The sequence below is a fragment of the Streptopelia decaocto genome (genome assembly GCF_964273445.1).
Source record: "Streptopelia decaocto genome assembly, chromosome: 7".
Lineage (NCBI taxonomy): Eukaryota > Metazoa > Chordata > Aves > Columbiformes > Columbidae > Streptopelia > Streptopelia decaocto.
The window spans coordinates 65,826,370-65,968,257 of record NC_138661.1 but is presented as its reverse complement, the minus strand read 5'-3'; the positions used below and the strand labels follow the sequence as shown (position 1 = coordinate 65,968,257).

The following is a 141,888-nucleotide window of genomic DNA, read 5'->3' as shown; positions in this document are numbered from 1 at the left end:
GACATCGGGAAAATGTTCTTCGCTGGAACAGGTTGCCCAGGGGGGTGGTCACAGCCCCAAGCCTGACAATACTCAAGAAGCATTTGGACAATGTCCTCAGACACACACTGTGAATTTTGGGGTTGTCATGTGCAAGGACAGAAGTTGGACTCGATGATCTGTGTGGGTCTTTTCCAACTCAGGACATTCTATGATTCTAAGCGATAAAACAGTGTAATTAATGGCTCTGGCGTTGAGCAAAGCGACTGGAGGAGCCAACACCTGCCTGAGTCCGTGGGCCACAGAGAACAATTGCTGTGTTCCTCCTGTGCAAATTGTTTCCAAAACAGCATATAAACCTTTTCCACTTGCATTTATAGAGCTTTTACTCTGTTCCTGGATGACTGTGTTTCTAAAGCTTTTTCCATGCACCTGAGTAAGGCTGGAGCTTGTAGCCAAAGCTTAGAAAAATCTCTTTTTTTTGTGTCACCACTATGAATAAAGCATTTGCATTTTGGACTGTATTCTTGCTTTTCAAGTAGAAAGCTCTGAAAAGCGACACGGGCCAGTTATGCAGACAGAGGCACATCACGCTAACAAGCAGCAATCCCCGCACCAAAGGTTGTGCAGACCTGTGACTGGACTACGTGACAATTTGTAAACACAACATATCAACACCCAGCACTGCATAGAAAGGATCATTAATGAGTTACTCTTCCTTTCCCCAAATATGAAAATCTTTACAATTACAAATTTACTATGTTGTGCTCTTTCCTTTTGCTATTTGAGCTTTTTTGGGTGAATTCAGGTCACATTTTTAAGCTTTTCCTCTACAGCCATGAGGTTCTTCCTCCTGAAATTTCTGATGTAACCACATGACTCTGAGAGCTGGAACTTTAAGGAAAAAGCCAAATATTATGAGGAATGTGCAGATCAGGAGTTCTGCAAAATACTAGTTAGCGCAGATTTAATGCTGAGTGATATACCATTGAAGTGTGATTGTATTAAATACTGAGACCTGATATTTCATTATAAAGAGAAGGAAAAAAATTCTACTATCAATTTTGCTCTTCCTGAATAAACCTCAAAATGTTGTGAATCAACCTGTGTTTTCATATCACATCAGTGTAGCTCAGTGATGTTATTTATAAGCTTTGATATATATATATTTCTATATTTAGAAACTTATAAGCTACTTAAAATGATCATGGGAAGGGAGGAAGGCAGGCATCATTCATCATTCTCTTCCAGCATGACCCACCTGTTGAAAAGTCAAGCAACCCACTAGTAAAAATACTTCAGCTCTTCGTATGCAAGTGAAAAACAAATCTGGTTTTCTATGCATGGTCACAAATACATAGGATGAAAATGCATTGGCAGAAGAGGAGAGATGGTATTTCCTTACCTTGCAGACTAGGATTGCAGATAATTGTTTCCTTCCTCTGTAATGCAATATTCAGGAGGGTGATAGAAAAATAGAAATAAGTCAAATTGGTAGCAGTCTAGTTAAGTGGGACTTGAAAAACTGAAAAGTGTATTAAAAAATGAAATCAATTCCTCTTGCTCATGATTAAAAACAAAAAGTGACTGTAACCTTTTATAAGAGTAAAGTTTTTTTCCTTGGCTATCTTCAATTTGTTGTCACTTATACTGCAAGTCTAATATAAAAGTAAGAGCCCTCAATATTGAAAATCAGTGATTTCATTGTGAAATTGTTTATGAACAATAGTCTAGGCATCAGCTCTTCAAATAGCGCCCTGAAGGCAAAATAGTCTTTCTACTTGTAGTGGCAGAACAGCCATATCGGACATCACATCCCCTGATCAACTCTTGGTCCAGTTTACACTGTTTCTAGATTTTGTATTTACACTTGAACAAAGAAATATTTTTGAAGCAAAGAAGGGATTTACATGTTAATTCTGAGAGTAGGAAAAACATGTTTTACAGACAAACTGGTAAAGGTATATTAAGAAATTCTCATTTTTGTATCATTCTCCAAATGGAGACCTGCAGCTGAACTATGGAGCCTAAACTATTGCAAGATGAAATTTTAAATAAAATGTGCAGGCATAACAATTAAAGCATGCTAAAATAAGCTACCATCAACTGATTGCGATCAGGTATTCCTTTGGCTTCTTTATTACCAGATAAGCAACATTTTTCCACTGACAACAAAGAGCGTGGAATTTCATCCCAGCCAAAGTTTCCACATTGCAGTCGCTCCAATGAATTCAGAAATATATTTCAGAGTTTTATTCAGAAGGGAACAATTTGTAGGATGGGGACCATAACTATTTTGGAAAAGAAATTGAAAAAATTGCAAAAACAACACATTTCAAAATATTTTCAAGAATTTAAGGGAATTATCTGGTTGCCAGTGGTTGACAAGCCATGAACAGTTCCAGCACAGCAGCAGAGATCTGAACAGGCAGCTGGTTCCCAACGCTGAGCTTTCCTGTGACAATGTCACTGCCGAGCACTAAATCCTCGCTGCAGACTTACAGGTTGTGCTTTGCCCCATCCTAAGCTGAGATCTGGATTTTTCTTCCCTGCAAACATGTTTCCCAGGTGCATCAGTGGTGGTGGTGAGGGCGGTGGAGTCACAAGATACCTTCACTGATAAGACACCGCTCATTATTTTGTCCTCGTCCTTTGGGAGTCAGAGTTCAAATGGGCTGAAACTCTCTGACCTGGCTCTGCTCAACCAGTGTTGCAAGTTGAGCAAAGTCCTTCCAGATCGGAATTCAGGTGGACAACGCATGTCAAGAAATGCAAAAATCCTCACCTTTCATCTTGATTATTTTTGCTGTACCACTCCTGTGGATGAAGAGGACTTCAGTCTGAACAACGTGTTCAACAAAACCAAAACAAGGCTGAAAAATAAAGTGGAATTTACAGCTGCATGAATAAAGTTAATTTCACTTCAACTCATCACACATAAAAAAAGAAATTAAATAGCATTAGTAAAAATAATCTGGCCTGATTTTATGTTCATTTAACATATGAGTCAAAGGGAGACTTTGCAAACATAAAGGCAAAAGGTGAAAAACCGTAACAGGCACAGAACTGATAATCTCTATCAAATCGGACACTTCAATATATCCGGTCAGATTAACTGATCTCAGGGCCAGGTTTTGTAGAATAAATTCGTAAGTAAACCTTAGTATTAACCTAGATCCTAAAAGATGTCATTACATGTTTTCTCAGCTTGGGATTCCTTGGAATGTGGTTGTTTTTTTCTCTTGAAACTAAGTTTTGTTTTGTCCTTAAACAGTTAAAACCAAAACTAAACTACCAACTCTACCAACTATAATCACACTCCATTATGAAATCAACGAACATTCCCCACAATCCTGAAATGGAGAATAAATATGAATGAACTCCATATATTAATCTCCATTTCAAGCAGTTTGTTAACGAGGCCCAGACACTCTCATATTCAGCTTTCCCAGCTCCTCGTCTCTGGTTGGACTTTCCATCTAAGACGCTTTGGCTGTAGATCCTCCTCAGCCTCAAGGAATTGTCACCTTTATCTTTGTCACCTTCAAATCACGTATCGCTCCATATGCAATTTTCAGAGGTGAGATGGAAATGTCATTGTTAGGCATTTTCCTGAGAAATGGGTTTCAGCCTCAGGTGGGAACAGAGTTCCCATGGCATATAAATGTCTGCTTTATAAAAGGGAGACACTGTCTCCTTGTGTATAACGAGGGAGGTATTTAATCATGCCCAAAAGAATGGCTTAGTCCAGGAGAGAACTTGAATCCAGAATATCCTAGTTAAGGAATTCACCTTCCACGTGATGTTCTGCAAATACCTTTGTTAAACACCTCGCTCTGTGAATGCTCCACTCAAAGTCCAGCCCATGGATACAGCAGAATTTCGGAGCTGACTCAAAAATATCTGCTAAAACATGATTTTGAAGCCACATTGCTACCCCTGTGTTCAGTCCATCGTAGCCCAGCGTGGATGAGTCAAATGACACAAACACAACCAAATAATCAGACCTTTGCATAACGCTCTGGAATACATACGAAATCATGAAGTCAAGAGAACTCCCAGGTATTTACTGCAAAATATTTCTCAACATTCCTGTTTACTTTGCAGTACAAGGAAAACGATTTCCTTTCTTCTTCCTCCTGGGCATGTAACCCAAGATATACATATTGTGCGACATGAAGAGCAGCAGCAGCTCAGATCTTTTTAACTAAATGAGTGTGATGTGTCTTTTATAAAGTTCAGCAAGAGGTCTGGCTCCCTGTCCGTGTCATTTAGTGAGACGTAACTCTTGGAGACATGTCCATCCTCTAAATCAGCTGACAACAAAGTCATCAGTTCAGACACAGGTTAAATATCTCTCCGTGCTTTCCACCTCAAACCCACATGATGAAATGCAAACAAAAGCTGTTAAAAACAGCGGGGAGGAAAAAAAATATAACTTTCCTTTCCCGCCACGTGATAAATTAGATCCTAATGTTTATCCAAGCTCTGCAAAACAGCCACCTCTTCCTGCCAGCGAGTTTTGCACAGCGAGGTGTCAGCGTCTGTCCCTGTGTCTCTGGGGACAAACACCTCCTGCCACCCGCTCATCGCAAGGAAAAGCTTCATACCAGAAAGCAAAGGAGCAAAACCCTCCTGTGTTCGCTGCGTGGGGTTGCATCCGCTGCTTTCTCTGCCCACAAAGTGCTTTATGGGTCATTTGTACCGAAATTTCCTTTCTGAGCCTCAAAGCCACCCTGCGCTTGCACAAAACCTCTGCTGAAAATAGTCCAACATCGCCTACGCTTTTTTTTCCCCTTCTGAGTCGAGCTGACTTATTTACTCCGACCTTATTTACTCCTTGACTTAATGACTTATCAGCAAAATGCATTTTGAGCGCATTTCAGGCATTTCATGCTGAAATGAATACATGGAAGAACGGGATTTTTGCCAACGGCGTTGATTATTCTTTTGTCAGTGGATAGACATGACCTGAACTATTCTGCTACCGTAACAAATGTCTCCAGAGGTTTCTAGACAGAAGAGACTCCTTGCCTGAGGGAGAAGGAACAAGAGGGGAAGAGGCTGGAAGGTGCCCTATAGAGAAGAGGATGGAGGTAATTAATGGTTATGCCCCTATATACAGATAAGCGCACTAGTAGATGTGTCAGCCCTTCGGCAACAGAAGCCGTGACTTGTAGAAACTGTGGCTTGACACAGTTCTTATTTACGTTAACATTTTATTCATCTAGTGTAGGTCTACACGGGTCTATGTTGGATTTAGGCAGGTGTAAACCACATCAGAATTGGCTGCTCTGAAATTTCAGCAGGCTTTGAGTTGGACTCACTGCAACAACATCGCAAAACACACAAGAAACTGGAGACATGCAGAAAACTATTAAGAATCCAGATGAATTACACTATTTATTTTAAATAGAATCTTTACTATGTCAAAGACCATAAATATTTTCCAAACGTAGCTGCTGTTCCTGCAACCAAAATCACATATGCCCACTCAAGTACAAACCCCTTGAACTCAAAAAGGTTTTCAATTTAGCTTCAGTTGTGCAATTTGCAGCTCAGAATTATTGTAGCCGTTGTCTTTTCATATGGATTTACAGTGGAAGAAATCCCCTTGAGCTAGAAAGAATTACCAAAGCGAAGTATCATTTATTTCAATCTGGAGTAAAATATACCCCTAATATCTAATGCAAACATAATTTACACTAAGTGAATGTACTGATTTCAGCACACCTTCAAATAGGTTTTTGGAATTATGGTGAAGGATCGTCTACCTAAAAGTGCATTCAGTTATTAGTTCAGGGTTGTATATTATTTAGCTATACTTTTAGGAAAGGCCAGATTCATGTGACATCATTGTGAATAATATCAGAAGAAGAAACTGACTGGAGTCAAGAAGCAGCTGTGATAATGCAGCTCCTGACTACCTAGAACAGGTTTGGATACATTCCACCGGGCTGACCACCTACATCATGAACCCATTTACCCTCGGCTGCCTCTGTAATCGGTGGAGCAAGAGAGCCGCTCCACGGGAGTGATTCAGATCTTTGGTGTGGCCCGTGAATCACTCGCTCGAGATGCTTTTTCTCTTCCCATGGACTACAGAGGGACCCTGGGGCAGCCGGGAGCCGCCGTGAGATGGTTACACCGGTGTGAGATGCTGGATACGTGCGAGAAACAGCACAGCGTGTTGGTAGGAAAGCGAGTAAAATGGATGTGAACACCCACAGAAACAAGCGGTGCTGTTATCGGTTTCGTTGCTTTGGATTTAGCAGCCCAAGGTTTGTCTGCCTTGTTAATTTTAACAGGTTTGGAATTAAATTAGTGTACTTGCAAGGCTGGACGTGGAGCTTCAGAGCCACGGCAGTCTCAGGATATGTAAAGAACCAATTAGCAAAGAAAAAGAATTATTTTAATTCCAGAACACCCTGTATACCCATGCACTGATCCTAAAGTGAGTTCCATTGAGCCTTTCACCTGTTTATTTCACAAGACCCTGAGAGAGAATGGGAGCTGGTTTCTATGCAGATCATTTCAAAACTGAGGCTTCAGCTTTCAGAATGTTTGGAGACCTGTCAAGAGATTTTTTTTTAAACTGTATTATTTTAATAATATATGCAATGAGCTTTATAAATATATAAAAAAAGCATGTGCACGTGAATTCATACTTCTGTTCCTTTAAATCAGAGTTTGAAGCTTCTTTTCACTTTATCTGCTATGCAAAGGCTCCTACTGTTCCAAGTGGCTTTGGAGTAGCACTAAGCAAACTAAGACCATGATTTCTATGTACTCAGGATGCTCTATTATTGGTCCTTTATACTGTAGTAAAATAGATAAAAGCATTTAAAAAATAAAGAGATCTCATACAGCACTTAAGCCTATTTTTAATCCTCAACTGACTAGATTTCAAGTGATAACATACCTTTCATTACCTGCACATTGCCTGCATGCAGCTGTATGCAGCAATCATCATCTCCATTATTCAGATGCGTACTGAATTGAAATATTAACCTGTGTACGTGTAGATGGTAACGTTGGTATTAGTCCCTAAATGTATGTGTGTAAACAAGGCAAAATGATTTTTCTCTGTAACCAGCTTCAGCTTATAGGCAAATGAAAATGTAAATAGCGCTTTCAGTGAGTCACTGGTTTATGTACATGAGTTTAATGTTTATTTTCACCATTTTAGAAGTCTCCACTGCCTTCACAGCATTTACTAAAAATATTCATTTGCTAAAATGAATTGCCTGGGATGGTGACTGAAAACTAAAATGAAGTCATAAAGAAAACCGCAACAGAGAAAAATTCTAAAGAACATTGAAACTCACAACGACAGCAAAGTGTTTTGCCAAAAACCATCCCCAATTTGAAGGTGAACCTACAGCTTAGACGAAATCCTCTCCCAACAGGTATGGCGCATTCAACTGCTACCAAAGAAAGTTCATTTCCCAATATTATTTTGTTGTTCCGATTAACACCAATTCTGCCTAGGCAAGCAAGTCATTTAAAACTAAATTTCACCTTCAGCATTTTGAGAAGTAGAAGGTTACTAGGTCAGGATCTGTAATGGAAAATAAGTTTAGGTATAAGACATATAATAGTAAACACTCAGCTCTGGCCACCTACTAGTAGCCTGAAGCAGCAGAGTGACATTTGAAAGCAATCCGAGTCAGAAGACAACCCTCAGGGAAACCAGGCAATCCTTTAGAAAAAGCAGCTCTGTTTTTGCCAGAAGAAAAAATCAAGACCTTTGGGAACAGCACTCAAGACAACTTGAAACAAATATTAAGATAAATAATGGAAATATAGTAAGTGGTTCTGCACCACCCTGCTCGCGTGGGTTATCCCCACGACTAGATTCACATTTCCCTTAAAGAAAGGCAGTTTCAGGGCTCCTATCTGAAATTATCATTTTAATGCTGCTAAGATACCCCGGCATTGAGGTGTATGTGTTAAGGATGCCTAAGTCCTTGTCGAAGCATCTTCTTTAGCAATGAATAAAACCATAATGAGGCTTCATGTCCCTTCTTGGGGGCAGCAGGGCTGGTATTAGCCCAGCCAATTCTACCTTCCCCCTGCACAGGAATCTCTTCTCCTCAACTTAAGGAGTACGTGAAGGATTTAAAAACTGAGGAATGCCTTCTGCAGCCCTTGGAATTAGAAGTTTAGGATGCAATCAGTATGTATATATATATGCATATAGAGTTTAAATACCAGTAACGTGTATGTATATAGACTTTAAATACCAGTAACTCTCCTCTCAGCTATACAGGCAGCGTACTTCGGTAAAATCTCCTCCATCAACATTATTGTCATATACAATACTTATGTCTTCTAGAAAGAATACCTAATTCTCTTGACTTCAATAGCAATTTCTCAATCACACAACTGAAACTTAGTTGAAGCAGCAAATTAGGCTTCCAATATTAGCCACGAATACTTCAGAGAAATAATGAGTGGACTGAATTTTTTAGCTTACTCGTCCCTGCAAACCTGTTTCAGGAAAATTTCTGCACCCCCTTCTAGAAAAAGTATATCTGCTGTTAAGAACAGAACAAGATATTTGCAGCTTTGCATAGCTATTACTGAGCACTGCTTACATTGGAAACTGGGGTTAATGCTGCTGTCATTAATTATATTAACCTGCTGTTTGATATTGGTATAATACATCATTCTGTCTGTCCCGAAGACACAAGTGCCAGGTAATGCTTGGCTTGGTGGTACCCACAGAGCAGCGGGGTGGACAGGGACCCACGCACAGCAGCATTCTGCAGGGATAACGGTGAAAACGGACATTTACGAGCACGAACACCACAGTTCATATTGCCAGCTCTGAATCTAGACTGTATATAATATAAATATATATAATAGAAAGAAGGTTGTGCTCCTTGACCCCGTGGCTCACCCCTTTAGGTATCATGTATTTACTTTCACCTGAGGTTTGATCCAGCGTGTCCTCGGCTGCCGTTGAGATCGTCATGTGTACTCTGTTGACTCATCGTAGCTACCAACATAATATTTGTCCCTACGTTGTGCCAGATAATAGTCACTTGAGTTTTCCTTTTGCCTTTTTCTGTTTGCCCTGAATGCCTTGTTCCTTTATATGGAGGCGTTTACATAGCCTTTGTCAAATTACAATTAATTAATGCTGGCATTTATTAAATAAGAAGTCGTTTACAATCTAGCTACTGTAAGTAAGATTGCATAGTGTGTAGTTTGCAAGAGAAAAAGCTGTGAAAGGTGGTCCCCTCCCTGCTCTTGGTTAAGAAATCATTATTTCTAAGAAGGTGGACAAAAGCTGAAAAAACCTTGTCGTTCTCTTAAGTTAATCCTTAAACGAAGTGAGAATAACAAAAAAACATTGAGGAAATGTCTGAAAACCACATGTAAGATATAAAATGGAATAACTCGTAACAGAAAAAACAGCAGACCTGATGCTCTTCATCTGTGCCATAAGAAGCAGAGCAAATAATTTATTTCAAAGCCAAATTCCTTGTTCTCCTGAACACAATTCGTATTAAAGACCCTTTGACCACACCATCTGTTTGCATTGTAATTCACATTTAAAAGAATCAATATAAATATTGACTCACGAACAGGTTCTGGCTTAAGCCTGGAAGTTAAGCTGCCACAATACTCTTAAGCTTTTGCGCAAATTGCTGGAGAAATATTGGTCACTTTTTCCTTTTGTGTGTTACATACAATCAATCAATCAGAACTCCAAAATCAGGCCAGATCCTCTCACTAATCCAAATAAACTTATAATTTCCCTTTGTCCCTTACACAATTTAAATGGCGATGCCTAAAACTTCCAGGAATCATTAACATTTCTTCGTACACATATGAAATATTATAATAAGTCTAGCCAAGGTGAGTTTAATTTGGCAGTTTCAGTCTACAAAAGCCATCGAGGAACTTGGCACTAGCACGTTCTTTGTACTTTTTACCTGTGACTCACCTATTTTCTGCCATAATCATTTAAGAGCACCATGAAAGTGCCTGCAGAACGAGAAGAAAGGATTCTTCCATTTATTTGGGTCTGGTTTATAATTTCTAAACCACACTGTACCTGTTAAATAATTTCTTTGGTGTCTACAGCTGCTGCTGGCAAGAGCAGAAGTAAAAGGGAAGAGAACAGAGGGTCAATGTCAGCATCACAAGTTTTGTATTGACCCAAAAACATTAGATTGAAGGAAAATATTGAAAATTATAGTAACTCATGACTGCTCTAATGTAGGGTGGGAATTAAGCCAATTCGTGCATTTAAATCTGCAACATTAAAACGATGGCTTAAAATCACTTTTGCTCGGCCTCTTGAAGATGCAGCAGCTGGCCCTGAATTTGTGCTTAATATTCAGTTTTGGCCCAGAAATAAAACACAGTTGTTTCTAGAAAAAACTGGGGCTGTTCCTGGAGATCGTCATAGGGATTTATTTCTTTACAGAGACCATATACAGTTTACAAGTGACAGATGTAAGTCTGAGAAGCATTATTGAGAAACAGCCCTGTCAGGAAAGTCTTGTATTCCAGATTACATTAAATAACTTTACTTAAGGGTGTGTGTATGTATCTGTGTGTATACAAGCACTATATACACACCCATAGGGAGATGTATGTGTCTATGCACATACACAACCACATCAGGATTTGGAATTCACATCATTTTTGTGTCTAACGCTTTCTTTGTCTCCCATAATAAGCTGTCCAGTTACCTTTCACCAAAACAGCACAGCACAGGTTTGATTGCAATATATCTGCAAGCTGTGTACAAACAGTAAAGTTCACAGAATCAGTATTCAGCATTTACCTGCCATGTACCCATAGATATTCAGCCACTGCTGCCGTAACATTGACATGCGATGACGTCTCAAAACCAGGATATTCCCTGACAGGCTCGCAGAACTGTGGCAATTCCATCTGTGCCCATTTTTCCCTCATTGATGTTGTCGTATCCTATTCGAATACATTAAAACCCACAGGGACGGGCTGTCTGAACAACTAGAAATGATTCAAGAAATGTCAAAGTCCTCTTCAAACCACCAAGAAAAATAGTGTTTGTCCTCCCTCAGGCTTCTGTGTTACAATTATTCAACACTGAATGATGTGCGGAGGGGATGAGTTTGTGGGAGGGAGATAAGGGATGAAAGTAACCTTTTAAAAGAGAAAATGGGACAAGCCTACGGGACACTTCATGTAGTGTTTAAATAAAAGAAACCATGATCTAGTTTCTTCACAATTCTCTCTCTAATTCCTCTGAATTAGCCTGTGGGAACTTCTCAGACCTCACAAAACAAATTGAGCTCCCCAGAACACAGACCTGAGCAACAGGCATTGGACTTCGCTGGCGGGGCCTCTTGTGACAGAAGACATTGCACAACCTTATATGAATCATAAATTTCTTAAAGTCACCTGTGAAAAAAAATCAGTTCAACCAAAATGCAAGTATCCCTACTAATAATACTCTACAAACCAGCAAGAATACTAACCTAGGAAATGCATAAACGACTACTAACCTAGGAAATGCATAAACGACATGACATGCAAAAAAGTAAATTCAGGATTTTCAAAGGTGTCGATGCATATTAAAATCAGTTGAGTACTCAGCTGTTTGGGCGATGGTATCTGCTCGGAGGCTGTTAATCTGTATAATTTTAAGGACTGTAGGAGTAGTTGCATTTATCCAGTCCTAAAATTACATTCAGCCCTTTGAAGGCAACCACGAGGCTGATGTGGCCACGGGTGAAAATGAGTTTGATGCCCCTGGTCCAGACACTTCTGCAAACCTGAATTCATAGAAGTAACAACAGGTGAAATCTGCCTTTGGCTTTCAAGCTGCAAAGTGCAAAAGGTCCTTTCACACCACCAGGTAGCTGATCCAGTAGAAATAATTGCTGGAGAATCAGGAATTTCTAGGGTTGAGGATTTCGCGCTTTGATGATGATTTGCTCATCTGTTCCCACTTTGAGCGACGTGAGGGGATATTCCCAGGGAGAAATCATTCCTGGAGTATCCTACACCATGCTCCAGCCGCTTTTAGTTGGGGGCACGAGCATCAGTTACGTCTGCTGAGGAGCTCAAGGCTGGTTTGGGATCCTGGTTGGTGCTTGGACACCTTCCTTCCCCTGCACTTTATTCGTGGACTGAGGTCAGGATGGAAAATGATGGAAAATGATGAAAAATAATGGAAAATGATGGAAAACGATGGAAAATGAGGGTCCCATCCACAGAGCTCCTCTTGCAACCAAAACTCACAGTTTGTGGGTGCCTCTTGCTCATGGTAAGGTCCTTACTCATGCTACTGTTTTATTTTGTTAATCTAATACGAAACTAAGGGGTTTAAATTCGTATTCACTCATTCAATCACACGAATAAAGGTTTGAAGTGAGTCAGGGCTGGGAACAAAAGGAAAAAACACTGCATGGAGTGAAGGGCCTTGTGCATACAGCCATCTAACATATTCCATAACATTTAATATCCCCTAAAATTCACAGACCAGATGTGGCATTCGACATTTCAATTTAAAGAATCACACGGACCATATGGAGACATGACGTTCTTTAGCATCAAAGTTCTATTTAAAAAAAAGAAAGTAGAATAAGTTTTACAGAAAATTATATGAGCAGGTCCACAGCGAATAACTTATTTAGATGGTATATAACAGAGCTGCGAGTAGCCGTTAGCTAGAAAGGAACACTGCTGTTTTTAGCTCTAATTAGTTTTAATTCATCTGCATACATATTAGCTACTTCATGTGCAAACACGCAGTTAGACACACAAGCTTGAATTTTACTGTTCAAGCTGGATACGGGAATGGGAACACCAAGTGCTAAGCTGGTAGTTAGAAAACCATTGCAAGTAAATGTCTTAATTTTTAGCCTTGTGTTCTCTCGCCTGCCCTGTCCCCATGGGGCGGTACAACCGAATGGAGACAATCCAGCCAAGAGGTTTCATTTTCTTTTCCTGCACTTGGAGCTTGGATTTTTGACACGGTCACTGACCGGAGAATGCAGTAAAAATCTCAACATTAGGAACAGCTTCCAAACATTATTCAGCTGGTTGGGAGAGCCAGAAGGTACCGAGCTGCAGCCACATGCCCTGTGCAGTGGTTGCCATGGGAATAATGGGAATAATGGCTTTGGGGGGAATCCAGGCTGGCCAGGGTTTCCCACATTAGGGACTTTACAGCCAGGAACCTGTGACTAAATTCTGCAAACACACACACACACACAAAAAGAAAGAATAAAAAGGATTTAGATCCCAGAAACCATGGGCCTAGACCTGCCAGGTGCTGCGCCCTTTACATTCTCATTTTCTCTGCAACTTTTTCATCAGAATTTGGCAATACGCCTCAAAGCGACAGGAGGCACCTCGCAGGGACACCACGGGCTGGAAAAAGAGATAAGAATTTACCTTGGTTTTTCACTTTTTTTTTTTTTTAATTTAACAAATGTGTGAACATTTGAACATGTGTGAAACATTTTAAAAATAAATATTACAAATTCTGAAAAAGAATGGGAAAAAGATGAGCTAATTTTGAGTAGAACTTCAAAGTGAAAAGACTGTAAATCACAGAATCACAGAACCAACTGGGCTGGAAAAGCCCTCAGAGCTCATCAAGTCCAACCCTTGGTCCAACTCCAGCGCATTGAATAGATCGTGGCACTAAGCGCCATGTCCAATCTCAGTTTAAAAACCTCCAGGGCCGGTGAGTCCAGCACCTCCCTGGGCAGCCATTCCAATGCCTGACCACTCTCTCTGCACAGAATTGCTTTCTAATAGCCAGCCTAAATCTCCCCTGGCAGAGTTGAAGCCCATGCCCCCTTGTCCTATTGCTGACTGCCTGGGAGAAGAGACCAATCCCCACCTGGCCAGAACTGCCCTTCAGGTAGTTCTAGAGAGTGCTGAGCTCAGCTCTAAGCCTCCTCTTCTCCAGACTAAACAAGCCCAGCTCCCTCAGCCTCTCCCCATAGGGCTTGTGTTCCAGTCCCTTCCCCAGCCTTGTTGCTCTTCTCTGGACCCGCTCCAGCACTTCAATCTCTTTCCTGACCTGAGGGGCCCAGAAGTGGACACAACAGGTGTAATACCCCAAATCTTAAGACATCAGTGACAAGAGAAGTTGTGTAGATTGATTTTTATACCAAACCTTTCTCATGGTTTATATACTCACTGTATATAAAATCTGCTACCAAGTTTTTATACAAAAATCACTTACCAACTTTTGTACAGAGTCTTCATACATCCTTTTAAACCCCTTAAAAAGTCGGACCACAACAAAACGTGCTGACTTATTAAATATAAAATTAAATATAAAATTAAATATAAAATTAAATATAAAATTAAATATAAAATTAAATATAAAAGCCGTCTCACCTGTAAATAAAAATGCCTAGCACAGAAAACCCCAGTTGGATGTTTTTTTACATCTTTGATGATAATGGTCCAATTTTATCTCTGTGTAATGTCACACTGCACAAGAGCTGGAACACTAGGAAGTAAATAAAAATGCCAGTTTGATAACTTTTTGAAACATTAGACATACAAAGTTGACATTAAGCTGCTTTCCTTAGCAAAGGCACTTTCTACATTGTATTGGAGATGTAATCCTCAAAACCTCTTTTTTTTATATATATATATATGTATATATATTTTATACATTAATCTCTTCAGAGTCTGAGAGAACACATACAAAAACCTAAACTTTGCTACAATAGCTAGTTCCTATGCAAGCTGCCTGAAGTCCTATGACCTGCCAGAAACACAGATTTACCCTTTTCTTCGACCAACTAAACGCCAATCAGCAAGCAAGGAGAGCTGCGTTACCATCCGCACAAGAAGAACCGCACACACTATATATTTGGGAAACAATGAAGAAGTTTTTGACTTCCAGCACAAATCAAGTCACAGGAATTACCGAACTGAAATTCAATCACTGCCACCAACTGAAGATATTTGAGTAATGTGTATTACGTCACATTTCACAAGAACTGACCTGCGTTGTTTTATTTTTACCCTAAGAAATGAATGCATAATGCTCTCAAGAATGAAACGGTAGCAGAAATAGTTCCACGGATGGAATTTCTCCCTATTGAATCATTAAGAGGGCCTGTAAGTTTATTCCCCGGAGACTCCCACGCAGACGCCTGCATTAATCTGTGTTTTCCCGGCTGCTGGGTAAATCTGTGCTTCCTTTTCTCTAAACTTACCATTCCCAAAACTCATTGCAACACATTCTCTTCATGTTAAGTAACCCTCAGCTATGAACATTTTTGCTAAGAGTCTTCAAAAGTTCTTGAACTCTTACTCGAAACTCGCTCATCTCACCCCCACAATTGCTATTTCTATAGTATTCGGTTTAAACAGTGAATTAGTTTCTGTAATTCTACCGGCACATCCTTCCAATAAAAACACTGGCAGGGAAAAGAAGCAATAAATCAACGAGGGAAAACAGCTTTGAAAAATACTTGCCATGCTGGAACACATTTGAAGGACATCGGTGGTTCATGCAGGGAATGGGAAGAACAGCACAAACCACCTTTTGTGAATTGTGAAAGAAACCAAGGCAGCGATTAGAAATAAATTTAAGTTGAAAAATACGCAACCAAAAAAGGTGAATCAAGAATGTGCTGAGTGGCAGAGAGGGCTCAGAGATACAACATGTGCTACTGAGCTTTCTGCGTCAGACAATTAAATGAAGCAATTAGATTTCAGAGAGCAGACAATTATTTTAGGACTGAAACAAAGGCTGGAGGAAATACAGCTGCTTGTGCGTGGGGAATGCAGAAAACGGAAAACAAAGCGTTGCCTTTGAAATATTCATGACAATGAATTTGTATGAGAGGAATTTTAATTAAAAGTCTAGAAAACGTCTTGTAACTCAGTAATTAAAATAACACAATTCAAACCCCAAACTTAATATGCAATATATAATTGGTATCTTCAAAAATCATAGGAAATGGCAGCAGGTACTGAAAGGGACAGTGAAGTGACGTGGAATAACAATCCTCCAAAATGAGATTTCTCCCGAGGTGACATTTATACTCTTATGGTTTGATGTGTTTTCTCAAGGCTGTAATGAAACAAATCTCAAGAGACCACAAGGAAAAGGTTTCAGTAATTCCTCACAGGCAGATACTCTTGCTGAGTATCATTTGATAAAATGAGTAATTAAATTGTCTTAGTGCTCACTAACACTTCAGTGTCGGTACATCCTTCACAGAACACCAGCACCTTTATCAACTGAACTTCTGGGAAGCTTGGAGAGGTTTAGAATAAGCTATAAGCTGTGCTTTTAATTAATCATAAACCAAATACAACATCCTTAACACAGCATGACCAGCAATCGGAAGGCACTTACTCACCCAAGGCCTCTCGCTGTGACTCAATTTCAGGCTCCCAAGGGTTGGCTTAGAATTTTTTCTTACACTTCCTTGTGTCCTTAACATTCATCTTCTCCCTATTAGAGATCTCATCATAGACAACAATCCCATAATAATACAAAAAATTTAAAAATCCATTTCTTTTGTTTTTAAGGAAGTATTTTTTAATGAAACGTGCACAAAATTATACAATAGAAAACTTGAATTAAAGTCATAAAAATATTCAATTTTTAATTGAAAATACAAGATTGCTAACTAGATGGCAACACATTTCCTTACAAATCGCAGCCCTTTCCCTTACCCCTCCCTCCCAATAAAAAGTTTTTGTTCCCTTTGTTCCATTTGGTTTTGTTCTCTCACAATCAACTTTTAAATCTCTAATAAAACCAGTTTTTTATTGGCCCTGAGGTACCGAACAGATTGATGCAGACTAGGTCGTTACTTTTATACGCAGTAAAACACCCACTATGTACAAACCCTTAAAGAAACAAAGAGTTTTTCATTTTCTGAGGCAGAATATTTCTTGCAGCCAACGAGCGCTCAGCTACGACAAGTAAGTTATTTTTGCTGATTCTTAAAATATCCTGATTATATGCAGTAGGCAGTAAACTACTTCTCATATTCCAGATAAACGTATTTTCTGTGAACCAGAAGACTTATTTCAAGTGGATTAGAAAAACATGTTAGTGGACGGACTGAACTTGGAACTGTTGCAGAGCTGTTTCACCACATAATTCATCTTGGTAACTCCACTTTGCTTTGCTTACCAAGGTTGCTTAGAGGCACGAAGGAGAAAAGTCTGAAGCCACAGTTTTCTTTAAATACTGTAGAATGAAGACTATATCTATTAAACAAAAACCTCCAGAACATTTGAGCTAGCGATTTAACCAAAGTGCAGCTCAGTATCTCCTATTCGAAGTCTGGAATGGACAACTGACACTGACAAATATTGGAGCAAGTACATAGAGAACTGCACCTGCCCAGAGGGTGACACGTGGAAACTTCTGTATTACCCACCGCTCTTTGCTTCTACACAATCACTGATACTCAATACGCTACAATTTGAAGGATACTTGTGAGAATCATCTAAGGAAAAACCTTAATTAAAAGGTAAGTTCACATTACAGCAGTTTCCATTAACTATGATCAAGTATTCAAGCGTCATTGTCTAGAGGAGGAGCACCAACTGCAACAAAACTCAACAATTATGGATGTCACAGCATTTATGCAGAATAGTGATTGTCACATGCTGACATGCGACCTCCACAGTAATGGCACCATGTGGTAAGAACCTGAAAGGAGCTAAAAGTCACACAGTAGCAAAAAAGAAGCCTCTCCTCTTCAAGCATCTATTGATGTAGCGAGAAGGATGTCTGCAGGGACAAACAATCCTGCTCGTTCAAGCAACAATGATTTTGGAGAACTCTCCTCCCTTGCACAGGGGATAGTCCCCAGGGGCCTCTACAGCCCTGCATGTCTTGACACTTGTGCAGGTTTTCCAGTCTTAGGTTAGATGCAAAGGCCATTTTTTGAAGTCTGTTCCAAACTAAAGCTGGAAACTGAATCTGGTCTCCTTCATAAATCCTCTTTCCTCTACAAGCTGCTTACAAACACTTTCAAAAACATGGTTTCAAAAACTGCAGAGGGCTTGGAAGAGCTATTGGATCTGGAACAACCTTTGAAGAGAACAAAGTGCTTTCTGGCTGATTCTCACAGGGCATCACTAGAGGAAAGTCAGTGCTATATATTTGCTCTCAGGAGGCTTTGACACTCCTCCACTAAAAAGAAACCAATTTGCTCTCTTGGTTTTGTTACAGTACATGTTTGTTACCAAGAGCACAGGCAACTGCAGCTTTCAGCAGACAGGACCAGACTCTGTGATATGGACTATGAAAAGATTCTGAGTAAAGAGTCTTAAAACCTTCACGGCAGTAAAAAGAGGCTGCTGTAAACATCTGTGACACACACACAATGTCATTGATAATTTCAGAACAACATTTCCTTCAGGATAATGAAGGCACTTGATTTCAACCAGTTAATTTTTAACCCAGGCACATTTTCTGCCAAGAAACAGCCACCATGATCTTGCACTGCTGTCTTGGGGCCTGAGATCTTAGCACCCTTTTATAGAGAGCAAATGTATTTGACAAATTATGGAAGATATTATCTTATAATACTCAAAATCAAAACCCAGTGGACAGCTAAGCAGTCTAACTCCTCCCCCTTTTACACTATAGTTATGAACAGGCCAGAAACACACCAAAAAATCCAACCTCCCTGTGAAATTTTAAGTTACAGTTCCCTCAGACGTGTCCTGTGGATGTATTTCCAGAGAAGATTTATCTGAAAAGTGGGTGTAGTAAAGCAAATCTTGTTTTCAGGTGGGTTGTAGAACAGAAGTGTGAGTATTTCTACAACAATGGAGTTTAGGCATTCTGAAAGTTAAAATCTTTTAAAGGAAGCATTGAATTACACAGCGATACCTAAAAGGAATTTGTTCTTATGTTACTCTTCAGCTGACCAGAAATCAAGCTATTAAGGCACATAAATTAATGGCAGCACATAAATTAATAACAGAACCAACGATACTCATTTTGGCTCAGAGAAGTAGAAGGCACTTTTAGTTTTCAGGTTGATTCCAGCTGGCTCCGGTGTTCAGCGGCAAGATCGCCTCTTCAATTTTGTCGGCCACCAAATTCATGTGACAGTCCCGAAGGGCTTTTATCAAGTCAGTCACCTTGGCGTCTTTTCCCTTCCACTTCTGCCACTCCCGAAGTGACTGAAACAGCTGTTCGCGCAAGTCACACGGATAAGCTGCTATTATCCTCTCCATTTTCACTTCAGAAACGCCGAGTTTCCGCACCGGCATTCTCCAGTTTTTCCCAACGTGTTCACATATGACCTCAATAGCTACCTTCTGCAGACCTAAACCAACAGAAATATATCAAGTTAGTGATGGATTTATTAAGAAATATTACAGTTTTGTTTTTTTTTCTTAGCAAAATGCTACTACTCTTGCTGCATCACACACACCAAAAGGTCTCACCGTGCCTGAAAAGCTGCTGGATATACTCAAAATTCTGTGTACATAGCAGGACTTCCAAATGACCATTCAATAAAGAAAGGGAAGACATTTCCACCCCAGAATGCTGTTTGCAGTATATAGAATCATTTTGATTGGAAGAGACCCTCGGGATCATCGAGTCCAACCATAACCCAACTCTGGTATTAAAACACGTCCCTGAGAACCTCATTTAAACGCCTTTTAAGCCCCTCCAGGGGCGGTGACGCCACCACTGCCCTGGGCAGCCTGTTCCAACCCCTGACAACCTTTTCTGTGAAGATTTTTTTCCTAATATCCCCTCAAAACCTCATATGCTGCCCTCACGCTACATCTCCAGGCTATGACACAGTTCCACGCAGCATTTCACAGTGGAAACACCGTTTGCAGCAGGGAACTGAGGGCAGCCGTGCGGGGTTTGCTCAGACCCACTGGGGGAATTAAAATCGGTGTGGAATTAATAAGAAAATAAGCCACCCACGTCGTTCATGCTCATCTGGCTGGTCAGCAGGGGCAGTGACCTCCCCGTCCTCAACGAATTGCTTCAGCTGCGAGATCAAATCCTGTCGTTTGATGTCCCGGAGCAAACCTTCCAGGAAGCCCAGGCGGTCCTTGGCGATGAGCTGCTGCTCCAGCAGGATGCTGAACAGCTCCACGCCGCTCTGCACCTCCTCCAGCTTCCTCTTCCCGATCTTCTCCCGGCAAAGGAACTTGAGGGACGTCAGCTCGGGCTCCCGCAGGCCCGAGGAGAAGGAATGCAGCAGGCTCAGGAAGGGATCCATGGCTCCGGAGGACGGAGAACGCGGGGAGACCCGGGGGGAGCGGAGCGGATCAGGCCCAGCGCGGCCCCGGCGCCGCCGCGATGGGGAAGCGGGAACCGTTGCCCGCAGTGGCCTCACCCGGAAGTCACGTGAGAGCGGCGACTTCCGCCCTCTCACCGCCCGCTATAAAGATGGCGGCGGCGGAGCTGTCAGTATAAGGATTTGTACACGCTGGTGCTTAGACTCGTTTTTTGTTTGTTTGTTTTGGGTTTTTTTGTGTGTGTGTTTTTGTTTGTTTGTTTTTTTTGGGGGTTCTGGTTTTGTTTGTTTGTTTTTCACAGAATTAAAGAATATTAGGGATTGGAAGGGACCTCAAAAGATCATCTAGTCCAGTCCCCCTGCTGGAGCAGGGACGTTGTTTTGTTTGTGTTTTGTGTGTTTTGTTTGTGGTTTTTTTGTGTTCTTTTGTGGTTTTTTTTGTGGGGGTGGTTGGTGTGTGTTTGTTTTGTGGGGGGTTTTTTTGTATTTTTGTGTGTGTGTGTTTTTTAATATTTTCTTTATTTTTTTTGAAAGGAAGTACTAAAGAGAAACAGCCAAATTAATGCACACTGTGATTAAGTCACAAAAGACGTACCCATCATTAACCAATTGACATGATAAATGATACATTTGACCACCTGCCAAATGAGGGGATTTTTTTCAAGTTTTAGACTCTTCTGCATGACAAGAGGGAGACAGAAGATTAAGTAATAAATAAATTTAGAAGCATAGTGTTTATTTTATATTTAACTAATAATTAACAGATGTAAGTGAGATTATAACATCCATTATCTTAGCATAGATGTATGTCAAAATTTTCAAAAGTTGTAATGCATATGTAAAAATCATGTGAATATAAACAACGCAAGAGCATCCAGTTGTTGGAGCACTTGTGGAGGATGATCCCCAGTGTTCCCCAGTGCTGATAAAATGAAGAACGCCGCTTAACAATAGAATTGACTCTGCCGTTAAGTTTATTTCTTTCTCCCTTTAAGTACAAGGATGAGAGGACTCACTGGACGGAGAGCAAGAGGCCACAGCAGAGCCCGGCCCCAAAGAGACACTGAGATTCCTGTTATGGCCCCAAAGAGACACTGAGACTTCTCCTGCGGCCCCAGCAGCTGCTCCCCACCCAGATTAGTTGTGACATGAAGCATCTCCTGACCTTTAAAAGGGAAGAAATAGGGCAAGTGGAAAGTGCCTGTGTTTTGAAGGCAATTTTTATACAAGGTGAAAGGTGGTGAACTTCCCTTAAATGAGAGTTCAAGTTCATCCCGTCGTTTTGTAGGTCCCTGGAGTTCAGACAAACGGTGACAGTGTCTCTGCACAGCACGTGTAGGTGGTTCTGGATTTTCCTCATTCCTTCTGTGAACGCCAGCATGTTGATTCCCCAAGTTACCCCATTACTAAATTGTTCCCTTAATTTATTATTGTTGCGACACACAGACCGACAGTCCTTGTCATAAAAAGATTGCTATCTCAGATACACAAGTTGGGCATTCTCGTTTTCCACATCTCCAGTCTCACATTCCAGCATGAGCAACAACTACTCCAAAACATTCCTGAAACTCCCACGGGCACAAACCCTCCTGAGATAAAACTCTGAGGTTTTCAGCATCCTGTTTCAGTCTGTTGCACAGAGCTCATCTCACACGTGGTCAGGAAAGGTGATACATGGAACTGGCTACACACATGAAGCCCATCTGTGCATCTGCAGCGTATTTCACACTGAATACAAGATTTGTTTCCCATAAAATCCTATCAGGTTATATGAATAAATAAATTTGGGACTTCCATCCTTTCCTTCCAGCCTCCTTTTATTTTCCCCACCTTTGTACACCTCATCCAGGAAAGATGACACGTCATCTCATCATGCCCACCTTGAAAAGCAGCTAACGAGCATATTATTCCCAGTCTCTCAGATAAAAATATTAAACCTGTTTAAAAGAGAGATTCTTGTGTAGTCCCTAAATGCTGCAAATTGGGAATTAGCCTGTGGCAGGGTCTCAGGGTAAAGGAAACAGCGAGGGGAACTGGCACAAAGAATTTGAGCTGGGATGAGATGCACCTGGGTTGAGAGATGGATTTTCTTGCTGCAGCCCTAAATAGACTTCAAACCAAAGGAAATAACATTAACACAAAGGGCAAAGGGTGGTATGATGCCAAGGAGAAATGTATTTACAAAGTGTGGATTAATTTAGAAAACAAATGCAAACCCCAGTGACAAGTATAAAATCCAGTTAAATAAAATCTCTTTTTAATTTTGCCAAGGGAAAGGAGATGACTCTGTGAAACAAGAGGAACAAAATCACATTGTGCATAGCTTGTGCCTGGTGAGGGCAGCTGGCTGAATTCAGAGACAGGTCGGTGCAAAGAAAGTCTAAATCTGCGTAATTTATACCTTCATTCTCTATCCCCTGACATGCAACTGAAAGCAAATAGCAACTGAGATTTTAATGTGTTCCCAGGAACTCAGTGGCCAGATTCAGCACTGATGGACGAGGAGACACGAAGTGATTCCACACATCACTGTAATTCTAAGGGAGTCTGAATTGGTAACGAATGTGGAACTAAGAGATACAAATCATCACTTAATTAAGATATAAATCATTACTTAAATGCTTTTAAACTCACTCCTAATGCCTGGCATAGTGATTTAGTAGTCGCTTTCATTATGTCTGAACCTGACCCATTAACTCTACTTTGACACGTTCACAGATGAAAACACCCGAGCAACTCGCCGTCCTCCAGTTATTTCCATTGAAAGCAATTCCCGGAGCTTTGGCAAAGAAAGCGTTTGCCAAGGTCAACAGATCATAACCGCTCCACATCGGAATAAAACTTACTTGAAATGATTTATTAGAGCAGCTCAGATTTCAGTGGAAGTTTCCCAGAAACGGGAGTGCCATGACTGATCCGCTTCCTCACCAAATAATTTAGTGGTTTCTTGAGGCAAGACGATTCCTTGCAAAATGCTGCAGAGGGAGCTCGAAGCTTGGGAGAGTCTCACACTGATCCTTCCGACTTTATGGTCTTTGCTGGAGGAGCAGGGCAAAGAGAGCAAACAAAAGATGCATTTCTGGAGCCTTTTTGAGGTGATGGTCACCAGGACATTCAGGCAACAAACACCCAGTTAGAGACTGGACACGAAACAGCGAAACGCGCGGCTGCCCTTGGTGGGATCTGAATAAATGTGGGGTGGCTGAAAGGTTCCTTGGGAGGGTTTTATAAAAATATATTAACAGCTGCTTTTAAAAGCCGTATATTAATCCGCGTGCCATGAATAGTAAACGTTTTGGTAAAATGTATGTGGCTGTACTGAACCGCAGGTGACTGGGATGAGTTTGCGTGGAAACTTTGGAAGATGCTTTGTGTTTTCTAGCCAAGGCGACTTAAATTTCTGGCTGGCCCCTTGTCTTAGCTCTGGCATCGTCCTGTGATCTGCTCTGGGGTTGTGGAAGCGTCAGACAGTTTGTGCAGGAGCTGCAACCCCTCTGATGCAACCTGATTTGCTTTTAGTGCTCATTAACACGTCTCAGTCCACCTGTGATGACTCTTTTCTCTATTACTCTCCAGCAATTTACTCTTGAGATGACAAATTGCCTGCTCTAAATATTAACAGCCTGCCTTCTCTTTTGAGCCTGCCCCTCTTCCCTACCGAGCGATGTGCTTGCAGCTGGCTGCTGACACACCAAAACTACTTCTACTGTATTTCAGATGCTGGCTGTAACGTGGCTAATTCAGCAGGGTACCTGGCATGTTCAAATCAGAGATAATAACACTGATATTCAAAGAAATCTCTCTCCTTTCCAAGGCCCACAGCGAGGACTGCACACACCGGTAGTTTCCAGTGTTAATACATGCATTTTTTGTCTTTGCTTTCGTTCTGAGCTACATACCTGCTGCTTTGTATGTACTTTGCTTACCTTTGGTGTGTGTAAAGCGTAAATCACTGCTGTTCGTTCAGTGTTGTTGGATGAGGCTAAAGTTCTGCCCCCATGCTTGTACGGTGCAGAGGATGGGCTTCTGTGGGACCTTCTCTCAATGAATCAGGACTACATCTTCACAGACTTGATGGGGTAGTTGCTTTCAATAATATGCAGGATGAAGAGATAGTCAATGGGTGTCTTCAGAGGCAGAAACTGGCATCAAGAAAAGCTTGGCTCTTGACAATCTATATGGTCCGTATTAGACTGGCTGATTGTCAAGGGGAAGGTAGAATTGTCAAAAGGGTATTTGTTTCCTTTTTTTTTAGCAAGGGGAAGCAAAAAGGGGGATATCCATACACTGGAGGTGGTGTCAAAATTCAAAGCATTCTGTCAGATAAGTGAAATCTGTACTCTGATGCACAGCGTGGTGCTTCCAAAAGCCCTGCAGCCAGAGAGGGGAGAACTCTCCCCTTTTTGAGTGAGAAATAAGAAACACAATGGGTTGCAGTTTCTAGTTGCCCGAGTCCATAGAAACTGGAGTATTTGCACTACAACGTTTTCAAATGAAGCAGCTTTGATTTCTACCCTATCACACAATTCAATAGCAAATAACCCAACGCAAATCTAAAATTCTCATCCCTGATAGTTCTTAGACACAGGCTGGACAAACTTCTGGACATAGACCAGATAATGAATCCTGTCTCCGTGCTGAGAAATTCTTTCTCTTTTGAGGTTCAGTCAATTGCACACTTCTTATATTATTACTGCCATTCTCTCTCAAGGGATTTAGGAGCATCTTGGGTTTTCTTTGTTGGCTTCAATATAAGAGCAGTATTAAAAAAATGCAACCTCCTCCCTACTGGTGGAATTGGGTGGTAACAGGTTTTCTGTTCACTTTTTTACTCCCATGGTGAATAAACTGGTTTCCATAAAATTCCTTACTATACTTATTCAATGCCTCTCATCCATTGCTTGTAAAATCCTAAGATGCATGTTTTTGGCAAAGAAATGGCAGTTTCTGCCTTTTCTTTTGTGTATGGATTGATCCGTCCATGTTTCTTTTGTCAGGTATTACCTCTGTTGCTATAACATCTAGCATAGAAAGACATGCTCCAGTAAAGAAACTATTTGTGAAGAGACTTAGAATCCTAGGAAAAAACTGTCCATGACAAAAGAGCCTATAAGAAAAGTTAAATTGTTGTGGGCTGAAAGAGAGAAAATGAGAAGCAGAGTGTGGGAAAAGCAAATAAGTATTGAAAAGCGAGTGAACTCTGGCATGAATCGGTTGTATACAGATAAAAGATCTGGCCAAGTAACAACAACAACAAGCAATAAGTTGTTAACAGATGCTTGAACTTAATATTGAAACAGAAGAAGTGTTGATATAGTTCTGTTGATATAGTTCTGTTGTGTTATTGTTGGCAGGAGAAGTTAGTTTAACTTTAGGGGAAGGGTAAATTGTAGACTTTTGTTTATTTTCTCCAGCTAAAAACCTCTGACTTGACTTTTTACCTATTTTCGCAGTGAATTTTCATCATACCATGTAAGTATGAAATCATTCAGACAAACATTTCACATGTCAATAAAGCTCTGTGTATATATTAGCCCAGCACATTTCATTCCTCTAAACCATATTTATTACTTAAGCTCTGCAACATCCATTTTGCCCTTGAAAAACCAGAAGAACAGAGAAAACAGAAAACGAGGGTTGTCTGCACAGGAATGTCATTGTGAAATAAGCCAGGGAAGACATAAAAAACCTCCCAAAAGAGCGGTGAAAGATCATTAGATCTCTTTTGGGGCAGCAGTGCCACACAGAGATTCCAGCGTGGGGCTGAAAAGCAAAATATCTCCCTTAGGGTGGTGAAGAACTTCTGGACTCAAGGGATTTGTGAGTCCAACACTCGCTCCAACCCATTGACTCTCAAGCCCGTATGGGGACCATTGGTTGAGAATGAAGCAAATAAAATTAAGATATGAACTGGAAGCTGCTACTTGTCCAGGGCAATAATCCAGTGGTTCTGGTTGCTGAAAGCTAATACTAATTAATTTCTGAAGAGTATACAAATTTGTCCTTTATTTTCCTTAGCCGCTCTATTGCCAATTCCCAAGCCAAATAAAAACATGAAAAGGTAAACACTTACCACATTAAGATTTATTTTCTTGGATAGAAAATAAATGGAGGTGTTTTTCTTCAGCCTTCTTCTTTGCATTGGAAAATACAATATTCTGAGCAGCTATTAAAAAAGGTTAGATAACTTAAAATTAATTCTTCTGCAGAAAATGGATCAATACTAGTTTGCAGTTTCTTACAAGCATGCAAATAGTCCTGAACCACAGGACTTCATCCTCCCACCTAAAGAAAGGATTTTTCCCCCTTTCCTTATTGTACATCTTTTCTATATCTCATTGCAGTTAAAAAAAGTAGCAGCAGGAATCTTTTTCTTTTGCTCTGTGAATACTCCAGCTCTAATCTCTTCTGCGTTAACAGCCACTGCTTTGGACCTGGCCATTGTCATGAAAGTGGTGTGAAAAATGGGACCTTTCTCTGCATCCAGCCTGCAGAACGGCCCCTTCACAGACCAGAAAATATCTCGACCTATAAATGTCTCCCAGAGTTACTAAAATTTCACTGTAATAAATATAGATGAATGAGCCTGGCCACATTTGCTTCATTTCTGAGCTGAACTCAGGTGGTGGGAGCTCAGTACAGTGCCTGGAGATAATAACAAACCAAGAGGTGGGGGGGACACATTTCCTAAATACAAGTATTAATTAGGTATCTGAGATTGGCAATAGAATTCCCCATTAGAGGAAAGGTCAGTGGATTTTCTTCTTCCCTTCAAGAACGTGCCAATACATTATTTTCTATCTGAGTCATTTCACCGTCATTGAAGCTGGAAGGTGTAAGGATCTTTTCAAATCCAATTAGAGCGGGAGCGCCTTGTCTGCTCCAACACAGTACAGTTATTATCCCAGCGCTCGTTTCCTTTTGAAACCTGAGTAGTTCTATGGAAGCATTAAGTGACACAGGATATGACTCGGTTACTTACGCATAGGGATTTAGATATAATAAATAAGAAAGCAAATCTGGTTTCATTGTGCCCCTCCCTTGATTCTTAGGAGGGGAGGAAGTATTTTTTTCTCCTCTCTAAATAAACGCTTTAATTTGAGCGAGTCTGCAGTGTTGTAGTCTGAACCAGACACCAATTAGTCTTAAGCCACAACTTGGAATTCAATTTCATACACCAATATAATGGAAACTTGTTGCATGTGTTCACAGAGCTGAAAAGTCTATGGAGGAGCGTGATTTACTGAGAGCAGAATGGATTAATGTAATACAATATGCAGCATTTATATTTTTTTCCTTATAGTCTGTATACGTTAGAAGAAATAAGGAGGTTACACATACCACAGCTTTGCCTACCCTCAAAAAATTCACATACTGAACTTCCATTTTTTCTCAAGAAGCTCCTGTTCAATCAACCCTAAATGACTTTCAACATAAGATGAGACACAAGCTTATTGTCTTTTGTCTTTCAGGTCTACATATAAACATACAGGTTTGCTGTTATCCACCAATTTTGGAGTGAGTGAGGCTTTTTAAAGCAGAATTATCCTGTATTGCAGCTTTGCCGAGTGCAGCTTGGAAGCGATTACCTGTCATTTCTTACCCACAAGAAGACCCAGAGATGACCACCTGCTTACCTCCACAGCTCGCCTTGGTTGGAACTCCAAGATAAGCATTGTAAAGACATGGAAAAGTTTGGTTTTGGAAGTAAAATTCAAAAAGACAAAAGCAAAGAGGTTTAGTAGAATTTCAGAACTGACTCTCGGTTTTACTACTTCTGCTCTTCGAAGCCAGGAAGATGTAGCTGAAGTTCACATTAAATTATTCTCAGGACTTTGTTCCTTCCCTGCTCCCAACTCCCTCCTGCTCCCAACGGTGCCCAAGTAGAGTAAAATACCTGAATAATTCCAGGAGCTTGGCTCAGAATCCACCAGATCGCAGATCCAGTTGCTACACACACCATCTCCTGCTGACCTGAGAGCTCTTGCAGCAAACATGGAGCAGTCCAGCCTACTCAGATTTATTACTTTCCCACTCCATGGGTAATTACTTGTAATTACCTCCCTTCTTTTCCTGCAGATGGATATTGAAGAGTAATACGTTAAGAAATGGGAGCTGCTCAGTTAATTACATGGGAATTCCATGCTTGGGATCACCACGCCGTGATGACACAATACATGTCACCTTTGGGGCTTTGGAGACTCACCTACTACAGAGCCAAAGGGCTTGTACCAACCAGCGTTGGAAGCTGCATGAGAGTTTATAGATTGTTCTGACCCACGTTAAAAATAAGCGTGTTCTAAAGAAACTGTTTATTTTTTGTTTCTGGGGATCATGGAATTATTGGCAGTTCCGTACATCAGTGAAGACACAGTCACCAAGGCCTCACTGATGTGCCAATACATTATTTTCCATCTGAGTCAGTATTTCACCGTCATTGAAGCTGGAAAGTGTAAGGATGCCCTTTCTTACTCCTTTTTAATCCATTTCTTTCCAAAGGACCAAAACCTTTCAGCTTCCATCCGAAGGCAAGACCAATGGTATTGCACCACTTGGCAGGATGAGGTTGCACATCCTACAAAAACATTGGCAAAGGCTCCCTGATAACCTGCCTACAGGATGGTCTCAGCTTTGGGAGCAATTCCCTTTCCCAAAAAACAACTTTGGTGGCTGATCTGCCAGCTAACATGGATCTGAGAACATCAGTCCAAAGCCTTTTCTTCCACTTTCCCTATTTGCACCTTTTCCTTTGCCTCTGTCTCTTTTATTTCAGCTCGAGGTGGCCACTCTTTCTTCATTTAGAAGTAAAAATAGGGAATAACCTTTTCTTCTGCTCTAAGAAAGATTGCCTAACTACCTGCCTTTAACTCTTGCTCTGAAAACCAGACTTTGTTACACTTTTAAGTTTGTTCATCACAAGCACTCTCCCAAATAATTTTTGACTGTTTTTCTCACAAGTGTTGTGACAGACACATTTCCCTTTTTCCATGAATTTTCTCTTACAGGTGGCGCTAAGTGAGATGAAAGCTGTGACCTCAAAACCTCCAAACTTGTGTAACCAACTTCACATGACCCTGTTATGCCTTTGATTTTCTGAGCCTTTATGTTGTGGAAACTACCACGACAGCATGCACAACTATTCCTGCTCACAAAAGTCACCTGTAGCAATATATTTTAGCTTTAGCTGATGCTCTGTGTTATAAAAGTACCATAGAATATGTGTCACAAATTTTTATTATAAGTGGAACCGATCGTTCAATAAGCAACACTTTGTGACATGCCAAAGTGTGCTGTGGTCAAAGAGGATCAAAGGAAATATTTTCCTTGGCTTCAGGTGGCCTTGAATCACAGAATCCCAGAATGTCAGGGGTTGGAAGGGACCTGGAAAGCTCATCCAGTGCAATCCCCCCATGGAGCAGGAACACCCAGCTGAGGTTACACAGGAAGGTGTCCAGGCGGGTTGCAATGTCTGCAGAGAAGGAGACTCCACAACCCCCCTGGGCAGCCTGGGCCAGGCTCTGCCACCCTCACCATGAAGAAGTTTCTTCTCAAATTTAAGTGGAACCTTTTGTGTTCCAGTTTGAACCCATTACCCCTTGTCCTGTCATTGGTTGTCACCGAGAAGAGCCTGGCTCCATCCTCCTGACACTCACCCTTTATATATTGATCACCATGAATGAGGTCACCCCTCAGTCTCCTCTCCTCCAGCTCCAGAGCCCCAGCTCCCTCAGCCTTTCCTCACACGGGAGATGCTCCACTCCCTTCAGCATCTTTGTTGCCCTGCGCTGGACTCTCTCCAGCAGTTCCCTGTCCTGCTGGAACTGAGGGGCCACAACTGGACACAATATTCCAGGTGTGGTCTCCCCAGGGCAGAGCAGAGGGGCAGGAGAACCTCTCTGACCTACTGACCACCCCCCTTCTAATCCACCCCAGGTACCATTGGCTTCCTGGCCACAAGGGCACAGTGCTGGCTCATGGTCATCACAGTGCTGGCTCATGGTCAATCAGGCGGCATGCACAGTATTAAAAACTAAGAAAAGAGCTTAAAATTAAAAAGAAGCCACATTAATAATTAGTTGCTTCTTCAGAAAGCTTTGTTGGGCTAAAAAAAAAAAGAGGAGGTTAAAAAAAGAACTTTGGTTTTTCTCTGCTGTACTAAAAATGGCATGTTTTGTTTGGTCATGGAATAAATAGTGCTCAAATGTGAAAAGAATTGAACCAGAGTTTGAATGGAATCCCTATAAATTTTAAGACATGGTTTCTTCAGGGCCAAAAGGAAAGAGAGTTGTTTACTCTGAAAACTTCATAGGAAAATATAAATGGAGTCAAGTGATCTATGAAACTTTGGGAGAGTTCAGTCTCCTGAGGTAACAAGATGAAAAGTAAATTGTTTTATTATTGCTGATCGGAAATCACAACAGCCAAAAAGATCATTAACAGCTCAGGACCAGAGAGCACCGAGGGTTTAAAAATAGAAACGTATCTGTGCCTTGACTTGAGACTTATTCATCCTTTAGCTATTTAAGACCGCAAAATATTTGTAAGACAGTATCTTAGAAACACAGTGACATGGAAATCCAGAAGATTCAGATTTGTACTGGCAAGGCAATAGGGCGGGTATCATTTCCTCCTCAGATGCACCAACCCAAGTTGGGTCTTTGCCACAAACTTTGGGTAGCAAAAAGCAAATAGTGTATTTTAGCAATGGTTCAAAAATGGTCTGTGCAGCCACTGCCAGCTGTGAGCTTTCCTACTGCCTGCATTTGTTCTTGGACTAAGTTAAGCCAGTATAATGGTTTTCCTGTTTAATGCATTGATACATTAGGTTTTGGCTTTTTTTTTCCCCTCTTTGATCAGAGCGGGGCTGGGAAATGGGGTTGAATGCACATTGTGGAGATACTGTCAAATCAATACAGAATCCAGGTGTATTTATACAAATGCAACTATTGCTGTTTTCCATCACATCTGGCCCATAGGGTCACATCAAGCTATCTTCAGTTATTTTTTGGTCACATCCAGATCCCTGCTTCTCTATATTAACTTCCCCCCCCTTAAACCCCTTTTCCAGTGAATCCTTATTAGCATGTTCCTGCCTCAGATTTGCTATTGGTAAAAACAAAACTTGTTTCTACTTGCATCACAAATACAAAAAAAACCCTTTTATCAAAAGTACAAGCACAGTGCAAATGTCTTTTTGGAAGGCATTATCTTATATCGAGTGAGCTCGTATGACTATGTTTTGTTTGGTCATGGAATAAATAGTGCTCAAATGTGAAAAGAATTGAACCAGAGTTTGAATGGAATCCCTATAAATTTTAAGACATGGTTTCTTAAAGACTAAACTTCAGTTTCTTAAAGACTATGTCTTTAAGAACTGAAAAAAATAAACAAGTTACAGACTAGGCAGCGATTTACCTGCTTCTGGTTTTCATATCCATTTTGTTGGAACAGAATTCCCGCCTTTTATCTGAATTTCATTAATGAGAACATTAACATTTTCTGGTTAGAAAAGGGGAATTGATAGGAAGCTTCTCCCAGAAAAGTTAAATGGAAGCAGGAGAAAAACTGGAAATGGCACATCAGGTTGTGCTTGTACAGGTCCCGCAAGGCAACAGGTCCCACTTGTCCCGGGGACAGACACATCTTAGGTGGGATTTAATCCCAAAGTGGGTGTCTAAAGCAGTTAGAACACAAGATTTACCTTCAGCGCTGTTGGGAAGACAACTATAAATGAAGCCGCCAAGACCTGCGAGTGGATCTCTGTTCTGGCCTCTGGGCACACAAGGAGCACTGGAAGGGGCATCATGGGTCCAGTTTTAAGCCAACTGTAACACAAATTACTCTTATTTCTCAAATCCAGCAGTACTCGAGGTTGCACACTCAGAGCACAAGGAGGGTTGGGAACAGAACCTGTCCCACAGGAGAAACTCTTGCATATTTACATTTATTTCAAATAAGTGTTCAAAGAAAAAAATAAAACAACACCAAAAACCCCCAAGGAACTAAACGAGATTTAGTATATATTTGCTTTTCTTAAAAAATGATTCCATGAAAGTTTTATACTTATCTAAGTAGTAATACAGCTTTTTTATATACAAAATTCCATTTCAAACAATTTACTGTACAAAAGAAAGTATAAGCAACTGTTACTATTTAATGATTTCAGCAAATAATGAAAAATTCTGATAAGTATGTGTTCAGGATATAGCTCTACCATTTACAGGAATGTCAGTATTAAGTTGGGAATACTTTTGGATAAGTATTTACAGCTGAAATTGCCTTCGAGGAAGATTTCTCTTCAGCATAGGTAGTTCATGTTTGGCTTTCTTCTGGATCTTTTGGGCTACCGAGGAATGAGAGGAAGAAGCTTTTTCAACAAGATGTATGAGCAGAATTCTGCTTGATTTATTCCCACTCAGTGGGCCTGAGCTGGTAAACACGACCAGGGATGATGCTTCTTGCATGAATAAACCAGGCAGAATTTGGCCCTGCAGTAATAAGCTATCATAAGTTACAAATTTAAAAAATAGTGACATTCCTGCAAGTCAAAATACAACAGAAACAAGAGTTAACAAAATATAAGCCCTTTATTAATAAAAATCTTTGGTTGAATCAATATTTTAAATAAGCTTCAAGAATATTTGGTTAATACCATTTTCCTTCTCCCACATAATTTCTTTTCTGGTACCTTCTTTGGACAGACTCCAGAAAAATATCAAGTTTATCACACACTTTAAAACAAATAAATATATCAAAAGCTAAATATCGCATTTTTCTTTAAAGTTCTAGCATTAATCTTTAAATTAGTTTGGCAAAGAAAATAAGAAAAGGAAAAAAAGAAATAACTAACTTCTCTTGAAAACAGTCTTTTGACGTTTGGTTTTGTAACAAACCATACAGTAGTTAGACTTTAAAGAAATCTTTCCTTTTTCTTTTATTTTTTTTCAGTTTTATATTCGTAATGCAAGTGCCATGGACGAGACAAAGCAATAAAAGAAATGAGGTTAATTGCACCAATATTATTTGGAAGTGCAGTTTATCGTTTGACAAAGCAAAACTAAAACGTACTATGCTCAAAAAGAGTTGAACTGATTGGGATTTCGCTAAGCATCGTAAGGAAGGATTGGAGACTTATTACTTTAAGGAAGCTCAAAATATAGAGGATTTTAAGACAAAAGTCCTGTAACTAACTGAGGGTCTGGTCCTGTAGCCCCAATGCAGGCAACATTTCTATTGAAGACAGTAAGTGGGACTTTTTGATTTACTCCTCCGGCACAACCTCTGGGCAATGCAGTTCTCTGGCTGTGCAAAACGGGCGCAGATCCCCATCTCCTGCAGGGATCGAGGGCTACAGAGAGAAAACTGGCTAAGAAAGGGATGCGCTAAAACAATGGGGGGGAATAAAGGGAATTTCCTCAGCAACAACCGTGTCTGAGCTCTAGGCAGGGCGGTGCAAGTCACGGCAGCTCTACGTGTGCTTGGTAATTCAGGGCATTTAACAAAACGCTCCAGGATCGTCGACCTGCAGGGAGGATCTCCAAAAATTGTGCTGCTGCTGCGTGGCCACGAGTGTTTGAGACGCTGGGATCCCACTCAGAGGCTCAAATGCAGCTTGGGGCACTGAGGTAGCTTCATCCACATCAGTTGTGGATGCCACCAGTGCCCCACTGACATGTGTGATGCCAGAGCTGAGCAGGAGCTCGTTTTAGACCTGCAGGTTCAAACACGGATCTGCCAGCAGAGCTAAAGCCTGTCTTGGAAAGCAAGGCAGCCTGGTGGGCTTTATGTGGCTTCTCTCCTGCCAAAAGGAATCCTGGGGCACAGTCTAAAGCTGATTTTGCATATATGTTATCTACGTACCCCATGGACCTTCAAGCCTGGGGTTCCAAATATATTTTAAATTAGTAGTATTATTATTACTTAAAATTTACCTTTATTTAGTTAGTTAATTAACAGGCTAAAGGTCAAATTCTCAGAGAATATCTCTATCAAGACGTACTAAGTACCTGCATTTATTAATGCACACCAACGTCAATAGTGTTATCTGTCGACGAAATATAAAAATTCCCTGCATTACTGCTTGTGCAAAAGAAGAAACAACATTATCAGAAATAGAACGTGGTCCTCCATGTTTGTAAGAAGAGCATTTCTTACAAAGATGGGAGCAGAACGGCAGCGACATTCTTCAACATGCACCAGGTTGTCCATGAATTGAGTCCTGCCCTTGACGCGATGGCTTGTGTATCAGTGGAATGCCCCGACATACGCAACGCCTTCCTCTTCTATACGTCGAGAGGATACGAGTGGCAAGAGGACAAGCTCCCGCTGTGGCTCCTGGAGAGTCTGGGGCTGTGATTGTTACAGTTTTCACCTTTTTTCTTGCCCTTCTCTTTCCAGGTTTCTAGCATTTGCTGCTTCCCTTGCTCTTCTCTCATGAAGACCTCCACCATGAGAACCTTCTCCTTATGAATCTGTTGACTAATGTCCTTGGGAATGTCTGGGATAATCCAGTCAACAAATTCACTCATAAACATGACCAAGTTCTGAAAATGAAATGGTGAGAAAATGTCAGCAAGGTCAAATGAGAGAATGACCTTAGGAGAAGGGGCCATTTTTGGGGTACTTGGGAAGGAAGAATGAAGAAAGGACAATATTATTGGGCTCAAGCGTGTGTTGCCAGCCTGATACTGAACCAAACCTACTGCAACTTCATGCTTGAAGTAGAGAAAAATGTCAGGCACAGATGATTTATGATTTATGATTTATGTACAAATATTGTCACAGCCATGTAGAAATCGAAAAGAAATACTGCCATTGGTACACGGTTTAAGAGCTTTACATCATAAAGGCAAAAGCAAATAGCAAGATTTAAAATGAAGAAAGTTGGTGAAATACATTCCGACTGAAAAACCTTGATTCAATGAAAGGGAGTACTTTCACAGAAAGGTACACATTTTGGCCAAAGGGAAAAGAAAAAGGAATAAAAGTCTTGAAACTAGTTGTTCAGATAAGGCAGACTGAAAACAGAATCACTCTTGTGATTAAATAATGTCATTTAGTGAAAAATCACAAGATTTTGCCTTCTTGTTCAGATGCGAATTAAACTGGGAAAATTTTGGAAATTTCCTTTCTTGGCTCCGTCTAGAAATGATTTTGGATTAAATTTATGCTGCTTTCGTGCATTTACTGCATCCTACTGGAGAAATCGGTGGGACCTATTTAGCAGCAGCCTTGTGCTTTGCTGCTCACTAAGGTCATTTAGTTGCTTCTGCATCAAACCCATTCAGGGAATCCCTGGGGCTGAATTTTTCCACTGGGGATATTTCTGGGCCTGGCTGCTGGGAGGAAGAGGATGAATGAGGATAGGAAATCTTATTTGCTTCTCCATGGAAAAAAATGAGAAAGACATTTTCTTTGGTCTAATAACTTATTTCCAAAGGTGGCTTGCCTTATGTAGCTGAAGAAATAATGATAATTCATTTTATTTCTCCTATAAAAAGTGCCAGCAGTATAACCTACCTGGAAAACTATCACAAACGCTAATCTTGCTGCTAGGACAGCCCAGAAATCCTTTGAAATGTCATACTTGTTTTCAGACCAGGGGGGTTCTCGATAATCTTTGTATCTGCAAAACAAGACTCCGTAAATCAGCAATGTCATTCAGATATTTTAGCACAACGTGGAATTAATATAAAAGAGTCGAACAATAAATCAAAGCATCTAAAAGCAAGTTCAGTAGTCCAGTGTGATGCTGTCTTAACCTCTCAGGAACAAGACACAGCTGAAGACTTCCCACAGCCTTCAGGTTTCACTCAAAATTAAAGGTCTTCAATCTTAATAGCCTCTGATTAGTACAAATATCAATTCTGCATAAAAAGAGTAAGCTACACAGCTCAGAGAAATTACTTTAAGACTAACAAAAAAATTATATATTTTTCAGACTAATTTTACAGACAAAAATACTAATCTCAGATCTATAGAGTGTGTTATACTACGTGACATTCTCCTTGTTCATAAAGATGACAGCTAAATTTTGCCATAAAAATAGGAGAGAATTTTGCCTTAGCTGTGGTTTACAGAAAAGCTATGAACTAATCAACAATAAAGCAAGAAAAACACATTAAATTTAAAATCACAGCATCCTGTCAATATTTTGAAAGAATTAGGGCTCCATATTTTCAAATGTTTTAAAAATTCCCAGAATACAGTCATAAGATCCAGGGCAGATAAGGATGCTGTTACTCTCATCAGGAATTGCTATAGAAACTGGACAAAAAAAGAGAGATGTACTCTGAAGTCATGGTCATTACAGCAATAACATGTGGTACAACAACATGACATCAAAGTAACATCATTTTGTTCCCTTAAAGCATCATTGTGCTGTTTATCATTATTTACCTCCTTACCTGAAAAAGGGAATACATAAAAAGAAAAATCTTTACATGCACAAACACTGAATTTAGCAATGCTTACCCTGTTTCCCCAAAAATAAGACCTACCCTGAAAATAAGCCCTAGCTTGATTTTTCAGGATTTTTGAGGATGCTCAAAATAGAAACCCTACTCCAAAAATAAGCTCTATTTACAGTTCATAAAAAAAAAGTCAATTTAAATAATGTCCAGGCAGCTATATGTGTAAAGAAGTAAAATTAGTTCACAATAGAATGTATTTGAATAAATGTTGAATTTTATTCATGAATATCAATAAAAGTGGATTGTCATACATGGAAAAAGGAAATAGAGTCATAAGAAATTCATGATGGAATTCAGGGTTTGGAAGGTTATGATGTTGTTCTGGAATGTGATGACATGACTAGATTTGAATAAAAGTTGATTTTTTGTTCAAGAATAAACATAATTTTTGTTCAGGGAAAAATAAGACATCCCGTGAAAATATGCCCTAATGCATCTTTTGGAGCAGAAATTAATATAAGACCCTGTCTTATTTTCAGGGAAACAGGGTATCTCTGTTTCCCCAAATAAGCAGTAGTGCATACTCAGGTGTTGTGGTTGTTTAATATGTAAGCCAAAACATTCAAGGCAATGGATCCGTCTGATATAAAAGGTTACCAAGGTGCTAAAAAGGTACTGAAAATACAAAGGACCTTCCCCAGGAATGTAAAAAACCGTCCCATTTTTAGTCAAGCTGTGAAAATACTTAAAATAAGTTATCATGCAAGAGAGTACCTGCATATCTGAACCTCATAGCCGAGATCCATGGGGTCATTTGGAGCTGTTCCTGCTTGAAAATCGCTGACATTAAAAGAGGATAGTGTATGGTTGACGAAGCCATGCATGGTGCCATTCTCACTGTACATATACAGGTACACGAGGCGTGGAATGAAGTCGGATGTGAATGAGATCACAAATGCCTAAGCCACAAGAGTAAAGAGTGAGCACAATATTCAGGCAGGGCTGGAGTTAATCATATGCTCGAGTACGTCTTGCCGAAACAACTTGCACAGCTCAGGGACTGCTTCAGAAAATAAGGGACGGAGCCCTAAAAATCATAGAATTGGTTGGAAAAGACCTTTAAGTTCATCGAGTCCAACCATTAACCCAACGCTGCCAAGTCCACCACTAAACCACGTCCCCAAGCGCCACTTCTACGCGTCATTTAAACCCAACCGCTTCCCTCACTGCTGCAACAAGGTGGTATTTACTGCTTACTCCCCCGAGTTGCAGGTTCTCAGAGGGAGTAGTTCCACGCTGAGATTTCTACATGGGCAACAACTTGAAATTCCCAGAGGATGAAGCAGCCGTAGCCCCCAGCGCCAGAGGAACGGAAACCGCGGCGCCATTTCCCCGTCCCCCGGTCACATCTTGTCCCTGGTGCATTGTATAAGGTCCAGTTGATGGATTTCCAAGTACTTTTGTTCTGCAACCCACTGACAGCGAATTGACTCCTTACATTCTCATGGCATTGCAGAAGGCCATTAATTGTGTGTGGTTTTTAACTCCATCAAGATAACAGGACGAGCAGACCAAGCCAAGTTTTATTTTTATGGTCAGAAAAGTCGCATTTTATTTCGTTATTTAAAAAGGTTTTCTAAAAATACCAGACAGAAAATGCAAGACAGCCAATTCGGCTGCGTTCTTCACAACTATAGCCTTTCTAGTTTATCATTATTATGAAACATTCTCACTGGCATAAAGCTCATGTACATGTGGAACAAACACAGTACAAAATGTTTTACTTATTTTATGACAAAGAGGGGTAGTACATAGATCAAAGATGGGAAAATAACACTGGGTAATGATGAAGAGAGAGACTACGTGGAAGAGAAAAAAAATAGAGAAATTATTTCCAAAGGAAAAGAGGAGAAATGGTAAAGACAAATTAAGGCAGCATAGCAAATAACCAAAAGAATGGCTTGGCCTTAGCACAACAAACACCTGTGGGCAAAGCAAAGGGGTTTCCAGGCTGGATAATAGTGAGAAAATGAAAGGTCCATGGACACGTGGCTGTGAGTCCTGCACAGCCAATATTTTGCTGCATTGCAAACACGTTTTCAGCTTTTTCTTTTCATCTTTCCCCAGGCGGGGTGCAATGAAGATGATAATTGTGGATATCTATTCATGTAGAATATAAGTACAGAAATGACTATATTATTAAGGTGTGCTAAGGGCTGGAATGTTCACTGTTGAAGCAAACAAAAATATTTCCATAGATTTTCAGAGCAATGCAGTTCAGAGAGACCAAATTTTCAATGGAGGGACACTGTGCTCCAATGAGCTGAACTAATTCATACCCAGTTGACTACAAGACCCTAAATAGGTTTTAGCACTGAAATTAAAAAATTAATCATCTTAGTTATAGTATTGCAAAAGAGCAAAAATAAGCAGCTACGGTCTTATTTGTTTGAAGGCCAAAACCACTTTATGAAAACATTCTGATAAAAAGCTGCAATGGCTCCTTAATATTTTATATTCTTGCTACTACTACAACTTTAAAATAAACTCTGCGTCCGATTCTCTAGTATTTCAGAAAATTTCTAAATCATACACTTTCACTTGATTAAGGGATTTATGCTGAAATAAAACTAATGGAGCAGAATGGAAAAGCCAGCCTACTGAATTAAAATATTATTTATGCTGAATTACTTACATTTATTATGACAGCAAGCTTTCCAATGCCTCTGAGGATATTATACCAGATTCCTAAGGAGGGAGACAACCATGTAAATGCTGTTTCAGTCATTAAAATTAGATAAATTACATTTCCATTTAACAGTGTTAGGATCACTTATGACTGTGCCAAACTAGATTTGTATTTTAAATAAAAAATAATGAATTATAAGAGATTAATTTAATGACCTGTAAGCAAAGAGCGCCCAATTCTGTCTTCCAAAGTTATGTTTAGGCACCCTTTTTGTTTTGTTTTGTTTAAACTAAAAGCTTATTTGAGGAAGAGGAAGGCAAGTGCGAGACAGAGGAATGCTGGTATAGGTAGAAAAGAACAACATCATGAAATTTCATTGAAATTTCTCAAATGCTTGAAGAGAATAAGCTACAGATTTGGTGCTGGAACCTCCACACACATGGTGCAGAACACATTGGCCTACCAGCTTGAAGGATCTACCTGAATCTGTTTCTACACCTTCTCATCACTATTTATCCCATCTCAGTTTCAAGAAAGCAAAGCTCCAGTGGAGCCACTCAATGGGACTTTTCCATTTGTGTCTGGAAACCATATAGATGGGGGTTTCCTCAGTGTGGATTCTGTGCATATAAAATGTAATGCAAATGAAGCCTGTACTGATTCGGGTTCAGCCCCTCTGGATTTAGGCTGAGGATGAAGCACCAAGTCCCACAGCTCTGCCCCTTCCACATCTCCACATCCCATTCCCCAGGGAAGGGCTCCTCTGAAGTCTACACAAAGTTGTTTCTCCTTGGTTAAGGTACTTAAACCGCAAGATTCAGTCTTGATGGTAAAATCCAGGTCTGCTACCAGATCCGTATAATTACAGCCCTGAGGAGCCCCTCTCCTAGTCTGGGTCTGAAGAGGAAGGAAGATGTAGGAGGCTTTACACAGGATGACATCCCTGGAAGAGTCCTCCAGCCTGGCCGAATGCTTTGCTTGCTAACCAACTCATCCTTCAAATGGCTTTGGTCTTCTGGCACAGCATACACTGAACTGACCTTCAGGAGAAGATGTCACAGCACCCACGGAAGCAGAGACAGAGCTCTGCTTGGTGCCAGTGGTTACCCACCGCCCTTGGCAGGCGGGACCTTCTCCCTTCACTGATTGTGTTGGCACCTGCCCTAAAAACTTGTCTGCATTGTGGCCATCTCACAGTCTCTGCCTTCAGGGTGTCTCTGAAAGAAGCTTCTTTCACCCACCAAGAGTGGGGTTGAATTGCAATAAATTGCAATTAACAGCGTCTAAAACTAAAAAAACACCACCTCCTTTCCCCATCAACATCTCTACCAGCAACCTTAGTCCACGGCATCAAATGAACCAGCCACAAACCACCCCAAAAGCAATGTCGTGGGAAAGGCAACAGCGTGACACAACACAATGTGTCCTTCAACTCCAGGATGATCCTGGGGCACAAGGATGAGCCTGAGGAAAAACTCCGCTTGCACAATACCAGAAGGAACACCGAACTTGGGAACGGATTGTAAACTTCTTTGCTCTTGCTGACTGGCGCTATAATACAAACAATTATTTTAACGACCTTTTTACTCATAAGTAACCAACATCTGGGAGAAGTAGCTTCCTCATTACACACCCCCACTGCTCTGCTGTCACTGTAGAACCGTAGAGTCTGGTCCCAGCTACATTCACTGCAGCTTTCAAGCTTCACCCTTCTGACATTCATGCTGAGTTGGGATGAAGTGACACATTTACCGACAGGCTTTGGAGTCTCCTCGCATTCCCAAGTGTATTTCTCCAGCCCAGTCCACAGTTATTAAATGCAGAAATTTTTGCTTCCGCAAGAAAACTGCATTGCTAGGAAGGACTATTGATGTGCAGAACCACGTGAAATATGTCACTATTATATTCATCATTTTGGTTTGAAAACTGATATTGTTTACTTGATAAAATATTAATCTAAAGGGCTGTTCTTTCTATTTTAAAGTAAAGCCTCGATAAGGTATGACAGTTCACAGTTAAGCCACAGTCTAATGTTTTGAATTTTCCTATAAATGTCTTCCTGTTAATGAAACTAACTCAGCATAATAATATCCTGCCATCAATCCGGGAATAAACAAACAAGGATAACAATAGCAATGTGCACTTACCTATATCCTTTGCTCTGACTGCTACCGGTCTCCTCAGCTCAGTAACAAATTTTTTTGCATCTAGACGGATTTCAATGATGTTGTTCAACAACGCAAACAGAGGTGCCAGCGGGAAGGATGCAACAAACAAAGTTACAAACCCAAACTGAATAACTGAAAAGAAAAAAAAAAAGAAATTCAATAGCTGTGGTCAGTATTTATCAAATGCAATGCAGCATCACATCAGTGCCATCCCCCCCAAATTCTATCAAGAATTCTAACACGTGCTGGGAGGCTAAATCTCATTTTTCTGTATCAGGAATGGTTTGCCTGACTGCTGCTCCATTTGTGCATCAAAGGGCCAGTTGCCCCTCTTGCAAAAGGCAAAGCAAAGTCACTGGAAGGATGGGGTAGCTCCTAAACCAATTTTGCCATGGGCAAGGCTGGCACAGGAGCGATCGGCAGGAGGAGGATTACAGCAGCAGTGTTAGTTCTACATAAACTCACCATGCTCCACCCAGCAGGATTTTAGCCCTCACTAATCCCCCTGGAAGCTTTCTCTTCTGAAGTATAAAACTTAGAGGCTTCAAAACCAACATGACCGATTCTCCGCCTTTACTGTGAATAACTTGTTACCTACAACCAGGGATCAGATTTGCTTTTGTTTGGTGAGGACATCACATCGATGTGATACTCATCACGCTCCTGTTAGAGCCTCATCTTCCTTTTCATCTGTAACTTCCAGATGCTGATCTCAGGAACGGCACCTTTTCTTATTTTTAGGAACTGACAGCATGACCTTGTAGTTTGTACCATTAAATGTCAATCTGTTTCAACTACTCTGAACATCAAGGCCATCAGATATTCTAATTTGCTTCTGCATTTACTGCACACACTAATTTTTGGTATTAGTATACATCATTAACCATTTTTACCTAGTCTTTCCTCTAAATACTAAATAGAGTTGCTTTTTTAAAGACAGATCCTTCAGGAATGACTGATACTATGTAGAACAGTTCTCAGCCTTTCCAATATCGAAAGTAAAAGAAATGTAGCTGTACAGCTGCAGCAATGGAGAGCTGATACCCAGTGCCTAAATTCCATATAACTCAACATAATACATTCCTTAAAAACAAAACAAAACAAAATGTGATCTGTCAAGTACAACCTGGTCTACAAGCATATGTATCTATAAGAAGATTTAGTCTGCATTTCAGGAAAAAAAAGCAATCTGGTGTGAGAATACCCAATGGATATTGTAACATCTGAATTAATCATTTGCATTTGAAACCTGACAGTGACATGTCACATGGGCTTGAAAGAAAATATCTAAAATATAATAGTCAAGTGAGGGCTTGTGAACAGCAGAGAGCACAATTCATCCCTGAAGCAGCCAGTGGTTGGCTCAAATATGCTACAGTCCGAGACTATACACTTTAATTACTAAGTTATGCCTCATCTCCACTGTCCACTGAACCTACAGTTCGAAAATCTCAGCTCTCCATCCCAATTAGTCAGAATATTTATGGTTTAAAATGCCTTCTTTCCACCTCACTCACTCATTTCCATATATTCAGGGGTGAGTCCAGCAAAAGGCTCCAGGTTATAGTCCACTTCATAACGCTGCTTTTTTTTCATGTGCTCTTCATGGTCTAAAGAACGCCGACGCTTTAATTTCATGTATCGTATAAATTTCTTCATCTTCCTAGGGGAAATGGAAATGATTCAGTTAGCATCCCCATTTTTCAGTTATTTTACATTAACAGACAAGAAGCTCCATACCTTTTTTCATAAAAACTTTGCAAGAGCCACAATATACTAACAGTATCAGGGATCAGCATATACAGGTACTGAAACATGGTTATAGTTGAATTGCACAGTCAGTATTACAGCTCCTGCTGACCAGTAGGAAAGCAATAGATTGCTCAATGATTTCCAAATACATCAGCATTGTGGGATGCAGTTGTATTTGCAATAGAGCACACATGGTTCTAAGTGCAAAAATCTTGCAGGTAGCCTATGAACTACATTCACGTCAAGGGGCAGTAGATACACAGTGTATGGCACAGATTGTAAAAATCACATATTAAAAAAAGAAAGAAGCCGCTACTCACGGGATGCCAATCTCAAATAAATTGTTCTGAATCAGCTGCTTGCCCAACATGATAATACTGAGCTGGATACACAATTCCATTAGGCAACCGCCTGGAGCACACTGGGGTGGACAGAGGAAACATCAGTCAGAATCGGCTGCGTCTCTGTGGCAGGTGGTGATCACAGGGTAAAAATGTAATTACCTCTTCCATTCGGAAAGAATGGAAAATGTAGACATAGTCTCCTGGACGTCCAACAAAGCTAGGGCACAATGGGTAGAATTATAAACTTCATATGTATTTTATAATTTTAACATTTAATTCCTAAAGTCATTTATACCAGACATTCATGAGTGGGACCACCTAATGTTAGTCCTGAAAAAGTAAATAATTATCTTTGGTTTGGTTTTAAAAAGTCCTATATAATGAGTAAACAACCCAGTAAAACCGCAAGTCATGTGTCCCACAATATTATAGGCACATCTTGGCAGAAATTCTCTAGAATAATCCTCATTTCTGTTGCAATAGTCAGAATGTGCCCCACAGAGTATTTATTTTAGCTTTGTGCTTTCATGCTGGTTGTAAGAAGAGAAATTATACTTGCTGTGATATAAAATTACGAGTGATTAATAGACAACAGTAAATAGCCTAATGGGGGATTGAATCTGACCATACAAAGTCATCTTAAAAAAATGGCTTTAATTAATTTGAAACAGCAAAGTACCAGGTCCCTGCTCTATCCCATAAGGCCACAGAGTTTTTGGGTTAATATTGAGTTTTTAAACCATTTACTTTATCATCCAACTATGGCCTTAGCTCAGCCACAGCTCTCACAAGCAACAAGCTGAAACCCTTTCACATCACTCACCGGCCTTTGAAGAAAGCGACGTAGAAAATGGGTGTGTAGGCATTGACAAATTTCAGCAGGAAAGCCTTAAAAATCAGCCGCTCTTCGAAATTCTTGTCAGTTTTTGGCACCTCTGGAACCAATGTGGAATGGATAAGAAACATTAAGGAATTCTCCTACCTGCAGCATTTCAAGATCTTGTATAAATGTGCACTTTGGAAAACATCAGCTATACTCTAAACAAAGAGTTATATATTTATAGCAATATATATATATATATATATATATATATATATATATATATATATATATGGCAATATGACCTCACTGAAGTCAGTGGTCACTCTGCTGAGCATCCCATTGTTCAGATGTATTAAAATAATAATTCCAATTTCATTCTATATCTGGCTGACCTCCATGACAATCAATTGCAGATGGACAAGAACTTATCTGAAAAGATTTCTGGAGCCTTTGTCACTGATGCTTTTGGAAATTACTAAAAAAAATTGTTTTTCTACTCAACCATTTTGTATTTTTTGACATGTTTTATGACAAATAAAAAATGGCGGAAAATTAAAATTGCGATTTTGTGATATAGAAGAGTGAAGTTCAAGATTAGGTGTAGGACATTCTGCTGTCCACAACTGGATTAGTGGTTAGTATTACCCACTACTGAAAGAAAATCTGTAAAAATAAAGCTGAATCCACATGTGCTTTGATATTTTTAAGTAGCTGGTTAGACCCTTAGCTACACGTTTGACCTTCCTGGGTTTGCTCTCCAGTTTGAAGTTGAACACCAAAGCCAGTCATTTGGTTCCTCCCATTTAAAATCGCTCTATAGCAAATATCATTCGAGGATTTAAACCTACCGATCTGAGTTAACCACCTTGCGATGCAGCCGTATACTTCGTCCAGGATGATGATGACGACCAAATTGATAATGACGGCGGTGGCCGTGACGGTGACCCTGACGCTGGAGCGGCCCGAGGGGGTCGAACTGATCGCCAGCGCCGCCGCGGTCGAGATCCTGTAGATGATGACTCCGAACACGATGGCGAACGTCAGCCCGACCTGCCAGTAAGAACAGCACAGCCTCTTAGGAAACATTTAACCTTCAATACTTTCCTTGGGGACTTTGAAATGACCTTAAAAACGGGATCTCTGGGCCACATCCCAAGTCAACCCCATTCTGCATTAAGGCTCCCGATTACTTTGATGAACCGTGGGAAAAGAGCCTCTTTTACTAGTAATTAGATCATCACGTGAAAAAACAGTTATAATGACACCACTATCACCTGCAAGGGGCTTTTTTTAAAGGCACCTAAATGTAAATTACTTGCTTATTTTAAAAATATCAGTGGGCTTCCTTTCAGCCCTAACAGCAACAGCATATATACATGGTATTTACTTTATTATAAAAGAAAGCCAGGGTTGAAGCAGAGGGGAGTATTTCAGCTTAAATCTGCACACAAGCCTTCAAATACCCTACTCAGGCTCACTATGGTGTCATAATTCTGAACTGAAATTAAATCTGATTAAATCCACACACTTCATGGCAACATGAAGGCACACAAAATTTTATTCAGCTTTTCATTGCTTAAATAGAGGAATAATTTTAAAATGTGATTCTTATAAGGTACCAATTCTTCAGCTGAGAAGATTAGATTTACTGCATTTCTGTTCTCCAAAACCACAAGTATTAAATACCAAACCAAAACCAACCAAAAAACATAATCCCTATCCCCCCTCACAAAAACTGAACTGAGTTAGTCTGATGTATTCTACATTTGGAAAGGGCTTAAGCCTTTTTATCCATCTGCCAATCAGTTCCATGTCTTGAATTATTATTATTATTTCCTTTGAAATTTGTTTTAAATGCTGATGCTTTATCAGCAAATGGAAAAAGGCCGTTCTCATCAGTATTTTACTTCTGGCTTGAATTATGTGGTCTGTTTGCAATCTTCCTGTTCTATGGTATAGCCCCAAATTTGACTGGTTTATTAAAAATCCTTGTAATCAGGATTACAATTGGCCACATCATTTCTTTCAAAAAAGTTTGGTATAAAAATGAAGCTGTTCTTCCTGACTATTTTTTTAGAGGACTCTCTCTACTTTTTTCCATCAATGGTGGTTATAATTTCAATTTCTGTGCCTTCATTTTGCCTCTACCCTATTTAGTTATTCTTATTTCTTTACTGGAAAGTGACAGCAAAGTAGAAATTTAAGCTTTTTAGAAGATTTTACATTATAAAACAATAAAACGCTTGAATTTGTTCACTGGGAAAAAGCCATTATAAACCACATCAATCTGATAAAGCCTGTCATGCTTTCACTAACATTTCCAACACTTCTGTTTTATACAATGACTTGATAACATAAATTTCAAGTTTTGCTGGGTGATGCTTACCATGAAGATAATGCCAACGAAATTGGTTAAATAAGCTGGAAAACGATCCTTCCATGTCAGCTTTTCTTTATCTGTCTAAAATTTGGGGAGAAAAAGGGTAAATGTAATAAAGACGAAGTGTGTATTTTTGCATGTGACAAAAAAAGAGAGGGGGAGGGAAAAAAAAAGGCTAGCAAATAATACACAACCAGTGAGAAGATGCAAAGACACAGTGTTTACAGTTACAATTCCACACAGGCAAATTGTTTACTCCCTATCGAGGTTCAAATTGGTCAAGCGCCTGCACTGCGAGTATAAATAAACCAGGTTTTTCTGTATACTTTTTGAAGGAAACACGCAAATAGCCTGTCATAAACCATGAAGGAAGAGCTCTCCTGCTGTTCAATGTTTTCTTTTGCTTTCCCTAGAAAAATTCTCCTTCTCCTCTCTCTCTCCAATTAACATTTGCAGCTTTGCAGTTGCGCAGCTGTGCACTGAAATATAGATTAAATATACTACAGAGTAACTCCAATGCACAGTTGACAGGGAAGATCTGTGTGAAAAGACTCAGAATTCCTTAGTATGAGTGATTTTTAACTATAATACCTGACTATCCATGTGGTATTCAATGGACCACACCAACAGGAGTTAAGCTGTGCGTGTATAATAATTCTTTATAGGATACCTTAAATCCAATCAGCCACTGCCTGAATTTGGCCATGACAATGTCATTTAGAACACAGTCGCTCATCTAGAGTCTTAAACTTTGATGCCAGGAATTGTTTCTAAACACCAGAAAATAAACAACAAAAAGAACATTGCGGAAGATGACGCACGCATTATAACCAACATCAAAATATTACTCAAATTCTATTTTTATTCCATGCACGTTGTCTCAGGGAAGTGCAAGCAACTCTTTCAACACATGGCCCATGCTCCACTGCAGAACGTAACGTCAGGCTGGGATGGTAAATCTAAGATTAGCCATGCAGTGCCATTCCCAATGCATAGAAAGTGTCCCCAAAAGTGCCGAAGAAACAAGGGGAGAAGGGGGAAGAAACCCAGAACTGAATGTGAATATTAAACAAAGGTTCAACAGCCAAAAACAAATTGATTTGTGTCTTCCATAATTACTCATAATTTGAGTTTCTTCATAAGTTTGAATAAAAAGAACCAATTTCACCCCAGCCATGACTCTCTTAACTCTTTGTCTCCATTTGTTTGCTGTCTCTTCTGGAAAATATCGATGCTTCTGATGGCAGTCAAAGGAAACAGAAAGAGGATCGGGCAATAAAGCATTACAAAGCACTGCTAAATTAATCTATATACTCTCCACGGACTCGGTGTACATAGCAGTTTAGCCACAAGTGAATGCTCTATTAGTTTGCTTAAGGCTTTGTGTTTCAGCTTTTGGTTAATAAAACATAACAACAACAAAAGACAAACTCTTTCCCCAAATCCTGGGGTAGATCAAGTGATGCTGCAAAGGATTTTCCTTTATTAATTTAGGATTGTGCCGTTCTTCTTTATGTCAAAGAATGTCAAAAAAGTTTTTCCTTTAAAAAAATGGTTTTAATTAGACTTCTCTTGAAAAAAATATGAGCAATTTTAGCTTTAGATGTTTTTTCTTTAAGATTTCCAAGTTGTCTTACAACTGTTGAATTTGAACTTTAACACTCTAGATCCCAATGAAAGATAATTACCGGGTCTTTCAGAAAAAACTCCTTTTCTCACGTTTCCCAAATTAGTAACATCCAAACTGAACACAACCCCAAAAAGTTATAAATAGCCTGTTAGAAAAACAAAACAAAACGAACAAAAAACCCCCTCTCTTAATTGCTCAACTCTCATACTCCAATATTTGGAGGCCACCATTCATTAATTTTCCCTACAGTCTTCAGCATTTAAGATCTGAATTCCCAGTATACCCAAAAGTACGAAGAGTTGCAGGTTTTTAGGAGAATACGATAAAGTTTGTGTTCCGATGAAAGAGCAGCAACCCAAATTCCTTTTCTTCTGAAAGGGATTTTAAAGCAGTGCTGTAAGGAACTGCATGTGACACTGAACCTATTACACGCTGCATCCTATAGATTAATGGGAATATACCACCATCAGCTTTGTAGCATCTTTTAAGAGGGGCCAAACGTTAATCAAGTATAAGCAGGTGACAAAATCAGACACATTCAGTTTAACGCCTGTCCAATCTACATGTATGCTGTTTCTTAAAGCGTATTTAATGTTAACGTGGTTATTGCAGTTGTATTTTTGTAGATTTTTCATAAAGTTCCAATTTAGGGCATGGTTCCACACTCCTGTGCCACTGGCAACAGATACAGAAGAGGAAGTTATGTTTTTAAAAGGCAGAAAGTTATTGCCAAAGCTGGAATTTGGCAAGGAAATTGGCATTACTACTCTTCATTAATGCTCTAGTAATATTTTTATTTACAAAAAATGCCTAGCGAGACAGGGAACCTCTCCTGAGAGGTTTTAGGTACTTATACTAGCACTGAATAAGATGTTTTATTACAGTTTTTGCAAACTTGATTCGTTAGCCCAACAGGAGAGCCCCTTCAGTCAGGCTCAAACAGCTTCCCTAAGCCACGCTCCTATATCTAATTATTAACATTAAAGACATTTCTAGACTTAACCAGGCCTGGTGCATTGGCATACACTGAGTGTCCCATGTACTCTAGGACTGAAGACATCTGGAACTTAAACACAATGTGCAGTGATTATTTTTTACCTATTTCTTATTCTTGGGTCAGTGCCTGCTATAACAACCTCCTTTTAAAAAACTTTTCGTAAGTGAAACAAATGGATATTTTTACCATACCTCTTTATGTTTGTGTTCTTTTCGCAGTGATTTTTTTAAAACTTTAGCTTCATATTCTGCCCTTGGATGATCCTGTGAAATAAGTCATATTTAATTAAAAACAAAATTACTTATTTTCTGTATCAGCTACATATGAACTGTTTGCAGGGCGATTTCCTGATCATTTCCAAGTTTTCTAACCGAATTCTAATTCACTTGGTATGTCATTTATGTCAATTGATAGTCGATTGTAATTTTTAAATGTATTAAATCCTGTATCATTTGCAGTTCTACAGCAGCAGATATAGATTAAATTTAACACACAACCTGCAAACAGCGTGGTTCATACCATCAATCTTAATTGCTGCTTCTTTTGATTAATATTAGATTTTGCATGTCATTAACTGTCATTTCAGTGATCCTCAGCTCAGAAGGGAAACATTTATCTGCTGTCAGGATGCAAAATAATTGGCCTTGGAATCCCAGAAAATTGTCCTTTGGGGTTTTTTCCCCTAATCCTTTCTTGGACAGCATCCACTGATCACCCATGTGCATTGAAGGAGAGGGTGTAGGAAACACTCAGAAGTAAGAGACAGCCAAAAGATTCACGGATTCAGAATTCACAATAATTATATGTTCACAAGAGATTCAGAATTCACGATTATGCATCGGATGGGAAACAGAATGGAGCTGAAAAAAGTCTGACCGAGTGGAGAAGGGGAGGGTGTAAAGGCAAAGCAATCAGTGGGAGATCTAAAGAAAATCTGATGCTCGAAAAAGAAGAGGTGGAGATCAAAAGATGGCATTCATCAGTAGGCATGTAATGAAAAAGGTAGGAGCAATTGAAAAAAGACCAAAAATTTCCAAACCTTGACTGCCTCCTTCAGGACACCAGAAAAAAACCCACGAAAAACAAGAAAACAACAAAAAAAATTTGATTATTGAACTGTTGCAGATCACATTGGATTAATATTTTAAAAATTACTTGAAATAAACATAGGTACAGTGGATGGCTACACATTACCAGGGAAAAATCAGACTTCTTATGTTCTTCAACATTTATTAACATTACTGTAATTATTGTATGAAGTAGGCGTCCCTAAAAACACCAGAAGATGAGAGACTTTGGGTTTTAGTGTATCACCTGAAACCTGACTCTTTGACATGATACTAGCTTAAGTGTCAGATTAGAAATAGGAGGGGCTTAAATTCTTCTCTTAAACCCATCTATCTAGAATCGACAATACAAAACAAAGAATAAAATATACTTTATTAACAGCTGCTGTCTTAGAGATCTGAACTCACACATGAAGGGGACAGACGTCGGAAAGATACAGTTAATCCTTTCTACTTTCATGTGTGCTAACAACGAGTTACCAAAAATAAAAGAGCGGTATAGTATCCAGGAAATAAATCCCTATATTCTCTCCCAGTAGAATAGGTACGATCTGGCAAAGCACAGTGCAGAGAGGCTGCTGGTCTAAATATATTACTGAGGAGCTAAAATGTATTAAGAGGAGATAATTCAAACAGAAAGATTCTGGGGGCGAGGGGAACAGTGTTAAACCCAGGGCTGGTGAGGTTTTGCTTTCACGTGAGCAATATTTGTTGTGTATCTATTTAGAACATCTAGAGATATCACGAGGGCGGTCGTACTTCTTTTAATAATAACAACAGGAAAGAATAAAGCCAGCTGGCCGGCAAACAAAGCGGCGAACGCCTGTACAACCCACGGGTCCCAGCTCAGATCCCGCAGCGGGGTTTTCATATCACGACTCGTGACATAGGATGGGAAAATGGAAGAGACCTGCACACCCCATCGCCTCAGGATTCAGTACCAGGACTGCATTATGATCTAGGAAGCTGTTTTTCTTTTTTGTAAATAAATAAAATTAACAACAACAACAACAACAAAGGATACAGCTTCTCAGCTGGCTGAGGATTTTCTCTCCTTCTAAAATTCCATCGATTTTTAAGACCTCTATTTCATACATATTTGGCCCTTTTCCCCTTCACGCTGTTCAGCACATTTAGTATAAACCTGGCTAGCGATATTTGGTTTTTTTTTTAGCAAACAATAAAAAAATACACCTCCACATTTGTGTCCCTCCCAATGCCCTAAGCCCACATGTCTGGCAATATTTTCTTTGGCATTTTCCAAGTCAGGGCTTGATCCTGCACTGTTAAAAGTTAATAGGCATTTTTCAGTGCTTTTTCATAATGCTGTAACTTTTATCAACTTCAATACATCCACTTCTGATTTACAGCAGTGGGAGATGAATTAAGACCTCGGTTGTTAGCACCCTGACATCAGCCCAGGAGTAAGCTCTGAGCTGTATATTCCATGCCTACGCTGCTAGGTGTGACCTGACTACACACATTAAAAAAATTCAATTTGGTGGCTATACAATTACATTTCTATGGCAACAAGACAGACTAGTCATACCCTTGCTATAAAAACCTCTAATAGTTCATGTACAGAGATTTTCCTTTCTTCTAAATGATGGAACCACCCCAAGAGCAGTTCCCCATGAGGCAACGTCTATCGGTAATGCCACAGTGGAAATCAAAGAGTCAGAACTGAAGGGACAAACCTCCTCCTCTTCAAACCCAGTCAGGTCCCACCTGTAGTTGAGACGCATCTGTTTTCTCTTCCAGTGTTCCATAAAAGTGGCAGCTGAAACAACAGTTTAACAATTATTTTGACATTTTTCCAAAAGAATCGCATCAGCCTCTGGGATTTGTCTTAGGAGGCACATTGGCCACACTCTGCATCGCCTGCAGGTTCTTGTCTCCAAAAGGTCTCAGCAAGTGCAATGTCCTGTCATATACCAAGCCAGGTTAACTTCATTTTTGTTACTCTTTTTTTCAACAGTAACGTCTATCTGGGAAATGCTGATATGCTGGGAGTCAACCTTGTTATCTAGGGAAGCTAAAAGAAAGGGTGTTTGCTATATCCACAGCTTCATGTAGAAAGATGCCTACAATTTTGAACGGGTTTCAGAAAGTCAGATGCCCAGATTTATTTAAATATTTTTACAGGTGACTAATGATATTGTTCATCTTCATTAGCATATAATTCCAAACAAACCTGTGTTTTATCTACATAAAATATGACTGATTTAACTAGCCTTGTACTGGTGGGATAATTATTCCCTCAAATATATCAAGATAAAGCATTTTTATATTGTTATAATTACATCCATCCAGTGGTTGTAACAGTATGGTTAGCTCTGATTGTCACACCCAAACCCAAATACTCTTGCCAGTGTGAAAGCTGCAGGGGACCAGGCTGTTAAAGACAAAACCTTTAAGGGCTTTTCTCATTAGAAACACTAGTGTTTTCTTTTTGATGGAGAAGACTTATAGAAAGGAAACCTCATGACTGCAATTCTTGAGTCTTAACAAATGATCTAGGTCTATATCAGTCTGTCTCTGAGACCGAGCAAGTTCTCAGAGGACATATTTAGATGCTGGGAATACACCAGTGCTGTATAATAAATAAGTGATTATGAAAGAGGCAAGTCTACCAAGAAATGGTGTTCCCAGGGGAGTTTCCCCATCATGAGTATTAACAGATGTGCTCAGAAACATCCGTATCCAGAAAAAACGGAGGCAGGGAGAGGGTAAAAAAGTCGAATGGGGGGGAAAGGACACCCTCATGACTGGAATCAGGCGGCGGTCGCGACATTCATTCGCCTTCCAGATGAAAATCTCATGTGCAAAACTCATAACTGACCCCCTTTACAAGCCATAGGCTTCCTGTAAATCCGTAGCTGTATCTTAAGAGGGTCTGTGTCATGGTCCTGGAATTGCCTCCCCTCTCCCCCCCTGCCACAGCTCTTGCACTGGACTCGGCAGCTCCCACGTACAGCCAGAAATACGGAAAATGAATGGGATGTTGTTTCTTAGCGCTACTAGAAATCCTTCCGTGGCACTGACAACAGCACAAAACGAACAGACTGTGTGAAACACAGCCAGCTCATTGCAAAACCCCTCGGCCAGGCGGTGATGCACTAAGACTTTGCTGAGCATACCTGCGTTTCCATGTTACATCTGCGCCCATAAGCATAAGCAGAGCTTAAAAATTCCAAAAGGTTACCATCCAGATGATCTTACCTGGATTCTCTGACATTTTTAATGCTATTTAATACCAAACAGCACTGGGCCACAGTCCATGTTCAATGCTGAACTTCTAACTGGAGCTCAGTTTGGTGCTATAGCTCTTTTAATGCTCGAGTGGAGTTTCCAGGGTGTTACCATCCCATCCCCATTCAGAGAAAGCTTGGCCAAGTGATTGCTCACAATAATACCCCTGAACTTGGGCTAATTTTCTTGCTATGCTAAGGATGCCCTGGGTCACCAAAGAAAACTTCACATCACACACAGAGGTGCTCACAAATGGCACTGGAGGCTGTATGTGTGCTTACATTTGGAGAGAGACAATTTTTGTTGATAACAGATTCCTTACAAACTAAAGTGCTCATTTCATTAAAAAAAAAACCAAACAAAAAACTGACAAATCCTTTAGAAATGAAATTTGCAAAATGTGAATTCAAAACTAGGTAAAAAAAGTTCTGATTATCTCAATTCAAGAAGACCATTTTGAAACAACATTTATTTGTACCACCAAAAAAAATTTCTGTTGACCCCAAAGAACCTGAGGAATTTCACATCCCACTCCAAAACTATCTCAGATATTAAGCCTGATTTTGTGGAGAGCGCAGAAACTGGCTTTTGCCAATCTACCTTATTTTGCCCAAAAATGTAAAAAATGGATGGAGGGACCCAGAGTTGTTTGCTAAGGAACAGGGGGCAAACAGCGTTACTTTTTGGACTACAGTGCATTATGTGCTGCGATCCACGTGGGGTTCAGAATAATGGTAAATAAGGGAGACTGAAACTGATACTTGACTCGCCATGTGAGAGAATCGGACTATTTAAAGTCTCTGACACCACATTCTGCTTGGGGGTATATCACATTTCTCTATCCTACACAGCAAGATGAGCTGTAAGACAGTGATCCCTGTGCTCTGCTATGAAGCCGGTCGAGTTCAACCTCCCACACTTCCCAGATTTCCCATTCGAACCTGCGGCACTCCCGACTTCCCAGTGTTCCCAAATTCCCTTGGCAGGACCATCCTCATCCTTTTCCTTACGGTGCTTGATAACAAGCTCTTAGCACTTCACCTAAAACATAGTCACCTCAAACGGAGACCTCAGTCGAAAAGGCATTGCTCTAAACTAAATGATGTTGATTTGCACTAAAGTCAGTTCAGATGAATTATAATGTAAAAATGCTTCCCTACATAGTAGAATAAAAACTTGCGCTAGGTTTTTAGGATTAAATAAAATCCAAAACAGTGTGTTTGCTAACTCACAATAAGGTGCACAGGAGGGGCAAACATCATCTTGTGCTTTGGTCACTGATGCTGGGAGTATGTGGCTATCAAATGTCAAAGTTAGGGGGAATAATGCACATTTCCCTGTTCTCTGTGGCCTTTCTGTATCAGACTCCCAGTCACAAACACGGGCTTTGGACCCCATCAGTTTATCTTGATGAGGCCCTCTTGGCCTGCAGTGAGGACAACAGGGACCCCACACCTGGTGCTGGGGTGCCTGAGCAAGGAGGTCCCTATCCCTCCTCCAACACGGAGGAGAAAACCCCTCTAGAACCATTCCTGCAGACACTGTCACAAAGGTGTCATGGGAGAGTTAATATTTGTGACCAGCTTCTCTAGAAATGCCAAGAAAGTACAGGAGCAGTCAGCATCAGAAAAAAATACCTATAATGCCTCAGCTCCCTCTTTGTGGTCTACATGCATGATGTGTGCTTGCTGATAAACTTAATTGCATCTCGGAGCACACTCAAGAATCAATCTCGGTTTATCCTGAGACGCCAAAGGCCATTACACTTCCCTGCGGAGCCCTCCCCTCAACCCCAGAGTACATTAATACATTTCTTCTGTAATGTTCTAAAGTGGAAGCTGGCTCTGCAAATAGATTATTTTTTTTTGGCAAGCTGTGCAATCCCGTTAATGAAATTTGGACATACCACGCAGCAGTTTTATGATAAATGCTTAACAATTTCATTCGATATTCATCTTGAGGAACTTTTTGAATTTTAGCCTTCAGTCCAGAATATAAATTTGGGGGTGGCAGTTTCATGGGAAAGAAAAAAAGACGTTCTTTATATAATTAACTTCCTGAGTATAAATACACTGCTTTATCTCTTCTGTTTCTTCCTGTTGTATTTTAAATAATTAAAAACTTAACATGACGGCATACATCTTCTTACCCCAGAGAGCCATGAAGACTGAGAAGAAGACAGTTGCAGGGTTATCAAAGAGATGACTTGCGCGAGCAGTCGCACAAGCCGAGCTCATCTTCCAGTAGCTGCACGTTCTGTCACATAAGGGACACATGGTGATGTTGTTTCTCTCGTCACACATTTCCATACTGCAAGGAAGCAACAAGATATGGAAAAAGCATGGTCAGTACAGCTCCATCTTCCATGCTTCAATGATCTTTTCTCCTCTGCTCAGCATCTGTTTCTGGTCTGAAGAACCATCAGATACTACCCTCATTGCTGAGGGTGGTAAAAAAACATCACTCTTGTTTTGAAATACTAACTACAGCAATTGATAAGGTACAAGGGAAGTGCTGAGCATCAAGAGACTGGAGTTCAATTTATTTTCTCTGCACTCCATCTGCAAAATAACAACAGTGACCCTCCCTTTGACTTTCTTCAGCTGTTGGAAGCAGTACAAAGCAATCTTAATGAACAAAAAGAAGATATCTGGTTTTTGATATCCATTATCTGCTTTGTTACTCAGTGCTTATGCTTGTACAAACGATGTAATTTTCATCTACAGATGATGGTGATGCATGCAGGGTAAATAACGCAAAATCATAGGGCTTCAAAATATTATAATATGAAACTCATTAAAAAATTGAAAATAGTAGGACATCAAGATTTGGTTAATTTGACCGCAGTTGCTTATTTTAGCCACATATATTCTCGATTCATCCTTATGTCACACAATGCCCTCCTCAGCATTTTATGGTGGGAAGCACTAAAACCTATTATAAGCAGGATTTTGTTGCTTTCTTTCAACATAACGATCTGAGTTAGGAAACAAAAACCCAACCCTTTGGTTGGCACAGGACAAGCCCTAAAAACTGGGAGACACAGACCCAGCTGTGCTCACCCTAGATATTAGTGACAAAACATTTGCAGAGAAAGGTAAATTTTACTTTGAGCTTCTAGTAGCCTCCAATAACAGAATCTAGTTATTGATATATTTTACCTTGGTATGTTCTCATCCACAGTGGCACAGCCATATAGGAAAACAATAATCCCTACTATTGAAGCTGGAATGAGCATTTGTGTATAAACTCCCAGCCAGGCAAAATATAGTCCAATCTTCTCTCCAAAGTATTTTCTGAAATACATTAAAAAAAAGAAGTGAGAGAGAGAAATGTTTCCTATTTCTTAAAATATAACATGGCTAAAATTACGAATCACAGCTGGATTAAGCATGCAGAAAGTAAGATCTGGTGACCTGTGGGAATTTTTTTCTTCTCAGAGGACTCTCTCATGATGCTTGGAGTTAATCCAGAGATAGAGGCACCATGAAAGTGAATCAGTCCAACTAGTCACTTTTTTCCCCGGTGTTTTTGCTGCCTAAATTTGTATCTTTGGATCTCTCATGAGCTAATCCTCTTTAAAAGGACCACGTTTTTTCCAAAGAGTAACAGCTCTTGCCACAGGCAAACAAAAATCATTAAAAATATGTTCCTGCAAGCTATCACACTAGGTGGGACACATCGCCGTGTTTCTAAACCCATGGAAAACTCCTTTTCCCCCAGCGAACTTCTCATTCTCCGGAGTCCATGAGCATCATTGTGCACAGCCCCAGCGCTGCCCCATGGAAACACGACGTGAAGGACTGAGCTCTCACCTCACCAGGTCGATGGGTTGGTATTTGTAGAAGACCCCATAGCTCGCCCACTCCTCACACAGGAGCTGTAAAACAGAAAGGGAAGGCGAAAGCTGAAGCGTTTTCTCCCTTGGTCCCAGCAAACTGCAGAGCTCGTGCGGCAGATCTGGTCTCACCACTTTGTGGTTTCAACACGTCATCTGCTAATACACACAGTCTGCGTTCAGTATTAAAAAGAAATGTGTTGGTTTGGCATGCTACGATACAGTGATAAATTCTAGAGCGTTAAAATGCTCTTCAGCAACAGGACCAATGGATAACTATTGCACGGATGGGGAGAGATCCTGCTTTTACGATCTGTAGGAAATATCTAGAAGAATGGATGTGAAAGATCAATATGCTTTGAGTTACAAGAATGCAAAAACTAGAATAAACTAGTTTGTTTTCACTGTACTAATATTCAGGATTCGTGCAAAGGTGCCTCCAAGGCTGCATTTTAAGAGCTTTTCAGCTTTTAACTACAAGAACACAATGATTTCCACTCCTTCTTTTGGTGAGGATATGGGCCAAGGAAAGAAATGATCCCCATTAGTGATTTATGAAATTGAATCCCTCACAAAAATAGGTTCCTCCAGGACCTTCAACTTATCCTTTACTTCACAAAATACATAAACAGCACTTCTCAGATCTGATTTTTTTTTTTTTTTTCCTTAATTCAGATGAGGTAACAGAGTGAACAAGAAAACAGTGTATGTACAAAAAATACTGGAGAAGATGAAGTGGGGTCACTGGCCACCCCGCCACCACCTCCTCCATGGGACAAGGGGAAGAGAAGCTTCACATCTGCTTGTGAAGTCGTGTCTCCCTTTTCTGCTTCTCTCCCTGCTTTGACCCAGTGACGTGACCTTGGTAGCAGGATGTTCCTGGACTGACTACTGATATTTCACAGAGATGCTTTGATGGTCACTTCTGTTTTCATTAATTCATCTGGCAACAACCTCATCTTTTCCCTTTTTCCTCTTGTATTGTTTTCTCAAATGTAAAAGCATGAACTGATCATTTCTGAGATATTCTTTTTAACTGAATATTGGGTAAAAAAGGAAAAAAAAAAAAAAGGCAGAAAAATTCAGAGCTCGGTTTCACAAACCACCATGGGTGGGTGGGGGCTGCACAACCAGCTCAGCTATAGAAGAAACTGCAATGGGGAACAAAGACCTTAAACCAGTTATCATTACAGGGAGGGCAACATTATTCATCTTGTTCATGGAAGAACAGACCAAACAGGATGTTATTGCTGAAATCAGTAGGTTATTTTATCATGAGAAACTTGACATGTGTCAGCCTCCTACATTTCTCCAGCGAAATGCAGCAAAGCACGGACGGGCAGACTGGCCCCTGCCCATTCCCACATTTTATCACACAGAATTCATGCAGAGAACAGCCTTTCTAGAGCCGTTCTGCAGTTCTCTTGCCAAAGCATTAACACAAACTTTCCATGCTGAACTGCTGTACTTCTCACGTAAACGGTTCGGGTAATTAAAAATATACAACTTTTTTTGCTTTTCTAGAAATACGACATCAAAAATATAAGTGCACTGTGGATTTTCCCCTTTGCAACCCAAAATAGTTAATCTTTATTAGTTTCCTTACAATAGTAAGAGCCGAAACTGAAACCTAAAAGCAAAGCTTTATTAAAGCCCAACATTCTTGCAAATTTTATTTTATTCTGCTTTAGGTTTCTTTCAACCACGTTTTCCAAAAGTTCAAGGCCAGCTGCCTATGCCTGGGAAACAATTAATGACTGTTTAATTAATTTCATTAATTAATTGACAATTAATGATCCATGTACACTAAGTAAGACCCTTCCTTTCATTATTTTTGCTGGAAATCAGATCCCTTTTCTGGGATCTAAGCTGGTCAGGCACATCAAGAAAATACTGAGCTAAAAAGATTTTGCACCAGTGCCATGTTTCAGTTTTGTACAGCACTTCAAACCAAATTTGTGGTTAAAGTACAAATGAATTACCTCATTTATCCTGACATTTATCAGCCTGATATTCAAAGCACAGCTTCAAAGACATGATTAGAGGAGACCAGAGCACTAGGCCTCAATATTTACTTCATTTCCATGCCTCAAATCTTTAATTTTGTTGTTAAAAAAAGCACAAGTCTGGCCTAGCACTGGTTTAGATTAAAGAAAGCTTCAAGGAACCAGAAGGGATGTGCCAAAACACACCAAAAGATTATTTGAAGGAACTGGAAGTCAAAAGCCAAGGTAAACATTTCCAAACACATGGGTGAATTTGTGAGGTTTGAAAAGTTAGTAACAGATGATAATCCAGATGCTTTGAGAAAACATGGACTTTCACCCTGGTTTTGGTTGAGCAATGTGTTGCTTAATAATGAAATGACAGGTATGTGGTATTTTTAACACAAATCAATAGAGGGGGAATAACAGTTGCTGTCTTTTTTCATGAGCCATTTGCACCTTAAGACCCAGCATGCCTTTAATTTCGGGTACTCATTTTGATGTGACCAACTTGGAGGGCTTTAGATCTGCTTTTCCTACGACCTGAGTCTACGCTGGTCCACAGCACTTCTCTGGAAAGGCAAAAGTTTTGAGTCTGAAAACCCAACATATATGGCACCCCAATTTAATAGCTCCTTTTGAATGAACTGGTTGCAACCTCTCTACTTCAGTTTTTGTCTGATACATGGAAAAAAGCCTTATCTTCTCCAGAGAAGTGTAATCGGAAGGACGTAGTAACAGCACGTTGAATCTGAGAAATCAACGTTTCTACAAAGGGTGAAAAATTTGCTTTTTCTTATGAGAAGCATTTCCTTAGAATAATTCCTACTCATTTTACTACATTAAACATATGTCTTTCAGTATAGATACAATAAAAACACAATTTAAACCACATACTTAGGCAAGAATTGATGGAATGCATCACTAATACATTCACAGGGCAGTGTCTGCCTGAACAGAACCCATTACAGCTTCACTGAGAATGTCTCCTTTCTATAAATATTCAAATTTTACCTTTCCCAATGTATGTTTTCTACCGCCTCCCTCCTCCCCTCCACCCAGTTGTGATCCTCACACTCCAGTGAAGCAGAATTTGCTTCAGATATGGATACCAGAATATAACTAAGCTGGCCTGAAAATATATCATCTGAACTTTGGCAGGACTTAATATGTGAATACTGTCAATACTCTTACCAGCATGGCAAGAAATAAATAATTATCAAGCTTGGTAATTTAAACATATCCATACTGCATTCCATATCGGGGCAAATTTCAACAATAGAAAGTACTTCTGTACTTCTACTGCTTGGCATTTAGTGCCTTTTTGTGGTATTTTCTGTGAAATCTTAGCAAATGTCCAGAGCCCAACAGTGGACTCTTGCGAATATGTTAAATGCCCTTTATATCAACTTACTTTTCTGTCATTAGGTTCAACGTTTTCACCTTCATAGTCACCCTTTAAAAAAAAAAAAAAGAAAGAAAATCTGCGTCATTCAGTGAGTTGTGCCCAGAGCTGCTATGCATCTTGCATACCCATGTATCCCACTCACTTAATGCATCAAAACCAGAAAAAGCAATCTGTAAAATAATGCTGTATTTTAGGAGGTCATTTGTCATCGCACACTTTGTCTTCTGTCATCAGGCACATTAAGGAAGAGTAATAATGTCTGTCACTGGGGAAAAAGGAATGAATAAGTGATAAAGGTGGCCTAAAAATGTCAAGGGAAAGGATGCGGTATTGCCATGGTATTTGGGGTTCAGCTCAGTCCACTTGAAAGAGAAGAGACCAGCTGAGAGAGCTGATCCCTATCCAGACTCTCCAAACACTCAGGGCCGATTAGATTTGAGGTTTGAATTTGGAGCTATTTTTAAATACGATAAAGGAGTAAACTAAGACAATAAATAACTTATATGCAAGACTATCAGTAGCTGTCTAAAGACTTGAGACAAATACATTCAAAGTAGTTTATTTAACCCTTCTGGATATCTAAGCGATATTGCTGTCGTTTAGGAGTGCCTGACATTTATGATAAACATCAGGCAGATAAAGAGGCTGTTCTGGTCTCAGTTACATCAAGATAAAACACTCGTGGTCCCGTGTAAAACCAGTCCGAGTGAGGGGAGCAGAAAACTGGAAGACACCCTTCATCTTCACATCCCACGCCGGAAAACCAGCACCAGGCTCGATGGCCCTTGCACACTCATCATGAGTCCCCTTGACATCTGTCAGGTCTGTCTGTAAGGGTCAGACTAAGGGTGTTTGTCATTTCTAGTCATGCCATGAACATCTGAGTAAAAATGCCATCAGCATCCAACTGCTGTGCACCTCCCGCTCTGCTCTGGCAGGATGGGGACAGCCAGGTTGGGTATGAGTGCCACCAAAATTCCCCACCTCTCTCTCATCCTCTCTATGAACGCTAGAGCTGACCGTACTCTGACCTCTTACCAAACTGCTCAAAAGCAGATTTCATCAGTAAGATGATCTGCAGTCACATCCAGGCCCATGGAATATGTCATTTCAAGTTCTTGCATATGGTGTTTCCTCCAGCGGTGACTGATCCCACAGCCACATGGTCACTGACATCTCTGTGTTTGCACATGGAACACCAGGGAGATGTGGATGAAGGAACCAGCCACTTGGCACCCCACAATAAATATGTTTCCTAGCACTGATGCCAGGGACCTCGGGAGCAGAAGGTCAGAAAATAACAGAAGCATTTCATTTGCTAAGCCACCAAAACAATTCTTCTAATGTTACCTCAAAACATCAGTTATCATCATCAAAAATAAGAGCAGAGGTGGGGGATTTATTAAAAACAAGCAGAGTGATGGAAACAACCTGCAGAATTTACTGCAGTTGTGAAACAAGTCAGCAGAAAGTCAGGACCCGAAACACTCGTGTTTGGGGTGATGCCATTAATACGTAACACATTAAGGATTTCTTGGTGTCAGATAGTAGACACGTAAAATATATTCTGAGATCACTTACATCATGCAAAGGATACGCAGCAGTGTAAACTCCATTGGCAAGCAGACTGGTGATCCCTTGAAAAATAAAGACGTAATAGTTATTTACAATTTTGAGGTTAGGCAGTCTCACTTTATCATTCTTCCTGGAGATTTCCCTCAAAATAAGAGTCATTTGGTCAGATAAAGATTTTTCTGCCATCTCATTCCTTTCCATGTAGTTTCATTTTTAATCATATAGGTTATTAAACGTGATTCCTTTTATGAAATAGAAAACTGCAGAGAGCAAGAGGAAGTCATATATATTTGAGAATCAAGAATTAGAAGCCAATGACTTGAAATTAGCCATTAAAATAAATCACATTTTCTGAAAAGTCAGTTTGATTTAAGGGCAAGCCCGCAGATTTGAAAGTGTGTAGCAGAAGGCTCGATCACAAGAAGAATATGGCTGGAATTGATGGCATACGGGAACACACATACGCACGCATCATCCACACAAGGTTTTGAATTCAGATTTCAGATTGATTAGAGAAATTGTAGGGAAAGCCTTTGCGAAGACCTTGGCGTAATACTTACCATATTTACCACATTTTCGTCTTTTATTTAAAAGGGCAGTTTCCTTCTTTCTTCCCTCTCCTTTCCCTGTTTACACATCCGTTTATTAGTGACATGCATGAGGCTGAAAGCAATTAGTGCTTCATCTATATCAGGTATGTGGCATAAAGGACTTGGAGGAATCCTGCCTTCCCAGGTGTGGTATCACTCCATAATTTGGGGCCAGATTACAGGTGGGTTGGGAGTAGTTAATGTGTAAGTTTGGAGGAGCACAATGGCAAAGGGCTCTTTGAATTCCCCAAAATCACTGGGCTTGACCCGGACCTTTGAGGGCTGTAGCACATTCACTTCGCTAATGTTCTTGCTGCAGCTGCTGGCATTAATAAAACTACTTCCAATTATGGACTACTACCCATGTTGGAAGGTGTTGTGTTGTGTTATTCATGTTATTCGTAAAGATATGGGGATTCAAGGAACCCGTCTTGTGTGCTGGATCAGAGCTAACTCAAGTACTTGTCTTTGTGCAGGACTGAGCTGATTAATGCCAATAATAAGAACAATAAAAACCATCTGGCCACCGGCATTATGGAGAATTTAAAAGGACTCAGAAAAATAAAAGAAAAATAATGTGCTACAGCGTGCTCCGTGCTGCCCATCAGTTCATTGCTAACAAACGAGGGGGACTGGATTTGAAGGAACAGCGAATATGAACCAGCAAATAGCTCATTGTAGGTTCACCAAGACATTTTTTGATTGTTCTTGAAATGAGAATTTTTCAAGTTCATTAACATTTTCTAGATACTAATCACCTGCTGGAGGAACTACTTCAGGAGTGCTCACTATCCTGCAGTATCATTAATTTTCAAAGCCTTATTATACAGTGCTATGAATTTTCTGCAAATGTTTCCATACTTCTGGCAGAAATAACTAGTGAGCAGATAAATTATTTCTCTAGGGCTGTGCGACCAACCAAAGAGCTACACAGTACACTTCTACATGGTGTTTAACAATGAAGACAGGATCACATTTTCACAAATTTGCAAAATAAATAACAAAGACAGCAGTGTTCACCGGGCGGCTGCCTTTTTCCTGCTGGGCAGAAGTGTTGCAGCATTATCTGTGTTTGCTCAAATGTGTTTGCAACTTTTGCTGGGTTGTAACCCAGCGTTCTGGCGCTGGAACACAAAGGACTCAATTGAATTATGCTGAGCACTCCCATGGATGGGCTGTCCTAATGACATTTTCATTAGGTATTAATATAATGCGTGACTGTGCCACATTCTGGAATAAGAATGATCCAGGAATCCCAACACTTTCCTTTAGTCTCTGCCCTATTCAACTGATTTCTAATGTGTTTCGCATTTCTGTACCAAAAAAAAAAGGAAAAAAAAAAAATCAAGTGAATAACCAACTCCGAGGCAAGAATTCAAACTGAGCTGTATGACCTTCCCCTTTCAAGAGTGCAAATACGTAATTTCCAATTAACATGATCCAGCACCAGACTTGAAAAAGGTCCTGAAAGTCACAGAGTAATTTGAATTTCCCATGCTACAGGGAAAGAGTGCTTCTGTTAATACTGGCTGAACACCAAAATTTAGTGTATATAAGGACTCAACAATTGTACATTGTATGTTGTTACTTCAACAGAAAAGTCAAAGCATGGAAATAATTTCTGGCATAATTATTCTTCTATTATTTGATGTATTTCTAAGCAGCTGATGGGTCAACATTGAACAGAACTACCTGTAATTCAAGTTCCCATTGTTTTATTTAACTGCTTGTAAGCACATAAATGCTATAACAGATTCCAACAGTTATCAAACGTTGTCTCCCATGTTCATACAATTTTCTCATCTAAATTTGTTTCTACTGGTTGTCTGTTAAGAAACTTGGATATGAGGGAATTTAGCCTTTCGCCTTATATAATTTGGTTTACCATTAACTATTTGTTAACTTTGGTGCACATACAGGCTGTTTCCAAACGATGGACCCAATTTCAAAGCAGCACACTTCACAATGGAAACATGTTACAATTACACCAAAATTTACAAACTGTTTAATGAGTTATCAAGTTTCGGTAATCTTTTAATAAATGCTTCTTCCACCTCCTGTATGGACAACGTTAAGACGATAGTCCAATCCCTAACATTCTGTGATTCTGTGATAGTCAAATTCGTTGGTTGCAGAGCAGCAGTGATTTCAAATTGGGTCCGTCTTTTTTAAACACCCCGTATATCTATATCTCATGATATGTATAAAATATATAACAGCTGAACAAGAAAAGCTGCCAACAAATCTTTAAGGTGACCTGATTTGCAGTTCACATTTATGTGTATTATGAATTTAGCTCACTGAACAACAAGCCCTAAGGCTGAAATCCTAAACGACGGGCTATGGCCGTACAAACTTCACATCGACTGACTTGCAAAAACCATTTTGAGGGCTAAGAGATGGGCCAGTTTTCAGTGCACGGCTTAGTCCTCGGCCGTTCCACCAGCTTAATCTCAGTTCCACTTAGGACAGCGTCTCGGGCAGTCACCAATTAAGTCCATTTCATTCAAGTCACTGAAAAGCCAGCCCACGATAAAAAGATGAGGTTCCTGCTTAAAAGGAATGGGCCAATCCACAGGCTTTCACTGTAGTTATTAAAATTCACAGCAATACCTTCATCCATTTCACTGTGTGTAAAACTAAACCAACACAGAGCACGTGTTATCCACTGGTTTATATCACCATCTAGGCCTCCAAAGAACCTAGCAAACATCTGCAGGGGGTATATGCTCACTTTCCATTTAATTCAGAGTCAAATCTATAAATTCACATATGAAAAAAAACTCCAAACAGCTACATTAATTAAATTAAATTTCCAAATAAAACAATTATATCCACATACATAAATTTAGAGAGCAGGGGAAAAACCTAAACTCTACAGCCACTTAAAACTTGCAATTATTTTCAATACCTGTAAACTACATTGATCTTAAAGCTGAATAAAGTTCCTTACCCATGCTATATTTTGCTTTGGTACATGTCGTTCTTTTCAATATTTCATAAACCTATAGAAGGAAAATAAAAGAAAGGGTTATTGCAGATACTGCCACTGAAAAGCACAATCTTTTTTTTGTGTACAGCTCAAATATTGGCAAAACCAAGATGCTGATGAAGTCATCATTCTTTAATAGAAGTCATGGTATTTAGGAGAGCAGGTCTTGAAGGCTTCCATACTGAGTTATCTGTACAAGAGAGAAATGCTTAACCAAATAGCCAGCTACCAAGATAACCAGGGAAAGGAGAGTTACATTTAACCATTCACATAACAGAAATGCCATTTTCGCTCCTGTTAGACATTGATTGGAGATCAGAAAACCCTCTTGTACCTGGACCAGCTCTTCCCTCGCCTCTGCCAGATCAAGTTGGCTTCAACCCAAGGACTTCAGCAGAGCTTCATAATGTACACACAGCCATTTATAAAAAAAATGGACTAACACAAGCTGACCTTAAAATTTCTGAGCTTGCCTGACCTCGGTGGCAGAACAGATGTATTTATTTTTATGATGTATTGCATTTAGTGTCAAATAACCTTTGCACATCTCAGCCCAAGCGGTCAAGCTCTTGCCCTGCGCCGCTCCGGTGCAGCGATGTTCTTGGACAGCAAAGCAAAATCTCAAGCAAAAACCCATCTGCCTGTCATCTTGTAAGTCCAGGGACTTCAAGGGCTGTCATATAGTGATTTCCAGTTATGTAACATATTTTTTTTCAAAGGTCTTTGGCTTAGTTTCTATTCGTCAAAGACTCAGAGGGAGTGACCAGATTCCTGTTCACTTTGCACTAGGTAGAAGGGTCAATATTTGCACTGGGGTTTAAAAAGGCATAGGAGAAAGGCAGGAGAGAACTTTAAGAAACAAGAATACAAAGAGAAATGCGCACAGGATAAAATGATGCTGGGAAACATTCTATGTCTTTTATTACCGGGTGATTTATAGGAATTTCAAACAAAGCAACATGCTTCCAGCATTACTGTTATATGCCCAGTGTTGCTTGAGTGGTTTAAAAAGAAACAACCACGCAACTCTCCCATTCCTTCCAGCCTCTGCTATGAGTTCCTTTAGTTTCAGTCCATTTTCAGTTCGTCTTGCTCACCCTCTTGTCCTACGGTGTCATTTTAGTCTTGCTACATTCCTCAGACAGCTTGTTGTCATGAATTTTAAGTCAATTTGCTTCCTTAGGTTTCCTGTACTTACAAGTTGGGCTTTTTTAGACACATAAGGGAAAATCTACAAACAAAATCTGTTATTTTTTTTTCCAATCTCAAATGAAATGTTTTATCGCAAATAAACCAATTCAATGTTTGTCTTTTTCTTTTCCATTTTTGTGCTGCTGCATCTGCCTTCCCTGGTCAAACTCACCCAAACTTGATAAACCTGCGCTCACACCAAATCAGTGCACTTCACACTACAGGGGAGCTACATCAGGGAGTCCCCAGACTGGAATTTCCAAGCAGGAAAGGGAAGTTAAATATCTTACACCTCTTATCGTCGTAGAAATAAAAGCGAGCTATAATTGTGATACAAGCTCTTTTGGAAGCCGCTTAGCATCCAAATGTTAAATATAAGATAAAAGCCTGCTCACAGTCACATTCCAACGCACCGATTAGCAGCAGTGGAGTGGGGCAAGTCCACATTATACTTTGAAAAATGTTGTAGCAAGTGCTGCTTGGCACAGTCCCTTCCAACTGCCTGGGATACCAAGTGAGCTTCTCCTCTCAATTCCCCCTCAGTGGCTACAAACGAGGCTACAACTTCTCCCTCACTCTGTTTTATTTTCTGTGAGTCACAAAGAAGTATTCAAATATATTTTGTGATATCATATTCCTAGTATTAGGCTTTATTTCTGTAAAGGAACTGCAGAAGTTTAATTATGAGAGGAAAAGTCCCTCTAGCACGGAGGCAGGAACGGCTCAGCCGTCCCAGTGTTGCGTACACGTACATCACACTCACTAATGTAACAGGTGAATAGACGCAAAACAACCAGAGCAAGATGCAATTTTCTGTCCTTGTTGCATTTGCTTCAAGTAAACTTTAATGCTAAATACAGATCATAAATAATGTTAAATAAACCCCGTAAAGCTCGACACTTTTAATGCCATTCTAGAGAATTGCCCTCCAAGCCCCTATAATTATTCCCTGTAAATACTTGGCTCTTTCATTGACATTTGTTTTGGGAGATTCCACAGCATTTTATAAAAATTGTTATAACAATGTTATAGTTATGAAAACATAAATGAGGCACAGCAGTGCAGGCAGCTGGTGGCAGAACCAGTGGTAGAATCTGTATCTATTCCTTTCTGGTGATATGTCCACTAATAAACTGTGTCCCAGATTAACTGTGAACTGGAAAGAAGATCCAAATTATTTTCAAAAAGGGAACAACCTGTTAGCATCAAACACTATGAGCTAACGGTGGAAATGCTTTATTTATAACTTCAATAACTGATGTCAGGGGCCATGCCTGGAATTTGATTAAGTCAAACTTGCAACAGGCTTTGTACTAAAGCTGGTAAAAGGGCTATTAACACTGTGACTAAAGCACTATCCACCATACATTATTTATTTACAGTACTTACTATAGTGCTTCTCGTTTTGCTGTCAAAGAAGGAATCTCTGTCAGACAAATCAAATCTGTTAAAAGATTAGAAGGAAGCCCATTAGGTTAGAAAAAAAAAAAGGCACCAGTAATTTCCTGCTCTTGTTGACCCCTTCAATATTTTCATTCCTCCAGGGGCTCTCTCATAGCTAACATTAAAGAATAGCTTGTAGAAACCTCATTATAAAGAAAGTCCATCCAAACTCTCATATTTTAAAGAAGCTTCTTATATGTTTCACTGGGTTTATATATTTGCAGGGTTTTTTTTCTGCACAAAAAAAAAGACTGTTGGTGCTGATTTAAGTTGAATTCCTGATCACCACTGGCCTTGAATTTCTCCTAATAATCTTTATAGTTTTGTCTGTACCTTAAGCGCTGTAAGGTCACTCGTGCCACCCTTATTCAGCAAAGACATAGGTGGTCTCACCAAAAAAAGCCATCACTGCAAAGAGTGTAAGGCACTTCCAAACCTAAGCTAAGGAGCATCTTTTGGGCTTTTTCTGAGCCACCAGCCTCCTTTGCTGTAGGAACATCCTCCATGCAATAAACACAGAGAGACGTTTCAGGCAAGAACATGTCAAACGTCACATCCATCAACTGGCCCAGTCAACACGTTTGTGAATCTAATACACAACTCTATCAGTGTTCTGCACCCCTTCATTAAAAAACTGAAAGAAATCTGTACGTACAGTGAAGAAATCCTGCCCTAGGACTGTTATTGGTTCCAGCTGGCACGTACATAAACAGCCTTCAAAGCTGCTCCTCTGGGATGCTGGCCAAGGAGGAGCAGCAGCAAAGCAATCCAGGGCAGGCAAAACTTTGGCCGGGCCTCACCTTATGGGTTTTTTTTTCCCTACACCCACATTTAAAGCTATTCTTACAGATATGAAATCGATGGCAAAGCTGCCACCGACTTCACAGCATTGCCAAAGTTAAGGCCTGGTTGGCAGAACATGTGTGAGCTGCCCAAACCAGATGAATCAAATAATTCCGAAATCGATCAACTCGTATCGTTGGCTACAAATTTGACTGAGCATTTTATTTTACATGGAAAAAAAAAAGAGACTATTGTAAACCACATCATAAATTTTGTTTGGCGGTCTAATAGTTTATGTGTATAATTATATAGATGTGTATTATATGCCACAACAGCTGCTAAAATACACAGCGATTTCACAGAGGGGTTCTACTAACCCTCATTCCTCAAGGGAGCCAAAAAAAATTAATTAAAAAACCTAGATTTACTGCAAAATGGAAATATTCTTTACAGTAATCCCTAACAAGGTGTTTCCCTTTCACCTCTTGGTGCCTTAGCTGCTCTCAGGAAGGCTGGAACCTGTTGACATGAACACTTACAGAAATTTTTCACTTACAGGTGCTGTTTTTCTCTGGAGAAGGGGTAGGACAGGCGCTTCATCGTCTGAGGTTTGTGTTCTGCTACTTTTGGCTGGATGGGCTCTGTTATTTTTTGAATTACTGTATTAATCTTTTTCAGAAGGCCATGGGTCTGATTGATCTGATACATCTGAGTGGGCAAAGAGAAAAATAAAACCAGTCAAAGCTTATTGCTTTTTGGTTATCCATAAGAGAGAGTGAACTGTAAAGAGTAAATCATCAATTAAATAAATATATCGGAATAAACTATTGAGGAGTATAGCTTACCTTGGAAATAGTCAGAAACACATGGATGGATGGGAAAAAATCAACCCAAGGCAAGCAGAGGAAGCCTATTGCATTTCCTCTGAGCCAAAATATGATCTGTATTTGATTCCAAATAATTAGGCTGGGGGGTTCAGTGGAGATAAACTCAACTCTGGCTCCTGAGACACCCACTCCTCTGGCATTTACTATTTTCTTGGTGCAATGGGACAAAGAAACGAAGGAGCTACGGAGCCCCTGTGCAAAAACAACACACGCACTCTCTCCTCTCTCAGGGGGCTTTCCTGGGAATATTGTGCAGGTTTCAGGGTTTTTCCCTGTTCTGTATAAAGAAGCCAAAATATCTTGAATCATTTATTGCAGTTCTGTAGCACTAAATGCAGGAATTGTGTTAGCAGGTCACAAAAGCGGTTTATAGGCTTCCTTCTCTGAGCCACAAAAACTACACACAGATCCAGGGCAGGGCTACCACTGCAGGTAGATGCTCGGATGGAAATAAGGCTTTGGGGGTCTAATTCTGTGTCTGGTTAAAATTGGTGGTAAGTGACGCAATAATGGGGATTAATACGAAATCCAAACCAAAAGTGTGGTTTTAATGGTGTAATAAATGATGCTGGGCTTTCAGACTGGCTCTTGCTCCATTATAGACTTTCCTCTGCAGTCAGGGACGTGCACTTAGTCCGTGTTTAAATATTAATCCATCTCTAAGCTGTGCTCACTGAACAGGTAGCTATCTATCATGGATGATTTAGAATTAAGCTCATGATGAAAATATACTGTATTTTCTTTAATGATATTTCCAATATTCTGAAAGGTCATTTATTTTGTGCTAGAGTAGTCCCAACTCCTGCAAACATGACTAACGCTGTATATGAATAGTCACTAAACGCAGTGAGGCTACAAACTGTTACTCTAACATTCATTTTTAGCAGTGTAGCTTTTTGGGTGAGAAACCCCTCCAAAACACACATCAGTTTCATCATCAGTTGAAACATCTCTTTTAAAACACACTGAGAGGATGAGGCAGGATATGAAATCATTCGCATGGTGAACAGATAGAAGTGGCGGATGGGAATTCCCCATCTCCATTCTTCCTTCCAGTTATTCTTTCTGCTGTCCCAAGCGAGTTTGTGACTCATTTTGTGTACAGATTAGTCAACCGTTTTTAAAATGCTTGTGGGAAGAAAAACCTACATTTGCAAGGCACTCAGAGATAAGTGTATGTTTAAAATATGCCTTCCAGAGGGAAAAAAAAAGAAAATCAGGACTCACCTTTTTTGTGGGCATCTTGAGCTTAAGAAATTCTGCCTCTCGGCACAATACATTCCATGGTGCGTGTATTTTTACAAATCCAACCCCATGGATTTTAGTCTTTAAAAAAAGCAAGAGAAAAGGTTACCGATGAGGGCGAATTAGATATTTTTCCTCTTGTGTTTCGTACATATTTAAGGAACAATCTATTAACGCCAACACGATAAATCCCATTTGTTTGAGACAGCCAGTTTCTAACAACAGGACAATCACTGAACACCTCTCTGTGCTGAGCTGCTATAAAACGTGACTCAAAACTACTATTGTCTTCCAGAACAATTACCGCAAGGTTAAACAGATAAAAATTGTTTGGGAAATAAAAGCTGATGACTGTGGACACAAATACAGACTAAGCCAGTTAAATTTGAATCATAGGCATCCAGCCAAATGGTGTGATTTCCTCAGTGTGTTGTAATTAATGAAGCTGAGAGAGTCTTGGCTGCCTCTTAAGAGCTGCTCGGGATCACTAAGGACCAGAACTGTAGTAAGAAAGAAGCAGCCTCAGATACACAGGTGAATATTTGCATTAAGACATTATGCATTTTAATAAGGAAAACTGATAGGAAGAATTCAACAAAAAATGGCAGGTTTTTCCCCCTACGCTGATGTGCTGGATATGGAAGATGACATATTAATAAATCCATGCATCTTGCTTTCATCTCTACACACCACTGATTTGGTTTGGTATCTTGTACCGAAAGGACAGGGTTCTCTCTCTCTTTTATGGTGTCCTGAGCTCTTCTGCATCATCTGAAATCGTGTTACATGCCACAGGTGGGGACCTGCATTCTACAAAGGATTTCAATATCTATGCCTTGGCACAGGGAGGCTTCCCATTTACTACAACAACTTGCAAGTTGCATAGAAAGCAATTCCTATTTTCACCTGGGTGACAGAGAACTGAAATGTTTTTTTGCATTATACCATGCAAAATATATTCTTTATATATATATATATACATACACACACACACTATTATATACATGCCTGTAATTTGTGAATGACGGATGGCAGATTTTTATTTTTTTAAAGACACTCTGATCACAGGTCTAGAGGTTTAATCTCAACTTTTAGATCCTGTAAATAAAACCAGCATAAATGTTTTCTCTCACAGGAATTGCAGGCATATTGGTTGGATCAGTTAATTGTAATAGCTTTCTTTGAAATTAATACGGCTGTGGCTATTTCTACTAATCACACACTGGCAGTACTTCACACACATCATTTTTTATATAGTCTAATGATCTTTTAATAGAATATACTGTTTTCAGGGTACAGGTGGAAAGCGTTACAAGCTGTACTGTTCACATCTAAGAATGGAAAGAGCTGACTGTAATACAGACCCACGTGTTCAAGCTAGAGCATGTACCAGAACCCCCTGAACAAATTTAATTCTCCTGAAGTCTATCCTGAGGTGTGAAATGTCACTGTCTGTATCAGGTATTTCTCATCAGAACTGGAATTACCAGTGGATTCAAACTACAGCATACCGTAAACCCACCAAACTGGGATTAGTGTTGAGAGCAATTTAAGCCTCACTTCTAGATACACAACATATCAACAAGCTGTGATGCAACAGTGGATGTGCCACTAGTCCTGGCCAAGGAAAGTAAGAAACTTCAGCTCGTTAGGGCATTAATAACACCGCAGGTCATCCCTGTGAGGCAAATGAAAACGGTGGGTGAGGATGACACTGCCAGAACTGAAATCAAATTCTGAAAGAACTGAGCTTGTGTAACCTCGACCAGAGCCAGGTTTACAGGACTGGCTTAGCATCTCCCAGGATTCAAACACCAGTTATCCTCCTTCTCTTTAACTATTTGAAATGGCTCCTTACATCCTCATCGTGTTCCAGTTCCAGACCAGCCTCCACGAGGTTCCCTTCGTACTCCTCCCTGCGAAACCTCTTGTCGTCTTCATGGCAATCCACGTGCGGTTCGCCTTCCCCCATTTCCAGTTGCACTCCCTTCCCAGGAAGCGGCTGGTCCTGCTTGGTGTTCCGGGTGCTTGAATCATTGTGATGAACTCTCCTGGCCAGTGTCCTCCCCGCCGAGGACCTCTTGTAATGATAAACCAGGATGTAGTCTACTTTCCTCTTGCCATCTCTGAAGTAGAGTCCATATTTGCAGTCAGCATCTGGATTTTTGGATAGGGAATTTAATAACTGGAAGCAGGGAATTGGGGCATGGAGAGAAGGAGAGAGGAGAAGAATAATGAGTACACGTGCCAACACGGACAAGAGATAGACCATATCCTTGTGTCAAGGACTCCTTCTTGCCTGGAGCACACAATGACCTATCTTCAAACAGCAAACATACAGGACAAACCCCCCCATACTGTTTACTCGGAACAATTTTGCAAGTTAACACTTGCAATTTTACTGAGAGCCAGCTGGGATTTCACTGGTCAGAAATAAATAGATAAAATGACTGGGATTTAATCTAATTACCAGCACACTAGTTCATAAGTCGGCTACTTTGTGGATTTGGTTTTCTCCTTTGGGGGTTAATCACCACTAAGATCATCTGTCCTTTTCCACCCAAGACATCTGCCTTTCAATTCTGACAAATAGATTAATACCATGTGCAAACATTTCTCACTTATCTATCCTTGCAAGTTTGTATCATCTGAGAAAGAGATCATCTGAGATACAGACTGAAGGGAGCCAGCTGGTTGGGACACACGGCCAAAAATGCACATGGACCATTGCCAGGGAAGTGGGTTCGTTGCTTACTGAGTTCATCACTGTTTTCCCCCCGCCTCCACTTATAAAACCTGTATCACTTTGCAATCTGATGGTGGCAAAGGCTTTATTCCCATCTTGAATTAACGCTGCGTAAGTGTTGCAAGATGCAAGAAATGGTAAGACTTAAAACACAATTCCATTTCCAAGCATTTATCTGCAAACTCCACAGGGCAACCACAGAAACAGAGAAAGTAATAACAACTATTAATTTCTACTTTCAATAGCACTTCTCATGCATAATTCACAATTCTACTCTTGGAGATGCACAGACCATTAAAAAAAATTACTAGTGAATTGCATTTATTTTTACAAACAATATCACAGGAGTGGCTTTGCAGGGACCAAGGACGCTTTCTGGCTTTTAATTTTACAGATGAATTTTAAGCCTTCAAGTAGGCGTAAGGACTCGTGCTCCAAATAATATCAATTGGCCAGCAGTTGCAAATAGTGTCAGTGAAAACCCATTTGGGACGCGTACACCTTCCAAGTTATTTGCAAACACCTGTTTCTAAGACAGTCCGATTTTTAAAGCCCAGATGAAAAGAGCAACCTCTGAGCTTACTGTGCAGTATATCACAGCCAATATAGCCAAATTCCATTGAAATCCACGCAGTGTTCCAGAAATTTGCATACTTCTCTGAACATCGCTTTGGAGAGGGCAGGTCCCAGCTCCCATAGCTATAAATCAATGCCTTTAAGAGCCAGTCTGTTCCTCCCTTTTTGCCTTGCGGAGATTTTTTACTCGGACAACAAATCCAAGCAGCAAACCCCATTTTCCTGGGTGTGGAGGGACGGGAAAGCACACTGGAGAAGTAACTAGACACGTGTAATGAGATGAACGTGTAGCAATAACGCACAGCTTGGCTGCAGGTCCCCACCTCCTCAGTGCCTCGTGGTTTTGCTCCGTACCTTTGCTATCTCTTTGTCTCTCCTTTTCCTTCAGGATCCCATCTCTCTTTTCTATTTAACCTAAAACTTTTGCTTCAAATACATAAGTATATCATAAAATAATATAGCTATTTGCTGGCACCGTGGAGCTGACTCCTTGTCTTATTCCCTGCTCCGCGTCTGTCTTATTCAGCCACGACAATAACACATTCTCCAGGGCACAGGCTGCTCATGTTTGTGCCCCATCTAGATATTCCTGTTTAGTTCTTAAGCATAACTACAACATATAAGACCATTAATGACTGTTACTTTCTGATTGCTTCATGTTTAATGGCATGCACCTCTGAATTCAGAACATTATTGTTTTATGGCAAGCATTTCTTGTTGCCTTTTAGCAGCAGCAGCAAGGCTCAGCTGTAGCTGGGCTTTGGCCCATGGGGACAGCCTGCTCCTGTAGGCTGCTGCTCCTCTCAGATTCCCTTCCTGATGCAAGACCAGCCTTGGTTATCTCTTAAGGATGTGGTATAACTGCTGACAGCACCCACAGGCCACATCCTTTCTTACAGTGCTGCTACATTGAAATACAGAGGGAGTTGTGCTGACTTAGACCATGGAAGACTCACGTCCCTTTGTTTGCAAATGAGACACAGAAAAGACGTTTCAGTTTTATCGCAGCAGGAGGGATGTTTACACTCTGACAGAATTATTCCTCCTAATTAAGCACAAGCACAATGTATCAAGTGTTGCTTTATATCTTTCCCCAGTGAGATGTGTTATATAGCCCACTCCACCCCAATTCTTTCATACAAATAAACTCATTTTTATGTGTTTATGATATAACCAACTCCTAATTCTGTTAGGTATTCATGTTACTGACTTCCTTTAAAATCAGTTTTAAAGAATTTAAGCAAGGCACAACTAATGACACTGGAAATCTAACATCTATTGTGTGCTACAGACTATTAGTTGAACGTTACCTATGTTAACAATAGCTTTTGCATGAAATTTCAGACATTTTGGGGCATCTATATGGGCAAAGAGATTTAAAGGTTGCCACAGCCTTATTGCCAGATTGAGAATAGCCAACCCCTTTTCAGGCTACAGGTTAAACAAGGATACCTTGATTCTCTTCTTCCCATCAAAGAACAAACCCCAATAAATTTGCATGTCCTGTGACTGGTGGGAATCCTCCTCAGCACTTCCAAAAAAAGAGGGAGAGGATTTTAGAGCATCCTGGGAATGGAAGGAATGGGAAATAAGCTCAGGGGTTATGATACATCTGGCAAGTCCTCTACTCACTGTACTCTCGTGCTGGTCGTATCCTATATCCTCAATAGCTCGGATGTTGATAATGTGGATCCCCTTCTCCTCAGCAGGTAGACAGGAGTATTTCTTGTTCACCCTCATTCCTGTCTCCTCTGGCGCCTCGTTGAGATCTTCTGGCAGAAAATCCACCCCATGAAACTCACTGTCTGTGTCTGAAAACAAAAGGAACAATTTCACCAAGACGCTTTGAATACCAACGCTTGCTCCTCCCAGAGCCACCCCCAGCTGCAACCTGTCCTGTTCCTGCCACCTTCTGCCAAGGAGCCCTTGGGCAGAGCTCCCACCCCTTTCCCGCTCTCCTGCAGCCTCTTTGTTCTTATTTAAATCGTCTTGAAAATCTGAGGTTTTCTCTCTCTCAACCTGTCAGACACCCGCACTGTTTCCACTTATTGAGTAAATAGATGGGCTAAAGGATTTAATGTAAACATTTCACTACAAACAGCAACCAGATAACTGATAAAATGCAAACTAGTGTTTGCATGTGTGAATTTCTGCAAGCAATAGAAGGCAAAGTTTTCCAAGACTTGATTCATTTTAACATTGAAGTAAAATACGCCAGCATTATGCTTTTTTTTTTTTTTTAATCCACACAGGCACACAATTTGCTCGTCTAAAGAATAAAGCAAGGATTTTAGAGTTTAATCTTGAAAGGATATGAAATTAACTCCCAAAAAAAAGACAAACAACAAAAACATCCAGAGGAACATGCTCTAATAGCAGCTATATTACAACAGCCTGTTGCTGCAACTAGTTCAACACTGCTTCTGGAGCAGACAGCAGCACAACTTGAATGGAATGAGCCCATTAGGAAAAATACTTCCCTCCTACCTAGAGCTGCCACCAAGCTTATGATGGGGTGAGGACAGATATCACATTTTAATTAGCTATGTCTTAGCCTGAGAGCAGGTTACTCCTCTTTACAAAAACTACCCATTGGAATTTGGTTGAACTTCAGGGATGATGTGGAAGGAAGAGACAGAGAAAAATCTCATTCCCCAACAAGCCGGCAGACGCTGTGAAACTGAGGAGCATGGTTGATAAGCTGGAGGGTCAGGCTGCCACTTCGAGGGGTCTCGACAGGCTGGAAAACTGGAAAGATATAAAGTCCTGTGCTTGGACAGAGCAGTCTCAAGCACAAGAACAAACTGGGCATGGACCAGATAGAAGGTAGCCCTGCAGAAAAGGACCTGAGAGTCCTGGTGGGCAGGTTCAAAGTGCGTGATCATCTTGAGTGGTGAAGGATAGCTGCATACTGGACTCTGTTAGTAAGAAGGCAAAGACAGCAGGTCTGGAGAAGTGATTTTCTCCTCTATTTACACTTTCCAGGGCACAGCTAGAGTGCTGCGACCAGTTTTGGCTGCCCAGCACAAGGAGGACGTTGCCAAACTGGAGCAAGTTTGGCCATGAAGACGGTCAGGGGGCTTGAGTGCATGAGGAGAAGCTGAGATCCATGCTTATGCAGCCCAAAGACAAGAAGGCAAATGATGGGGTCCCATTCCTGCCTTCAACTACCTACTGAGTCGGTACAGACATAGCAGAGCTAGATATTCTTCTCACAGGTGCACAGCAAAAGGATGGGAGGCTACAGACACGAGCTGCAACCAGGGAAATTATCACTAGACATAAAAAAAAAACCCAAACAACAAAACACACAAAAAATACCACAAAAAACCCAACACAGAACAACTTATTTCTTTAATGACAGGGATCACACGATGGAGAAAGGGCCCAACAAAGCTGCAGATCTTCATCAATGCCTGGAAGTGGTGGGAGCTTGACCGCACACGCCGCCAAGCAACTTGACCCAACTTTAATACTGGGAGGGCGCCGCACAAACCTGAAGTCCAGGTTCTTCATGGTGACATGGGTGAGTGAGCTTGGACAACAACCCACAGCAGCAGAGGAGGAAGGTGAGGCCAAGGCTTTGTCACATTTCTCAGGCTTATCAGATTAAGATAACATTACTCTTATGAAAGCCACACTTCTCTGAAATTAATAGTCACGCTTCTCTGGAACTCATCAACACCATAAATTTGTGCATCCTAATTTCAGTTTCTGTATCTGGGAAATCTGTCTAAAGCTGCCTGCTTTCCTAGGAACTGCAGCGCTCATTAACACCATCACCTTTGCATAACATCTGGGCGGCAATTCTCCTTACATATTTGATGCCCGCAGCATGTACACCCACCTCTCTGCACATCTGTGCTGCAGGTTTGGGCTTTTCTTTAAAATTGTCAAATAGTTTTCTCAGAAAAGACGCCACACTTGCAGCCTTGGGGCAGCATCCTCAATCCCAGTAAATCACTTGAATAATGATTTGTAATAAGTTAAAGAAGCTTTTTATGGGGTAATATACAGATGCAGCCAAAAATGAGCTCTCTCGTGGAAGCAACAAGCATGTTTGCTATGCGTGTACGTTCTCTTTTCTCAAACATACACATGCATATAAATACACAATCCCTGAACACATGGGAAGAGATACACATGTAATCAGCTACAGAATCCTATGTATTCAATATCTTATTCTATAGCTGTAAAATACATAATAATAAAGCAAGTTTTTGAACTTTGTAAGCATAGCAACCTGTGTTTTTATTTGGAAGAATGCCCAAAATAACTTTCTAAAAACAATAGCTTAAATTCTGTAGGAGTCCCCTGTCCTTTTTCCTTTTACTAAATAAAGCCCAGTTACTTCAGCAGGTAACAGAGGATATTAGAAGAGAAGCACCTTTTGCTGACTCTGAATATTTTGTATATCTCATAATGGAGCTGTGAACTGAACAGTGCTAGTTTAAAAATTCCAATCAGGAGTATGTTTAGAGCAGAAAATCACAAGCTTCACTGAGTCCAAAGGAGCTCCCTGTGCTCTGGGGCTGCATTTCTGAGCAGCATTTGTTAAGTCCACAGCACAGAGCAAGGAGACCTGCTCAAGTGATTCAGTCCTATTGTGCAAGTCCAAACAATCACCCATCCGCAAGCATATATTTACATTTGTTTACACATCGGTAGCCTGGCAATATCGGAAAGAACAAATACTGAAGGCAGGCAATGAATCACACCATTTTGGTTTATTATGGCTACTGGAAAAGAGATGAAACGCGAGAACTTTATTGATACAATCTTAATTGCAACAAGTTTGATTTCTGTACTTAAAAATGATGTCAGGACTTAATACTAAGTAAAGCCATTCAAACCACTTTGGTAATTACAAATGCACTAGTTCACTTATGCTGATTTGGCAAAGGTCAAAGCATTCTGTTGTGGAACACAAAATATCTTTTGGTATGGAACAGAGTATTATAAAGACTTAAAAACATGAATCTCTGTTTTGCATTAATCATATTAAACAAGGACAATAATTTAACCTCAAAATAAATTCATGTTCAGAACTATTTATGATATTTATTTAAGATAGACATAATATGAACAGCACAAAGCATGTTAATGTGCTAATTCAGCTAGAGTTACATCTTAATGTCTTTCTTAAGAGCTGAAAGAGGAGAGCATTGTGAAAATTGCCAGCTTTGCTGCCTTCTGACATTAGTTAACCCACTCTCTTCTATTTACTAATCAGAAAACACTACAAGAAAGACTCAAAGAGGTGCACAAAGTATTTCATATAACCTATCAGCCCTTTCTCTTCCATATCCACAGCTGATGTTGGTCAGGAACTCATGGATTTTGAGATAGAAAAGGTTCCTAATATTCCTGGACCCAACTCAATACTTCTATACTTTATTATGTACTGCTTTGTCATTTCCCAGTATTTGCTATGAATCACAGAACACCTTGCCAAGTATACAATATATCATGAAATCCTTTAACACATTCCTTGTCTCAAAACACACACATTCTGCAACACTGCAGAATGCTGAAAAGTGTTTGATACTGATTTCAATCCCAACCACAGACCAGGCTTGAGAAATGGTTTAGTGAACATCAGACACATACAGAACTTCCACCTTCCTTAGCACAGGCACTCCCAGGTAATTCTCATATTTGCTGTTAATGATCATTTTATTTTTTCATAGGTAGTATAGAAGAACAAGCAGTTAGACAGCACTTGTGTTTAGGAACAGTTATGTAGAGTATGTGGCCATATATATTTTTTAACACCTGTCCTATAACATGGGAGAGCAAGAAAATGAAGACATAGAAACAGATGTTTGCAGCAGCTCTCGATCTACCTTTGTGCTCTCTGGGGGAGCTTTCCCAGAGATCTTGGGATGTTCTGGATCGACACTGAGCCACCAGCTGCAATTCAGAGCACAGAGATGCCACCATGACCTTGCAAAGCACAGTAGAGATATCCTGGCCAGTCTGAAATTATTTCTCTGTACGCTGATAAATTAATTTAAAACGCCCTCAAACTTGCAAACATCTGCTCCTTTGTTCAGCCTTTGGTTGCAGCTGTAGAAGTCCTCCAGCTCTCTTGCAAAAATTAACACAAATTAATCAACAATAGATTTTCTATCACAGGAATTTGGCACCTTAACTCATTTAGACAATGCTTCTTATTGGACTTTGGCAACCAGGTGAATCAGAAGAGAAAATGTGCTCTAGAAATGGGTGTATTTTCTCTGCTATTACTCTCAGACTTGATCAACTACCTTATTATAGTCATAATCATGTATAAACACTGGATATTTTCAGGCAAAAATTATTTTCTCTTTAAAATAAATGGAAAATTATTTTCACACAATGCAGTTCCTAAAGAAACATCCTGCACTAATTCTAAAATGAGCATCACTAAGTCAGCATGAGTATATATGAATAAACAAACATTTCACTGCTTAACCTGAAATCAATAACTGGCTCCTCTTATCTCCCCTTGTTCTCTTTTTTAGGGAGTATGTTTAAGAAAGTGGCCAGAACAAAAAAGCCATAAAGACATTCAAGTGAGCCGTCCCAGTTGTTTTCAAAGATACAGAGGGATCGTTACAAGACCATGTGATTTAAGACTTTCCAATGTCCACATTGTTATCTTTTTGCATTATATAAATTGTAATAGAATTTAGGATGAAAAATTAAGAATCGTGCAGCGTAAGTTGTCTGAGCAAATAGTTTTAAAGGAGCCGTGACACTAGTTCTTCACAAAAGCTTCTGAAATAGTAGCGGATGGGATTTAGAGTCCTTAAACTGAAAACATTTATTTCATATGAATTATCAAGTAAAAGGTCTGTGCACAGGTCCCAGAGCTGGTAATGACCCTCCCGAGACTAGGAGGAAACATTGAGAAAGTCACACACAAACACAGATATATACGTAAAAATACCCAACGCACACACATATAAATATAGGTAGCATGTTTCGTTTATACTATACTCTTTGTGCAGAAGAGATGCTAGCCAATACAATACATCAGGTTTTTTTGAGTTTGCATTCTTTTTTTTAAAAAAACTTGGTAGATACTAAGAGAAAATGCATTAGTGTGTTTTTGCTTACTATATATTGCCCCCTAGCAGCAGAATCCTCCCTCAGCACATTCTTACCCATTTCTTTACTTTCTGTATCTTCCAAATTCAAAGCTACAGGTTAATCCTCAGGCTAAGAAGACAAAACACCCCAAACCAACAAAAAAAGAGTTCTCACAAGTGACTCACCTATCGCTGCTGCTTTTTTTTGGCCTTTTCTTTCTTTCACTCCCTGATATATGAAAAGCTTGTCAGATCTGGAGCCCCAAATCCCTGCTTCGTCCCCGGGAAAAATAAGGCAAGGCAAATGTCAAGGAAGCCTCAGATGCCACCCCATCAGCATGTCTCATCGCTGACCTATGGGTCATTCCTCCTGGCCTGTGGAGCTGTCCCGCGGGCACGCCAGCGAGGATACCCACCGCTGGCAACGCGGGGACTTCTTTTTTTGGGACACTGACACCTGTTTACGAGGCGCTGGCCCGAGCCCAAGAGCCCGGTCAGGAACCGCAGTTACTCTCCAAGGAGCGCTCGGACATGTCCTGAACTTTTGTTCCGCTCCATGTCCAGAAGTTAAGCACTGATTAGATCCACATCTGTGACCGCTGGATTTAAATTTGCCCTCGCCTCTCCAGTTGCAAACAGCCAGATGTTGCCTTTAGCTGCGCTCCTGTAAATGCAGGAGGTTGCGCTAATACTTTTGAACGGGCAAAGGGTGGTTGTAAAAGGCAACGGACCTACCCCTGGGCAAGATTAATGGATCTACCCCTGGGCAAGATTAATGCTTTCAGAGATATCAACATCTTCTGTCCACCCACCCACAGAGATGACTCTCTGCCCCTTTAATCTCCTGTAGGACCAAGCAGGACACCCTGGAACTCGCCCAGCTTTGCTTTTGCATTTATTTTAAAACTTGGCTCTAGCCTAGGACTGTACAGGGTATTACCTTAATGAACCACACAGGAGATTGTGATCCAATCCATTAAAAAAAAAACACAAAAAAGAGCAGTGAAATAAAAATTGGATTCCAAGGACAGCTATCTATACAGAATAGAAATACTTTTAAAGCAGGAGAATCTTAATATAGCTGGTACTGACAACTTTGTTAGCACTTAGTGTTAGGCTGAATGGCCCATTTAGAGACCTTATGTCCAGTATTTATGAGCCTGAAAACCAACTCCTGTCACATAGCTGGAAAAAATTCAGTTCCCGGCAAGATTATTTGAAACATGGAGTTGCTTAGTTATATTTCTCAGTACTGACTTAACAATGGTGGGTCTCTGGAGTGGGGCTGCAGCTTTCCTGGAAGGCTGTCTACAGCTTTAAAGTTATTGATCTATTATTATCAGCAACATGTTAAAAGAAGGTTAGAAGGACAGACAACTATGACATCATTTCTATTTCTGCCCTTCTATTTTTGTTTTTAAAGACTGATTTACCCTGTTTGCAATAGGTAGCCCTAGGCTTGAACACATCTAATCTGACACAACCCTTGTGAAATGTGGAATCTAAAAACCAAGAGCAAATTACCAAAAAAAACCATAACGATAGTAAAATGAACGTTTAGGCTGAAATCGCACTTTCAACAGCACGTAAAGGACCAGCAAATATAAATTCCACCACAACAAGACTCATACTGACCATTTATTTAGGCCCTGGAAAATCCCATATTTTATAAAAAACAGACAAAGCCTTCCCCACCCAAGATAAACTGCACTTTTGTGCCCCAACTACCAACAGCTATTTAACACTTAATTAAGTAAGTCTGTTTTCAGGTATATTTCTAAAATACTTAAATCAAGCGCCCTTATACCAGACACTGGAAGAATATTTCAGATTTCCTCCTGTTGCTATTCCACAGAAAGCATTAAAGTCATGAAGTCCAATGCAGACTATTCTTTGCAAATCGCAACTCCAGTTTTATAAATGATTTCTGTACTTTGACAGCACTTCAGAGCAAAATAGACAAAATGAGCAAAATTCTGCTCCTAGTTACTTTGATACGTGCACAGAATCATTCTTGCAATTTTTTTTTTTTGCATTTTATATTTGAATGGGAGCAGAAACACTGGTGTGATCCACTGAAATGCATCAGGACAAAAGGCTATAATCCTCTTTCTCACGAGTTACTGCCGACTTCCAAAACACATACTGATGACTTCCTTGAGCGTATTCTGCAATGCCATATCCTAAATTATAATGTACGATGGGAGCAAAAGGATGGACTGGATATGGAAGATACACTGAACCTGTGCTCAAGGAATCCTGTTAGTTACATTTTGGACAGTTGCAATACTAATTATGTTTGTTTGTGCGTTCCAAGGAAAGGCAGTTTTTACCGATGGGAACAGAAAAATGAAAGGAAAAAAGAGATTGGGGGAGAATATTGGTGTGTATTGGGACAATGTATATCTAAACTTGCACAGCAGCTTTGAAAGACCTCCAAATATGTTTAAAATATTAAGCATACGTTCCTTTATCAGGCTTTTACAAATAGCTCCTTATACCAACCATACGAAAATGAGGATGCAAAGATTATGAGTTTTAGCGTTAGAATACCAGTCATAGACTGCAACCTGCAGCTGGAGCCACAGAATAAAGTGACTGGCAAAGGTGTTCTTGATCTAAGAGTTTTCCCATTTAAAGTCCTAATCTTGTAACATTTGCACTCGTGTTTAAATTTCCACACATCAAATTCATGAGGCCACTGAGACCGCATAGGCTTAGGCAGGGATGTCTCAGAAGGTTCTGCTAACCTGATAAACATGTTTTGACTACAGTCACCACGTTCAGTAACCGCAGCTCTTTATGTTCGCGCTGAAAGAGCCAGTCATTCTGGGTGGGGTTGGGTTCCATATGGCAGAGTGCCACCTTATATATGTTCTCTGGGTGTGCCAAAGCAGGTGGAGCCGATTTGATAGCGAGACGGTGGTTGGTGATACTCATCCAAGGTCCCAGTGCAGCCTCCAGCTCTGTGCTATTCGAGGCTGCACCGGAAATACTTTGTGGAGTTTTAGGTCCATCACATCAAGAAAGATCTTGAGGTGGTGGAGCGGGTTCAGAGAAGGGAACAGAGCTGGTAAGGGTTCTGGAGAACAAGTGTGATGGGAGCGGCTGAGGGACCCGTGGGGTTCAGCCTGGAGAACAGGAGCTGAGGGGAGACCTTCTTGCCTCCTGAAAGGAGGTTGGAGCACGGAGGGTGATGGTCTCTTCTCCCAAGTAACACGCAACAGGACAAGAGGAAATGGCCTCAAGTTGCACCATGGAGGTTTAGGTTGTATATTATGAAAAATTTCTTCCTGGAAAGGGTTGTTGGGCATTGGAACAGGCTGCCCAAGGGAAGCAATCAAGTCACCATCCCTGGAGAGGTTTAAAAGACAAGGAGATGAGGTTCTTAGGGACATGGGTTAGTGACAGTGTTAGGTTAATGGTTGGACTGCACGATCTCAAGGGTCTCTTCCAACCAAAATGATTCTATGATTCTACAAAATTAAACCAAACCCTGCACTGAGCAAAAGCTTGGTTCTAGCAAGTTTTCTTCCTACCCCTGCAGTTTTAACTTGGATGCAGAACAACATTGCTGCATGACAATTAACTGCTAAGTTGCACTGGCAATTGGAACAATATTTCCCTGAGCAAGTGAACACAAATTGATGGGGGTGAAAAGCTCTAATAACTCTTGTCTATCCATGAGAACACTGTTTCCTGTGTTCCCCAGTCTTCATGAACTAAACTGAGGGATACCAGAGGGAGAAGACCTAAGAAGTGACTATGCAACCAGATTGTCCTACTTGTTTTTAAGAAAGAGTTGAGATCTGAGTGCCACAAAGAAGCTGATGCTCTGGGAAGGTGCCACATCCCGGCCAGCGAGCCTGCCCTGTGTCAGAGGATGCAGAAACACATCCTACAGGAAGATAAGATACTCCTCTGTGGGATTCCTGGTGGTCCCATCTTGGGTGGCAAAATTCTTGGAGCAGAAAACCAATCCATCAGTGAAGCCAGTGCCGGCAAGAGGAAGGACTGGGCCAATGCCTTGATCCGGCATTTCGAGCCCCCCAGATGAAAGGCACACTTGAAATGTTTGAGCAGAGATTTGCATTCTTTGCAGTTTTGCCCTCGGTAGGGAAGCTTATGATGACAGCAGCGCCAAGCCCAGGCTCATCAAGTCTCTTCCTTAAAGACCTTTTGACAGTCTTTACTATCTAGTACATCTTTATATTGAACGAGCAGACAAGACCCAGCCTAAGTGTAAACGGCTGCCCTGTAGGTTTTGTAACAGGGGACAGACTAACTACAAAGCCAGGATTATCCGAAGGCACAAATCCTCCTCCTTTGGGAAAACAACTCAGAGCACCATAAACTTATGACTCCCCAAACCAAAAATCTAAAAGTTATATAGTTGCAAACAGTACAACTCTTTCGTAGCCAAACATTCTTTTAATTCCTGCATTGTGTCCATTCCATTATGGTCCATTGGTTGCTCCTGGACTGCACAATATAAGGCTCCACCAAGAAATGTTTTATCTTTTTTTAATTATATCTACAGTTCTGACATAACGTTTAAGCAATGTTTACATTGCACAGAAAACTTACTGCTCCTCATCAGAGAGCAAGGAGTCACCCACATAATTAATGGTCAAAAGGTATTTTAACCATCACAGTGAGGAGACTTGAGCAAAACGTAACCATGAAGCGGATAAAAATGCATCACACCCATGTGTTTGGTGATGGCCTGGCTGGAGTAAGAAAGGAACCAGCAGCTCCTGCCAAAAGCAGGAACTTGACATTGATGCAGACAGAGAGAAAGAGAAAAAACATTATTTGTTTTCATATTTCCTGAGAAAGACACGGAAGATGTTGTCACTGCGTTATTTATAGAGGGCCAAGGTTTCATTCTGCAATTTAAGAGAGGACTTTATTTTCCTCTAGACTGTGATTAAGATTCTAAGCTAAGAACTATGTTTTATGGTAGGTTTTTTTTCCGTTTGGGTTAGCAGAATAATTTTGCACTTGCTGTCTTTTTTAAAATTAAAAATAAAAAGGAAAATGTTCTGCTCATTTCTCTAGTAAATGTTTATCAGGTCAGCGAAAAAAATCCTAAACAATGGAATGGAATCCTACAAAAATGGAATTCAACTTCAATATATTGCTTATCTTCAAGCATTGAAACGTTTAGAAAAACAATACTCTGCATTAAAAACAATCTTGTCTTACCAAAATATTTAGAAAAGGGATTCCTTTAGATAATGTCCTTTAGTACATCTGTTATTCCACAAACTTTGTCAAAATATATGGTACACTGCTATTTGCAAACTTGATTGCTTTTTAATAACACATACTCTATGTTGGTTAGTTAGTTCAACCAGTTTACAAAACACATGATGATACATTGTTGCCAGCCAGGTTTCTATCTTAGGAATAGTCTCTATCTTTTTCATTTAAAAAAAAAAGTATTCAAGCTTTTCACATATTATCTTGAAGTGATTACCTGTAAAACTGCAATAAATGAATTGCTGATTAAAAGAAAAAAAAGTTATTCTTCCTGACCACAGTGATTATGTAATTACTGGTATTTAAAGGAACAGAGGGCAAGTAGGTAAATATAAATGAAGGTGGTGCAATTGTGACTGATTTCAAATCTAATGGAGATAGCTCGTGAGTAACGTCCTTGAACTGTCTGCTTTTCTAACCTTTGGGATGTCTGGAACCCATAGCTGTTGCTATTTTTTATGTCTATGTGTTGGAGATATTCTGTGAAGTGATGTGATAGAGCAACAGTGGTTACGGCAGAACAGGTGTCGTAACCCTGGATCAGCTGTTGCACAAAGCATTAATTTGAGAAGCATACGATATTTAAAATATTTGAACGAGTCGCAGCGGTTGAAATAAACTTCCTAGGGGGTGCACATTTTGATGTTCACACTGTCACTCTCCAGCCCAAGGCCAGATCAAGGGCCTCTTCATTTCCCCAGCTGCTGGGTGAAGATGTACAGAGGGGCAGGACCTCACCAGAGCATCACCTATAGCCAGCCCCCGAGCCAATGCCTGCATGTGGTCCTGTTTCACATGATAAAACCTTGAGAAAAAGAAAACGACCTTCCAAGTGATGTAAATTTGTTTTTTGGCAATACGGGAGCAGGTATGCTTGGGACAAAATGTGCATGCAGGTGATTTCCCGGGCTTCATAGCCTGTAAGAAGCCATCGACTCTGTGTGTTTGTGTGTGTGCAGTGTGCCAGACCTTCTCCCCAAGGAACAGCTTCTGTCTACACAGCTCCTCCAGCAGCCATGAAGAGAGCAGGATGGAGTATAAGTATTTTGTATACCACTAATACATACATAAAGGATATTTGTGTCCCCAAACAGTGGATAATAACTGCACCCCTATCAGTAACTGCACACTTACATGAAGAAATACTTTAACATTACAAAAACGTTATGTTTCTGCATCTTTTTATTTGCTTCATGTAATTTTAATGAGGATGATTTTTCTTTATATGAAACTACCATTTCTTTCCTGATAACTTTTGTCTCTATCTAAACCATGTAGATGACATTCTTGGGGACATGGTTTAGTGACAGTGTTCAGCTAACAGTTGGACTCATTGATCTTGAGCATCTTTCCCAACCAAGATTCAATGATTCTATGATTCTGTATTCCTATACTCCTTCATGAAGCATTCATAACTCAGATCAACAGTTTGTATTCCTTATGCCTTGCCCACCTGCGGGCTGGTTCTTGGCCACAAAGCCCTTGTGACCAAAGGAAGGACAGTGAATGTCACCATGGCACATCTCCAGACAAAGCAGTCCAACAAGATGCTTCAAGATAACTTCAAAAAGTCTTCTTGATTAATGTCCTGCAATAGTACATCACATAATTGTACTTTGGGGAAGGCTGGATGCTCTAAAGCTACTCAAATTCAGAGCAAGTAAAAGCATAGGTACAACTTGACCAAGGTCAAAGCTTTTGGAGCATCAGTTCTCACAGGAGAAAATATCTACAGACCAGCTCTGTCACCCTTGAACGTGATGTTCCAGCAAAACTAAAAAATGCCTTATCGTACCTACTCCAGCCAGTGTAACAATTCCTGCAGCGCTCTGTGGGGATCTCCCTGGACAAGAAAATATCAACTACATTCTCTGCTAATCTTCCAGCTTGCTCATCAGCCCTCAGGCTCTTAGAAGGGACTCAGCCTGTGACCTTTTAAACAAGATTTAAGAAGCCAAGCACCAAAAATCAGCCAGTCGTAGGAAAAACTGTTACTGAAATGCCATATTTCATAGTAAAACAGTTGCTTGCTGGTTTGACAGAAAAGGACGCATCTTGAGGCATTTTAGTGCTTGTATCCTGTTTGGCTTCTCTCCTTATGCCTATTTATTTGGGAAATTTATGGTGCGATTCTCAGAGGTTTGGATGGCGTATCACTTACCCACTTCAATAAACATTCTGGAGTACTGTTTAAATATGGAAACACTAAGTAGCAGCCACACCAAAGTGAATGGTTATGCTGCTACTATGCCTTAGGAAACTTATGCTATGCCTTAAGAAACCTATGTGTTATGAAAAAAAAAAAGGGGGGAAAAAGGGGATGATCTTGTGCAGACACCCACTTATCTTTCATTAATCCAACCAGATCACCGGGGCACACCACATGGTTGTAAGACTTACAAATTGCAAAATATTGATTCAGTTCAGCAGATAAAAATTTCCACCCAGCAATGACCTTTTAAAACTCTGCCCTTCTGAATGGAGCCTTGTTGCTTCATCATCAGGAACCCAACGAGGGATGCTGGCCGCATCCTCGTGGGTCACAGAGCTCATGGCTGGCAGGTTAAGCTGGGACCCCAAGCTCCTGCAGTCCAAAACCACATCAAGATCCCCACTGCTGGCATGAGGTCTGTCCTGCCCTTGAGCTGGAGTCTCTTCTGGTTTGTGGAAGGACACTTATTGGTTTTATCATTTACTGACAGTTCTGCCTTCTCCTTACTTTGTAGGTACCAAAGACAAGACTGTTTCTGCTCAGGTCCTCCTGCTGATAATAAATTTCTTGAACTTTTCAGAATGCGTGAAATATTCTTACAATATGGTAAGCCACACCCAACCAAACACTTCTTCAGTTTCCTAAATCTGATCTCTTGCCTAAACTCCTTCACAAAGCACCTCTCTGAAACTGGATTAGTTGTACACAATGAGGACGTGAAATTCTCTCTACTGAAAGAGCTGAAGGGTGGTTAGCTGAGAATCTTCTGAGTCTTTATACTACTGCCTCAGGACCCTCCCCTCCAAAAAACAGCTGAGATTTTTCTTGTTCAACCCCTAGAAAACCTCATCAGCTCCTCTCTTCCATGTCAGTTAAGGGACAACTTTGTGAACCTCTTTTTTTCTTGCAGATCAATCAGATGTTTATTTTACTGTAGGTAACAACTTCAAGTTGCTGGATTGCCTGAGCACCCCATGATGGTGTAAGAACCTGTTAATTCAACACTCCTCTGGGCACCTGCATCTTGTTCTTGGGATGCGTTTTCTGTTGAGAACTTCTAGTCTCTGCTGGTAGCAGAGGTGATCTCAGAGGGGAATAGCAGAAAATAGTGCCACACCAACTCACAGATAACACCTTCTGATCAAACTGTACACACACTGCCTGTCCACCCTGTGCCCAAAAGCAATGGGACTTCTCGATTTCAAGGAACACCCACAAAAATATCTTTCCTATGACTGTAATTCCTTTATGAGCCCATCAGGGCTCTGAGCACAGGGGAACGTGGTTTCATCTCGAACACAGGCTGTTCCTAATCTTCTCCAGGGGTATCACATGCTAGCTCTGTCTAGCTGATACTTCAGGACTCCTTCCTTATGTCTCACTTATCACAGTACAACCATCTCTCTAAGGGGTGTAGCTCAGAAAAAGGCAAATGACAATTTAGGATATATCAAGCAAAGTACTTCCAGTAAAGATGAAACAGCAACAGCAGCGTTTCTCTGGGATGTTGCCTGCAGGACTCATCACCCCCTATTTCAGAAACAAACTCAGATTTAAACATGCAAAATGACCAAGGGGATGGTGGCAGTGATGGAGAGAAAGTAGCTTATCTCTCTAGAAGACAATGATAAAAGAACTTGGGTGTTTTAAGTTAGAAAACTGCTCCTTCATTACCCTCTATCCCACCCTCTGAGTCAGGTGGTCAAGACACCAAAGGGCAATGAAGAACAAAAAATGCGCACATGTGACTACATCAGTGTTTAATATGCTCAAAGATGATCATTAGAGGAGAGGCTCCACATTGGAGGCATGAGGTTCGTACCAGAGCAAAACATGAAAATAAATAAATAAATGAATAAATAAACAAACTATTTTTATAACGGTGCTTGAGAAATTTATGAATGGGATTCTGTGATGTGGTTGCCCAAAATAGCAAAGATTTGGACATGATGACCCAGGAGTTCCTGAAAGCAGCTGGCACGGAGGCCACGCACGCACCCAGGGTTTCCCACTATTCCCTTTCCCCTCCTGTAACGTGGACTTTTCCCTCTGAGTTACGAGCGATTTTCAGCCTTAACACAGGGCACCTCAGAACAGGAAAAGGATAATCAATATCCCCCCCAAACAACTATTCTACCTAGAAACCCAAATGGAAGTTTGCAAACCATGTTGGCCAAATGTCTCTCTTCCACTGCTTTCTTCTACGATGTATTTTCTTGGATTTCTTTTCATTTTTGTTGCCCTCCTCTTGGCTTCAGGCTGTATGATACACACTTGCAAAACAACACTGGAAACTGGGTAAAGTACTACAGGTTGTGCTTTTCCAGCCCTGAACAGAATTAGTACATGATCTATTACCACATGATCCATTGCAGGTGCCAACATGCTCCCTAGAACAAAAGATATTGCGGATTTATGCTCAGTTTATGACTCCTAGACCCTTTTCTGAGGAACTGCTGTTTAACCAGCTAATTATTCCTGCCCAGATGGACTCTTTTGCACTTGTCTGTTTCTCATCCCAAGCCATGGGAGCACATCCTTTTCCAAGCAGAAAGCAGAAACAAGTTTGGTTTAACAATGTAAGATTTAAAGCTGCTAGTACCACATGCAAAATTAACATCAAATGCTGAAGGGTAAATACACTCACTTGATTGGTTCAGGTTTCAAGGAATTTTTGGTGGGGCAGTTTGGCATCAACAGGATTTATTTTAGATCTATGATCAACTGTTCTGCCACAGCCAACCTAAACCTGCCATAGGGGAACGGAGATACCATTAACTCATTTGGGTGCCCTGAGGAATTTGATAGAAATCCAAACCATATGTGCCCATATTCAAAGAAAAATCAAACCAGTACTTTTGAGTAACTTTACAGTACACAGATTGAATATCTGGAATTGTGGGATCAGGGTAAAAGTTTGTTTTTGACGTAGTAAAACTTAGTTTCATAGATACTGGATGAGATTCTTGTCTGTAAACATCAGATGCAAGATCAGAAAGAGAACTTATGGTAACACATACACTCATTATACTGAAAAACAATCAGTGCTCCAGAACAGATAATAATGAAAAATGAACACTGAAGGAAACTTTGATGTACTTCTTAGATAACTGTGGTACTTTAAAGCTGGATCCAGTTCAAACATTTAAACCATCTCAGTCCAAGATCTACATTTCAGATTGAGAATATGTTGATGCACAACTAGATTTTAAAATAAATACATGGTGGAGGAGAACGCAAACATAGATTTAAAGAAAAAAAACTTAAAAAAAATTAAAATAAAATCAACCTTCCCCAGTTAAAACTCCCCTGTGCAAACAGTTTTAAAATCACTTCTTCGTGTGAGCTAAATCCAAATGCAAAATTTTACTGAAGTCATTCTTAATAATTCAGTTTGCAGCCTGGATTGGCCGGGGTGCCTGTTGAGTCAGTGCAATTTGAGTCACGGGTACAGCCCGGGTCAGACTGCTGCCTCCTGCCCTGACCACTTGGCCACGAGGTTTTCTTTATAAAGAAACTCAAAATAAGTTAAGTACAACTAAGGGCAAAGCACATCCATCCTGCCCAAGGAAAACACAAACCTGTGCATGTTTAAGCAGGCCATTCGTCTTGCAGATGCCAAGTGAAGATCTCTCAGGCTAGATGGGTCTGGTTCATTACGGACTGACTTGAAGGACAAAATTGAAAAGGTATTTCCAAAAGCATTGGTGTTCCAGTAGTGACAAGGATGAGGAATAACAACACAAATCAAGAAGACAGAAATTTGGAGCCATTCGTGCTTCTCTAAACATATCATTTCTCTTATACTCCCACCTAACACTAAAATATTCTTCTGTAACGCCCTTCACTGGAAAGTCACGTGAGACAAAACTAAAAAGACATCTTAGGATTTTTTAAGACCACAAGAGAATGGAAGAAGTGAACACAAAAGCCATCACAGGGAGAAAAAAAACCATCCAAAAGCAACAGCCATCAATCAATCCCTCCATTTATACAACAAATAACATCCATGTGATACATTTCATTTTCACTTTGCAGCCAAGCCAGAAAGGGGCATTTCTCACTATCATGACGTGACTTCGATGCCTTCAGGTGTCGCCAAAAAAAATCATATAATAATCTTCAGCATCCCATGCAAATTCTGAAAATGGTATTAACAATAGAAAATAACGTCTCCCTACATTTCCCATCTACATTTTGTATGTTCTTAAGTCCAAAACTCCTGTGAAAGCCTCAGCCGGGGGCACTGAGAGCACAACTGGAACACATCCACGAGCTCCGCAAAGAATTAACATGAAGTTAAATTTTTAAGACGCTCCCTATATAGACTATAAAACGGCACATGCTGGCAGGATTGCCCTTCAGGAAAAACCTGTGCCAGTGCCTGTTGGACTGTTTATTAAATTTGCCATTAAATTTAAACACTTCAGAGCATGGAGAAGAGCCCGTCTTGCCCCCCCCCATCACCAAGAGTGGTTTTAATTACATTGCTGAACAGCGACTAACGGCTCCAAGGACGAGCATAACACATGAGCAGATCCAGTCTATCGAATGGGGCTACTCCTGGGCCCTAAATCACATACATGCGCCGTGAACTACAGCTTTTCAAAGTTAAGCAAATTAACCAGCAGCTCTCATTAACGCAGCCAACCTTAAGGTCATTTGAAACGATGGCACGGAGTGGGGCATCAAAGGGGACACAGGGCGCTCTCAGTTGCAAGTATGCGCGGGCTTACTGCCACCAAAGCGTCCTGACACGTTTCCATCGTGTTATTTTCAAAACAGTTGCTGCACACTGGTGCTGCCCAAGTGTTTAATTACATGGAGTAAGCGTTGCAAAGCCACCGCTGCTCCTGCCCGCGCCCTGAGCTGGCAGCGCGGCCACCGACACGGGCACCTTCTTGCCCCAGGTGACAGGACACAGACCACGGTGGTGACCTGCACGGTGGGTCCTGCCCGGCACCAACATCACTCATTTACTGCTGCAGCCCATCCCTTGACCTTGGTGAAGCTTTGGTGCCCATCATCCCATAGAACATCTCTGAAAGCACCCAAACAAGCACGGTATGAAATCTGAACACACCACCATGAACATCGGTTTAACATGCCCTTTCCTTAAGAGGCAAAGGAATCAGCTCTCATTTTATTTTCAGGGTGCAATAGCAGCTGGTACCAAGGAAAACAAGGGTGGAAATACTTTTCTAAAGCCCTTTCCAAAACATTTGCATCTACATGCTGGATGATGGACCATGTTCACACACTACGCGACGCTGGGAGCAGACCAGGGGTTTTGCATTTCAGAACTGGTCAGGAGTCAAACATTTTCCAGGGAAGGGGCAACAAGTCACTTCTTTCAATCAATTACCTGCCTACTGGAGCTGAGTTACAGTGAGTCGGAAAACACTCCTATTAGGGCTTAGAAGTCCTACAGTTCATAACTCTTAAGGTCCAAATTCATTATTTGAACACATAAATCTGGTGAGACACCATGCATGTTCTCTCCTCCCCTAACAAAGGGTTCCTGCATCCTGTGCTGTCAACTCCCAGACAGCAATTCCCACTCACACGGCAATTTTAAAGAAAAGCAATATCAGAGTGCCTCTTGTGTTTATAATTATAGCTTTAATAACATTCCATGCCCCTTCTAATTTTTCTTTCAGGCTCCCTTTTTGGCCCGTTCTCAGCGACAGTCTCTCGCAGACATTTCCAAACTGTAACACATACTTTAGAGACTATCAGTTTCACTTACTCCAGACAGATTTTTACTTGATGGTTGCCCCCACCCCCTAGAAAAATAAAAGTTAACAGTCTACAAGTTATTCCTTCATAAAGTTTGAAGGATAAGCTTCTCTTCAGTGCTCTCAGAAAGGTTCAGTGTAGTAGCAGGTTTTAGACATCCATGCACACACCCATCTGTTCACTTTTATTTGGACTTTTGTTTTGGCTTTAACTTTTACATGTGTTGAGTAAGGAAGAACAGGATCGTCATTTTAAGCTGTACGATTATTGCATAAGTTGGGCTGGAAAGAAGTAACGCAACCAAGTCCAAGGAAAAGTGAAGGCCGCATGTAGCAGACTCATAAATGATTGATTGAGTGTTCAAGCAAGAGAATGGTGAGAAAGCAGCAAAATCTCATGAGTTAAAGTTGGTATTGCTGTAAGATCCCTGCTTCTAAAACCACAGCCCATGGAAAGCAAAACACTATTGGTGCGGAGGCTCAGAAATGCTGCAGTTATAACCTCATGGTCCCAGTTCATAATTTTACTGTACAAATTCAGCGAGGCAAGACAGATCTTTTCCTCTTTTTTAACAAAGAGTTCTTTGATCCTGTGCTGCACTCTCCCACTCTGTAAAACACCACCAAAACACAGAAAACACCAAGTGTAACAATTGTTCACGCAAACTTTGGCAAACTCCAACAAACTCCAACCACCAACCGATGCAAAGAGCTTATTGGATTCAAGAAGGGCTTTGATAGGTGTTTTACAAAAACAGCCTTTCAAACAACACTTAAGCAGCCAGCCTGGAACTCAAATGTCTTGAACCTGAAAGAAAATTCTTCAGGGGCAAATTATCCTTGCTCTGTTTGGGTTGATACTTCTTGCCCCCTTCTTGGAGGAGGCTGTGGGACATGTTTGGAGGCAGACTGGGGCTCGGGGAACTCCAGCTGGTTTCTCACAGCGAATTTCTGTGCCCTTTAGACTTGGTGAGTAAATATTTCAATGCCTTATCTATCAATCATACCACAGATGTCTAACAAATCAGTCTGTGTACGATGGGAAGCTAGAAAAATAAAAAATAAAAAAGATATCCCCTTCCTCCCAGGTGCAGCCTCTCTGGACGGCCCTTCTGCTCCCACATTGGTCCCAAGAGGATTCTGACATTTCTTCTGGTCCTCAATCCTCCAGCCCCAGAAGGCAGCACACGGCGGCCAAGCTCCGTCTCTGCATCCCCACTCCTCCAAACCATGGGAAACAGTGGGAGACAAGGGCACCCTGCACCTTTTGGGATGCTAAGCACCTCTCAGGGTGCATTCGGTGCTGTGAGAGCAAAGAGACAGCAAAGCACCAGCTGCGTGCACCAAGCATGCTCAGGCACTGGTTGACAAACAAACCCACCCCCTTTTGGAGCCCTCGATGTTTAAATATCCTTTTGGTCACAAGTACCGTTCAGATAATCTTGTGTTTTTAGACATCTGATCTGCCTTTGGACAACCACATGGCTTGGGAGCCTGCTCGGTCATGCCAGGGAAAGCCTGGGGCTTGCAGGGACCTGAGGGCTGGGACCAACCTCCACCCACACAGGAGGACTCAAAATACTCCCAAGTGCTCACCTGACCAAAGAACAACATGCATCCAGAAAGGAAAAGAAAAGAAAACAAGGAAAAAAGCTGTATTCTTCCAGATAAACCTTGGGGACAGCTCGGGGGAGGTGTTTAGAAGACATATAGACGAGGTTCTTAGGGACATGGGTTAGTGCCGGAGTTAGGTTATGGTTGGACTCAATGATATTGAGGGTCTCTTCCAACCAAAATGATTCTATGATTCTATATGTGATTCTCTGGTCTCTTTCCTGCTGATAGAGACCTGGTAGCCCCCAAACTCCCCCCCAGCTCCAGGGATACAGCACATGGCAGAGGGATGGGAATGGGGGGCACAACTCCCCCAGCCGAGGAACTGACACCCCACAGCATCCAGCACTTCCTTCCCAAATATAACCAAGCTCCTTACCCCAAATCCCCAAACTTCACAAATAGCTGGGGCACTATTTTTTTTTTATTGTTGGTACAAGAAAGTATCCAGGAAAAAAAAAAAAAAAAAAAAAAAAAGGAAGAAAGAGAACAGACGCAAAACTAAACAATCTACCTTAAAATAAACTCTGCGGTATTATCTGTCTCTTGTCAAAAGTTACTAGGGAATAAAAGTGACAGAATGTCTACTAAGATACATCCCATGTCCAAGTGACATACCTAAAACTTGTTGGAGATTTCCCTCTGTTGATGTGTCTGCTTATCCTTAGTACCCAGACATGTTACATTGCTGTATATTCTTGTACCGTGGAAGCACTTGATTTATTTGTTGAAGGGAAAGAACATTTTTTCCCACCTAATTTTACTCTCCTGATGCGACAGGTCTTTGTCCGTGCTTCACATAAAACAGAAAAGTCCTCGACTAAAACCAGACTCCGTGTAATTATTTTTCTTTAAAAATGAAGTCAATAAAACTGGCAAATGCGAACAAAGATGGAAGTGATCTATCAAAGGACTGTAAACAGATTTTCCTTCACTGCATATTCTTCACATTAAGAAATTACTACTGGTCAATATTAAAACCAGACAAATTACGTGGTGCTTCGGTGAAAGAGAGGATAAAACAACTCATGTGGACAAGTTACAGGAACGGATAAATGAGATGTTGCCTCAGCTCAGACGGCGATGAGCTTTTGGGAACTTGGTCTGCCCTCCAGCCCCCGACGAATGTTGCAAGTAGGGTCTGTATATAACGTATCAAATCAAAACTGAAAAACCACATTCAGCCAACTTTGGGGCTTGTTTGAAAACTGGACTTCAACCACAGCTTTGATGTGGTTACAGAGCGGGTACATTCCCACGAATTTTTAATTCTTATTAAAGCTGCAGAAGGTAGCGCAAGGACACTAAGAGGGTTCAGGAGAAAAGCCTTGTCGTGAGGGTGATGCGAAAGAGTTTTCCATGTGGCGGCAACATCCAGTATAACCACAAACATTCAAAGAGATTTAAAGAAAAATATTTGCAGTTGAATGTTGGTATTTTTTTCTTCGAAGAAACTTTAAACAAAAATTAAACAACGCAAATAAAGCAAGCTACAGCTATTGAAATAGAAAGCCTATGGATAACGGGAAGGAAAAACACTCCACATTGGAAGGTTCACCCCAGGGGTGCAATTACACAAGAGTTTAAGTGAGTGCAAATTGTGTGTCAGAAACTTGTCTACACCACATCAGCCTGACAGGTGGAGAGATCTTATCCATCTAACCTTGGTAAAAGCAAATTAAGCACAAAATTCCCTTTTGTTTCTTCATCTATTTATTGTTGAGGAATATTTGAAACTCTCTTTTCCATGCTGCAAATATGTACTTCTATTTTCATTTAACTTAATGCAACTTGAGCAACATGAAGGTAACAAGAGCAAAGCATTTCTTACCCAATGCTGTGACCAAATCCATAGCCTGGGGAACCAGGACATGCCATCTTGCTAGACTGTTCCTTGGAGCATCCCAACACCAACCCAACACTGCTTCACAGGACTCCATCATCCAGTATGAGAGTGGGTATTGAGTCAACCAGAAGAGAAATGCACCTTCAGATTATGAAGAAAAATCTCTGGCTTTCTCAAAGAAAGTGCACGAGGTAGTTGGCTGAACCTTAAGAAACTCCATAGTCATGGAGGGTTTCTTTTTTAATATGGTTTAGATTAAAACCCTATCTGTCTCCACAACTTCGATGAAATTTTTGGTTTCTGTGTCAAGGCTGAAAGCAATGAACTAAAACAAAGAACTCGACACGTACGGTCTCCAATATACAAACAACTGAGTGTTTCCATATAAAATTAGAGAACAGAGAAACTGAAGTAACTCTAAAAAAATGAATTCCTAATTTTGTAATAAAGAACACATGGTTTGCTCCAGTGAGCACAGAACTGGAGAAGCCAGAACTGATGAGTTTTAATGAAACACCACTACTATGTGCATGTTTTCTCCACCTCAGGACACTTCCCTGGGTGTCAGTCAATGGGAACTGCAGGGCTCACCTTCTTACCTAGCAGAACATTTGTGCAATTAATTATTGAGCACTTAAATCACACAGTGATTGAACTTTACTCTGAAGTAGGAGCTCATGAAAAACACAAAGCAAAAATAACACCGTCACGTGAATTTTTGTGGTTGAATTTGAATCTCTTATCTGTACTCACTGGAGCAATTTTGGTCTGGGTTGCACACAAACTTATTTTGTACACCAAAGTTGAATACAGTTAAACAAAGCAGAAAATTCATAGAAATGGCATTTGGAAGTTAGATATTACGAACGCCTTTTGTGAGGTTTTATCACCATTACATCAGACTCCGGATTCTGCCCTAATTTGGTAAAAAAACGATATGCTGAACCCCATCTTAAAAATAATGCAAACCCAAACCTGACCTTGCCTCTACTGGACATCATTATTAGCCAAAAGTTACTGAACGATAACGCTGCCATTGTAAGTTCATGCAAGGAATAGTCCTTGCAAACATTTTGGATCTGAGCTGAAAAACTCATTTAGTTGAAAATATTTTATTGTGGAAAAGGACATGGAAACAGAAAATAAGTTAAAATGATAAAAGCGACCTGAATAGAAAATCTGCGGTTATAAATGGAACAGTTGCCATAAGTAGATAGTTCTGTACATCCACATCTGTTCCAGTTCAAAGCAGTTCATGTGAACCAGGGGAAGAAACTATTTTTTCCTTTAGTTTCACTGCTGCAAACCATTCTGCATCCAGACCAGGGCAGGGAGTAGGAAGAGAAAGAACCCACCATGGATATACCAGCTAAACCCAAATTTCAAAGGGATGAGGCTGCCACTGCCACCTCTTCTTCAGTTTCCCCATTTCCCCCCCTTCCCCAATATTAAAAGACATTTAGAGGAGAGCAGATGCTTAACGGCAATCAAAGTTGTTTGTTTTTGCTAAAACTGAGGCATCTGTAGCTTAACAAAAGCTCTGGTTTTGTTCCTCTGCTCACAGATAGTTTCTTGTTTCACAACTGTCCCTTCTGGGGCCACTTTGATGATAACGTGGGAAAAGCAGACAGGGCAGCCAAACAGGGAAATAAATATATAAAAATAACAAGACTGCTCCAGGACTCATTCAGGTTCCAGAGAAGCTCAAATTTCCTGCCTGTGGAGAGCTGAAGCACTTTCCCTACCCAGCTCGGTCTCTGTTTCTGTAATATCCCCTTCTCTCCTCCTTTTGAATCTTAAAAATAGAGTGAAAAATGAAAGCAGCTGCAAAAAGGACGCAATGCAAAGAAACAGAAAGAGCAATGGTATCAAACTTGGAAAAGAGTAAAAGCTGAAATTAGCTCCTTGTTTTGTTCTGACAGCAACACCAAACTACAAAGGACGGACATTCCCCTGTAGTAATCTGGTTGTGAGAAATCTTTCTTTTCCTACTTACATTATTAACCAACAGCACATATACACCTTTCATGCAGTACATGAGGTTTAATTTTTTCTTTTTAAGCATCAGGTTGTTCACATTAAGCTTGAACTATGTTTGCTAGAGTCCTTGATTTTATTTGCGACCTGCAGAACATGAAAGCTTCCCACAAGCGAGTCTCTGCAGGCAACTCCTGCTATTGATGGACAATGCGCTCGTGTCAGTCAATACAGAGTAATCGCCGGACTAGAAATCAATTGCAGCCTCCCAGGAACTGCTTTGACTGGATTTTACTGTAAAGATTTAATGCAACGGCTGGTGAGATGCTGAACTCCTCAAGTACCGTTAGACATGTGCTTTGCTTCCAAAATGAAGACAGATGGCAAAATTGCCGCTGAATTCCACAGCAGAGCTCATGAGAAGCTACCTGAAATGCAAAGGTCCTCCACTTCAACGAAATAGTTCTTAAAACCCCTTAAATAGATGTATGAATAAAGGATTAAGACTGTGTTGTGAAATATTGGTCATGTTTGGTGAAAGAAAATATGTGCAGCGTGATTTAATTTCTATGCCTCTGGTACGTAACAATGTTAGAAATCTAAACCAAGACCGTCTCTGCTCTTCCATCGATAATTAGCATATGGTCTTTGGTTTCTATTCTTCAACTATTCAGTTATATTGCCAGATGGACTTAGATGATTAAGATTAATCAAAAATACTTTATTGCAATGCATGAAAGACAAGTCATTGCAGCAATGTAAGAATGGCAGCAGCGAGCACCATTTCTCTTGCCATCAATAACCTGTCATTACTTTTAGCCTGTCTGAGAGACCAGGTTCATTCTCCAAGGAAAATGATCAGCTGCAATTCTAAAAAATAAGGTATTTAATTTAGGCCAAATTTTCCAGTGTGGTGACACTTGGCAGTCCCCTGCAAAGTAAACAGCAGAGCCCAATAGTCCAAACTCCAATTCTGAACCAAGGAGCACCTAGAACAATTTTACCCTGTTTAATTTGTGGCAGATACATTCTCTTCTGCTTCTTCCACTCTCACCTACATAATGCACACAGTTGTGTCCTAGACAAGTATTATCTTCTCTCAGCTGAATCCGTTTCAAGTGAACTGAAATGACAATTGTTTTCTGTTGCAGGTCAAACCCATAAATACAACGTATTCACTCTTGCCATATAACAGAAGTCCTGCGACAGCAAATGAATGTGATGTAAACGGAGTTGATGTGCTCTCCCAGTGCCTCACTGAAGTTTACGAAGTCCTTTAAGATCAGTGCGTAAAGAAATACTTTTTACTTCTCAGGCACATATAAAAGGGCTGAGACATGAATTCGGTGTTCAGCCTCTCAACCTGGACTCCTACCGGGGTGCTAAAGGAGAATCTCCTGCATGTCCCCGAGTACAACCGCTCAGAAACAGAATCTGCTTCTATTCCGAGAGCCCAAACATCACTTAACATCTCAGGGCACACGGAGTAAAATGTTCTTACAAAGTGACTGAATTTGAACTACAATCTGCAGCACAGAAACAGTTGTCTCTGTTGCCTGAGGTATGTCCTCACAGCGTACCTTAGGCTGTCCTCTCCTGCTTTAGAGCTGGTCTCCGCTGTCTGCCAAATGGATTATTGACAGCGATTGTGAAGATGAAGTAGCATTTTAAATCTATGTCCCTGTCGATATCAACACTAAACCCCAGAAGACTGTTCCTGGACAAACTGATGGAGCCTGCAAGCACAACCCCACTAGCACTGTGTCGATACCCATGTCCCCCAAAACCTGTGACCAAGCAACACCCTATTCTGGACTAAATACTGTCCCTGTCCACTTATAGAACACTTTCATTTAACTCAAAGGAACCACAAACATGGATCTAGGGGGGGAAGGTTATTGTTTTTTGAAGCTCTGGTTCCTTTTAATTAATTCTACAGTTAGGAGTGAAGCACAGACAATATTTGCAATACCCTATACGGCAGTTCTCAGAGAAGCAGCTGCTTTCACCAGGCAATCTGACAGCAGGAATAGCTGAGGATGAAGCTAAACAAGCATGTTTGAGGAGAGAAAAAAGGCGAGGAAGCAAAGCTTTCCATAAGAAGCAAAACAGACATGGTGCACACAAAAATGTGAAAAATGTATGTATTGGCAAAATCAGAAAAGATATGTGGATAGTGCATATGTGGGGAAATCTTATGTTATCTTCTACTACACAGGAGGTCAAATGATACATCCCAATATTGTGCACAGACTTTTAGTAGAGCTGAACTGAACGCATTTAATCATTTGAAATGGAAGGTAAGGATTACTCAATTCACACTGTCTATACAATCAGGCACGCTGATAAAAAACCTGGAATATGTTGCCCTTCACTCTGCTTTATTCTGTTTGTTAGCAAGTCCACTTCTCCCACGGGACACAAAGTCTGTCCTGTTAGCCAGACCTGAACACACACCTATGTGTGCACACAGAGCTCCAGGCAGCACAAATCCATACTGCCCAATACACCTCATAAGGCGTCCTTCCTATTTCACATACATTATAACATACAGATGTGCTGCTTAGCAACAAGGAGAGGTACTCCCAAAACATGTTCTGGGAATGAGAACGATGCCTAGCATGTTTTAGGTCAGATTATTCATTAGAAATGTGAAGTAACAAGATTATAGCCCATTCTGCTACCATTGTACACAGCAGCCTTACATTTGAGTAGACAATCACCACAAAAAGGAGGTAATTTCCTAAAAACCCCAATAACACTAATTTATTTTCAGATCTGTCTAATTCAAGCTGATGATTGATTTGGGGTACACTAGTAGTAGCATAGACTACATACCCTGTTTCCCCAAAAATAAGACAGGGTCTTATACAATTTTTGCTCCAAAAGATGCTTACTTTTTTGCATGTATAGATGCCTATACACTATTTAAATTAACTTTTTAAATGAACTGTAGCTAAGGCTTATATTTCGAGCACCCTAAAAAATCCTGAAAAATCATGCTAGGACTTATTTTTGGGGTAGGTCTTATTCTTGGGGAAACAGGGTAACTTAGGAGACTAAATTTGTTGCAAGTATGTTGCTTGAGCTGATTAAATTAATGTAACTGTTGGTTTAGATATTGCTCTAATTAACGTTGGGGTAGTGCAAGAGGAATCATTACCTGGAATCTCACTTGGGTTTTACTATTTTAGTGATGAACTCACCTTAAAAATGCACTCTTTATTTATTTTTAACCCTTTGCACAGAGCTGCAAGGTCTTACCACCTTGGAAGAAGGTGCAAAAAGCGACAGCAGGGAGCTTTTCTCCTCTGTGCTGCCTATTTCATGTGTGAGACCCCTGAGGCACAACCCCAGTCCAGCCCTTTCCTTTCCTTCCACCATCCCTGGGCTGCAACTCCAACACCTGCCTAAAAAGCTGGAAAAAGCCCAGCTCCACACCCGTACTCCGTGACTCAGCCTCCTTTCTGTTTATACTCTTGTGAGCTGAAGAATGACGATGACTAGTAGCTATATAGATAAATAAAGTGTATTAAGTCACAGGAAGTAAAAAGGGAAAACCATTAATTTATTTTTAGAAACCCGCTCTTGCCATTCATCAGAAAAAAGAACATTCGAAAGTACGCAGCAAGATACAGGCGTCTGGATGAGGTTTGCTGACCACATACCAGCTTTCAGGCTACACACAGAGAACCATTTTCCTTCTTTAGGCCAGCCCCATACCCCGTGCCAGGAGCACAGGACACAGACACTAATGTAGTACTTTCCACTAGCGAGTCTTGGAAAGGGTGTTTTCACCACACATACCACAGCTGCTCTGGCATGGTCTGCTTGGTCTTACCCTTTCGGTGGTCCTACAGCTGATACCTCCCTTTGGAGACACCGCGGCACCAGCCGGTACATCCCGGACCATCACACACCTTCCATCAAGTGTCCATACCAGGTTACACGCAAGTGAAAAGGTCTCAAGGTCCAGATCGGGTTCTCTATATAAATATACCATGTCAATACTAACCAAAAAACAGGTAATTTAACACGGAGCTGGACGCTCAGCTCCCAAAAACATAGCGGTACACGCAGTACGCCCACACACCCCTTCTTTTTCCTCCTCTTGCCAAAATAGCGAGCATTCATCAGGAGAAAACCTTGTCAGGACAACAGTGCCGCAAGACGCCGAGATGAATTTAATGGTATTTGCATAAAAGCTTCCATCTTTTGCAGTCTGCAGTCGATTTCTTCTGGGCAATCATACCACAAGCATAAAGTCACACCATATTTTGAATCTTTGCCTGCCAAAATCCGGGAAGAATCGCAAAGCACGTTCAGTGACATATCTTGTGGTACGCATCGTCAGCCAAGATGCTATAGTACAAATGATCAGATATAAATACAGAATAGGGTTTTCGTTGACTGTTAACGCTGCACTGGACACATTTCTGCCATTTTCTTTATTTCAAAGCAATAAAAAACCTAAAACTTTGAGTGATGCTTAGCCTGAAACTTCCATTTTGGCTCTTGTTCTTTTTCTTAAGGACAATTGCAAAACTCCCACAACATCATGGTAAAAAGAAGAGTTTTAAAATGCATTCAGAGGGCTCTGTGTTCATTACTTTTACCTCTACAATGTCACTGAAGTCGGTACCTGCTCACTCTTCCTATTAAGTTCGTTAATATGTGTCCTGAATCTGCACTTGAATGCAACTTAGTTGCCACGTTTGCCCTTTTTACTGAGTGCTGTGAAATTTGTTTCTCCCTCCCTGGACAAAATTTTTCTTTGTCAACCTTACATATCAACACACAGACCCCTATTGCGTATTCCAAATTTGTTCTGCAAGCAGGACATCAGCTGACGTCAATGACGATGTACAAGAGACAACAAATATTTGCAATGTGTTTAGAAAACAAAGCTTTTTCTCATTTTAGTACACACTCATCAAGTTTCTCCCTACGCAGGATACAAATAGGGGGAGAGGTAAGACAGCAGGAGTGGGAGCCAGCAACACATAACTTGTAATCACTGATGTCATGATGTAAGTTAAATAATTTATAAGATATAAAAAGAGCGGTTAATGCCTGCAAACCATTTAGCCTTTTAATAACAGACTCCAGGTTTTAAAACTCCCTTGGAGCGCTTACAGTCATGTGCAAAAGGTCATAGGTATGTCAGTTTGTTCTTTTTTAAAAAAAAGGTTGTTTTTCAGAGCTGCAGCCTGAAAGGACATTTCAGTGATTATATATATTATTAACACACCACTCAGAGGAATAGGAATGTACATCCAGGTCCTAGCACAGATACAGAGCTGCCAAGAATAAATCCAGATACGCAGATAAGGTAAGCAGACAAGGATACTAAAGAGGAATGGGACTGGATCTAGCGTTACTACTGTCTTTTTATCAGTTCAAATCTGGAAATAGTTTCCGTAAGGGCGGGAAGGACAGACTGCCAGCAGGAGGTTCAAAGATGTGAACTGTGGGGGTTTGAAGAAGAGAGAAGAGAAAACACTGGCATGTGGGCCAGCCGCAGGGACAAGGCACTGGAAAGGGCTAAAGAAGCTGAAACGACGGAACACGGAGTGCGGCACAAAGAGAGAGAAGAAAGGAGAAGCGAGGATGTCGGCAAGGACGCGGGTCAGCTGTCTGCAGAGAAAGGCTGAAGGATGCGGGGAGGTTAGGGGGCAGGGAGAAGGGCTGGCCCTCCCACTGGGATGTAGTACGGCTTTCAGAAATAGAGGGATACAAATCAAAGGCTAAACCAAATAAATAAAAATCTCTGTCCCTCGAGGGCACGTGGGCTCATCTATGAAGCGGCGGCGGTGACTAATGCAGCCCGGCACGAGGAGCTTCGCTTCCTGCAAGTTCACAGCCTCCTGAGCAAGGAGACATTGCGGTTGTTTCTAAAAAGCCTTTATTTACCATAAATTACCCTGCAATGACAATGGAGACAGACACCGCTACCTTTTTGCTCTTCAAAGTACCGGAAAAAAGTTGTGCATTGTTACTCACGTTACTCCATTACATTACGTAGATCTAATAGCTGGCACAAGATGACTTGGCACCACGGAAAATAACACCGTGATAGGGTCCCAGCAAGGCACAGGGGCTGCCAACTCCTGAAAATTTGTCATTTGTCAAAAGCCCTCTTGGGGTTTGTACCTACAACAGAACCGCGAGTCCTGCCATCATCTCAAGTTTGGCAGCGAACACGAGTAAGGTCAGGAAGGTGAATATTCCCATCCTGGCACACGCTGTCCCCAGTTAAACTGCTTTTGCATCTCTGAAAGCAAGCAGAACTATTTCATGCCACTAACGCTAACTTGCCTTGTATATGAGGATGTGCACAGAAGTACTTGTTTCAGAATCCCTGAAAACACTTGCAAGAAATACTGGTTCCTGTTCACGGAGCTCATCAGCCTAACGGTTCACCTATACAGTGACCCAGCAACTCGATATGAAATGAATGTTTTATATGATAACTTAAGTACGTCAAACTCGTCTTGCCGAAGGACAACACCAAGGACCTCAGACAGACCCTCCTCTGAAAGATGCTCAATGCTTTGGCTTGCACACATCTCCTTCCTCTGCTGACCACCCTCTGCAGCAAATTAAGATATAGCAGAGGATTCAGCCTTTCAACGGTACAGTGCAAAGATTTACAAGCACCTCGATAATCCAGAGCAGGATGCTGAGCTCTGTGCAGAGGTTAACGGGATCCCCCTCCCGAGAAGGCACAAATTTGCTGTACAGTGAAATACAGCCATGTATTCAGTGCTGTGCTCTCAGCGAGAGCAGCTTCTACCTCCTTTGCCTCCTAGAGAAGTCTCTGGGTATCAGAGGGTGGATGCTGAAGACTCAGTTGTGCCAGATGCCAAGCACACCCCAGGGAGTGCTACGTATCCCCGCTAAAATGGGAGGGAGATGAGCAAACTCAGCCTTCATCAGCCTTTCACACAGTAAAGTCCTGAAGTTTGTCATGCCCACTACAGTCTCTTCCTTTCTTCCTTTTCCCCAAAGTGATCCTAAATTAAAGCAAGCCTCATTTTCCAACCACAGCATGTCCCCAAGCATTTCCTTTTCTCAAAATCGCCAGAACCCAAAGGGTGTAATTAAAGCCAAAAGGGACATTTTTTTCCCTCCCTGATGGCAATAAATACTGCTGCTTCCCAGGGTTACTGTCCTGCCTTCTGTTTTGGCACGCTACTTTCACCCCATATTTCATGTCGCACCCATATGACCGCAGAGCACAGCCACGGAGCTACACGCACCGAACCGGCGCACCCACCACATCTGGCTCCACAATGTCCCATTTCCCACCACCTCAACACTCTATGAGAGCTCTCAGGGACAGACAAACTGCCCTGCTTGCTCTTGGTCTCGTAGAGAACAGCTTCCCACAGCTACTTGGTGGACTGAGGTACAAGCCTGCAGTCCAGCACAAAGTCAGACCTGTGGCTGCGTATGTGCTCATCCCCAGAAATTAATAAGTTATTACTAGAAATTAAACTATTAAGTTAATGATGTGCACGACTGCAAGTTGCAGAGCTGGGAAAGAAGTCCTAATTAAATCAATACAGTTATTAGCCTCTTGTCATCTCTGATTAATTATTAGCTTAATATGCTTCATCATTTTCACTGTTAATGGAAGTAGCTGCAGTGCTACCATGGGAAGCAGGGTGATACATATGAGAAACCTATGGAGCTGTGCTGTAAGTCCCAGCTCCGGATTGAACAGTATCTTCCAGAGAAAAAGGGGAAAACATTTATTTTCTGGGGTAATAGTCTGATGACATTAAAGTTGGTGACAAAAAACCCTCACGGTTTTCAAAGGGATCAGATGTTTGCTCAGGATATTTTTGATTGCTGAAATCTAGGAGGTGAAGACTTGGCTCCTAATCCTGTCCTGAGTCCTGAGCACTTGTTCCAGTGTCTCAAATCCTTTCTTTGAAGTGCCAGGGTACCACCTCAGTCCTTTCAACATACTAGGACCTTCTTCCAGAGCCCACCCCAGTTCTGACCTTCTCCCCATCCTCATTAGATGACCTCGTTACCCCAGAACATGAGGAAGGAATCAGCATAAAATAAGCTGGCAGGCATCAGCTGCCACATCTGGGTCCTCAGGGCACAGATGTACCCGAGGACACCTGTCCTTTCATGCCACCGCAAGAGCCAAATATAATGCACTGAGGTCACTTTGACCAACTCCTTGCTGGAGAAAAGTAAAATAGTACTTTGGGTGTAGGTAAGTGACAGTACTAAGAAGAGCATGGACTCTCCTTCATTTTCCTGCCTATCATCCTCCCACAGACCCCAATTTTCCCAAACTCCTTGTAACAAGCAAGTTTCTTTAGCTGTCTACACAGGTTTTTTTGAGTATAAAGACCATGTAAAAGCATCAAGGATGGGTCTCCCCATGTCTCTCCAGCAATAATGCAAGTTACCAGAGAACTGAATAGGATTTGTACTGTAATGCATTGATCCACTAGGTAATTAGACATGAGTTTTCATCTTATCAACAGCTTTTACAAACAAGCTCTTTTGGATAGGTTATCAATAGAAATACAAACATCCACTTCCGAGAACAAAACTGCTCCTTGAACTCATTAATGAAGCTGGTACACAGCGTTTGTGCTGCTAATGGGTGATTCAGTAAATTAAACAGAGAATGTCATTGTAAAATATGATGTAAAGTTTCTCAAAGTTAAAGAAGCCACTCCAGCAATTTCTCAGGATTCTCACCCTATCCCTGTGATCACCTCATGATAAATTGCCACCTGCCCCATGAGTAATGGTCAGTGTCATTTTATCATTTAGTCCTTTTACTGATATCTGTTCATGTACCGCGATAACACCTCAGCTTCTCATACTTTACTTGCCTTCCATTCCAGCTTTGAAAAGTTTGAGCTCCTTCTTATTTTAATAAATAAGTTAACGTGGGACAATCAGTGGCACACAGAGACCCCATTCCCTGTAATTTAGATATAAAGCCCAGCTGGTTTGTGTCAGAATTTAAAGAAATAGTTGTCTTTTCATTCTGAGCACTCTGGCTAGCCTACAGTTTGATGAGCATACAGCATTTCTTTCCAAAATGGGCTGAACTCCAGTGGAATATTTGGCCATTTAATGAGTGGACTCCAGGATAACGGGTTTCGTGGGAATCCAAAAAGAGGGAGTAAAGAAAAGGGCTCCCCGTGCTATTCTTAGCTGCAAACAGTTAGATTTGGAATTTTGATTGTAAAACATGGAATTTATAAATGGTGCCATGCTAAATTTACTTCATTTGTATACAATTTAGCTGGATAATCAGATGGGTTCCAGCATGTTCCTGGTTAGCATCTCAGTTCTAGTTTTATTGTCTCTAAACTGGTACAAAAATGCATTTAGTAAATAGTGCTTGTAAAATTTGTGTTCCAATGTGTGTGCGTGAAGGTTTTATATACACAGTGTGTGTGCGCGTGAAGATTTTATATAAATGCATATGTGGGTGCACATGCATGCACACAGACACTGAGCCGTGATTTATTTCTAGAGGGAAGCCAAGGAAATTCCCACCCCCTACCATTTAAACGATCTGCTCTTTGGCTCTAAACATTCTGTAACTTCTCAGCCAAGGAATGTATTTTCCCCTTCCAATATATATAATTTATTTTGCGGCACACATTAGTTAATGATACAGAGATACATGATTTAGCCAGTTCTGTAAAAACATTACTGACAATCTGAGACAGACCCATTTCATTTTGTAATACTTTTTCCTCCCCTCTTTTTCCACGGCACAGTGTGAATTAACAGCAATCATCAACTCAAGGATTTATCCCATAGACTTTGTACTCCAGCAATTTTTCATAATTAGATTGGCTTCCCGGTGTTAAACGAGCTTTTAATTACTACATTAACGTAGGTAAAAAAGACTTTAACGTGGTTTGCATTTGAGGGGGGGGGGGAAGAAGGGGGGACGGAAGGGAGGAGGGAGACGGGAGTCAGCTATTTCATTTCACTGGTACTTTGCAGAGATTACTCCTGGATTTTTAAAAACAGGCGATGAAATGCTAATAATAACCCCCTTATCGAGGCACTGGGGGCCGAGGCGAGCGGCCGTCCCCAGAGCCCCTTTCCCAGCCGGACCGGAGCGCACCCCGGAGCGCTCCCCATCCCCGCACCTTCCCCCGCCGCGGCACAACTTACGCGGTCCCGGCAGCCTGCGCAGGTGGATCTCATCCGTATCCATCGCCTGCCCGCGCCCCGCAGCCACTTGGTACCAAACTGAACTTGCCAGGATCCCTCCTCCTCTTCCTCCTCCTCCCACCCCCCCCCACTCCACCTCCCTCGGCTTTTTTTCGGGGAGGGCGCGTTCACCCAGCGAGCGGCACCGCGCAGCGCCCCGCCGCCCCCCGGCCAGACTTTAAATAAGGGCGGCGGGCGGCGGCCCGGCCCGCCGGGAGCGCGGCCCTGCGGGGGGAGCCGGCCCTCCCCGTGACGCCGCTCCCGCTCACTCCCCGCCCGCCCGGCCGGCAGCTCCGAGCGCGCCCCCTCCGCCCCCGCGCACGCTGCGCGCAGCTCCGCGCCTACCTGCGGTGGCGGCGGCAGCACTGACCTTGGGCGCGGGGCGGCGGGCACTGGAGCGACGGGCACCGGAGCGACGGCGGCAGCTGCCGGGCGGGGGCAGCGCGCCCGCTTAAAGGTCAGCGCGCCCTGCGCGCCCGCGGGCGGGGGAAGCGGCAGCGAGGTGCGCTGGGGCTGAGCCCCCTGCGCGCCCCGGCAGTCCCCGAAATGAAGCGGGTTTAACCATTTCCTCGCTCCTTTTTCCTTTTTTTTTTTTTTTTAATTAATGGGTGTAAAAGATCCCACACCTTTTGGTTTAACAAAAATAAAACAACAACAACAATAAAATTAAAAAATAATAATAATAAAAACCAACCAACCAAAAAACGAACACCACCACTTCCTCTCCCCCGCAACAAACAAACAAAAAAATCAAACACACACCACATCTTGGTCCGCTCTCAAAGTGAAGCCACCAGTTGTGGCTGCAGTGACAACTCTCCCCTCATCCAAGGCACAGGCTGGGCCTTCCCCCAGCTCAGCCCCCACCCTGTTTTTCCCACTGCCCCACCTGGGACAGCGTTTACCGCCACCCACACTGACACAGCAGCAGCCAGGGCCCCATTTAGATGAGGCTCTTAGGGTCATGGTTTAGCGCTAGATTTAGGTTATGTTTGGACTCTATGATCTTAAGGGTCTCTTCCAATCAAAATGATTCTCTAATTTCCCAGGGAGGCTGTGCCTGCCCCGGGCTGCTGCCCCTCCCCAGGTCTGGCCCAGGAGTGATGCTCTGAATATCACAGTACACACCAACAAACTTGTGCCCTCTCAGAATACCAAGTTACCTTTTATAACTTTTCTAAAAAAAAGAGGTGTAAAATAGCTGCGACTTGCATTTTACACCTCCATCTGGATGGTTACAATATTTGTACAGGAGCAGAGTATGATTCCAGGCTTATTCACCTCCCTGGACTTAAACCCCTCTTCAGTACCCCACAGGGATTCCCCGGGCTTCTCCAAACCTGCTGCCTGATCCAGAGCTGCAGAAACCCACTCTGGCAAAGCTGACACAGATTTATCTGCACCGTTCTCTGACTGCTGTCTCTTTTTTTTTTAATCACAGACAAGCACTTAACCCTCAGAAATGTAAAGACAGGAGTGTGCAAGGGCTCTGCCTGAAGGAAACAGGCTCAGCAGGCTCAGCACGCAGCCCCTAATCGCTAAGCTGTACCCAGACCCTCCTGGTCCTGAGGGGCAGCAGGGGGCACATGGCTCCCCACTGCATGACAGCAAGCAAACCCAGACCTTGCTTAGATCACGGTCCTAATTCCACTCCCAACTCTCTTATGTTACTGAAAAGACAGCAGGTTATGGCTCAGCTGCCTCTGTGGGATTGTATTTTTGAAATTGTAAAAGCATCTTTCATGGATTAGTTGGAGGTTGGACACAAGGGATAGAAAACACATTGAGGTAAAGATACAAAAAGGGGAATTTACACATATGGGCTTCAATATAAGCCACAGAGGCTTTGAAACTGAGTTGGGGTGCTTTTAGGCTACATTATGTATCTTTTTATTCCTTTTTATCTTTTGTGCTTTTTAAAGACAGTACGTTTTTGACTATTTTGGAAATGCACATTAGTTTATATTAGCAGAAGAGCAGGCAAGTAGATCGTGTTGAACTGAAGCCTCACTTCCCAGCCTGCTTAACCAGCGATCAAAGGCACTTGGGAGCGTGGTCTTTTTCCTTTGCCTAGAATTAATTTATTTTGGATGGAGACTTGCAACGGAACCAAACATTGGCACGAGACCAACAGATATATATTTGTTTTACAAATGTGAAACACAAAGAAATCTGGAAATAATGACGCATTCTTATGTCCTATCTCATAATGACCACAAGCTCCGTGAGCAACTGCTGAGCGCAGCTGGAGCAGGAACCCAGCCCAGACACACTCAGCATCAAAGGGCCACCTTTTCTGCCGGTGATTCTCTACTGAGAGCCTGGCCAGAGGCAGGCCAGCTGATCAATGACATGATTTTGTGACAAGCTTTAGGAAGTTTTAGTCTGACAAGCAGGGTTTAAGAAAACAAACTTGTATTCCAGTGCCACATGTGGAAAAATAAAAATAAAGCCAACATTAGTGCCTCATTCCAGGTGTTTAAGTGGTAATGGGCAAACACTTATTCTTAAAGTATCCTGAAATTTAAAATACATTAATTGCTTAGTATTATTGTAAAAGGTCCTGGGTTGACGTGGTCTGGATTTGAGTGGAAATGGAAAAATCTCAGTGTGCTACGCAGGCTGTGCTCCACCTGGTAATACTGAGGCACGACAATATCCTTCTCACTCCCCTAAATGAGCTCCAGCAGATCACTTGTCTGCTTTGGTGAAACCCATTGTTGGAACCTGCTACAAAGATAACGGGAAAATCATGCATTTGGACAGAGTCTGCCCAATCTCCATCACTCTGTGCTGCTTCCAAATATGATTTCATTTACCTGTCGCTATTCCCTGGGCTCCTCCCTCTGTGGGCATATGGACTTTGCAACTAGACTTACAAGGGCTGGACCACTCCTGCACCTGAAGGGACAGAACAGAGCAGCGGGACCGCTCGGACTGCAAACTGCACACGAGAGCAGAAGAAAAATGGTTTGTCTTTTCAAGAGCTCCATGAGCTAAAATAGGCGGTTGAGCTGATAGGAAACAGAGACTCCAGCTACACTTTTCTTGCTTAGAGTGTGATAAACCCAGTGTGCCATCCCAACACATACTTGTGAGAAGAATGGTAAAGGGATGGAGAACCTACTGTCTGTGCAATAAAACAAAAATGCTTTCTTAACAGTTAGGAAGGAGACAGTGCTGCTTGGCATCCACGCCTATAGTAAGTGCACTTGCTGGAAATATTTAGAGTCTGCTCCTGCAAAATGGATTGTGTACCTTTATAACAATAATAATGCAGTCCTCAGCTCCTGTGATTTGGAGCCGAGCAAAGGCTCAGGGTGTTCAGGGCGCTCATGCTCTGTGGATAAACCCAACCCCACCATCCCTAATGGCAAAACAAACCCACCGCCCACCTCTCTGCCTTGCAGTTGCCTCTGAACTACTTTTGTGAACTCTGTTACACTTTTGAGGGGCGTGCAGTGAAGCCAGGGAAACACTTTCAGCTGGGGCATCCGGAGATAAGAGCCCGTATCCCTGGCAGGCACCCGAAATGGCATGAACGCAATCACATGATGGTGAAACAAAGCCTGGCCGTGGCTGTGACAGTGGCGGTCCCCCTGCCCCCTGGCCTGTCACTGACACACCAGCATAAATAAGTTAATGGATATGTTGTGTACGAGGTAGAGAATTGGGTTCCAGGGAGCCCTAAAATCACAGGCAGCGTGGGAAAGATAAACGGAGAATATGTCACAATATAAAAAATAAGGCATAGCCAGAGAAATTAGCAGGTGGCAGGATTAATATAACCAGGGAGAGATATTTTTTCTACATATAGGCTGAAACCACAAGATTATTACATAGATTAATATATAATAGTAAATATAACAAAACTATAGATACAGAGCATCATTGCATTTTCACGCAATACAAGCGAAGCCAGAAGCGCAGCTTTATTTTAAAAAAGCTTGGGAAACATTTATGAAAAATGGGTCCAATGGTGTCTACTGCACAAAGTAGTCTGGCTATAATTTTCAGCTCAGTAAGCTCTTAAGCCTCTGGTTGTTGGAAAGGCATTTGTGGGGAAGGATGTTCTGCTTCTTATCTCTTTTTCTTGCTGCTTAGCCCTGACAGACACTGGGTCCTGGGCTAGATGGACCTCAGATGTATGGCAAGACTTTTGGCTGCATAAACTTAGTTACATGAGCTCTACATAAATGCTAAAGCACAGAATATTTTGTTTGTTATGTACATTCAGGTCAAGCCTCGCTCTGGGTTGGAATTATTAAGCAGATAATGCTAAAAACATCATTTTATCAGTGGTCCAATCTTGCAAATGCTTCTCTTCATACTTATACTAAATATTACTTCTCTGAACAGTCTTTTTTTTTTCTTTATGATTTAACATTTTGCCAAAGTTGAGTGAGAAAAATGTTACTGTTTGTAAATAGTAATGTCTAGTATGCCAAATATATACTCAAAGCTGCAGGCAGTTTAAGGACCGAATCAAACAATGTCTATGGTGAAAAACATCCACTACTTTGCAGGTCTTTGCCTGTGCCAATGGCAGAAGCAGACTGGGGGTCACCACACGTTCCCTAAATTAAGAATAAATATTTAGGATGACTGATTTTCCACAAGTTTAGACAACGTAAGAGAAGTGAAAAATGAAGTTTTGCATAAGAGCAGAAAAAATCAGCAGACAAACCCCCCCTACTTCTGCTTGTGTGAAGACTATTCCCTTTCTCATGTGCCCATGAAATGCTTTCGCTAGTTATGATCAGCCACTATGTAAATGCACAGGGGGTTCCCATTAATGCTGCTGAAGTTTCCAAGTGTCATTTTACAAAAGTTAGAGGCACCTCCCACTTCTTCCCTCGGCGATTTACAGTTGGAAGTAACACCACCCAACAGCCCAGCCAGGACTTTGAAATTAAATTAGAAGATGCTGTAAACTCTCGACAGGAAAAGCCAAGAGAGAAGGTTTGACTCAGACCATGTGAGTCACAGTTGGTCTCCGATTCTCCCCTCGCTACTCATGGAAGGAAATTATGACAGCCCAGCTGTCACTGGCCACAGGGGTGGGGGACTGAAACTGAGCCCACTTCAGGGTTTTTTTAACCCTCTGTCTTTGGATCCTGTATTATTCTCTATCACAGACAGATCTATCAGATTCAATTTGACCCAGGCTACTGCTGATCTGAGTTTTCCTGACTTATTCTTATGAGATCCCCATCATCAGTTTAACTTCTGTACTAGTCTGGTCCTGTGCTTACAGTTATCCTTGCACTTAAAAAGAAGGTTTTCCTAATCTCAATCCCTTCTTGCTATAGGGCAAGTCTGCTAGTCCACAGACATAGACGTGAAAGTGTATGTTCCCTTCTCTTTGATCTATGTGGCTAACAGCGGCAGCTGTTAATTATCTTCTTGAACTAAAGTTTCAGGTAACCAGGATCAGAAAAATAAGAACAGTTTTCATGCATCTTTGCTTTTCTTTTTAACTTCATATGGTCCAAAGCAAAAATCAGTCCACAGTGTTTCCATGTGCACGCTCTGACCTGCCTCTGCAGGTCTTAAGCAATGAAGTTTAAAAAAAGAAAATTGCTTACTAGAAGTGACTCTTATAGCTTTACCACCCTTTGAATCATACAGAGGAAAAAAGGACAAAGTATTTACCTGTGATTCAACTTGCCACCCTTTGCATTACAGAAGCCACCATCTCCCTGCACAGTCCAGGTGTTCATTGTAACTTCTTTTTTGAACCTGCGATTGTTGCACCATTTATAAAGGAAGCAGCAAAGCCTTTTATTGTAAGACACAAACTAGCAATGACTCCCACTAGTACCCTTTAAGTGGTTTGGTTACTGGAAGGCTGTTACCCATATGCTACAGTCATCTACAAGACAGCTACAGGGCAGAGAGACAGCAGAAACAGCATCTTTCATGGACCAGCAGCCCACTAAGAGACAAGTTTTTAAACACTGCATCAACAGGAATGGGAGTTTTGCCATGAGCAGCAATGGTTTTCACATGCCAGGACCCAAATACTCTCATATCCTCAGTAGTTATCGGCAGATATGCCACTAAAACAGCTCAAGATTTGATATTCACCAGAGATTAAGTTCTGCAAAGCTCAGAGATTCGACAGTAGTAAAGAGGTTTGAACGCAGTAAGTTAGGACTTGCACAAATAAGTGAAGACCTGAAGTTATAACTGCACCAGATTGTAGTATAACATCAGATAACCTGTTGCACTAGTATTTGGATTATATTCTACACAATCATCGTCTTTTTTTTTCGAATTTAATTATGATAGTACAAGTCTCAGTGGTCTACATCCAGCAATTATTTCTGAGGTAACACAGAAATATTACAAGGTCTTTCCATGGACATTGGGTGTTAGCAGTGAAATTAGACATATGACTGTCACTGAATTATAAGTTTAAATTCTCTGCTTTCATATACTCAGTTACAAGTGCTGGTAACAGGTGTTTGCTAGTTTTTTTTGTCGTGTGGGTTTCATTTTTGTTTGTTTTAAACTGGTTACATTACCTATTTTAATATCCACAGTTTATCTCCAAGGTGTTTGTGGTTTAAACACGTGAATCATGAATTCAGTCAGGATCTATGTAAAGACTCCTGGAAACAAGGGAACAATGAGCTGAGAATCCGGCCCAGGGCTGTGAGTCAGGAGCAAGTTCAGAGTGATTCACCAATATTTTCCAAAGCACCAATATCCAAGGACCGGCATGAGAAACTCTGAGGATGACAGGCTGATTAAAGAACTGGTTGTCTTCACTTTTCCAGCCTCAAACCTCTGTGTTTCTGCAGGACAGGTATTGAAAGAAAGAAAGAAATACAGAAGATATTGAAGAAGAATGATTTAATGTGCAATCATCCATCTGGGACAGGGTTTGCAGGATCTTAGGAAGACAGAGCATCACCTGCAATCGATAAGTGCTGGTCTTGGTGCTCAGACCTGGTTGTCTATATTGCTGATATGAATTTCAATTGATCCTGGAGAACTGCCTCATGCTCATATTTTTGCATATCAGATGGGTGCAAGAAAGAATATAGACATTCTTACATTTTGCTTTGAATCTATACAAATAAAATAATGCAGCCGTGATTGTTTCCTGGTCAGATTGAACACCGCATACCTGCCAGCAATATATCTGTAAATACAGCTAGCTTGTCTATATCCAGCCGGGTAATTAAGAGCAACAAACCATGTCTGTTGTTATTGTACACAAATGCACTAAAATAATGCTGATGTTTTAAAAGCAAATGGCTGATGCTGGGACCAGTGTGTTCTCGTATCCCAGGTCTCTGCTTTCTTTAAAGCATCACCGGTGCAAATCAGGGTGGGAAGTCAGGCAAAGCAGGAAGGGATGACAAAACCAAGGTATGGAAAGGCCAAAAAATTGTGGGCCAGGCTGAGTGACGAGAGGAGAGGGCTGGACAAGAAGGGATAAAAATATTTGTACAAAACCTCAAAATGTAAACTCATGGCATCTTATTCACTGTGACTAAGCCAAGGTAGAACTTCTCCAATTAGTTGTTGCCGCATGTCAGGGTAGGTGTGACATCCAGACCATTTATTCAGCTTCAATGTCACCTTCTCCACCTAATCTTAATAAATCTGTTTAATTGCACCACTTGGGTGTCAATCTGTCATTTGAGAGTTTTTTGTAGCTCACCTTGGGGCTGTCAAAGAGCCACCTCTGCAAGACCAGAAGAAAGGGTGTTTCACTGCTACTTTTGGCAGGACTGCGATCCAAGAGGTACCAGATGGAGAATGCAATTCACAGCAGCCTCTTGCTGGCCACAGATGAAAACTGAATTTGAGGGGTTTTGAGAAGGTTTGTGTGTATTGTTTAGTTTGATCAAAGTGGGAAATAGATCCTTTCACACAAATTTCTGGTGGTTCTTCACAAAATCAGCTCTCGCATGTTCCCTTGCTGGATTCTTGCATTGTGCTGGGATGGTTGCCACCCACCCAACCCATGTCTGGTCCTCACTCTTCTCAAACTTGATGCCATAGTCTGGTAGTTCTTTTTCAACTGACACGCTTCATCCTGTGCTCCTAAGTCACAACAGAAGTGATGGATGCAATTTTCTGCCATTAAGCAGAACCACAGTAAAATATGTGTTTCGCAACATGTTCACTGACCCAAATCCTTCTGTGTTCATTCTGGGACTGAAAAGCATAAGATTTTTTCCCTATTCTGTCTTGCTGCGCAAGAATAAGGGGAAGATCTGGTCATTTACACCACATGTGTAACTTTTAAAATTTGACCTATTTTATCAGTTATTCCAATAAGAAATTAAAACCTAGGTACGTATACACAGTTCTTTTATCTTAACAGCAGGTTGAGTTTATATGGGAATTTATATGAGTTTATAATGGGAATCGGTGACACAGTAAGAGAATTTCCAGGGACTAATTCTGCTCCAACTCCCTTTGCACCTCTATAACCTGCACGCAACAACACACACACGTGAAATAATGGTACCTGAAAACAAGTCCTCGGATACCTATGGTAATATTTGATTATTGATAATATGCACAGGAATAATAAACCTGAACAGAATTAAGAGAATAAATCTCAATATTGTCTTTGAATATTTGTTTAAATAGTTTTAAAAATACACTTACTATAAACTTGTAAATACCTTTAACTTATCAGTGGTCGTGGTAACATTTGGAAGTATTATGTAAAGACAATTCTGAAAAATTACAAGCTAAAAATCTGGTTTCAATTCTTCAAAAAGCTTTTTAAAATATTTGTTTTCTCTGCCCTAATTTTCATACCTTTCTCAAATATGGTTATTTAAGTTCTTCTCCGTGAACCTGCTGTCTTAAAAGAGTCACAGGCGCAATTGATCTTTATCATATTCTTCTAAACACAAGGGGGCACCAACAAGCTAGTGGAGCAAGAAACTGTTCACATACAGCAAATCAGAAACAAATCTGTTCCAAGTCTTGATAGTTTTCTCAAGTGAGATGGATTTTGAAAAGAAAGGGAAACAATGCAATGCTTTATCATTCCTTCATCTGAAGTGACTGGGAAAGTAATCCCTGGCATGTGCATATTATGCTGCCTCATTTCTTTTACTAGCTAGAATTTGAATTATTTCTGACCGCAGATGGTTCTCTTGGAAGGTGGAATCCTGTTTCATTGCCTTTGTAAAGAGCAACCCAGCTTTTAGGTAAAGACCCCCCAAAATGCAAAGTTGAGCTAAAGGACCATTAACCAATGTTTGTGTTACTCAAATTTCCAGTCCCTTTTCGATTTCTTTGCACTTCCATAGTGAAGCGGACTAAAAAGGAAGTCTTGAAATATAAATTAAGATCTAAAAGTTGTTAATGCAGCACAATCCCATCTATTGCAATATGGGCATCTGCACATACAAACAAGTGGGATTTGCCCCCGTGCAGAGGGTAAGCGTGGGAGCCAGAACCCTGTAAATCCCGAGAGCAGAGCTGTGGTGGAAGGACAATGTATTATTATATATTGAGCTCCAACTGCTCACCTTCCTATCTGCTGACTTTCTGCTGTGCTTCTCTACCCCCCTTGCAAAATCCCGGGTCAGGTTGTAAGGTTACCTATGTGAAAGACCTGTTGTTATTCATTTTCCCGCTGCTGCTCATAAAAGATAACCGAATTCAAAGGAACACAGTGTTCTTGTGCAATGAATGAAAACGAGTCGCTCTGGGGACTTCAGTGAATGGTTTTGACAGAATACTTCTCTTTCTAACTTGGCTATTTTTCTCGTCTTTGATTTCAGGCTCTTTGGGTTTCCTCCCCGGGTTTTTCCTGCTTTCTGAGGTGCGCGCTCCTTTTTCCTGGATTTTTTATGTTCTTCTAATTCTCAAGGTAATTATCCATCCAGCCTTTCCCTCTTCCCAGCCTAAACAAACACTGGTAGAACTAGTTTTCAAAGGAATTAACACTTTCCAGGTGAGCTTGAGGTCGCAAACCAGACTCCCCTAACTGAGAGCTCATTTGGGTGGGACTCTAAGTCAGCAGATAACAATCACAAGGAGGAAATGTATTTTTTGCAAGTGCTGAATTACATTCACTCATTTAAAATCACAGCTGAGCCCGTATAGAGTTAAAATGGCTTAGCCATGTAGTCATGCCATACACAGGATTATTATACCATTCATATGATGATGATCCAAGTATGAAAGTTTCAAGCTTCTATTATTCTGCTTGGGAAAATGATTCTACAATGACACAGATCTCACTGTTAAGATTTTCCTGATAATTTGCCCTGTTTGGACCTGCACAGAATTGCCTTTCCCATCCTCTGTGTTCACGTAGGTTATGAACGGCCCGTTTGTTGTTGTGTTCATCTGTCTGCCACATTTAAGAAGGATCTATTGGTGGATTTCAAATCATGAAACCTGCAGAAGGGGCAACCTCTACTCTCAGTTTATCTGTCCCAGAACAAAGGTAGAGGCAGTTGTGTAGAAAAAAAGGCAGAAGGTCTCTGGGAAGGTTGGGGAGAGCAGCAGCAGGTCACTACTGGATCAGAAATCCCTCTGCATTAATTGCATTCAAATATAAACTTGTCTGCTTTGTAATCACAGCTGTTAAGTTTCTTTGCTTAGATACCCTCCAATTTGTAGACATGAAAATACAATTGCTTGTAGCCATTAAAATATTGTTTCTTATTTCTTACCTATTTCATGTAGGTAGAACTGCTAATTAACTAATTGTTTCCAGACTGAGAAAACACTTTTGCCCTTGTAAATTTATATGTGTTGAAGATGTAATGTATTCTTTAAATTCACCATAAACTCAGAAGTATCCTGTGACTTAACAACGGTTTTGTGGATAAAACACAGAAGAGGGAGTCAAGAGATGTGAATCCTTTTCACACCATTAACTACCTTGCTTGTGAATATGAGTCAGCTAACTTGTCTGTGCTTTAGTTCTCATGTCTAAATGTTTACCTTGTACATCACTGACAACAGGCACAGTTACTACGAAAAAAAAGACCATCCCTCCTGCAAACCTGAGACCAAAGCCTGGCTTTTCCAACCTCAGCAACAGTGGCTTTCAGCTGCACTTCCCAGCCCTTGAAACCAGAAAAGTCTCTGGCTTTATGAAGTTTGTAGGTGTGTGAGAGGGGCTTTTTCCTCAGTCACCTAAATAGTTGGTGGAATGGAGTTGAGAAGAGCAGGTTGATTTAGGAGTGTCCGACTGCTGCCTAAGACAACTTTTCCCCCCTTTATTTTACTTAATTCCCAAAATACTTGTGGTTTTTCTTGCATTATGCCACATGTCTCCAACTGTTTATGATACAGACATTTTTGTGTGTGTGTGCTGGTAACAGTGGTAATTCCTGCACTTACAAGAGCTTGAGCTTTTCTTGTGCTGAACCGCACAGCATCACTTCCAGCAGAACTGTTCCTGTTCCACAATTGCCAACACAACATCATCACGTGAGGCTTTTGTTCAGGGCTTCAGAATCCTCATGTTTTGCTCACTTCTCACGAATCATTATTCTACAGTTGCCTTCATGTTTACCTCCTCTTTTTCCCTTAGATAAGTGTATCTGATCCTTTTTACCTTCCTTTCATCTATGTTCCTTCCTTCTTTTCCCTACAGGTATTTTACACATGTGCCCTAGACTTCTGGGGTGCCTTTGATAGATGCCTTACACTAAACATGACTGCAGCATCCACCTCTGCAGTGCATCCAAACAACAGACAAGTGACAACACCAGGGAAGGTGGCCAAGGACACCAGAGCAATCTTTATCATTGTAAAAACTGTCCTGGAATTTTTAACATTCACACAAAACATCTGTTTCTCATCCACGCATGGTACTTCATATATCTCCCTCAGACAGATGAATCAAGTCTTTGGGGATTTGGATGCATTGGTTTAGGGAAGCGTGGTAGTCCATACATGATAATGAAATTATACGGTGATTATGGTTCCACTGGAATACATTTTGGTGGCAGCACTGGCTTAATCCTTGCTGGGCCTTTTATTGCTGCCCTTACTCCTTTGCACTGTGTGTCTGCAAGAATAGGAGAAACTACTCACACAACTTAGTCAAATGGGGAAGGGAAAAATAATGTTTTGTTTTGTTTTCAGTTGAATCAGTTCCTCAAGCCATTTCACAACATGACAGCACCCATGCTGGTGATGGTCCAGAGCAGCAGGCAGCTCTGAAAAGGGGAAAGAGTGAAGGGCTCCTTGTAACATCTTAAATAACTGTGGTGCCAAATGTGACACTAGAGCCTGAACTGGAATCAATCACAGAAAAGCTAGAAAATGCCCCATTGTGAATACTGAACTTCTAACATCATGGATGTCAGGTCCGATAAAACTTCATTTCAGGCAGCAATGCAAACTTCCTGAATTTTATTTCATTCGCCGTGTCAGCTACAACATATAATGTTTCAATCAACCTGAAATAAAGTGTTCTTTCCAAAGCACGGAACTTTCCTGCAGGCAGGAAATTCTCTTACTAACCAGCCAAGCAGAAATAAAGTCAAATGATGAATACAACCTGGTTTTCTTGCTGTTGCATTTAAATTTCCACTCAAGACAATTTAAAAAATAAAAAGACACTCTTGGCGTGATAGAGACAATGCTACCAAAGCAAAGAACCTTAACCCTTCCAGACCCAAAACCTCACACTCAAAAGTAAATCTTTCCAGGCACAGCGCTCTTTATTACCTGTGCTGTGTAGGTTTGCTGCAGATTTCCCCTTTGTTTTGCATATTGAATTTGTATTGATGACAGAAGGAACTTTGCTCTGCACAGCTGAATTTCATTCATGAGCTCTGGAGCTGTAGCTTAAAAGGAACCCATGTTTCCTAAATGCATTTGATATGTGTAAAAGTCAAAAGCAGTCAGAAATCTCAGATATACTAGATAACGAAATACACCAGGGAATCAGAAAAAGACAATTAACCTGAATCCAGAAGCACACAGAGCTCATAAAACTCATACACATCCATACATTCATCCCTCCTCACCATTTTTTACCCTCTGTATAGGTGATAGTTGCTCCCTTCATGTGGCTTTATTTCAGTGGCACACCATGCTAGAAACAAAGCAAAGTACTAATAAACATGTGCGCCTTGCCTTGAAAGAACCTGGCTGTGAAAAAGGGGGGTGCTGGTGGTAGTTTCAGCGTTCTAAGGTCATGTAGATTTGCTGTTGTTGAATATCAAACACTCAGCTGATGCAAAAAACCTGACCTGGCATCTGTGAAATAGCTACTGGACTTGCAGGGTAACAAAAACATAAGAAAAGAAATGTTTAATGAGGACTATATGGTCTGAATCTCACTGGTGTAATTAAAAGCAACTCTGGTTAAGTCAATAAAGTTACAGTGGTAAGTGGGAACAGCAACAAATATTTGATCGTTAAAAAACTTCAGGATGATGCGAGACAAGATAATGTTTAAGTTTTGATAAGAGACTAAAGCAGTAGTTTGAGAGTCATCTAGTGTAGGGCTTAAGTTTCTATATATATTTTATTAGCATTCATTTTATGATTACCAAGATGTTATTGTGCCAGATTTATATTTATAAATACCATCAGATTCACTACAGCACCAGCTTTATTTATGTGATAAACACTGATGTGTTTGTCTTAGAAAATGATCCCTTTTGCTTGGGCGTCTTTAATTAGTTCCGCTTTCTGTCATTCTCTGGAATTGATTTTTGCATGTTTACTCTTTTTGAACTGTGTGTACAATCCTTGCGCAAATGCCAGAACTTGGGTGATATGTTGTTCATCTCCGAAGCTGTGTTAAAGTGTTTTGAAAAGTGAAAAATGGAGGGTTCTATAAATCTGCTAGAAAATCGTAGCCAGATTTGGTTTGGTTTAATTTTCTTTTTAGAAGTTGAAGAAACTTGGAAATGGGCAGGAAAAGTTTAAATGTGTTTTCTTTAACAGTTTGAAACATCGTATTTCATGCTGCTATTATAAACAGTGAAATGCCCTATTACCTTATTTGGTTAAAAAAGCAGACAAGCTATATGCAGTGGATATTCTGCCTTAAAGACCATTTTTTACAACAATTATTAATTACAGTGCATGGTAGTTGGCATGCCATATTGGTGCTACTGAGCTGAGAAGCCAAATATTGAACATTTCTGTTTGAAGGTTCAGTTCATAACCCTTCTGTTTAGATTAAGAGCAGAATGTTTGTGTGAATTTTTGTGCAAAAAGTTGAGCTTCCAATGTTTAATGGAAGTGGTATTATAACACAGGCCATGTCTCCAGAGTCATCTGAGAATGAACAGCAAAACAGTTTTAAATGCAAACATACGTTTCATAAACTTTGGTTTATTTGACTTTTTTTTTTTTTAACGAGGAGATGAATTTTACAGCTGACGAAGTAGAAATTAGACAGGATTATGCTCAACGTACGTTCCATCCTGAGGTTTTTTTAAGCTTCATAATGAAGATTTCTATTTATCTTAGATTATTACACAATATTCAGTGTCTGGAAGTCTAGTCTGTGTAAAAATTCTCACGTTGCTCTGCATCTCCTTTTCCAGGTTAGTTACCTGGTGCAATCTGTACCTAAACATAGATGTAGCATTTAAAACCTCTGTCCCGGTCTGCAGTGTTCAGACGTGAATCACCACAGAACTTCCCAGCACATTAATGACATTTATTCAAGAGGAAGAAGTTGCTCTCACAAGACACATGTCAATGCTTGCCCATGTGTTGGGTGCCAAGTCTGGTTTCTAGAGGCATTAAATTACAAATAAAAGTATGACTATGTTTTTATGAACATATCAGAGATGTTCTAAGTGTAATGAAAGAAATGATTGTGGAAGACTGAGGAGAGAAAATTTACCCAAGATGACTTTGCTCATCCAAGATTCATACAAAGCAAGGTGTTTGAGGTGCTGTAAAAACCCACCAGCCTGATTTTTACTGGAGTTTTACAGCATAAACTGGGAGTTTTACAGCATAAACTGCCTGTACAAATGGACTGTGAGAGAAGAAAATGCACAATAGTTAGTCCCAAGCACTAAGGCATTGGCATCCCCTTCAAGATGATCTGGGATCACAAAAAATATTAACCATACAGAGAATATCTATTGTGGAATGCTCTGACCAAGTGCAGACCATCTTTTCCCTTGAAACTTGTAGGTATTTTGCTGCTTTGGCCATGGGATCAAGTCTGGCAAGAGATTGTTATTAATACTTGACTTTAGCTGGTTCTGCAAGTGCCTGTGTTACTACCAGGCAAGTAATTCAAGTTTGTTATGAAAAACAGCAACAACCTTAAAAGTGAAACAGAGATACTCTTTACCTTTCTGAAAATCTAAAACTCAGCATTGTTTTTTCCAAGTTCAAATAGAATAACAAAGGGAGTTCAGCGATTTTCACTTGCTTTAATAGCTCTTGCCTGCTTACAGGCATGAAAAACTGTATCTATAACATAAACCTCCAGATTACCTGTCTGTTAGCATAAATTTGAACTCTAGACTCTGAGCTGAATGCAAGTGCTAAAAAGTGATTTGGTTGCGTGTCAGAAAGAGGTTTTAGCTTTGTTTCTGAAAAGGAAAGTCACTGAAATGTAATTATTTGATGTGGCGACGTGTAGCACGGGACGTCATTGCGTCCTCGCTGACTTCTAAAACGGACAGTGGGAATGTTTGAATTCAGGTGGGAGCATTTTCCTCTAGGATTTGTGCCCATTACATCGTAAGATTCAAGCCAAATTGCCAATCCAAGGCCCTGGCAGTCTCTGGCATCAGAACACACCATCCACAGAGCGTCTTGCTGGCGCTTTTGCTCTCCCTTGGCAGAGGGCTGGCAAAGTATTAATAACTCTCTCTTGTTGCTGCTTAGTCCTCAAAGGAGGTTTAAACCAGCACCTGACCCCGTGTGTCTCTTGCTTGGGAGAGGATTTCACTTCATCAGTTAAAAGACTCCTGAATTTTCAGCAGCTTTTCTAAGAGCTGACAAACGCAACCAAGTCTCGTGGGAAATGGAACACCAGAAGTCACCGAATTCTCACCCTTGTGTGCAAACTGGAAGACTTATAGGGCAAGTATAGAACAAAATATTAGATTGTGCTTCTGCTTTGAACATCTGGGAAAGTGTGAGCCCCTTGCTGTGCGTGTGTGGAATCACACTTCAGCTATTAGCAGCAGATTTTACCATTCGTCATTACTGCCAAATCTGAACAACCAGTAAAAGTCAAATATCGATCTAGAAGCTGTCCGTACATTGCACATAATCAGCAGAATGGTCTATTATATGAGTACACTCCACATTAATAGAGTTCCAGGAGTTAATGAGATTAAGAAATAGCACGGAAGGCACTGGGCAAACTGGCAAATCTGTTGTTTCTTGTGAGGGTGTGCAATTAGGAATGAATCCAGTCTCATTCTTAGATCTCAGACTGAGATTGCAAGGTCTGCAGAGGAAGCAAAAAAACTAAAACAGTCAGCCCAATGCAATATGAGCTGTTGCAGTCATGTAGCTGAGAAAAATTACAGTGGGAATTTAATAGAGTGAATTAAATCTTCTAGACACCCCAAAACCCACAACATCCACTCAGAATTAAACCTCAAAATTGGGGCTGTCTTCCAAGACAGCATTTATTCAGCACCTGTCTCTAAGTCTCACTATGCAAAATCCAAACCTCATGAAACAGAAATATAATCAAGTTAGGGATAGAACTCTTTTCTTTACTTCTCTTGATTTGAATTATATATCTCCAGCAAGATGGTCTTAAATTTTCATATACACAACAGCTGTTCCAGAATTAGTAGAGAAAGGAATAGCTGAATGGAAAGAAAGTGTTATCAAGTAAGTAGAACTGATGAAGACAATTCTGAGTAAGTTTTGTTAGCAGTGTTTCTGGCTTCTGAGAATGAGAAGGGTCTTGTTTCTGGGATGTCAAGTCACAGTGGGGGAGCTGCCGAAAATAAAGCACAATTTAAGAATAAATATAAATCCTATCTAGTTTAGAAGAACTCGTCATAGGGTAACAGTTTCCCACAGGCTTGAATTCAGTTAAGGAAATGGTCCTTCTAAGGACATTTCCGTTCTGGAGGAATCCCCCTTCCAAACTTCAACATGTTATTATGGAGTCACTATCTCCAGCTGCCAAAAAGAGTCCTATGAGAAAATGACTACCCTGACATTTCCCTCTGAGGTCTCTTCTTTCTCATTTTCCTTCTGAAGAGCTTCTGCCTGGGAGTGTGAGTCAGTGGCACTACTGGGATTCATCACATCATAGGCTCTGATCTCGTGGATGGAAATACATCTTTTCCGTAGACTCTTATAACCATTCACTACTCCTTTATCTGAATGCCCTTCGGCAGGGTTTAAGCAGCAAGACTAACATCTGCCATGGGCTTGTTCTCACATCTTCTTCCCAGTGGGAGAAGAATGGACAGTGGAGTATGTTTTATAATATATACACGTGCTCACCGACATGTATTTAAAGTCACACAGAGCTATGTATGCAAACTAGAGAAAGATCAACATGCAAGACATGTTTTCTGCACTTTGTTTGGAAGATCGCGACATTTAGGGTGGTCCCCAGCTCCTTTGGGAATCATCAGGAGCTGGAGTGACCTGCGAAGAAGCTTTGCTGCCAATGTAGGTGAATTTTACCCTCACTATAGGGAGCTCTACCACACCAGGTGAGGAGCTCCTGCAGCACTATAGACAAATATGTTATTAATATCCACAGCAGCTGATATGTAGGAGTTGCTCTTGAGAGTCCAGGAGCATTTCTAAAATCAATGCAAGCTGTAGCCTGGGCTGACCAGTTATAAGACCTTTAATCAGGGGCATTAAAATATTGCTTAGTAGTTTTCACAAGTTCGATCAACATAAGATGTGCTGTGCTTTGAAAACACCCAGGTTGCAGGAAACAGCGCAAATGAAAAAGTTGCATTACAGTATAATTAGTTCTGGATTAAAGTAATTGAATTTATATGAAGTATTTCTACAATATGACCATCATTTAGAATGAAACTATAAGAAACCTGGCCTTTCTTGTACACAGACTACTAAAGATGCTTGTGCTTCTCTCAAAGTGCTAGTCCATGGGAGTTTCCATCTCTTGATTCTCAAAGGAATCCTAAAAGTACAGCAAAAGTTGCAGGAAAAAGGAGAACAGGGTAGTACTCAGAGGACCTCGATTCTGTTATTCACGTAATATATGACATTTAGTATCTCTCTGTGCCTTTAGTTTTTTCTATTCTCGGTCTGTTTGGTTGTACCTTCTTAGCAACACTAATCATACTCAAGCATTATAATTACCATATTTCAATAAAACTATTATTAATTAAAGATAAAAGGAGTTGGGGATGAATAGGTACCTTGGACCAGGACTCAGTAAAACAGAATTCACTTCTCAGGCCCATCACAGGGTTTCTATGTGAATTTAAACAAGTTTTTCCTTGAGCTTCCATTCCCTGTCAAATAAATAATTTTGCTTCCTTTCTGCGTCTTGCCTACTTGTATTTTAAATTCTGTAGTGCATGGACATCTAGCAAAGTATATGTATCTCAGCAGGTGTCTGAGCTCCATTTTTGATTTGAATGGGAACTTGTATCACCAGAAACTGTGACATCTGTTCAACCCATTAGGGAAATGGAAGATTTTACTCTCCCCTTCAGCAGGATCAAGATTTCAAAGGTTTCAAACCAAAATAAATGTTATGAGACATCTTGGTAGAAGGAGAATATTTGGTAAACAGGGCTGGAGGGTGGTATATAGTAATTATTAAGAGCAGAACAACAGTAAACAGCTGAAATGCACCTATATTTACATCAACCTTAGTTCATTGAAGGTGATGGGGAGATTTTCCTCAAAATAAAGGACAGGGCATGCATTAGGCAATACCGAGAAGGAGCTATTTTTCATCACATATTTATACAGAAAGACAGAGGGGGGAAGAAAAAAGAACTTTATCTGAATTACAGATCAGGAGGACTGAGAAAAAAAAAAAACAAGTTATTTCTCTATTTTTCATTCCTTACAGGATGAAAAAATACATCATTTATTTAAAAGATATGGGAGATATTATGTGGGAATTAACAGTGATGAAATATTTAGACTCCCTGAAAATAATATTTAATGTCACGATATCATTGCTTCACTTTAAGCCTTCAAAATACATTCTGTTCTCAAACTCTTCAAATTAAATTATTTTATTAAAAACCTTTAGGCTTAAAAAACCATAGTTCTTTGTATATTTTCAGCTGAAATAAGTTATCTGCTGTGTGAACTACGCTACAACAACAGTGTACACTGTTGTCATGTATTATTCAAACACCTTTACAAATATGCACTGCTTCTACATCTGAATTATAATACAAAGTCTGTTATTGTACTTGATTTCCCTGTCTGTGACACAATACTTTTCTTTAGAGACAGCAGAACATATATTTTATCTCACCCTGCTATCACCCCACTACTATTTTAGCCAATGTGAATAGAAGAAAAATAGGTTTGTATACCTTTGGGTATACCACAGATCCGTCTCCATTCCTATGCACGCTTTAAAATAAATACTTCATATTTAGCTTTTTTATAAATAGATCTAGCGATATGAATGCTAAATACATGCTTGTAATATGTTACTCATCCTTGAAATAAGTAAACCAAATACAGTTCTGATAAAGAATATTTCCAGCTTATCTTTCTGGTATTTGTAGTGTTCTTTTAAGCATAAAATATTTGCCCTAAGTTGCCAGCATTTCTGTAAACCTTATTTTCTAATTGGGGCTGTCTCTAAGCACTATCACAAGGCAAACAGCATGTAATCGTGATTATTTGTAAGTATTCTGAAATGTCTTTCACAATGTCTCCTTGAGCATGGATTGTGACAGAAAAATGCAAATTGAAGGGAAATGCTTATCTTTTAAAAGGTGAAAAGCCAGAAAACCGGGCCTTTTCAAAGCTTTCTGTAGGCTGAACTACTATGTTGAATCGAAGACCATCATATTGAACGAATGCTGCAAAAATACATCTCTCAGTGCTCCTGCCTTTGTCAGGTCAAATCCTGGCACTTCCAGGTGCTCACAAGTTCCCAGCATAAATATTCTTTTAAAGTGATTTTTGTTTGATTAAATACTAATTAACATTTTTGGGGTTTTTTTCATCCTTAACTTTATATTAACACCTCCTAGGTCAGTTGGCCTTGGCCTCAGCCCCCCAGGAGGACACGAGGCTGGTGGCATCAATCCCTTCAGCAGCTGGGAACTGATATTGCGATGAAGGAATCAAGCAGCAGATGAACAGAGAAAAGATTCCAAAGATAAGGAACACGCGTTATGGGGAGAAGATGCTCTTGTACCTGCTGGATGTGCCGTCTGCAGCCCAGCTTGACACAAACTTCATCCCTGTTTGATCACATTTTAAAAGCCCATCAGGACTGTTGCTGTTTTATTCAGAGCCTGCCGTGGATTTTATTAAAGCCAAGGAGAAATTGTTTTTTCAAGAATGGGCAGCACATCCCAGCTCTTTTACAATGTTCTCCTTTCATTTCTGGAGAACATCCTGTGCAGTGGCTTTAAAACACAAATAATTCTGATTCACCAATCAATATTAGTTGTATAATACCAAAGCATGGGAATGACTTTCTACACCTGACTTTAAACTGAAAAGCATTTAGGACATATATTTGGGTTATAGGGTTATTAATTTTTTCCTAGTTTACTGCTGCATGATTAAAAACAACATATGCCCCTAAAACCCCATGAAGATGTCTAATTCCTCTTTATAATTCCCTTTGTAAAAAGAACACATATAATGAGCCCACTGTGCTATTGCTCCAACTTAAATCCAATGCTGGATAAAACCAGATTTACCACAGGTTCCATTGTAATTATCTCAGAAAAATACTTCCTTTCATCCTTTCCATTCTTCTGATCCTACACAAAAAAAAATGTCGTCAGAAACCACATTAGCAATGAGTCAAACTTAAATAGATTTACCATCATTCACTTCATACTTGTTTGAATAACTTTTCCCTGGAATTCACACTGCAGGTCTCATGAGACCTTCCCGTCATATTGACATTTCCTCACCCGTCTGGGGCAGAAACACTGCGCTAAATGTTCTTTTGTGCTACTTAGAGCCTTCGCTTCTGCCCGACACCGAAAACCATTAACGCAAACCATTAACGCAAACAAATGTAAAGGCTTGCTGAGCTCCACAAAAAATTAAGGACATTTGGTTAAAGTTTGGGCCACGGTTTATGTCATATATATTTAATCAAAGACTAACATAGCTGACTTCAGAAACATGGGAAAATAACCATAATTTGGAGGCCTTTCATTCAGTCCTTATTCAAACAGTCGCAAATAAAGAACAAATTAATGAAAATAAATGAGTGAAGAATTAAAGGGATTGTTTGGAATAACACCTAAATAAGTAGCAAAGTCCAATATTACTTTTTATCTTATATATATGTGAACATGTCAACAGGCATTATAATCCTTTCAATATTGCTAGTATTGCCAGATGAACATTTCACCACTAATGGTTCTTAGTTGGCTGGTTGGTTGGTTGGTTGGCTGATGGGGGAATTTTGTTTGTTTGCTTTACTTTCTATAATGACCTACTTGGATTCTAAGGCAATAAACTCAGGGAACTTCATGTTCTGTTTATAGAAAATTCACTTTCTGGTTGTGACTTTAATGCTCGAACACAGCGCAGCCCAGTTGTGGCTCGCCTAGAGTTAAGCTAAGACTGAAGAGGTTTGCTGCAGATCTAATAAAAAAAACAAACCTTGGGAACTTCAAAGACAATTCAAGAGGAAATTATGTGTCTTACAGGAAAAACAACTTCCTCCTTTTATCATAATTACTCTAATAATGTTAAATTCTATCACAGGTTCTTTTAAGATGTCATCTACATAGGGGTCAGCAAAAGTTTTTGACTGTTTCTCTTTTGCAGTTATTAACTTCAGCACTTTACTGCATGTGCTCATCTCTATGAAACACATCACACTTGATAACCATCCGTTAAACAGTGCTGTCACTTAAATAGCCTCTTTTCTAAACATTATTTTGATGACAAATATGATTTATTCATAACATTCTAAATGTTTTTTCCTGTTTCTAAATTGGAAAATGCTTTCTATATGTATGTTTGCAATGTGACCTCTAGCACTGAATTCAACGAACCACAGGTTTATTTATGACTGGAATCACTGCACCAAAAATGAAAGTATTGCTTGCACGGTGACTAACAGCAAAATACAGGAATCTAGATGAACACTGCACAGAGTCTGGGAGTTTTTTTGATTGCTCCAAAGGAATTTGTTGAGAAAACAGGATATTATTTGCATAATGTATCAAAATGACCGTTGGTTTTCCTTTATGAAGGCACAACAAACTTCCTGACACACAGATAATATCCTAGCAACTCTTTGTGGTAACTGAGACACCATTGCAGCAACAGAAATATTTACAGTATGTTTTTATGGCACATTAAGTCTCAGCTATTTAAAAAAGCTGGAGGAATTGTTCTGTATTTCTAAAAATGGATGCTAAGAGTGAGCCCTTAAAACTATGCATAGTTTAGAATCCAATTGTTTCTTTTTATGTTAGACGCAGGGTGAATTTGGAGGAATATTTTTAAGAGACATGATATTTCCTGTCATTCTATATTAGTCAGTGTTTTCAATCATTTTTCAGCAGTGTTGTAATTTTTTGGTAGAAAAGGATTAGGGAGGTTAGAGAAAGACCAGCAATGTGGCAAAGTTCATTTTTACTAAGTGAATTTTGTCATGAGTATGTTAAAAAAAATATCAGCACAAAACTGGCATAAAACATCATTGAGTTGACAGGGGAAAAATCCTTGTTTTACTATCCAAATATTCACATTTCAATTTATGCAAAACCTCATTTAAGTATTTATTTAAGAATAATGTAGCATGATATTCACAGTGTATAGATACAACATATTGCGTAGCCTTAACTTATGCACAGATTTAATTTTGAAGTTTGCTGTACTGTAGAAAACTTGCCTAAATATGAAACTCTCAAAGGAACAACTAAAGAAGTAGGATAGTATAAGGCCATTTTCTGAACTGCCTGTACACTCTGGGATCAGTTACTCATATGAGCCATTCCATTGCAGTCAATGGGGCTTTATAGGTGAGGAACTTCCTGAGGCCCCTTCCTGAAGAAAGCAATTTTTGTAGAAGGATGATCAGGTAAATGCATAAATATCTCCTGAATAACATTATTTCATATGTTTGCTGAAATTTCTTTCATGATGCCTTGCCACAGAAAGTGGATGTGTAACCAGTTTAAAGCTGCATTAAATGGGTAGCAAACCCAGTTTGAAATTCAAGATCCACTTGTATTTTGTGAAAACACTTTTCTTCAGGTACAGATATGGACACTTCATTGTTTTTCCTGTGTTTCAAAACTGACCAGAAAAATAAAGCAGAAGCGCAGACCCATTTACTGTGAATGAGCTCTCCTGGACACATCTCACTGACTATAAATAGATTGTTTCTAAGACCTGACAATATCTCTTTGGGGAACATCCAGCATGGCAAACATTTATAAATTTATGCTTTTACAGCATTCTCCTTGAATTAATTTACTTATTCATTTGCTTAGTGATACAAGTCAGTAAAACGCGTGTTCAAAGTACCCTGTCATCAATCATTTTCTTAATTTAAACATATGTCAGGTCCCCGTGAAGTTGACTGATCCACTGGGTCACTTTGAAAACTGTAACTTTTGGAAAATGAAAAGAAGTGGGATGTAGTTATAAAGAGCGTTACAACTTAACCCTCCATTCCTTGATATTTAAAAGGGAAGTGTAGGCAAGTGGGCTGGTGATTTTTAGCAAGCAGAAAATAAAGCTCAGCAGGATCTGTAAGAATTTTGCAAAGTTTTCTGTGAATACGGGAAGCTGTGTGGAGTTTTGCTTAATTTGTTTCATTAACTTAGTCAGGAAATATGATATAGTACTTAGGAACGTAAACACTCTGACTTATGAGTTTGTTGCGATACAAGTGAAGGGCCCTTTTCTCAAAGTCATGGCAGACAAGAGCATACACAAAGATATTCTGCATAGCAGAGAAGGCCACCCACAATGTTATGTGAATTTCATTTTTGATTCACATTCTTCTGCTCCCATAAAAGCCAAGGTGGGCCATGGTTGTTTTCCCATAAAGTGCTGAGAATGCTCAATCCGAGTCACCAGGGCCTTGAACACAGAACATACCCCCCCAAACACACCCCCACGATAAGATCCTCTTTGAGTACATACAACCAAGTAGCAAATTCCCCAGAGGAAACACTCAGACTGAGGGAAACATGGCAAGGATGTTATCCTGATGCATTTAAAAAGAATTTCCCTGGCCGGCATCAAACCCTGTTCCTGATGCCAACCAAAGGACCAGCCACAAGAGATGCCACTGCTGGAGAAAAAGCATTTTTTGGTTCTTGGCACCTACGTTTTGCAGCTGCTGAGTGTGCGCTGTGGGTGGTCGGAGCCATTGGTTTCCTTCTGCAGCCGACGAGACAGCGAGGAGATAACAGCAGGGAAAGAGGAGAGAGCCACAGAATGGCAGCTCTAATCTGAGACATGTGGAGCCAGATTCTCCGGAGATATAAATTAACTTGTCTCTGGTTATGTCAATTTATGATTTTGATGTCTCGTTAAAGTGCGGTTTATGTCATGAAGAATGAAGGAGAAAAATTAACCCCTGAGAGCAAATTCCTATTGAGTACTTTCATCATCTTCCACTTTAGGGCAAGCGAAAAACAAATCAAGAATAGCGTTGGTATATTTTCTTAACATAGGCTAATAATTGGTCCCTGTGCCTTTACTTATTGTTGTATTTATCTTGAATTCGAACAGATATTCTGCTTTGTGTGATCAGCAAGTGGCAGTTCTGGGGGATACAGAATCAGTGAGCACTTTGTCTGAGTGTTTTTAAATATATGCAAAGCAGCTCCTGGCATTCCAAATATGTGTATACATACTCATTGTCAGATCATTTCTTTTTTAGATTACTACTGGCTTCTAACAAAAAACCCAGAAAAGGGCTTGCTATAATTGTCTGTAAATATCACTGTTTTAGGAAGATGAAATTGCAAACTGGGATATTCCTCTCTTAGAAGAAGTTGGAAACAATTTAAGCTCAGCAGATCTGCCTTAATTCTATGTTTTTTTCCCTAAAGTGAAGAGAAAATATACTTTCCCTGATAATCTTGACAATGTTGGTTCTTGATTTGCAGCAGACAACAAATATAGAAACACTTTTTGCAATTTATTGGATGCAAAATGAATTTCCCTGTTCTCCAGTTTCTCTATCGGACAAAAATGAAAGCTTTCAGGACAAGCCTGTGCTTCTAAAGGAAGGTGTGAGTTCAGAATAGACAGATGTATCCACGCTGGCTTTAATCTGTCTACCAGGGATGATAATGGGTGGAAGTGAAGATGAACATGTTGCCCAGAGAGGTTTTCAAGACTCAACCAGATAAATCCCTGAGCAACCAGGTCAGACCTTGTAGCTTGAACAGGAGCAGGAGCTTGGAGGGAAGGTCTCCTGGGGTTCCTTCTGGATGGAATTATGCTGTGGCCCCATGATTCCATGTGGGAGCACCGATGGTGGCACAGACGACAGCACACCTGCCTACCCAGAGCTGGATACAGTCATTGCTCCCTTTTTGTCTTCTACAAAATGGTTGATGCCACCAGCAGTCCCTACTCATGATGTTGAGGGTCACCTCTCCACTGTCCTCTTATGCTTTTCCCAGTGGCAGCTATGGAGGTGAAAGCCTTTGACTCTGTTCTGTCCTGGGATATCCTGAGAGTCCCCAGGGAACTGAGCCAGGGTCAGTCCTTGCCATGTGGGGCTCTGAAGCCTTTCTGAGGGCACCCCCACACTCAGTCTGGGCAACCCACACCTGGTTGTGCACTAAAACTTTCCCAAACACTCTAGAAGGCAGCATCACATGAGATGTACTGCTATTCCTACCACATCTCTTCAGAAACTCCAGCCCTGGCAAGCCCTGTGGTCCTCTTGTCCTTCATGTGATGTTCAGGACCCTGAGCAACCTGCACTTAGAGGTGGCAATGGCAACAAAGTGGAGCAGGAATTCTTGGCACAAGCAGGAATTCTTGACACTGTCTTTGTGGGAAAACATTTTTGGAAAACCCACTCTTAACAGCCACATCTCTGTGTAGTTCACTGACCAGAGGGGCCAAGTAGCAGATGGAAACCAAATGCAGCAGCTGTTGCCTAGTTCATCTAGTCTAACCCCTGCAATGAGCAGGGACACCTTCAACTAGATCAGTTGGCAAAAATTTGTCCATCACAGGAGGAATATGGAAACAAACTACTAAAATAAAAGTCAATAGCTATTTGCTACCTTGATTTCGACAGAAACCGTGACCAAACTCTAGACCTTGGAGTTATTTATCGTTCTGATGTACTGAGGACAAGGGCTTGATTTGGTTGCTCACACACCCGTGTCTCATCCCATTTGACCCACACCAGCCCTAGCTAATACATTCATGTGCTGGAAGACTTGCAGGATGTTCCTGAAGCTCCAGGTGGAGGCTTTAGAGCATCTCAGACAGCACTAGATGACTGTAGGCATCAAGATCTATGTCTTTGCATTGACCTTCACTCTCAGAACTGAAAAAACCCACCCTGTCAGCCAGCACACAATGATGGGCACCATCTGGGAGCACAGACAGAGAGGTGGATCCCTCTGGGTGTGTGTATAATTTTTCTCAGGCATGCTTATGGTCAAGTCCAAACTTCTCCTTATCATCACCTTGTTAGAGCAACTGTCCATTTACTATAGCGAGATCTGAAGTTTCCCTGTACAACATGAAGCTGGCTTCCTATAGGAACTTGTGTGATCTCCAGGAGTTAACATCCTGAGGCTGAATTAGTTTTAGCACCTCTTTATTGAGTGGGTAAATATTTACATCAAATTGTCCAGAGTTTAGCATAACAACTTCAATTCTTCCTGGCAAGAAAGCCAGCACAGGTCACTTTGTCAATGACAAGGCTTCTAGATAATTAAACAACACTCACTGGCCACTAATTTATATGCATTATAACTCAGGCTTAAGAACCTAAATAGACCAATAGAATAAACTTCACAGACACTAAACACTTATTTGCTGTGACACTATTTACATTCGGGACTACAGAAAGCAGTAAATCAAAGGAGGACTTTAGGAGAGGAAGAAGAGAGAACAGTCTGCCTTTTCCCAATATTAATATTTAATATCCTTTCAGACTTATGTAATATTTGATTCAAACATTAGAAATGCGTTTAGTATAGAAATTCTAGGTAGGGACTTGAATAAGTCAAATAATGAATGTTTCTGAAAAACACATCTTCAATTTCTTTTAAAGTACCCAGAGGTGCACACAGAAGTACCCTAAAGATTTTTCCACATGTGACACAGAAACAACCCTTTAAATCTCCCTCCTATGGACACACACTGAGCTTCTTTGTATAGACCCCAGGCTTTTAAAATCTTCTGGGACTGGAAATGTCACAGTCTGGGCTCAGTTCCCTGGCAAGTGTCTGTCACACTTACAGCACAGCATGACCTGATAGCCCAGCTCCTTTCAGTCAGCACTAAATCTAGTCCTGGGCACACTTCTATTCCTTATTACACATGAAAAATATACCTGACAGGCTCTTCACTTCTTCTGGGCTTAGCTCAGAGGCTTCAAAAAATAATTTGAACTAATTTTGCAGCAAAGGATAATATGATTTACCGATACCCATGCTTCTAAATTCTGTTCTTATCGAAAGAAGACCTGGAAAATATCTTCGGGAGTATTGTCAAGCAAGCCTGATGACAGCTGGTCTACCATCCTGATAGCCTGATGTTATATTATATAATATTCCAGCGGCAGATGTAGACATCAGGCAACTGTAGCAGTCAAGCCAAGGTGGCCAACAAGTGGGAGTCCAGATTTCTGCCTGTGTTTGTGAATAGGACAGCAGCTGTGCATGTACATACATACAATAATAGCTATGCACAAAATCATGTTCCAATAATGCATTAACCAGAGTGAAAATAAAGGAAAAAAAACCCACATTGGCAATAAACTAGAAAATTAGCTTAAAATGCTATAAATGCTTTTCCTGGCATAGTGACAAGGCCTACTGTGAGATCTCAGTGCCTGGTGGGAAAAGAAGCAAAATAAGATGCATAAGAACATGTCAGACATGATTGTTCATGTGGTAGAAAATTAATATCGTAAAATTATTTCCAGGAGTGCTGTGATTTCTTCTCTGTTTGTGGGAAATAAGTTAAGGAGCATACAGAATACAAAGAATACTCCATCAAAAGGGAAGCCTCCACAAAACTAGGGTAGAACTATTCCATCTGGATAAGCAGAAAGTTTGGGTTTTGATGGTTTGGTTTGGTTTTTTATAATGCTGATTATGAACACTGAGAGCAGTGAAGCTGAACAGGCAAGAAGTACATCTAGAATTCCAGGGGCCATTAATCTCTGCCATGGGGAAATAAGTAAATCAATTTTTGTTAATGTTCTTGGGTTTTAGTCCCTAGTGCTCAAATTTTGTAACAATTTTTTTTAATTATATGATTTTAATCAAACAATTTTAATTTATGTAATTTATAACCATAACATGTATGGAAAAATAATGTCCTATTCCTTCTTCTCCATGTAATAATATTCAAATCAATATACAAGTTTCTTTTAGCTTTCAAGCTGGTACTTACGTATTTCACAAGATGTTTTATCTCAGGAAATTGATTGCAAAGAAGATAAATTACATTCTTCATATCTTTTTTCTTTCCTTAGTTGTTGTGTCTTTTATTCCTTTTGGCAACAAATCAAAACCATGAGAGGTGTCTTCCAGTTGCAAGCAGAGTTTTTTATATGTGCCTTATCATATCATTAAATCAATTGTGGCAGTGATTTCTCAGATTTTCTTGGCTGTTCTTTCAGTCAGTTTTGAGTTTTCCCAAACATAACAAGGTACAATTAGTGCTAGTATGCACCCTTTATCTACACCATTTTTCAAATGGGAAGTCTTTGATATGTTTTACAGTACATGAGATCTGTCAATTAATAAAGTTTGTTACTGTGTAGATGTATTACTTGAGGCTGAGGTAGATTCTCTTCTGGGACACATAAGAACAGAAGGTACAAGCCCAGTTGGATGTCTCATGGCATCATTCATGTCAGCAGATGTTTATATTTAATCCCTCTGAAGACACTGAGAGACACCTCAATGCCTTTCAGAGCAGGCGTGGTGGTTCTTCTTCATGATGCCAGAGGAGTTTTAACTATCATAAATAAGAGACCGTATCTCCCATACTGCAAATTAAATATATTTGCAAACAAGCTCTATCAGCTCAGATGCATTAAGAGGCGTTTTCTCAATTATCCCCGGGGTGGCAGCATCCGGGTGCTCCGTCACACAAACCAAGGCTCCAGCAAGTCGTGGTGCCTCCTCCCAAGCGCTGCCGTCGCTCGTTGCTTCCCATATTAGGCAGAGCAGCCACGATAAACTGTCCTGCTCTTGAACTATTCTTGTAAAGACAATGTCCCGGCGTTTTTTAAGATCTGTATTGCTGCTGGATTTGTATACTTCTGTTTATATACATTTTAGATTCAAAGGTCTCCCCTGCACTGGAACACATCCAGTCTCACAAGCGAGGTCACATTAGGGATAGTTTTCTTTGACAGCTTCTTGCGGAAAGACATTTTCTGTATTTTCTGTACCCAGAGCCCTGGGATACAGTTTGTGACTAGAAGAATCTTTGGTGGAGGCTACCAGATGTTTTAAGCATGTAAAGAGAAGTAAATAATTTGGAATCCTGGGCGTATTCTGGTGTAAGACCGGATACTCATCCAGGGCTTTCCCGTACGGGGAGCTGCAGTGGTAAGAAATCAATCCCCTACCTCAGCCCATTGTGCCACACAGTCCAGAGAGTTTGCATCTGACATGGGGCTTGTGATCTAAATATATATTTAAAAAAACAACTAAAAAAAGAAGAGACACAATACTAAAATTTGAATGTTCAGTGTAAAAGTGGATAAATAAATGGCTAGTATCAATGATCAGGTCCTGATCCCAACTCTCAGACACACTGACATTTTTAGGCTTTGTAAATGATGAGAAAAATAAGGACAATGAGTTGATGTTGAGGATGTTTACAGTATCCAGAAAGAAGCCAGTGGCAGCCCCACTGAGCTGGAGGGTGGGAAGTGGGATCAGGGACATGCTGAAAGATTGATTGGAGGTACAGTAGGAGAAATAGAATAAAAATGAGTTTTTCACCTGTAAAAGCGAAAGGAGGACAAGATTTCAAGAATAACATCAGTGAAGGATGACAGATTAAAATAAATGAATGCTGAAAGTACTTATTAGCTATGGTAAAATCATTACAAACATTGCACATCATTGGAACTGCCTTTTGATAATCCAGATGATGATTATAGGTTTTATAGTTACTAGTCTGTACAGATGATTTCCCTGTACTATGGTCAGATATCTGTATTCTGTCCAAAATTGCTTAAAAATAAATAAATGCAGTGTCACAATCATCTGATTTCAGAACTTGGACCTCAGGGCTGGATGTCCTGCAATCCTGCAGCCAGGTGAGGAGAAAGAGCACTGGGAATGTCCTGGCAGTTTGCTGGAGACTGAGTTAGAGACATTGCCGGGACAAGGGAATTGCAAATTCACTAGAAAATACTGTCCCCCTAAGTTATAGCATCTGATGTTGAGCCATGGGTATTTCATTCTCACTAATCAGATTATAGATTTGAAGGGACAGCTTTGCTAAGTTGGTGTCATGAGCAGTCCACACAAAACGAGTCTATGATGTTTTTCCAAGGAATTGAATTCCCATTTTAAAAAAATCTGTCTTGAAGCCTCTAATTTTCCATGAGAATTGGGAATAACTTTGGCAATCATCTTCTTTCTTCTGCTAAGGAAAGTGAAGTCACCAAA

At 40.6% G+C, this 141,888-nt stretch overlaps 2 protein-coding genes across 6 annotated transcripts; both read right to left on the bottom strand.

Moving 5' to 3' along the window:
• Positions 1-16,503: 16,503 nt before the first annotated feature.
• Positions 16,504-20,311, bottom strand: FADD (Fas associated via death domain). The gene is made up of 2 exons (XM_082058288.1): positions 19,898-20,311; positions 16,504-19,280 (listed from the first exon to the last, which is right to left on the bottom strand). Exons 1-2 carry the CDS (start codon positions 20,196-20,198, stop codon positions 18,976-18,978), a joined length of 606 nt encoding a protein of 201 aa, XP_081914414.1. The 5' UTR covers positions 20,199-20,311; the 3' UTR covers positions 16,504-18,975.
• Positions 20,312-32,141: 11,830 nt separating this feature from the next.
• On the bottom strand, positions 32,142-111,001 carry ANO1 (anoctamin 1). Of its 5 annotated transcripts, none has more exons than XM_082057976.1 (26): positions 110,897-111,001; positions 76,622-76,800; positions 73,526-73,852; positions 71,650-71,748; positions 70,092-70,243; positions 68,699-68,753; positions 66,080-66,131; positions 63,097-63,162; positions 62,543-62,598; positions 60,968-61,009; positions 57,546-57,610; positions 56,892-57,026; positions 55,880-56,040; positions 52,176-52,258; positions 49,603-49,674; positions 46,791-46,865; positions 45,253-45,454; positions 44,405-44,516; positions 43,741-43,798; positions 43,558-43,658; positions 43,003-43,148; positions 41,465-41,617; positions 39,324-39,376; positions 37,403-37,587; positions 35,736-35,841; positions 32,142-34,759 (listed from the first exon to the last, which is right to left on the bottom strand). In XM_082057976.1, the coding sequence occupies exons 1-26, from the start codon at positions 110,937-110,939 to the stop codon at positions 34,499-34,501; spliced, it is 3,039 nt and encodes a 1,012-aa protein (XP_081914102.1). In that variant the 5' UTR covers positions 110,940-111,001; the 3' UTR covers positions 32,142-34,498. The 5 variants fall into 5 exon arrangements, with proteins under 5 accessions (XP_081914102.1, XP_081914105.1, XP_081914106.1 ...); XM_082057979.1 differs by lacking the exon at positions 110,897-111,001 and adding an exon at positions 47,944-48,021; XM_082057980.1 differs by lacking the exons at positions 63,097-63,162; positions 110,897-111,001 and adding an exon at positions 47,944-48,021.
• Between the last annotated feature and the right edge of the window lie 30,887 nt (positions 111,002-141,888).

Bases quoted from the DNA above. Each gene is read 5' to 3' on its own strand.
- FADD (XM_082058288.1), bottom strand. From the start codon at position 20,198: ATGGATCCCTTCCTGAGCCTGCTGCATTCCTTCTCCTCGGGCCTGCGG. The intron at 19,281-19,897 runs GTGGGTGGCTTA...CTGTTGGTTTAG, and splicing joins GCCAGATGAGCATGAACGAC to GTCTGCAGAAGGTAGCTATT.
- ANO1 (XM_082057976.1), bottom strand. From the start codon at position 110,939: ATGGATACGGATGAGATCCACCTGCGCAGGCTGCCGGGACCGC. The intron at 56,041-56,891 runs GTAAAATATATC...GCTTCCTTGCAG, and splicing joins GTGGATGAGAACATACCAAG to TATGGAAATGTGTGACGAGA. The intron at 52,259-55,879 runs GTAAGAAGATGT...CTGTTGTTTCAG, and splicing joins AGTCTTCATGGCTCTCTGGG to CTGCCACTTTTATGGAACAC.